The sequence below is a fragment of the Camelus ferus genome, chromosome 9 (assembly GCF_009834535.1).
Source record: "Camelus ferus isolate YT-003-E chromosome 9, BCGSAC_Cfer_1.0, whole genome shotgun sequence".
Taxonomy (NCBI): domain Eukaryota; kingdom Metazoa; phylum Chordata; class Mammalia; order Artiodactyla; family Camelidae; genus Camelus; species Camelus ferus.
Window position 1 is genome coordinate 11,350,209 of NC_045704.1, and position 142,698 is coordinate 11,492,906.

The 142,698-nt window shown below is 40.4% G+C and overlaps 4 protein-coding genes across 9 annotated transcripts; all 4 read right to left on the reverse strand.

The window, feature by feature from the left end:
- Window positions 1-10,355: 10,355 nt before the first annotated feature.
- On the reverse strand, window positions 10,356-56,296 carry LOC102506640 (zinc finger protein 350). 6 transcript variants are annotated; one of them, XM_032487777.1, is made up of 9 exons: window positions 54,869-56,296; window positions 54,494-54,543; window positions 53,794-53,985; window positions 52,456-52,645; window positions 49,005-49,131; window positions 47,838-47,933; window positions 27,880-27,997; window positions 11,949-12,039; window positions 10,356-11,162 (listed from the first exon to the last, which is right to left on the reverse strand). In XM_032487777.1, exons 4-9 carry the CDS (start codon window positions 52,468-52,470, stop codon window positions 11,139-11,141), a joined length of 471 nt encoding a protein of 156 aa, XP_032343668.1. In that variant the 5' UTR covers window positions 52,471-52,645; window positions 53,794-53,985; window positions 54,494-54,543; window positions 54,869-56,296; the 3' UTR covers window positions 10,356-11,138. The 6 variants fall into 6 exon arrangements, with proteins under 6 accessions (XP_032343668.1, XP_032343666.1, XP_032343667.1 ...); XM_032487772.1 differs by lacking the exons at window positions 10,356-11,162; window positions 11,949-12,039; window positions 27,880-27,997 and adding an exon at window positions 38,684-42,564; XM_032487773.1 differs by lacking the exons at window positions 10,356-11,162; window positions 11,949-12,039; window positions 27,880-27,997; window positions 54,494-54,543 and adding an exon at window positions 38,684-42,564.
- A 4,407-nt stretch (window positions 56,297-60,703) lies between these two features.
- On the reverse strand, window positions 60,704-81,448 carry LOC102506907. Its single transcript, XM_032487386.1, is given in 10 exon segments — window positions 60,704-62,286; window positions 64,377-64,469; window positions 64,737-64,863; window positions 65,431-65,612; window positions 69,403-69,461; window positions 73,353-73,428; window positions 73,431-74,699; window positions 78,730-78,822; window positions 80,128-80,254; window positions 81,257-81,448. Coding segments are annotated over 10 exon segments (3,375 nt in total). The 5' UTR covers window positions 81,272-81,448; the 3' UTR covers window positions 60,704-60,952.
- Window positions 81,449-85,829: 4,381 nt separating this feature from the next.
- ZNF615 (zinc finger protein 615) lies at window positions 85,830-102,810 on the reverse strand. Its single transcript, XM_032487973.1, is given in 7 exon segments — window positions 85,830-91,197; window positions 91,199-92,844; window positions 93,206-93,211; window positions 96,167-96,262; window positions 96,540-96,666; window positions 99,716-99,879; window positions 102,682-102,810. Coding segments are annotated over 6 exon segments (2,199 nt in total). The 5' UTR covers window positions 99,731-99,879; window positions 102,682-102,810; the 3' UTR covers window positions 85,830-90,888.
- A 1,718-nt stretch (window positions 102,811-104,528) lies between these two features.
- Window positions 104,529-142,337, reverse strand: LOC102507441 (zinc finger protein 91). The gene is given in 11 exon segments (XM_032487387.1): window positions 104,529-106,345; window positions 106,347-106,400; window positions 106,402-107,860; window positions 108,387-108,482; window positions 108,841-108,967; window positions 120,534-120,863; window positions 127,853-129,789; window positions 134,667-134,783; window positions 135,909-136,035; window positions 140,520-140,688; window positions 142,201-142,337. Coding segments are annotated over 10 exon segments (4,323 nt in total). The 5' UTR covers window positions 140,535-140,688; window positions 142,201-142,337; the 3' UTR covers window positions 104,529-106,284.
- Between the last annotated feature and the right edge of the window lie 361 nt (window positions 142,338-142,698).

The window sequence follows — 142,698 nt, forward strand, 5'->3', positions numbered from 1 at the left end:
CCAGTTACTAATTACCAGGGATGATTATAAGTTGCTAGCTGATTTACCTTAAGAGACTATTGGAGTGTTTGTGAGAGCTTCTTACTTTTCCATGACCCCTGGAGCAGTCAGTGGCTCACACGGAGGGAGCAGGAAGTACTTAGGTTTGACACGTAAACGACTGGCTGTAACTGTGTCTCAGTGGATGATCTGCTCCTAGAGTAATTCTACCCAAGACAGTTATTTTCTAATTTCATACCACTGAGCTGCACCATCAATTAAGTTATGAGCAAAGAAATGGAATTTGTCCTGAGAGGAATATCAATAGGGATACAACTAACAAGAGGAATATGATGCTAGTAAACTACATCAGCTGTCACTGCTCTCATCTGCACAACTCAACAGCAAGGAATACATAAACTGTTAGGAAAATACATTTACCAATGCTGACCCTCACTCCTGATAGAAAGCAAGTTTTTTTCCCCAGGCTTTTTAAACAATATTTTTATTGAAGTTTACTTAATTTCCAGATATTTATTTCAGGTAAACAACAAAGTGATTCAGTTATACACACACATAGATAGATATTCATATTTTTTTCCAGATTCTTTTCCACTAAAGCTTATTACAAGATTTTGAATATAGCTCCTTGTGCTATACACAGTCCTTGTAATTTATCTATTTTATGTATAGGAGTGTGTATATGTTAATCCTAAACTCCTCAGTTATACCTCCTCCCCATTACTGCCACTATCCCCTTTGGTAACCATAAATTTGTTTTCTGTGTCTGTGAGTCTATTTCCATTTTATAAATGAGTTGATTTGAATCACGTTTTTGGATTCCACACGTAAGTAATAGAGAAAATACGTCCTTCTCAGTCTGACTTACTTCACTTAAGATGATAATCTCTAGGTCCATCCATGTTGCTGCAAATGGCATTATTTCATCCAAGTTCATGGCTGAATAGTATTCCATTGTATAGATATACCACATCTTCCTTATCCATTCATCTGTCCATGGACATTTAGGCTGCTTCCATGACTTGGCTGCTGTGAATGGCGTTGCTGTGAATAATCAGGTGATTTTATCTTTTCAAATTTGAGTTTCTCTCATCCATCTGCTCAGGAGTGAAATTGCTGGGTAACTCTAGTTTAAATTTCTTGAGCAACCTCCATACTATTCTCCATAGGGCCTGCACCAATTTACATTCTCACCATTGGTGTAGGAGTATTCCTTTTTCTTCAGCCTTCTCACGCATTTATTACTTGTAGCCTTTTAAAGGTTGGCCATTCTCACTGGTATGAGGTGATACTTCATTGGAGTTTTGATTTGCACTTTTTAAAAATTAGCAATAACAAGAATATTTTCACCTGCCCATGGGCCGTATGTATGTTTTCTTTGGAAGAATGTGTATTTAGGTCTCTGCCCATTTTTTGAATCAATTGCTTGGGGCTTTTATTAAATCATTAAACTGTATGAGCTGTATGTATATTTTGGAAATAATCCTGTGTAGGTCACATCATTTACAAAGGTGGCATCTGTTCTAGTGTATAATTGGGATTATTACTTAATTTTATTTTTATTCTATTATTGTGTTTCTACACATACTGGATTTCAACTGTTGGTGTCACAGATTTCCATGATACTAGCTACTTAAAACAACACTTATCCATTTTGTCACAGGTTAGAGTTAGGGTTAGGGTTAAGGTTAACAGTGAAAGTATTCTAGATGATAGGGGATTAAAAAATACACACACACACACACACACGCAGAGATACATGAAGGATACAAAAAGGCCCTTGAGATATGTTGTCTTGTGGGGCTCCTGTCCATATAAATAAAAATTAGAACAAACTAGTGACAATAAACAAAAAGAAACAGAGTAACAGATACAGAAAAGAGACTACTGTGTAAAAAAGAAATACACTACAAGGATATACTGTACAGCAAAGGAAATATAGCCAATATTTTACTATAACGACACATGGATTATAACCTTTAAAAATTGTGTATCACTATGATGTATACCTAAAATACATATAGTTATAAATCAATTATACCACAAGTTTTAAAATTTAAATTTAAAATAAAATCTAAACATGGAGGAGGAGGCCAAGATGGCAGAGTAGGACACATGTAGCTCACCCTCTCCCACAGATACACCAAGACTCACATCCAGGGACCCACTCAGCCAACCAGAGCACCTGCGGAACTCTGACAGAACACTGTCCTCTTCAAAAGACAAAGATGCCAAAAATCTGGTAGGAGAAAGGAAAAAACAAAAAGGAAGATGAAAAGGCAAAACAGTGCAGGACGCTCCCGCGGGGAGGGAGCGGCAAAGGAGGACTGGCGCTCCTTTGCTGGGTCTCCCCTCTCCAACGGAGGGGCCAGCGGGACGGAGGGGGAGCCTCTGAGGCTCGGATCTGTGCGGAGCAGCCCTTGACAGACAGAACTGGGTTGAACGGGCAGGGAGGGTCCCTGCGACACCCAGCCTGAGACCCGAGCTGGGGGCCGGGCCAGGCCGCCCAAGCCGGCCAGAGGACGGGGGCGGCTGCGCTGAGGCAGCCCCGGGGGACTGAAGGGGCTGCACAACATGGATGAGTGGGTGCACAGAGCAGAACAACCTGCGTCCTCCATGAAACAGCACGGTTGATGTGCCCTGGGGGAACGGGTGCACACCCCCATCTCCGAAAACCGTGGAAGGTTTTCGGGGAGGAGAGGCGGGGCTCAAGCGCAGCAGCCATGTCCTCCGGCGCTTGGCACCCAGGTGCTAGGAGAGGTGCGAAACCTGAGTCCACGCCTGGGGCTCTGCAGCCTTGGAGGCCAGACAGTGACTTGTTTGCAGCCCTAATCAGATAGGATCCTTCCACCCTGGTGCCTGGCAAAGTTCGCGCTGCCAGAACAAACAAGGAGCTGAGTTTGCGCACGCAGCAGCGGCGGAGGTGTTCCGCAGTCTTCCCCGGCCAGCCTGCGGAGCGCCGACCCGGGGCAGAGCGCGCGGTGCCGAGCTGCGGAGGGATCGGCGCCGGGAGAAGGCAGGTGGCCCCCCGCCTTTCCAGCAGGATCTCTGTGCTGGGAGGGGGCGCGATCTGCTTGCCAACAGGCAGTGGGAGCAGCACAGACAAGGGCGCCAACAGAGGGCCTGGGAAACAACAAGCCGAGCTCGCGAAACAGGGCGAAGACAGAAAGACTTCTCATTAAGAGCACACAGTCTCCAGGAGAACACTCCCCCGCTTTTTTTTTTTTTTGATCTGTTTTTGCCTGTTGCATTTTCTGTTACCTTTTTGATTTTTGCTTTTTAAACAGTTGTATATCCTCCCAGTTTTGGTCCCTTTTGAATTTTTCTTTTAAAATGGTATTGTTATTTTGAAAGATCCACGTCGTGTCATTTTTCTCTCTTGGTTTTTGATCGCCTTTTGTTGATTGTACGCAGGTTTCAAATCTTTTTTTCCTCTTTTCTCCTATTTTGGAGCTTTTGGGGAGACATCTCAACCCGATTGCTGTTCTGCTTCATCTTACTCTTCAGTTGTTCATTGTACACTGTTTTCAGGCCTTTTTTTCCCTCCCCTTCTTCGGAATTCTCTCTTTATATCTTTTTTTTTTTTTTTTGTCTGTTCTGTTTTTTATTACCTTTTTGATTTCTACTTTCTGGACGGTTGTGTATGCTTCTAGTTTTGGTTCCTTTTTGAATTTTCCTTTCTAGACAATTGTGTGTGCTTCTAGTTTTGATTCCTTTTGGGTTTTTCTCTTAAAGTAGTTATAGTGTTGTTTTTTAAAGGGAATCCACTTGATTGTATTTTCACTTCTGGGTTTCATCTGTTGTTGATTGTAAATGGGTTTTAGGTGTCATTTATTGATCTTTTTTTCCTTTTTTTTTTTTTTGAGGGTTTTAAAAAAGATGTCAACTCAAATGCTAGTCTAATTCAAATTGCTCTTCTATAATGGACTATACACTATTTTCAGGCCTTTTCCCCCTCCCTTCTCTTAAAATTATCTCTTTATTTTATCTTTTTTAAAATGTGTTCTATTTTCTATTACCTTTTTACTTTCTACTTTCTAAACAATTTTATATGCTTCTAGTTTTAAGTCCTTTTTAAATTTTTCTTGTAAAGTATTTATGTTATTATTATTTTTTTTAAAAATACACCTGATTTCATTTTCATTTCTTTTGGTTTTGATCTCCCATTATTGATTATAAATAGGTTTCAAATATCGTTTTTGGATTCCTTTTTCCTTTTTTCCTTAAGGGTTTAAGAAAAAAAAAGACGTCTCAACTCGAAAGCTAGTCCGATTCAAATTGTGATTCTATAATTGATTATACACTGTTTTCAAACCTTTTTTTCTCCCTTCTTTTAAAATTCTCTTTCTCTCTCTCTCCTTTTTTTATTTTTTAAGTTTTATTCCTACATAGGCATTATATAGATAAATAAATAAACTCCTTTAAGGACCACAATAGATACTGATACTCCATAAGCCACAGTACCAGAGACATATGAGCAAGACGAAGAAGCAGAGAAACCATTCCCAATTAAAAGAACAAGAGAAATCCCCTGAAAGAACGATCAATGAAATAGACATCGATAGCCTACTAAATCAAGATTTCAAAGAAGGAGTGATCAAAGTATTGAAGGAACTAAAAGAGATAGTGTTTAGAGATATAAAATATGTCTAAAATGAAATCGAAGCTATAAAGAAGAGCCAAGTAGAATTGATAAACTCATTGGCTGAGATGAGAACAGATCTAAAGGCTGTGCAAAACAGACTAGTTAATGCAAAGGAACGAATTAGTGACCTAGAAGACAGGACAACAGAAAGCACCCAATCAGAACAACTGCAAGATAAACAAATAAAAACAAATGAAAGCGACATAAGGGAGCTATGGGATAATATAAAGCATGCCAATCTTCGCATAATAGGGGTCCCAGAAGGGGAAGAAAGATCAAAGGAGATTAAAAAGGTTTTTGAAGAAATCATGACTGAAAACTTCCCAAACTTAAAGAAGGAATCAGATATCCAAGTACAGGAAGTTCAAAGGGTCCCAAACAGGAAGAACCCAAACAGACCTACAACATGACATATCATAATCAAGATGGCCAGGGTCAAGGATAAAGAAATGATCCTAAAGGCAAGAAGAGAAAAGCAAAGAGTGAGTTACAAGGGAACTCCCTTAAAGCTTTCAGCAGATTTCTCAACACAAACACTACAGGCCAGAAGGGAGTGGCAAGATATATTCAAAGTCCTGAATGAAAAAAAAAAAAGATGCAGCCTAGGATACTTTATCCAGCAAGGCTATCCTTTAGGATAGAAGGAGAGATAAAGAATTCCACAGACAAGCAAAAACTCAAAGAGTTTAGCAACACTAAACCCATGCTAAAAGAAATATTGAAAGGTCTATCTAAATAGAAAAGAAGCAGGATGCTACAAAAATGAGAAACTCATAACTGGAAAGATGATAACTCATGAATTACAAATAAAATAAACATGAAATTGCAAAAGAAGACATTTAAATCATTAAGAGTGGGAGAGGGAAGCAAGAAAATATGGAGTATTTTTTTCTTTCATTCTTTTAGAAATTTTTTGTTTTTGGTAGGATGGGTTTGAGATATAGTAATGGGCTAACAGACTTACAGAAAAGGGTAACCACAAGCCAGAAACTTACAAGGGAGTCACAAAAACTAAATAAAATCCATGATAATACAAAGGAAAATTACCAAACCACAAAAGGAAGAAGAAAGGAACAAAGAGGAAATACCAAATCAACTGCAAAGATAAGTTCAAAATGGCAATAAGCGAACATCTATCATTAATTACTGTAAATGTTAATGGACTAAATGCTCCAGTCAAAAGACACAGAGTGGCAGACTGGATAATAAAGCAAGAACCTTCAATATGCTGCATACAAGAGACCCACTTTAGGGAGAAGGACACATATAGATTGAGAGTGAAAGGATGGAAAAGGACATTCCATGCAAATGGAAAAGCCAAAAAAGCAGGTGCTGCAGTACTGATTTCAGACAAAATAGACTTTAAAACAAAGGCCATAAAGAAAGATAAAGAAGGACATTTTATAATGATTAAAGCAGTGATACAAGAGGAGGATATTACACTCGTTAATATATATGCACCCAATATAGGAGCACCTAAGTACATAAAACAATTACTAACAGAGATAAAGGGGATATTGATGGGAATACAATCATAGTCAGAGATTTTAACACTGCATTAACATCACTAGACAGATCTTCCAGACAAAAAATAAACAAGGCAACAGAGAAATTAAATACTACAATAGAAAAATTAGATTTGGTGGATATTTTCAGAGCATTACAACCCCCAAAATAGGATATACATTCTTTTCAAGTGCACATGGAACATTTTCCAGGATTGATCATGTACTTGGGCACAAGAGAAACCTCAGCAATTTTAAGAGGATAGAAATTATCTCAAGCATCTTTACTGACCACAATGCCATGAAACTAGAAATCAACCACAGAGAAACAAAGGAGAAAAACAGAAAAGCATGGAGATTAAACAATATGCTATTAAAAAACCAATGGGTCAATGAGGAAATCAAAGCTGAAATTAAAAAATACCTTGAGACAAATCAAAATGAAAGCACAATCACTCAAAATCTATGGGACACAGCAAAGGCAGTGCAAAGAGGGATGTTTATAGCGATACAGGCCTTCCTCAAAAAAGAACAATCTCAAATAAACAATTTACCCCACCAGCTGAAAGAACTAGAAAAAGAAGAACAGAAAACTCCAAAAGGCAGCAGAAGGAAGGAAATTATTAAGATTAGGAAGGAAATAAATCAAATACAGATTAAAAACACGTGTCATAGAAAAAAATCAATCAAACCAAAAGCTGGTTTTTTGAAAAAGTAAATAAAATCGGTAAACCTCTGGCCAAACTCACAAAGAAAAAAAAGAGAGAGCACAAATTAGCAAAATAAGAAAGGATAATGGAGAAATTACAACAAATAAAATAGAAATAGAGAATATCATACAAGAATATTATGAAAAACTATATGGAACCAAACTGGATAACCTAGAGGAGATGGACAAGTTTCTGGAAACATACTGTTTCCACCAAGACTGAATCAGGAAGAAACTGACCACTTGAACAAACGGATCACGAGAAATGAAATCGAACTAGCAATAAAAAACCTCCCTACAAATAAAAGTCCAGGACCGGACGGCTTCACCGGGGAATTCTACCAAACATACAAAGAAGAACTCATACCAGTCCTTCTCAAACTCTTCCAGACGATTGAAAAGGAGGGATTACTCCCAAACTCATTCTATGAAGCCACCATCACCCTGATACCAAAACCAGGCAAAGACACTACAAAAAAAGAGAATTATAGGCCAATATCACTGATGAACATAGATGCCAAAATCCTCGCCAAAATATTAGCGAATAGAATCCAACAACACATAAAAAAGATTATACATCTTGACCAAGTGGGGTTCATCCAAGGGACACAAAGGTGGTTCAACATACGCAAATCAATCAAGTAATACATTAGATCAACAAGAGAAAGGACAAAAACCACATGATCATCTCAATCAATGCAGAAAAAGTATTTGATAAAATTCAACACCCATTTATGATAAAAACTCTCACCAAAGCGGGTATAGAGGAAACATACCTCAACATAATAAAAGCTGTATATGACAAACCTACAGCCAGCATAGTACTCAACAGTGAAAAACTCAAAAGCTTCCCACTAAAATCTGGGACAAGACAAGGATGCTCACTATCACCACTCCTATTCAACATAGTCTTGGAAGTTCTAGCCACAGCAATCAGGCAAGAGAGAGAAATGAAAGGGATCCAAATTGGAAAAGGAAGTGAAAGTGTCACTATATGCTGACGACATGTTACTATATATAGAAAACTCTAAAAGGTCCACACAAAAACTACTAGAGCTGATTGAAGAATTCAGCAAGGTAGCAGGTTACAAGATTAATGTTCAAAAATCACTTGCATTTCTTTACACTAATGATGAATCAACAGAAAAAGAAAGTAAAGAAACAATCCCCTTTAAAATAGCACCCAAAGTTATAAAATACCTAGGAATAAATCTAACAAAGGAGATGAAAGATTATACACAGAAAACTATAAACCATTGATGAAGGAAATTAAAGAGGACTTTCAAAAATGGAAAGGTATCCCATGCTCTTGGATTGGAAGAATCAATATTGTTAAAATGGTCACACTGCCCAAGGTAATCTACAGATTTAATGCAATCCCTATCAAATTACCCAGGACATATTGCACAGAACTAGAAAAAATCATAATAAAATTCATATGTAACAATCAAAGACCTAGAATTGCCAAAGCATTACTGAAGAGAAAGAAAGAGGCTGGAGGAATAACTCTCCCAGACTTCAGACAATACTATAGAGCTAAAGTCATCAAGACAGCATGGTATTGGTACAAAAACAGATATATAGACCAGTGGAACGGAATAGAGAGCCCAGAAATGAACCCACAAACTTTTGGTCAACTAATCTTTGACAAAGGAGGCAAGAATATACAATGAAACAAAGACAGTCTCTTCAGCAAATGGTGTTGGGAAAACTGGACAGCAGCATGTAAATCAATGAAGCTAGAACACTCCCTTACACCACACACAAAAATCAACTGAAAATGGATCAAAGACTTAAACATAAAACAAGATACAATAAATCTCCTAGAGGAAAATATAGACAAAACATTATCTGACATACATCTCAAAAATTTTCTCCTAGAAGAAATAAAAGCAAGAATAAACCAATGGGATCTAATGAAACTTACAAGCTTCTGCACAGCAAAGGAAACTATAAGTAAACAAAAAGACAACCTACGGAATCGGAGAAAATTTTTTCAAATGAAACCGACAAAGGCTTGATCTCCAGAATATATAAGCAGCTCATACAACTTAATAAGAAACAACCGAACAACCCAGTCCAAAGATGGGCAAAAGACCTAAACAAGCAATTCTCCAAGGAAGATATACAAATGATCAATAAGCACATGAGAAATTGCTCAATATCACTAATTACCAGAGAAATGCAAATGAAAACTACAATGAGGTATCACCTCACACCAGTCAGAATGGCCATCATTCAAAAATCCACAAATGACAAATGCTGGAGAGGCTGTGGAGAAAGGGGAACCCTCCTACACTGCTGGTGGGAATGCAGTTTGGTGCAGCCACTATGGAAAACAGTATGGAGATTCCTCAAAAGACTAGGAATAGACTTACCGTATGACCCAGGAATCCCGCTCCTGGGCATATATCCAGAAGGAACCCTACTTCAGGATGACACCTGCGTCCCAATGTTGATAGCAGCACTATTTACAATAGCCAAGACATGGAAACAGCCTAAATGTCCATCAACAGGTGACTGGATAAAGAAGAAGTGGTATATTTATACAATGGAATACTGCTCAGCCATAAAAACCGACAACATAATGCCATTTGCAGCAACATGGATGTTCCTGGAGAATGTCATTCTAAGTGAAGTAAGCCAGAAAGAGAAAGAAAAATACCATATGAGATCGCTCATATGTGGAATCTGAAAAACAAAAACAAAAACAAAAACAAAAACAAAAACAAAAACAAAAACAAAAACAAAAAAGCATAAATGCAAAATAGAAAGACTCGTAGACATAGAATACAATCTTGTGGTTGCCAAAGGGGCAGAGGGTGGGAAGGGATAGGTGGGATTTCAAAATTGTAGAATAGATCAACAAGATTATACTGTACAGCACAGGGAAATATACACAAGATCTTATGGCAGCTCACAGACGAAAAAAATGTGACAATGAATATATGTTCATGTATAACTGAAAAATTGTGCTCTACACTGTAATTTGACACAACATTGTAAAATGATTATAAATCAATGAAAAAGGTTAAAAAAAACATGCATATGAAAGTAAATAAATAAATAAACAAAGAATTAAGTAAATAAATTCCCCTGCGGAGCTTTCTTGGGAGAAAAAAGATGGGATATGGTGAGTAAATTATTGTTGCAATGTCCTTATACAATAAATGGGGTTTAATAATATTAGATAAATGACACTATGATTCACTTTTAAATATATGATGAAATGTAAACATAAAAACTAACAAACAACAAGTACACAACTTTCAAAGAGAACACATCAATTATAATGTAGAATTATATTTAAAATTGATAGAAAAATTAACATAGACCAATTTTAAAATTACATTGATACCCAAATGCTTTTATATTAAATTTAAGTAGACACATATATTAACCAAAAATTGTTTACCATGTTCATTGAATGTTATTTCAAGAGAGATGGCCAATTAATAGAATTAAAGCAAGAAAATGAAAGAATACGTTAGGATTTTTTACAAAGAACTAGCATGGAATTATACATTTCAGGTATCAGACATCTGAATATTTGTCAATATTGTAATTAGTTTTATTTTCAGTTTTTCTTAATATACAGCATTCAAATATATTCATAGATGCACAATAAACATGACTGATTTTTTATGTATATGTGAATATATATACATATATACACAAGATCACCAAGAGACATACATACATATTTGCAGGTATGTGTGTCTATAACTTCTTTTTCTTGCTTTGTGACCTCATTAGTGGTAAATATTTAAGTACCTCACGTGAGTAAACAATATTGGTTTCTCTTTGGTTTACAAACTTCAATCTAAATATCCTTTGGGTCAAAATAAAGTTTTCTCTTTCAGCTATTGATTTCACAATCCTTTGCTTTGGCTTCGGGATGTAAACATAGAGAAAAACCATATAAAATTCTCTCCTAGATTTGAGGCAATGTTCACTCTGCTCCTTGAAAATCAAGAAGCCACACTGCCCCGGGATCTTAAGAATGGATTCATGTTTCCTTTCCATGTGGCTCTTTCTGCAGTGCTCCAAGTTTAATGGACACTCCATCACAAAAGAATTTCAATGAACTGGAGACATGACCGTGCACCTCAAAACCAGTTTTGTAACAATATGCCCAAGTCATCTTCACAAAAGAGAGAAAAATCTGCCTTCTGCAGATGCCATTCCATGCCATTCACAACTTTTGCAATTGTCATAATCACTGGATATTTTTGAAAAATATGCTAAAAATGTAATTTTATGCTCTTCTTTGCCGAATTCAGTTCAGTTTCTTCATTTCTACCTGAAAATGTTTAAACATGCTCATCTCCCACACAACATAACATCCCAAAAGAAACATCACTGGAGCCTCTCTAAGGATAGATCGTTACCAGGCTCAACACTGACTCCCAAAAGCTTTCCTGATGACTGGATTTTTCCTTCAGCACCATGGTCTTAAGTTCCACAATGATCTGACATAGGCTGTTCCATTTTAACACACCTTTTCTTAACATTCCATGCCTACTCATTTCTGGGAAATTTACTGTGACAGAATTCAGTTACATACTCATGTCTCCATAACATCCAGATTGTTTCAGGACCGTGTGTTGATTATGTTGATTATTGCATAAATTCTAAATTCCTTCACTGCAAGCACTAGTAAAAAAGGCCATTACATTAGTATTACATGAGAAATATGGTAACTTATATAAAATTTCATTATAATTACTATTATAACTTGCCTTACTTTGAAGAATCTCTGTGTATTCTGTTTACCATTGTGTAGTAAGCCACTCATAATTCTACTTACGACTCAGTGAACTGAATCAATTACCAAACATGTATAGTGCATGTTTGTACAATTTATATCTTTCTCATAAAGTTAGGGGATTCTGGTACACCTTATCTGGACAAAGCAGAGCCTGGATATCCTGGAGTCACAAATGATGAGAAGAAACGGGCTGATAGCTGGGAAACATGCAACGATTATTTCAGAAGTTTTTAAAAAGAACAAATTAAGACTGTTAAAAAAAATGAAAAGAATATTACTAATGAGGGAAAAGATGTTAAAGAAGATAAAGGTGCTCACCAGGAGAAGGATGGTTTTGGTGGCTCTGGTCTCAGGGGAGGATGTGGAGGAGACATTGATCCTATGGATGTTTTGGACCCTCTTCTTGTGCCTGTACAGGATGAAAACTGTGCAGCCACTGGCTATCACCATGAGGACAAAACTTAAGATATCAGGGAAGGATATCAATGCTATAAATAATGAGTCTATGGTTTGGTCATGACAAACAGCAGAACAGTATCCAAAATTTTTTCTGTTTGTGATGCTTGTGTTCAAGTTTCCAGTCATATACACAGGATAAATGACATTGATCAACATGTTCATGATCCAGCACAGAATAATTGAAGCAACGACCAACTTGGGAGCCTTCACTTTAAGCTCTATGCACCTAGAGTTCCTGGGACTGATCGTGATGACCTGGAAGACACTCAACAGGCAGGTGGTGCCAATGGACACTCCCCTGCCTACTACACGGACATAAGGGGAAAATTTGCATTGAAATTCACTGTTGACATGCCACGCAAAATTTGTCACTGTATAGTGGAATCCACTAGAGAAAAGAACCAAGATGTTGCCTACAAGGAGGTTGTTGACAATCAAATCTACAGTCCTCAACTTATAGCCAGTGCAAAAAAGGAAGACATAATGGTAAAGAAGAGAAAAATTCCCAAAGAGTCCGATTATAGTCACTAATAAGAAGCTTGACCTTATTGCCAAATCACTGGCATCCATCTTGTCAGGTCTCAATGTTTAGAGTTGTCTTCTGAGCTAGAGGATCCTGAGTGGGAGGCGTGGATCACATGTATCCTGTCAGCTGAAATCCAATATTCTCCCATCAATAGTTCCTACTTTGAATCACTTACTTAACATTTCCCAGTCACGTCAATGCATCCAAGGGTTGAATGTACAACCACTGCATGAATGTTCTTTGCAATGGATGAATCACTGCTGTGAACGCATGCATGCTGTAACTTCTTTCTTCCTCACAAATTCATGAAGTAGACACTACTAGATTCCTTACAAAGATGAAGACAACAGAGGCACGGAGAGGTTGAGTGTTTCGTGTAAATTCACTCACTGTTAAGGGAAGTTGGTTAGTGGGGATCCGAACATCTCTCAGCTGCTAATGATGATAGTGCATTTAATCCAGAATGTACTAAAGTGCTAGCTACCTCAGTTCTGGTTTAGATAAACCAGATCTAGATTTAGTTTTACTTTTGCACCTTGCCATTTCAATTTAGGTTGTGGTCTTCTATTTTAAAATTTAGGTTGTGACAAGATTCCAGTTATTTATGAAGACTTATTCTACAGGCAAATATAAACACTGAAGAAAGCTTTAGAGATATTCATAAAAAGTAGATGCACCAACTGCAATAGAAAACCGCAGGCAGCGGCCCCTGACAAGATGGGTTCTAGGACCAGAAGAATGGCTCAGTTTTTATTGTTCTTGGGTTATTTGTTTGTTTGCTTTGGTGGAGGAGAGTTAATTAGGTTTATTTATTTACATATTAAGTTTCATTGAGGTACTTGGGATTAAACCCAGGACCTCATGCATGATAAGCATGCATTGTAACACTGAGCTCTATCCTACCCCTAAGAATTGTTCAATTTTGGTCAGAACAGAAAGATACATTTACTCTCATTCCAGGAACAAATATACAATGGCACAAGTCAAACTAACTATGGGATAGGAAACACTGATGCCTGTTGAATAGTGCACGGTAGAAAGAAAATTATTACTAATTACAGATCATATGCATATCAATTTATTAATTCCTGAGTTAAACAAAACTATTAGCAGTAACACAAGACAGGTGAAAAAGAAAAAAATACAGACACATGCAAAACTGAACGTTAAGGCAAGCAACGTGTGTACGGGATAAATGACACACATTTGTTGCATTGATATGATAATATTTCAAACTAGCAGAAATATCACAGGATACATTTCAGCCTTAAAATGGTACCTGAAACACATGAACTTCTCCTTTTCTTAAATTTTGCTTCCCTAACTTTATGTGTGAAGAGTCTCTCCATAATCAATAGCAACAAAATTTTAAATCTATTAATCACTTCATACATCCAGGGTCAGAGACAACATTTCTATTCCTGCATTGGCTGCTAGACACACTCTTTCTGCCCAGGACCACCTGAATCCTGTACATGCATCCTACTCTGTGTTACAAGTATGGAATATTAAGGGCATTCCTCTGACACCTGAAAATTATGTCTATGATTCCTGTAAAGTACACTGTACATCAAATTGATTCAAGAAAAACAGATCTTAGACACATTACAAATCCAATTTCATCATCAAATGCAGTAAATCACAGTGATCGGTGTAAATAAGCATTACACACACGACATGAGGAGCCGTCGGGGTGGTGAGAGGTCTAGGACCTCTGCTCTCTTCACTATCTCACTTCACGCCTCAGGATTTATTCCACCTTCCTGCATGGCTTTGGTCCTGGATGCGGGTAATACATGGGAGATTCCCTTTGTCCAATATTCACTTACCCAATCCCTGATATGAAGCCTTCCTATATAGACTTTGCCTCTTGATGAATACAGAGAAAAGCCACAGGCTGTTTCCTGCTGCATGGACGGCGGGCTCAGTGGGAATGTCAAGATCAAAGCCATAGTACAAGTGTAAGAAGGGCAGCGAGACCCTGAGATATGAGCTGGTGATTCTGTGACCTCACCTCTCCTCAGAGCTGCAATTATCACGTCACCTGCAGCAGCCCTGGCAGGACTGGGCTTAGGAGAGGTGATTAATTTTGAGAAGTTCTTTCCCAGTTGTGAATTACCAGTTGGACAATTACAAGTTTCTAGCTAACATACCTTAAGAGACTATTGGAGTGTTTTGAGAGACTCTTACTTTTCCACAATCACACGTAGGGAGCAGGAATTACTGAGATATGTTTGACACATAAGGGACTGGCCACAAGTATGTGTCTCGGATGTTCTACTTGAGAAATTCTACCCAAGAGGGTTTTTTCCTAATTTCACACAACTGAACTGCACCATCAATTATGTTATGAGTAAAGAAATGGAATTTGACCAAGTATCTGAGGATTTCAAAAGAGACACAAGTAACAAGAACTTGATGCCACTTAACTGTTATATATCCTTACATTCGTCTGCAATAGCAAGGAATATGTAAACTGTTACGAAAATAAACCTTACTGATACTGACCCTCATTTCTCATAGAAAGTGAGCTTTTACCTTTTGCCTTTTTTTAAAACAATGTTTAGATTAAAGTATAGTTAATTTACATGTGTTAGTTTCAGGTGTACAGCAAAGTGATTTATATATATATTCTTTTCCAAATTCTTTTCCATTATAGGTGACTACAAGATTTTGAATGTAATTTCCCCGTGCTTTACAGAATGTCTTAGTTGTTTACCTATTTTATACAAAGGAGTGTATATATGTTAACCCCAAATTCCTCAGATATATCACCTCATTACCGCCATTCCCCTTCAGCAACCATAAATTTTCTGTCTGTGAGTATATTTTTGTTTTGTTTTAAATAAGTTGATGTGAATCTCTGTTTTAGATTCCACTTATAAGTGATATCATAGAACATTTGTCCTTCTCTGTCTCACATACTTCATCTAACATAGTAATCTCTAGGCCTATCCATGTTGCTGCAAATGGCATTATTTCATTCGAGTTGACTGCTAAATAATATTCCACTGTGTAAATACACCAGCTCTTCTTTATCCATTCACTGTCCATGGCCATTTTCATTGCTTCCATGACTTGGCTACTGTGAGTGGTGCTGCTGCAATCTGGTGCTTTGATCTTTTCAAATTAGAGCTTCTCTGGATATGTGCTGAGGAGTGGGATTGCTGGATCATATAGTTTCTTGAGTAACTTCCATACTATTCTCTATACGGGTTGCACCAAATTACATTCTCATTAACGGTGTAGGAGGGTTACCTTTCCTCCAAACATTTCAAGCATTTATTATTTATTGATTTTTATATGATGGCCATTCTTACTGGTTTGAGGAGATAATTCATTGTAATTTTGATCTACATTTCTCTAATAATTAGCAATATTGAGAATCTTTTCATATGCCTGTTGGCCATCTGAATTTTTTTTTATTATTACTGAAGTAAATCAGTTACAATATGTCAATTCCTGGTATACAGCACAACTTCCCAGTCATGCATATCCATACATATATTCATTTTCATATTCTTTTTCATTAAAGGTTATTACCAGATGTTGAATAAAGTTCCCTATGCTATACAGAAGAAATGTTCTTTTTATCTATTCTTATATATAGTGGCTAACATCTGCAAATCTCAAACTCCCAAACTTATCCTTTCCAACTCCCTTTCCCCCAGTAACCATAAGATTGTTTACTATGTCTGCTCGTCTGTCTCTATGTTGTAGATGAGTTCATCAGTGTCTTCTTTTTCATTTAAGATTCCATATATGAGTGACACCACATGGTATTTGTCTTTCTCTTTCTGGCTTACTACACTTCAAATGATAATTTCTATGTCCAACCATGTTGCTGCAAATGGCGTTATTTATTCTTTTTATGGCTGAGTAGTATTCCATTGTATAAATATACCACTACTTCTTAATCCAGTCGTTTGTAGAGGAAAATTAGGTTGCTTCCATGTCTTGGCTATTATAAATAGTGCTGCTATGAACACTGGGGTGCATGTATCTTTTGCAATTAGAGCTCCCTCTGGATATATACCCAGAAATGGGGTTGCTGGATCAAATGGTAAGTGTATTTTTACGTTTTTGAGGAATCTCCATAGTGTTTTCCATCATGGCTGTACCAAACTACATAGCCACCAACAGTATAGGAGGGTTCCCTTTTCTCCACACCCTCTACAGTATTTATCATTTGTGGACTTTTGAATGATGGCCATTCTGACTGTTGTGAGGTGACAACTCATTGTAGTTTTGATTACCATTTCTTTGATAATTAGTGATACTGAGTATTTTTTCATTTGCCTAGTAGCCATTTGTTGGTCTACATTGAAGAATTGCTTGTTTAGGTCTTCTGCCCATTTTTGGATTGGGTTATTTCTTTTTTGTTGTTACACTGTATGGGGTGTTTAAAAACTCTGGAAATTAAACCTTTGTCAGTACCATCATTTCCAAATATTTTCTCCAATTCCATAGACTGCCTTTTTGTTTTGCTCATGGTTTTCTTCGCTGTGCAAAAGCTTTTAAGTTTAACTAGGTGCCATTTGTTTGTTTTTGCTCTTATTTCTATTACCTGGGTAGACTGCCTTAGGAGAACATTGCTAAGATGTATGTTAGAGAATGTTTTGCCTATGTTTTCTTTTAGAGGTTTGAACATGTCGTGTCTTATATTTAACTCTTTAAGCCATTTTGAGTTTATTTTTGTGTATGGTGTGAGGGAGCATTCTAACTTCATTGACTTACACGCTGCTATCCAGTTTTCCCAACACCACTTCCTGAAGAGCCTGTCTTTTCTCCATTGTATATTCCTGCCTACTTTGTCAAAGATGAATTGACCGTGGGCTTGTGGGCTTATTTCTGGGCTCTCTATTCTGATCCATTGATCAATATGTCTGTTTTTATGCCAGTGCCATGATGTTTTGATTACTGTAGCTCTCTAGTATTTTCTGAAGTTTGGGAGGGATTTACTTCCTGGTTCGAACTTTTTCTTTGTTATTACTTTGGAAATTCTGGGTCTTTTGTGACTCCATATAAATTTTTGGATTATTTCTTCTAATTCTGTGAAAAATGTCCTGGCTAATTTGATAGGGGTTGCATTAAATATGTAGATTGCATTGTGTAGTATGACCATTTTAACATTACTGATTTTTCTAACCCAAAGACATCGCATAGCTTTCCATTTCTTTAAGTCATCTTGAAATCCTTAGACAACGTTTTGTAGTTCTCCATGTACAATTTTACCTCTTCTGTTCTAATTTGGATCCCTTTTATTTCTTTCGCTTACTTGATTGCTATGGCTAGGACTTCCAAGACTATGATGAATAAAAGTAGTGAGATGAGTATCCTTTGAGTATCCTTGCCTTGTTCCAGATTTTAGTGGGAAAACTTTCAGTTTTTCACCATAGACTATTATGCTGGCTGTGGGTTTGTCATAAATAGCTTTTATTATGTTGAGATAATGTTCCTTCTATACTAACTTTGGTAAGAGTTTTATCATAAATGGGTGTTGAATTTTCTCCAATGCTTTTTCTGCATCTATTGAGATGACCGTGTGATTTTTGTCTTTCTTTTGTTGATATGGTGTATCACATCGAATGATTTGCATATATTGAACCATTCTTGTGTCCCTGCGATGAATCCAACTTGATCATAATGTATGATCTTTTTTATGTGCTGTTGTTTCTGTTTACTATGACTTTGTTGAGAATATCTGCATGTACATTCATCAATCATATTGGCTTGTAATTTTCTTTTTTGGTAATGTGTTTGTATGGTTTTGGTATCAGGGTGATGATGGCTTCATAGAATGAGTTTGGGAGTACTCCCTCCTGTTCAATCTTTTGGAAGAGTTTGAGAAGGACTGGCACGAGTTCTTGTCTGTATGTCTGGTAAAAATCCCCAGTGAAGTCACCTGGACCTGGGCGTTTGTAAGGAGGTTTTTTATTGCTGATTCTATTTCATTTCTAGTGATCGGTCTGTTCAAGTGGTCTATTTCGTCTTCATTCAGTCTTGATGGATTGTATGTTTCTTTAAACTTGTCCATTTCTTCTAGGTTGTCTAATTTGTTTCCACATAGTTGTTCATAGTATTCTCTTGTGGGTTTGTTTTTTTTTTTTATTTCTGGGGAGTTGGTTATAATTTCTCCATTTTCCTTTCTTATTTTGTTTATTTGTAATCTCTGTCTTTTATTCTTGGTAAGCCTGGCCAGAGGCTTGTCAATTTTATCTACTCTTTAAAAAAAAAAACTCTTAGTTTGATTGATTTTTCCTACTTTTTAAGGATCTGTTTTATTTCCTCCCAGATCTTTATTATTTCATTCATTCTGCTGACTTTGCGTTTTCTTTGCTCTTCTCTTTACAATTCTTTTACTTAATATGTTAGGTTATTTTCTTAGATTGTTCTTGTTTTTTGAGGAAGGCCTGTATCATTATCAGCTTCCCTCTTAGGACCACTTTTGCTGCATCCCACAGATTTTGTGTGGTTGTTTCTATTCATTTTGTTTTAATGTGGTTGATTTCTAGTTTCATGCCATTGTGGTGAGAAAAGATGCTTGAAAGAATTCCTATCCCCTGAAAATTTGTTGAGGCTTCTTTTTTGTCCGAGTATATGATTTATCCTAGAGAATGTTCCACATATTCTTGAATGTATAGTCTGTATTTGAGGGGATGTGATGTCCTAGAAATATCAACTAAGTCCAACTGTTCTATTGTGCCAATTAACATCTTTGTTGCCTGATTGATTTTCTGTCTGGAAGATATGTCCAATGATGTTAATGGGGTGTTAATGCCCCCTAGTGTGATTGTGTTCCCATCAATTTCTCTTTATGTCTGTTAGTATTTGCTTTATGAATTTAGGTGCTTCTATATTGGGTGCATATATGTTAATGCTCCTTCAATCATTATATGGTGTCCTCCCTTATGTCTATGGACTTTGTTTTACAGACCGTTTTGTGCAATGTCAGTATTGCTACTCCCACTTCCTTGCAATTTCCATTTGCATGAAATATCTTTTCCCATCCCTTCACTTTCAATCTATGTTTCTCTCCCTCTAAAGTGGGTTTCTTCTATGCAGCATTTTGTAGGCTCTTGTATTATTATTATCCAAACTTCCACTCTATGTCTTTTGATTGGAGCATTTAGTCCTGTGACATTTACAGGAATTATTGATAAAAGTGTGCTTATTGCTATTTTGAACTTGGTTTTTCAGTTGATTAGGTATTTCCTTTTTGTTTCTCTTTTTTATGGTTTGATAATTTTCTTTTGTATCAGCTTGGTTTCTTTTTGGTTTTTGTGACTCAGTTTTATGCATTTGATTTGTGGTTACCCTGTTTTTAAAGTATATTAACCCATTACTCTATCTGCTTGCTTTAAAATTATAGTCATATAAGCTCAAACATATCCTAAAAAGAACCAGAAAAAGAAAAAATATATTTATATCCTTGCTGCCCTCTCCCATCATTAATAATTTTGATGTCCTCTTTTACATCTTCTGTTGTAACTCATTCTAGTTATCTCATTTCCAATTAAGGTTTTCTCCTTCCTATAGAGTTCTCTTTGTTTGCTCTTTAGAGTAAACTTTTCAAAATTTCTTTTAGCATAGGTTTAGTATTGCTGAATTCTTTATTTTTTGCTTGTCTGTGAAATTCTTTCTCTCTGCTTCTATCCCAAAGGATAGAGTTGCTGAATGGAGTATCCTCTGTTGCAGCTTTTTCGTATTCAGAACTTTGAATATATCTTGCTACTCCCTTATGGTCTGTAATGTTTGTGTTGAGAAAGCAGCTAAAAGCTTATGGGGCTTCCCTTGTAACTCTTTGTAGCCAACATATGGACAATGAACTGAGTTACCGAAAGATGAATGGATAAAGAATACGTTTATATATACACACACACACACACACACACACATATACATGTATGTATATATATGTGTGTGTATATAAAATACATATTGTATATATTAAATGTGTATATATACACACACACAATGAAATGTGATTACAGAGAAATAAATACTGTATGATATCACTTATAGATGGAATATAAAACAGAAAAAACTAGTGAATATAAACAAAAATAAACAGAGTAACAGATATAGAAAACAAACTACTATGTATAAAAGAAATAAACTACAGGGATATACTGTACAGCACAGGAAATATAGTCATATATTTTACAATAAGTATAAATGGAGTATAACCTTTTAAAATTGGGCATCACTAGGTTCTATACCTGAAATATATATAATATTGTAAATTAAATACATCATATGTTTTAAAACTTAAAATTAAAATAAAAACTAAAACTGAACACAAAAGTAAATAAAAAATAAACAATAGGTAAATAAATAAATTCCTCTGTGTAGCATTCTGGGGAAAAAAGATGGGATACAGTGAGTAAATTATTGTCACCATTCCTTATATTGAAAAAAGGGGTTTAACAGTATTAGGAGATGATACTGTCATTCACTTCTAAATGTATCATGGAATTTCTAGGTAAAAGCTAACAAATAATGAGTACACAACTTTCAAAGAAAAGATATCAACTATAATGTAGAATTATATTTAAAAATTAATAGAAAAACTGACATGGGTCAAGTAAGAAAATGAACTCCATGGGTACCAAAATGTATCCATTTTTATATTAAATTTAAGTAGACAAATTTTTAACCAAAAACTTTTAAAGATGTTCATTGAATGTTATTCCAAGAGAGATGGCCAATAATAAACTTGAAGTAGGAAAATGAAAAAATATGTTATGGAATTTAACAGACAACTAGCAAAGAAATATACTCCTCAAATAATATTCACATTAAGATGTGTCAACACTATAATTAGAGCTATTGTAAATATTTCTTAATTTCAAACATTCAAATATATTCATAGCTGTATAATGGACATGACTGATTTTATATCTATATGTGAATATGTATACATTTTTATGCACACAGATCACTGAGAGGCATACACACACATTTGTAGGTATGTGTGTGTCTATAATTTCTTCTTGCTTAGTGATCTAGTTTGTGGTAAATATTCAAGTGTCTCATGTGAGCTAAAAAAATTGGTTTCTCTTCGTGTTACAAGAATCAATCTAAATATCCTTTGGGTAAAAGAAATTTTTCTTTTTCAGCTATTGAATTTTCAATCCTTGGCATCGGCTTCAGAATGTAAATATAGAAAAAAAAATATAAAAATCTCTCTTAGAATTGAAGCAATGTCCACTTTGCTCCTTGAAGATCATGAAGTCATGTTGCCACAAGAAAGAATGGATTCATGTTTCCCTTTCATATGGTGCTGTATGCATTGCTCCAGATTTCATGGACATCTCCATCACAAAATAATTTCATCACACTAGAGACATGAGTGTGCACCTCTAAACCTCTTTTGTGACAATATGCCCAAGTCATCTTCACAAAAGAGAGAAAATCTGCCTTCTGCAGATGCCATTCCATGCCACTCACACCTTTTGCAATTGTCACAATCAGCTGATGTTGTTGAAAAAATATGCTAAAATGTAATTTTATGCTCTTCTTTGCCCCACTTCAGCTCAGTCTGGCCATTTCTACCTGAAAATGTTTAAACATGCTCATCTCCCTACACAGAATCATATTTCAAACAAATCACTGCCATCTCTGTAAGGAGAGAACATTACCAAACTCAAGACTGACCCCCCAAAACTTTCCTTGGTGACTTAATTTCCCCTCCAACACTGCTGTCTTCAGTTCCATGATGACCTGACACAGAGTGTTCCATTTTAATGTACTTTTTTCTCAATATTTCATGCCTACTTCATGTCTGACAAATTTACTGTGATAGAATTCAGTTACACACTCATATACTTCTCTATAACATTCTGACTCTTTAAGGATCTGTTGTTTTTTATCGCATTAACTCTGAACTCCTTGACTGCAATCACTAGTAAAAAAAAAAAAAGCCATTACATAAGTATTATATGAGAAACATGGAAATTATTAAATATTTCATTACAGTAACTATTATAACCTGCCTTACTTCAAAGAAGATGCTCCATGTGTCCTGTTTACCATGGTCTGGTAAGCCACTCAATTCTAATTAGGACTCTGAGTTAACTGCGTGAATTACCAAACAAATGTAGTACAAATAAATACAATTTACATCTTCTTCATAAGATTAGGGGAATCTGTATTCCTCTTCCCAGCAAAGCAGAGCCTGGATATCCTGGAGTCATGGCTGAGGAGCAGAAAGGGGCCGATAGTTGGGAAACGTGAAGTGATGCTTGCAAAGATGTTCAGGTTGAGCAAATGAGGATGTTCAAAATACCCAAAACAACATAAGAGGTGGAGGACAGGGTGTTAAAAAAGACAAAGGTGCTCACCAGGAGAAGGATGGTTTTGGAGGCTCTGTACTCAAGGGGAGGATGTGGAGGAGACATTGATCCTATTAATATTTTGGACCCTCTGCTTATGCCTGTACAGGATAAAAACCATGCAGCCACTAGCCAAGATCATGAGCACGAAACATAAGACGTAAGGAAAGGAAAGCAACATTGCATGAAATGAGTCTGCGGTTTGATGATGATGAACAGCAGAAGAGTGTCCAAAATTTATTCTGTTTGTGATGTTTGTGTGGCTCAAATTTGCAGTCATATACATAGGAAAAATGACATTGATCAAAATATTCATGATCCAGCACAGGATAACTGAAGGGACAACCAATTTCAGAGCCTTCACTTTAACCTCTGCCCACCTGGATTTCACGAGACTGATCGTGATGACCTGGAAGACACTCAACAGGCAGGTGATGCCAATGGACATACCCCTGTCCACTCCCCAAACATATGGGAAAAATCTCCATGTGAACTCACTGTTGATATGATGCCACCCAAAATTTTTTTCTTCTTTTCTTTTTTTTGTTTGGTTTTTTTAAAACATTTTTTATTAATTTATAATCATTTTACAATGTTGTGTCAAATTCCAGTGTTCAGCACAGTTTTTCAGTTATACATGAACATGTATATATTCATTGTCACATTTTTTTCTCTGTGAGCTACTATAAGATCTTGTATATATTTCCCTGTGCTATACAGTATAATCTTGTTCATCTCTTCTACAATTTTGAAATCCCAGTCTATCCCTTCCCACCCTCCGCCCCCCTGGCAACCAGAAGTCTGTATTCTATGTCTATGAGTCTATGTCTGTCCTGTATTTATGCTTTGTTTTTTTGTTTTTTTGTTTGTTTGTTTTTGTTTTTGTTTTTTAGATTCCACATATGAGCGATCTCATATGGTATTTTTCTTTCTCCTTCTGGCTTACTTCACTTAGAATGACATTCTCCAACAGCATACATGTTGCTGCAAATGGTGTTATGTTGTCAGTTTTTATGGCTGAGTATATTCCATTGTATAAATATACCACTTCTTCTTTATCCAGTCACCTGTTGATGGACATTTAGGCTGTTTCCATGTCTTGGCTATTGTAAACAGTGCTGCTGTGAACATTGAGGTGCAGGTGTCTTTTTGAAGTAGGGTTCCTCCTGGATATATGCCCAGGAGTGGGATTCCTGAGTCATATGGTAAGTCTATTCCTAGTCTTTTGAGGAATCTCCATACTGTTTTCCACAGTGGCTGCACCAAACTGCATTCCCAGCAGCAGTGAAGGAGGGCTCGCTCCCTTTTCTCCACAGCCTCTCCAGCACTTGTCATTTGTGGATTTTTGAATGCTGGCCATTCTGACTGGTGTGAGGTGATACCTCATTGTAGTTTTGAATAGAGAGTCCAGAAATGAACCCACAAACTTTTGGTCAACTCATCTTCAACAAAGGAGGCAAGAATATACAAGGGAATAAAGACAGTCTCTTCAGCAAATGGTGTTGGGAAAACTGGACAGCAGCATGTAAAACAATGAAGCTACAACACTCCCTTACACCATACACAAAAATAAACTCAAAATGGATCAAAGACTTAAACATAAGACAAGATACAAAAAATTTCCTCCTGGAAGAAAATAGAGGCAAAACACTATCTGTCATACATCTCAAAAATGTTCTCCTAGAACAGTCTACCCAAGCAATAGAAATAAAAGCAAGAAGAAACAAATGGGACCTAATGAAACTTACAAGCTTCTGCACAGCAAAGGAAACCATGAGTAAAACAAAAAGACAACCTAGGGACTGGGAGAAAATGTTTGCAAATGAAACCGACAAAGGCTTGATCTCCAGAATATATAAGCAGCTCATATGACTCAATAAGAAAAAAATAAACAACCCAATCCAAAAATGGGCAGAAGACCTAAACAAGCAATTCTCCAAGGAAGACATACAAATGATCAAAAGGCACATGAAAAAATGCTCAATATCACTAATTATCAGAGAAGTGCAAATCAAAACTACAATGAGGTATCACCTCACACCAGTCAGAATGGCCAGCATTCAAAAATCCACAAATGACAAGTGCTGGAGAGGCTGTGGAGAAAAGGGAGCCCTCCTTCACTGCTGCTGGGAATGCAGTTTGGTGCAGCCACTGTGGAAAACAGTATGGAGATTCCTCAAAAGACTAGGAATAGACATACCGTATGACCCAGGAATCCCGCTCCTGGGCATATATCCAGGAGGAACCCTACTTCAAAATGACACCTGTACCCCAGTGTTCATAGCAGCACTATTTACAATAGCCAAGACATGGAAACAGCCTAAATGTCCATCAACAGGTGACTGGATAAAGAAGAAGTGGTATATTTATACAATGGAATATACTCAGCCATAAAAACTGACAACATAACACCATTTGCAGCAACATGTATGCTGTTGGAGAATGTCATTCTAAGTGAAGTAAGCCAGAAGGAGAAAGAAAAATACCATATGAGATCGCTCATATGTGGAATCTAAAAAACAAAAACAAAAACAAAAACAAACAAACAAAAAAACAAAAAAACAAAGCATAAATACAGGACAGACATAGACTCATAGACATAGAATACAGACTTCTGGTTGCCAGGGGGGCGGAGGGTGGGAAGGGATAGACTGGGATTTCAAAATTGTAGAAGAGATGAACAAGATTATACTGTATAGCACAGGGAATCACAGAGGAAAAAATGTGATAATGAGTGTGTATACGTCCATGTATGACTGAAAAACTGCTGAACACTGGAATTTGACACAACATTGTAAAATGATTATAAATCACTAAAAAATGTTTAAAAAAAAGAATCTTTCCTTAAAATAAACATACCTGAAACAAACAAACAAACAAAAAACACACAAACAAAGCATAAATTCAAAACAGAAATAGACTCATAGACATAGAATACAAACTTGTGGTTGCCAAGGGGGCGGAGGGTGGGAAGGGATAGACTGGGATTTCAAAATTGTAGAATAGATAAACAAGATTATACTGTATAGCACAGGGAAATATATACAAGATCTTATGGTAGCTCAGAGAGAAAAAAATGTGACAATGAATATATATATGTTCATGTATAACTGAAAATTTGTGGAATTTGACACAACACTGGAATTTGACACAACATTGTAAAATGATTATAAATCAATAAAAAATTTTTAAAAAACTCCCTGGATACCGAAATGTATCCATTTTATATTAAATGGAAATAGACATAGTTTTAACCAAAATTTTTTATGATGTTCATTGAATATTATTTCAAGAGAGATAGCTAAATAATACACTTGAATTAAGAAAATGAAAAAATATGTTATGGAATTTTAACAGACAACTAGCTAAGAAATATACTCTTCAAGTAATATTCACATTAAGATGTGTCAACACTATAATTAGAGCTATTTAAAATTTTTCATAATGTCAAACATTCAAATATATTCAAAGCTGTATAATGAATATGATTGATTTTATATGTTATGTGAATATGGATGTATTCTGAGAGGCATACACACACATTTGTAGGTATGTGTCTGTCTATAATTTCATCTTCTTGCTTAGTGATCTAGTTTGTGGTAAATATTCAAGTGTCTCATGTGAACTGAAAGTATTGGTTTCTCTTTGTGTTACAAGAGTCAATCTAAATATCCATTGAGTCAAAAGAAATTTTTCTTTTTCAGCTATTGAATTTTCAATCCTTGGCATTGGCTTCAGAAGGTAAATATAGGAAAAGCATATAGAACTCTCTTAGAATTGAGATAATGTCCACTTTGCTCCTTGAAGATCATGAAGCCATGTTCCCACAAGAAAGACTGGATTCATGTTTCCCTTTCATATGGCACTGCCTGCAGTGATCTGAATTTAATGAATGTCTCCATTACTAGAGAATTTCATCACATTGGAAACACGAGTGTGCACCTCTAAACCTCTTTCGGGACAATATGCCCAAGTCATCTTCACAAAAGAGAGAGAAGTCTGCCTTCTGCAGATGCCATTCCATGTTACCCACAACGTTTTCAATTGTCACTATCAGCTGATGCTGTTGAAAACTATGCTAAAATGTAATTTTATGCTCTTCTTTGCCCCACTTCAGTTCACTCTGGCCATTTCTACCTGAAAATGTATACACACGCTCATCTCGCTACACAACATCATGTGTCACACAAATCACTGCCGTCTCTCTAAGTATAGAACTTTATCAAATGCAAGACTGACTCCCAAAAGCTTTCCTCAATGACTGAATTTCCCCTCCAGCACCACTGTCTTCAGTTCCACAATGACCTGATACAGACTGTTCCATTTTAAACTACATTTTCTTAATATTCTGTGCCTACTTCATTTCTGATAAATTTGCTGTGATAGAATTCAGTTACACACTTATATACTTTGCCATAAAATCCAGATTTTTTCAGGACCTGGTGTTTATTATTGCATGAATTTTGAACTCCTTCATTGCAAGCACTAGTAAAAAAAAAAAAGGCCATTACGTAAGTATCACACGAGAAATATGGAAATTATGCAATATTTCATTACATTTACTATCATAACCTGCCTTACTTCAAAGAAGGTGCTCTATGTGTTCCGTTTACCATTGTCCAGTAAGCAACTTATAATTTTATGTAGGACTCTGAGTGAATTGAGTGAATTACCAAACAAATGTAGTGCAAATAAGTACAATTTACATCCTTCTCACAAGCTTAGGGGATTCTGCATGCTTTATCCGGCCGAAGCACAGCATGGACATCCTGGAGTTACGAAACATGAGCAGAAAGGGGCTGACAGTTGGGAAACACGCAATGATTATTGCAGAGGTTTTCAAGAAAAACAAACTAAGACTATTAAAAACAGCCAAAATGACATTACTGATGAAGGAAAGGGTGTTAAAGAAGATAAAGGTGCTCACCAGGAGAAGGATGGTTTTGGTGGCTCTGATCTCAGGGGAGGATGTGGAGGAGATGTTGACCTTAAGGATGTTTTGCACCCTCTTCTTGTGCCTGTACAGGATGAAAATTGTGCAGCCACTGGCCAACACCATGAGGACAAAACATAACACATCAGGGAAGGATATCAATGCTGCATATAATGAGTCTGCAGTTTCATCATGACGAACAGCAGAACAGTGTCCAAAACTTTTTCTGTTTGTGATGTTTGTGTTGCTCAAATTACCACTCATATACACAGGATAAATGACATTGATCAACATGTTCATGATCCAGCACAGGATAACTGAAGGGACAACCAACTTGAGAGCCTTCACTTTAAGCTCTGCTGACCTGGAGTTCATGGGACTGATCGTGATGACCTGGAAGACACTCAACAGGCAGGTGGTGCCAGTAGAAACTCCTCTGCCCACTACACGAACATACGGGAAAAATCTGCATACAAAATCACCACTGAGGTGATGCCACCCAAAATTTGTCATTGTATTGTGGAATCCACTAGAGAACAGAACCAAGATGTTGCCTACAAGCAGGTTCTTGACAATCAAATCTATGGTCCTCAACCTATAGCCAGTGCAATAAAGGAAGAGATAAAGGTAAAGAAGAGAGAAATTCCCCAGGAGTCCCGTTACAGTCAGTAATAAGAAGCTTGTTCTTAGTGCCAAATCCCTGGCATCCATCCTGTCAGGTCTCAACGACTGAGAGTTGTCTTCTGAGTTAGAGAATCTTGAGTGGGAATAGGAGGCATGGACCACATGTACCTCACCAGATGAAGTCCAACATTCTCCACTCACCAATAGTTCCTACTTTGAAATAATTATTTAACATTTGCCTGTCATGTCAATGTGTCCAAGGTTTGAATGTACAACCATTAAAGAACACTTGTAATGTATGAATCACTGCTGTGAAAGCCACACAAACAGTGACTTCTTTCTTCCCCACCTATTATTCATGAGACAGACACTATGACATTCCTTACAAAGAGAGGACAGCAGAGGCAGAGAGGTTGAGATTTTCATCTAAATTCCCTCACAGGGTAGGGGCAGATGGTTAGTGGGGATCTGAAGCTGGCTGGGCTGGTAACAATGATGTGTATTTCATCCAGAATATACTACAATACTAGCTACCTCAGTTCCTCAGATAAACCAGATGCAAATTTAGTTTTGCTTTCAAACCGTGTAATTTCAATTTAGATTGTGTTATTTATTTTAAAATTTAGGTAATGACAAGTTTTAACTTATTTATGAGATTTATTCTATGGGCAATTATAAACTGTTTTTCTTTTGTTATTTATTTTTCTTTTTACTTGGAGAGCCTAATTCTTTTTTTTTTTTCCAGCTTCTTTTTCGGGGGGGTGAGGTAATTTAGATTTATTTATTTATAATTAAATGGAGGCACTAGGGATTGAACCATGGACCTCTGGCATGCAAAGCCCACACTCCACCACTGAGCTATACCCTTCTCCCAGGCAAAGATAAACTTTGAATCAAGCTGTAGAGATAGTCATAAAATGCAGATGCACCAACCGCAGCACAAAACAGCAGGCACCTGCCCCATGACAACATGCACTTAATGAATGCAAGAATGGCTCAACATGAGGACGGCAACAGAAATACTCATTTACTCACATTCCAGGAATAAAAGTACAATGGCACAAGTCACAGGAACTCTGGGACAGGAATTTGCAGCAAAATGGAAGGACCTAGAGATGATTATATTTTGTGAAGTATTCAGCCAGAGAAAAGCCAAATTATCATATGATATCACTTATATGTACAATCTAAACAAATGATACAAATTTTATTTATAAACCACAAATAGACTCACAAACATAGAAAACAAACTATGGTTACCAAAGGGGAAAGGTGGGGGGGATAAATTATGAGTTTGGGACTGACAGACAGACATTACTATATAAAATAGATGAAAAACTAGGCCCAGCTGTATAGCACAGGGAACTACATTCAATTTCTTATAATAACATATAATGGAAAAAATCTGAAAAAATACATAGTATATATAATAAATTTATATAAATTTTGTAATTAAAATCATATTACTAATTTATAAAAATATGTAATATATATATAACTGAATCACTCTGCTATACACCTGAAACTGACATTGGAAATCAACCACACTTCAATAAAAAATAACATTAAAAAAAAACTATGGGAGAGGAAACACGGATGCCTGACGAATAGTGCATGGTAGAAACAAAATTATTAATAATTGCAGATCATTGTACACATGTATTTATTAATATCTGATTTAAATAAGAGTATTAGTAGTAAGGCAATATTTATGAAAGATATGAAAATACAACAAACATACAAAATGGAATGCTAAGGCAAGCAACTTGTGTATGGTATAAGACAGATAATATTTGCATTGGCATTATAATATTTCAAAGCAGCAGAAATATCACAAGATGCATTTGAGCCTAAAAATGGTACCTGAAATGCATAAAGCTCTATTTTTCCTAAATGCTGCTTCCCTAACTTTAAGTAGGAAGAGTTTCTCCATGATAAACTGAGACATAACAATTAAACCTATTAAGCACTTCATACACCCAGCGTTAGAGACAACATTTCTATTCCAGCAATGGCTGCCAGACACGCTTTTTCTGCCCAGGATCAGACGACCCCTGTACATGCATCCTACTCTGTGTTACAAGTATGGAGGTATCACGGGCACACCTCTGACACCTGAAAATTATGTCTATGGTTTCTGTAAAGTAGACTGAACACCAGACTGACCTAGGAACTACAGACTTTAAGAATATTAAAAATCAGATTTCACTATGACTTGCATTAAACCACAGCAATCACTGTCAGCAAGGATTACACACATGACATTAGGAGCCATCGGGGTGGTGAGAGGTCTAGGACCACAGCCCTCTTCACTATCTCACTTCACGCCTCGGGATTTACTCCACCTTCCTGCATGGCTTTGGTCATAGACCTTGTTCACACATAGGAGAGTCCCTTTGTCCAATATTCACTTACTCAGACTCCTGATATGAATCCTTCCTTTATAGACTCTGCCTCTATGATGAATACCAAGAAAACTCAGTGAATTTTCTGCTGCCTGGATGGTGGTCTCAGTGTGATGATCAAAGCCATCAGTATGTGTACAAGAGGGGCAGCTAGACCCTGAGATATGAGCTGGTGATCCTGTGACCTCCCCTCCCCTCAGAGCTGCAATTATCACATCACCTATAGCAGCCCTCGCAGGAATGGGCTTGGGAGAGGTGATTACTTTTGAAAACTTTTTTTCCAGTTGCTAATTACAAAGGATGATTATAAGTTTCTAGCTAATATACCTCAAGAGACTACCGAAGTGTTTGTGACAGCCTCTTGCTTTTTCACGACCCCTGGAGGCAGACACTGGCTCACACGGAGGGAGCAGGAAGTACTTAGGTTTGACACGTAAGGGACTGGGAGCAAGTATGTGTCTCATTGGATGTTCCGCTCCTGAGAAATTCTACCCAAGAGAGTTCTTCTCTAATTTCATACAGCTGAGCTGCACCATCAATTAAGTTAAAAGCAAAGAAATGGAATTTGTCCAAGTATGTGAGGAAGATTTCAAAAGAGACACGGGGCTGGGGAACAAATAAATTGGGAATTTGGGATTAGTGGATACAAACTACCATGTACAGAATAGATAAACAACAAGATCCTACTGTACAGCACAGGGAACTATATTCAATAGCTTGCAGTAACTTGTAATGAAAAGAATATGAAAAAGATTATGTATATATGTATGCATAACTGAATCACTATGCTCTACACCAGAAATCAACACAACATTGTAAGTCAACTATACTTCAGTTTTAAAAAAAGAGATACAAGTAACAAGAAAAACATGATGCCAATAATCTGTATTAGATATCACTGCACTCATCTGCACAACTCAGTATAAATCAATATGTAAACGTGTTAGGAGAATAAACTTTACTGATACTGACCCTCACTAGTGATAGGAAACATAAGGAGACTAATATCAGTAGAAGAAAGAGGGAAGGTTCTGAGAGAGTCCCTTGCAAATAAAAGCACCAGGATCGGATGGTTTAACAGGGAGATTCTACTGTTCCTATAACTCTCAGATAAGCTGTCTAGAATGAGGTATTATTTTAGCTTTACTCAAGTACAGGTGGATCAGAGGCTATGTATCTGACACAGACACTAGAATTGGCTTTTTTTTTTTTAATAATGGTGTGTATGTATGGGAGGTGACAAATCTGTACGTCAGGTTACAGTGGGTGTATTCCGAAATTGCATGACTGTTCAAATGGCTACTGAGTTGTCAGGAGTTTGCCATGCTTTAGCGTATTTATTTGTATTTTCTCAACAAATGTTATGGTACAATTGTTTTTCTTGATGGTCTCTAAAATCATAGTACTTAAATTTAAGAACAAAAACAAAAATAGATAAGGCAGGAATCATATCCAGGACAGGTGAAGAGACAAATCTTTAAAAGCCAACCAGGGGAGGATATAGCTCAGTGTAGACTGCCTGCTTAGCACACATGAAGTCCTGGGTTTAATCTAGGGTACCGCCGTTAAAAAAGTAAATAAACCTAATTACCTCCCTCCCCACAAAAAGACAATAAATAAATTTTACATTTTTTAAAAAGTAAATAAATAAAAATAAAACTAATTACCTCCCTCCCCACAAAAAGACAATGTAAAACAAATATTTTAAAAATAAAAAATTAAAAGCCAATTAAAAGAAAGACCTCACTAGGGGTAGAGCTGTAACTAGATACACCTTTAAGATACAGGGCAACAAACTGTATCAACTGTTCTGAATCACCTCCAAACATGTAAGAACTTCAAGGAAAGCTCTCAAGACATTTCAAAGACGCCAATCTTTCACTATCTGAAATTTTACATCAATTCTGTCTCACCGGGCTGGTTCTCACTCACTCAACTTTTGTAGGGCCACTCAAGAGAAGGGACAGCCTGAACAGAAGAGGTTTGCAAAGTGGATTGATGGGAACAGCAGGTAAGCTATTGAGGAACTGGGAGTGGGGGTGGGGAGTGTCACAATATTGTTGCAGAAAAGGTGTTACAGCTCAGTTGTGACAGCAACCTGGATCCAGGCGAAAGACCAAGCAGCACTCGCCAGGGAGCCCAGAGGAGTTAACACTTCAAGTTCGGGATCCCGGCCGCAGGTTTATACAGGCCTTTTATAGGCTGCCAGTTTTACACTTTGCAACATCATATGCAACTAAAGTGCAACAGAAGTTGACCAACCAGGAACAAGCTTTGTAGAAATAGACCAATCAGGAGTGAGCTCCATGCAAATGAAGTAATACCAATGGACCAATCAGAAGTTAGAGAAGTGGGCCAATCAGAAGTGAGAGTAATAACCAATCAGAAGTTAGCTCAGGAAACCAATAGAATTCTAGGTGTAAGTTAGCCGCTTTAGAGGCACAGTGAGATAGAGCCTCTGGGCCAGGGAACCTGACGGTGCTAAGAGGAGAGCAGCGGCCCTGCCGGTCTTTTTATGGGGCTTCCGCCTCAATATGAAGCTCCTTCCAGTTATACAGGTAGGAAACACAAATCAAGGATTCGAAGGGAGCCCCTCCCCAATCAGTAACTCTACAGATCTCCCAAAGCAACAACTCCCACTAGCTCACCAGTCACAGACACCAGTACACACGGCTCCCCAGTCCTGAGCATATCGTGCTGCCAATTCTGTTCACGGAACTCTATTCAATGACCTGCCCCAGTGATAGTCATAAACGTTGACTCGAGTACCCAGCAGTGACTCCTTCAAGCTCCTAATATCCCCTCAATGACTCAGTCACTGCCCCCTAATATCTCATCCTTGGTTCCCCAAACCTCCACATTATTAATAACCCACAGACTCTCCCAGAGCTGGCCTCCAGACTTCCCAGTCACTAACCCTACAGTCCAGTCCTAGCAAAGGCCACGCAGACTGCCCCAGGTACCAGCTGTCACTGACTTCCCAGTCAGCAGCCTCACAAACCTCCATCACAGCTCCCCAGGCCCTGAGACTGGAACCCACAGGTCCCTCACGCCATCGCTGACCCCACACTCCGTTCATCACTTAAGTATAGATTCGCCCAGTTAGCAACTTCACGCAGACTTCCCTCATCCCATTTCAACAGACTTCGCGACTGCTGACCACACAAACCGCCTACGTCCAGCACACCTACTCCCTGGACCCTCACACTCTCTCCGCGGACCCCCACGGGCCCTATCACTGATCCAACTCTGACCCCCACAGAAGTGTCCCCGGCTTACCTGGGCTTCTCACAGCGCGGCTGGAACCACCGCCGGCTTCCACAAGCTACTTTCCGAAGCGGGTCGCCTGGCAACGCCGCAGCGGCCGCGCACCCACTGCGCAGGCTCAGTGACACCTTTGGGCCCTGAGGCGTTCCCGGTCACGTGACGAGGCTCCAGGGACCCAGACGCTGGGCGTTGGCGCCTCCAGGGGCAATATGGCGGCACCTGTGGCGCAGCCGTGTTTGAAGGTGTGCGGTCCAGGGAAGGAAGCCTCTTCTGCTGGACCTCTCAGCTCTGAAACCTCCATCTCCCCAGGTGCCATCAACAGTGCGTTACACGTGCCAACTCTGACAATGCAGAGCCATCTTCTTCCCTGTCAATGGTGTGGGACAAAGACTCAGGTGGCCGTGTCCGCTGCGTCTCCTGTCACAAGAGGGTGTGGGTCATGTTCACTGAGCACTTTTATCCTTAGCAGAGGTCAAGGGGCAGACTTTAGGAATGTTTTTGGCGGAAAAAGCTTTAGAGAAAAAAATAGTGTTTGGAGGAGCTGAGGGGGTGAAACCCAGTCTCCCTAAAACTGAGTTCCCCTACTGGGTTTATGATCAGTCTCTCTGTCCACAACTTTATTCCCTTTCTTGTCTCCTGATAAAAGATATTTTCATATACTGAGATATAAAGAAGTCATTCTGGCTTATACATGTGTTAACTTGAACTTGATGCTAATTAAAACAGCCTGTTTATGGCCTATCAGACATACACTGTACACCTGCTTTAGTTTTTATAGAAAAAAACACACTGACCATAAGTAAAGAATGTTGATGTTAAAATAAAGATTAAATGCCTGTCTTCCCAAGGATGCCAATCCTGGTCCTCCTTCGATGATATGACTCTTTTCCCAGGTGCCAAGGCCATGCTGACTCACTGGATATGTGCTGTTTGTTTTTTTAAACCTTGAATAAATGTAATCCTGATTGGTTTAATGTTCTTTGTTCTGACAAGATATAAAACTGTGCTGAAAATCCTGTTTCTCCGAAGCCGTTTCTCAAGAGTAATCTGGAAAGTGGGCTTACAGGCTAGTCCTCGGTGTGGCTTAAATAAAACTCTTTTCTATTCTTATTAGTTTATTGATTATTTTTTTCAATACCTCTCTGACCTAAATCCTGGGCTAACTGAGCACTAATCAGAGTCAGATGACTGAGGTTGCTGTTGTGGACAACATCGTTATTAAAGGTAATAAAGGTAACATCCTTAAAAAGGTAAACAGTAATAAAATTGCTGTTGTAGATATTATTAACAAATAAACTCAAGTTGTTTCTCCAGGGCACGATGAACTCACAGACCCTTGAGCCATAGACCATCTAACCAGAGAATGTTAAAAACACAGTCTGACTCCTAAAACTACAATTAAGAAATGTTACAAAATGATGATTAATCTCAGTTTCTTTGTTCTTCACTCTTAAAACATCCCTAACTCAAACACCAAGATGAAGTGGATCTGTGACTTGCCTCCCACTCCCTTGCTTGGTACCCTACAAATAAACAATTACTTTGCTGCAAACACCTGCTGTTAAGAGTTTGGCTTTCGGCACCTCGGGCACACAGCTGGGTTTCCATTTGGCAATACTGGTGCCCTCCAAGGCCCATTGCTGGGTATTGGAGAAAGGATTGGATTTAATAAGAGCCTAAGGTTGCTCTTGGAATTGATTTGACTTTTGTCTTGTGTGATGTGAGTGTATATTTGTGTTAGAGAAGATGCACTATTTTAGTTGGTGAACATGGGGGGAAAGTTCAGGCTCCTAAAAACACCCCTTTCAGATGCATCCTACAAAACTGGACTACCTTTAGTTCTGGTTCTCTGACTAAAGGGAAAAAGTTTTTTTTTGTTTTTTTGGTAACACTGCTTGGCCACAATATTCTTGAGACTCTGAAGAAAAATGCCCACAACAAGGCTCATTTGACAATCCGAAACTGGTTTTGCCAACTTGATAAAACATTTTCTTTAGAATTCTGACCCCACGGGAACAAGTCCTTCTAGACCTTGCTTTTCTTTCCCTGTGCCTGGAGATGTAAATGCTCTACCAGGGCTCTCAGGAACTCATACCTTATCTAGACCAACTCTAATTCTTGAGACTGGGGGGAGGGGGGAGAGGCCTTTTCATTTTAATTTATTCCAATTGTTAGTTATAAACTAGTGAGTTTTATATTTTAATACCTGATTCACAACTAAGTTTTAAAATGAAGCTATGAGAATCTCTGTCTGGATGTATGTATGTAACATGTGAATTATATGTCTTTACCCTTTGATAGTCTTACCAAAGTTAATTTATAAATGGGCTCTATTTAATTGGCTTAAAGGAAGTTAAACACTTTTATAAATTCTCAGAAATATAAAACAAATCAACCCAAATGAATTTCTGGTTCACATGATCTGGGAAATGTTCAATAGTAAATTAGTATCTGGTATTAAAGTTAGTTTAAGCTTGTTGGGTTAATACAGACATGTCTATTTTTATTTTTAATTAAAAATAAGTTATTGCTTAAAAAACATAACCATCATCTGAGCTTTCAGCAAGTTGTAATCTTTCTGCTGGTGGAGGGTTTGAAATATTGCCAGAATTACCAAAATGTGATGGACACCAAGTGAGCAAATGCTAATGGGAAAATGGTGCCAATAGACTCGTTCAACACAAGGTTGCCACAAACCTTCATTTGTGGAAAAAAAAAAAAAACCAAGTAATTTCTGCAAATACAATGAGGTATGCCTGTCGTTGCTTGCACAGCAACAGCGTGCTGTATGTGATATTATCTGCACTTTACAGATAGAGTCTCAGCACATTAGGCAACTCATTGAAGGTAATTTTTTTAAAGAGAAAGCAGTAAGTTGAAACATAAACATTCAGTAAAAACATTTAAATTTGTGCTGGTAATTAAAGAAATCTAAGTTAAAACCTCAAAGCACCATTTTTCACTTATTTTTTATTTTAAAAATTGAAGTATAGTTGGTTTACTATATTGTATTAGTTTCAAGTATACAGCATAGTGATTCAGTACTTTTACAGATTATACTTCTTAAAAATTTATTACAAAATCATGGCTATAATCCCCTGTGGTGTACAATATATCCTTGTTGCTTATCTATTTTATACAGTTTATCTCTTAATCCCACATCCCTAATTTATCCCTCCCCCTTCCCTCTTCTTTGGTAACCATGAGTTTGTTTTCCTGCGAGTCTGAACCTGTTTCTGTTTTGCATTTGCATTCATTTATTTTTTAGATTCCACATATAAGTAATATACAGTATTTGTCTTTCTCTGTCTTAATTTACTAAGCATAATAATCTCTAGGCCCATTCACATTGCTGCAAATGGCAGAATTCCATCCATTTTATGGCTGAGTAATATTCCATTGTATATATATTCCACATCTTTCTCCACTTGTCTGTTGATGGCACTTGGGTTGATCCATGTCTCGTCTATTGTAAATAGTGCTGCTGTGAACATTGGGATGAATGTATCTTTTCAAATTAGTGTTTTCATTTTTTCCAGATATATACTCAGGAGTGGAAGTGCTGGCTCACATGGTAGTTCTATTTTTAGATTCTGAAGACTCTCCATAGTTTTCTATAGTGGCTGCACCAGTTTACATCCCCACCAACAGCGTACAAGGGTTCCCACTTCTCCACATCCTCTCCAACGTGTGTTATTTGTAGACTTTTGATAACAGCCATCCTGACAGGCGTGAGGCACTCGATTCTTTAGCTAGAATAGTACTAGACAATAAAACTGCTTTAGATCAAATTTTATGTGTAGTAGCCAGAAGCTCCTGATATATATCTACATATCTATATATGCATCTATATATATCACACCTGAAGTTAAAACCTGCTTAGATAAAATTAGGCAACTGGCTACCTGGCTACAATAAATCTCCCCAGAAGTACCAGGTTCTGACTGATTTTCAGGCTTATTCTCTTGAATTCCTCAGGAATAAGAACTCTTTCCCAAGGTTTACTAAAGTTTAGGTTGTCACTCCACCTCCTACTTCTAATTGGGTCTCCTGCACCAAAACAATGGACCAGGGGACTAAGATTTTACTCATGTAAGACTCTGGTCCAAGACCTGGAACTCGGGAATATGTCCAGCTCAGTAGGCAACATTTCCAGTCCCCAGACTGAGGCAGAAAGTAGCCAGAGCAGTCGTCACCTGTTCCCTCAAAGACATGGGGCAAGTTTAAACAGGAGTGGGGGTTGAAACCAAGTCCCCCTAAAACCGAGTTCTCTTACTGAGTTTATATATATATTTTTTATTCTTTATAATTTGGTAACTTTATTTTTTGAAGCATGTATTTTTTAACATTTTTTATTGATTTATAATCATTTTACAATGTTGTGTCAAATTCCAGTGTAGAGCACAATTTTTCAATTATACATGAACATACATATATTCACTGTCACATTCCTTTCTCTGTGAACTACCATAAGATCTTGTATGTATTTCCCTGTGCTATACAGTATAATCTTGTTTATCTATTCTACAATTTTGAAATCCCAGTCTATCTCTTCCCACCCTGAGTTTATAATGAATCGCTCTATCCAAAACTTTATCCCCTTTCTTGTGCCCTGTGACCTCAGTCCTGTGCCAGCTAAACACCAGTCTGATGACTGACAGCTGTTGTCGATAACATCCTTAATGTAACAGAATTGCTGCTGTAAACAGCATCATTAACACACAGACTCAGGTTGTTTCTCCAGGGCAAGATGAGCTTTCAGGCCCCAAGCCATAACCACCCGGCCAGAAAGATCTTAAACCGGAGACGTCCTGACTCCTGAAACCACGATTAACAAACGTCACAAAACGGTGATTAATCCCAGCCTCTTTTTTTCCCGCCTCTTAAAACATCCCTAACTCAAAGACCAAGATGAAGTGGATCTGAGACTTGTCTCTCACTCCTCTGCTTGGCGCCCTGCAAACAGCCATTACTCTGCTGCAAACGCCCGCTTTCTGCACCGTGCGCACAGAAGCCCTTGCTGGGTTAGCGGGACAGAGGATGGAGATGTGGAGAGGAAATGGCACAGTCTCTGTAGGGCGAGCGGAGAGGGCTGGACCAAGAGAGATGAGGTAGGAGGAATGTCCCTGTGACCGAGGGGGGTCAGTGTTGAGGGCAGGCCTCCCCATTTTTATGGGCGGGGCCTTTGGCAGAGGTGGGGCTCCCGGCGACAAGATCGGGAAACACCAGCCTCAGAAGCCCAAAGAGGGGCAGTGGAAGTCGGGGGATACACTTTCCCACGTTCCTTCCGGTGACACTCCTGTATTGGAACAAGCCTGCTCACCGTGCTGAGAGAGCCTACGAAAACAAGCGTCAGAGGGGGTAAGCGACCGGCCTGAATCACACAAGTCAAAAAGGCAAATGACAGGGCAGCAGGGAGCCTCCTGCCTGACTGGGAGCGGCTTCACGTGAAGCGGTTGACTGGATTTCCTGAACCGACCCAATGGCGCCCTGGTGAAGCACGCCCACCTGCCTTCCTTCCAATCCGCAGGGTCCCTCGGGGGCTCACCCCTCCCCTCCATCCCTCCGCGGGACTCCACGGCCACACTCCCACCTGCTGACACTCGCGGCCAGCTCCCCAGTGAGACGACTGGGGAACTAGATTATACTGGGATACTTGTGCCACGGCAAAAGGCTGGCTCTGCAGGCCAGGCTGGGCACGAGAGGCCACACACCAGGTTCCCTTCAAGCACCTTCTAAGCAGGAAATCATGGCAACTCTCGGCAAAGGATGTCTTTTTTTCTTGAAAATCATTATTCTGTCATTCTGACTCTCACAAGGCCCTCAAAGAGTCCCAACTCCCCCCTTGTGGGTGGACTGGCCTAGCAACTAGCCTTTAAAAGAATTCAGCAAAGGTGCTGGAAGATGCAGACATAACAATGCAATATGGTCCAGAAACCACCTTCGTTGAGTTATGGGGTGTTCCACACAGCACTGAGGAAGAGCTCAAGGCATATGATCTCAAAATACACGTCAACGGTGTTAATCTGATGAAAAATGAGGGTAGACTTAGGACAAGTGTCCAAATTTCTATTGCAGTCATGGGCTTATCTCCTTTGTAAGATCCCTGAGGTTTTGCTAAAGGGTCTACATACTGAGCATATCCACATTTATTTCTGACACATGATGGGGAACAACGTTACGGAAACCCTTGTCCTATGCACTGCCACGCAGCGAAGGGCTGACCTGGCAGGTTTGGGGTGTTTGGACCCTGCACATTCCACAGAAAGGAAGGAAACTTCACTGGCACCTGGAAAGGACCCTCTGAGCCCTTAAAGGTTCTCATCCTGCCTGACCAGACTGTCTGGGTATACCTGGGGTTTGGGCCAATCTGTATGTGTATGCTAGCAATACGATTTTGGTCGAACACCCCTTCCTGTCTGCCTGGGGCTCTGGACCACGCTGTGTCATTCTGACCTTTAGGGGGCTGACATTTGAGAGGTTAAGATCAGTCACGTGGTCTCTCCATGCCGACATAACTCACCCCCAGTAAAAACCCTGGCCGCTAAAGCTGAGGTGAGTTTCCCTGGTTGCCAATAACCCCTGAGTGTTGTCATGTTATTGCTGGAAGAACTAAGCACGGTCCATACAACTCCACTGAGAGGACAACGGAAAGTATGGACCTGGTGTCTCCTAAATTCTGCCTTATGCTCCTTTTGCATTTGCTACTTTTTATTTGTAGCTTTTCACTATGATCAACTGTAACCATAGGTAGAGCAGCTTTTATGAGTTTAATGAGTGCTTTTAGAGAATAATCAGAAGTGAGGCTGGTCTTAAGGACCCGACACAACAACCTTCCTAAAACCTCTTTCTGATGTGAATTTATTGATGACTTTTAAGCCAAGCTTACTACAATTCAACCTACTAAGAGCCACTGATACTTAATGAAGTCTATCTTTCCATTACCATTACATTCATTGGCATCCTCTCTGTGAAAGTTTTCAACCACATAAAGAGCTGAAACTTTGATCAAAAGGCTTTTCCACATTGAATGTATCAAATCTTCCCTACATGTTTCCTGGGACATAAAATAAGATGTAACTGGTAACCGAAGGCACTACAACATTTACTGCGTTCATTAGGTTTCTCTCCTGGGCAAATCCTCTGTTATCTCCTGAGGGTGCACATCTGTCCACAGGCTGTCCCACCAGGACCACGTTCCCTTGGGCTAGGAACCCACTGATGTTTACTGACATCGGGACTGCCGTGGAAGGCACGTCCACTGTCACTGTTTTAACAGACTTTTTCTCCTGTGTGGATTCTGTGGTACGTGGGCTCTGATTCCCAAAGGGATCACCTTCCACCTTGACTGAGTCTACGCCTTTCTCTTTCACATGAGTTTTCTTATGTTTCGTGAGGGAGGACTTGTGGAAGAAGGCTTTCCCACAGTTGCTGCATCCATGCGGTTTCTCTCCCGTATGGATTCTCTGATGTCTACTGAGGATTGCCTTCGTGGAGTAACCTTTCCCACAGTCACCACATTTATAGAGTTTCTCTTCTGTGTGGCCTCTCTGATGTCTAATGAGACTTGACTTCTGAAAGTAGGCTTTTCCACATTCACCACACACATAGGGAGGATTTCCGGTGTGAAACACCTGGTGTGCGACGAGACATGGCTTATGACTGAAGGCCTTCCCACAGTCACTGCACCTGTAGGGCTTCTCTCCAGTGTGAGTCCGCTGATGTATGAGGAAATTTCCCTTCTGGATGAAGCCTTTCCCACACTCGCTGCATGCATAGGGTTTCTCTCCTGTGTGGGTTTTCTGATGAACGAGGAGCTGAGACTTCCTGAAGAAAGCTTTCCCACACTCACTGCATCCGTGGGGTTTAATTCCTCTTTCAACTTGCACATGTATGTTGAGCTCTGCTTTCCGACAGAAGGCTTTACCACACTTAAGGCATTTATACGGCTTTTCTCCCGTATGAGTTCTCTGATGTACGGTGAGTTGAGACTTTTTGATGAAGGATTTCCCACATTCAACACATTCATGATGTTTCTTTCCTTTTTCTGTTTGATGGATCATGAGTTCTGGATTTGTGCTGGTCCTGTTTCCATACTTACTGCGTTTAATCCCAGTGTTACTTTTTTCATGCTTAGTATGAAGAAATGATTTCTCATGTCTATTAATCTTACCAGATTTCTTCACAACACAGTTTTTATTCTGGTTAATTAAATCTAAACTAGAGTTCAGTATGTTATCATGGCTTTGCCTTAATGTAACAAGATTTCTGTGCAGATGAAAAATATTTCCCGATGAACTATGTTCATGGCCTCTTTCCACATTTTTAAGCTTGTTTTGGATTTCCAAGTACCACTGCATATGATCACCAACTTCTCCAACTTCTAGAAAGAAAATTAATTCTCTCACAATCAGGTTATGTAATAAACTCCTTCTAAAATGCCATGGTTTGGGCTGGCTCTTTGTGACAATTCTACTACCATATGAAAGAAATCATTCAGTGTAAATTTACTTCTTGAATGTGAAGGTAAACACAATGAAATAAATAAAGCAATTAACATCCAAAAAAAAAAAGCTGATACACAAAGGTAGATAGTTTCCAATTAGGAAAATTTTTGCCACTCTCCAAAGAGATCCTTGCAAAACAGACAAAGAGGATGAAGTAGAAATGTGTCTCATTATCACAAGATAAAGTAAGTCAGGGAGACATTTGATCTAGCATGATGGAATATATCCATTCATTCCACCAATATTTATCAAATGTCTATTATATATCATGCACTGTAATAGCATTTGAATACAAATAAAAGAAAAACACATTTTCTGCATCTCACTGGGCAAAAGAGAACAAAATGGAAGCAGAGGAATAAGACACTGCAGCCTGAAAAGTGGTTCACAGATGTGAGGAACAATGGGAGCTGTTCAATTTTAAACAGGTAATCACCTGTGAGAAAGAAAAGGTCAGCCAAGACACCAAGAATAAAGATTTAGCAACCTCATATAAAGAATTATAAGTTTTCATTCAGATAGAACAGCAGTGCAAGGGCCCTGAGACAGAAAAGATTCGTGGCTAGATCAAGAAACAGAATAGTGGAAATATGAAAACAAATTTATGTATATATATATGCATGACTGGGACATTATGCTGTACATCAGGAACTGACAGATTGTAACTGGCTCTAATCTACTTCAATAACTTTTTTTAAAAAAAGAAATAGAATAGTGGAATAACTATATATAGAGAAGGAAGAGTTGACATTCAAAAGGTAGACTGAAGTCCTATCAGGTAGATCTGGTAGGGAGAATCTGAATTTGATGCTAAGACTGGTGGCAAGCCACTGGAAGTTCTGGGAAGGTCGAGTGTCAGTTCTGATTTACGTTTCCAAAAGATTCCTGCCTGTCACGTGGATAGTGATGGGACAGGAAGGAGTGGAGAAGGGAGGAAACAGGCAGTTAATGAAGTGATCCAGGCAAGAGATGACGGTGGCTTGGTCTGGAGCAACAACAGTGCAGATGTGGAGAAGTGGTTGGACTCAAGGCACATCTAGGAGAAGGAAATGACAACAGTCAATGCTGAATTCAATGTGGGCTACACGTAAGAGGGAGGAATCGAGGGTTCTTCCTGGTCTTTGGCTTAAATGACTAGTAGTACCAGCTATGTTGTTGAGGAACATTAGGGAGACAGACTGGGGGTGGGGGGTGGTTGGTTTTTTATTGAAGTATAGTTGACTTAAAATGTTGCGTTAGTTTCAGGTGTTCAGCAAAGTGATGACTATATATATATATATATATAAAATACACCCTCTTTCTCAGATTTTTTTCCGTTATACGTCCATTACTAAATACTGAATATAGTTCCCTGCACTGTACAGTAAGGTCCTTGTTGTTTATTTATTTTATATATAGTAATGTGTATGTTAATCCCAAACTCATAATTTATCCCTCTCCCCCTTTCCCCCTTGGTAACCATAGTTTGTTTTCTATGTCTGTGAGTCTATTTCGGCTTTGTAAATAAGTTCATTTGTATCATCTCTTTTTTAATTGAAGTACAGGCACTTCACCATGTTGTGTTAATTTCTGATGTACAGCATAGTGATTCAGTTACGCATACCTATATTCCTTTTCATATTATTTTTCATGATGGACTATTACAAGGTATTGAGTATAGTTTCCCATGCTATGCAGTAGGACCTTCTTGTTTACCTATTTTATACATAGTAGCTAGTATCTGCAAATCCCAAACTTCCAATTTACCCCTCCCCCACCCCTTCTCCCCAGTAATCACAAGTTCTTTTGCTACGTCTTGATTCTGTTTCTGTTTTGAAAATAAGTCCATTTATGTCATTTTCTTAGATTCCACATATAAGTGATATCATACAGTATTTTTCTTTTCTCCTTCTGGCTTACTTCACTTTATATGAGGATCTCCAAATCCATCCATGTTGCTGCAAATGGCATTATTTCATTCTTTCTTATGGCTGAGTAGTATTCCATTATATATATATATAATAAATACATAATGGACAGCTTCTTTACCCATTCATCTGTCAATGGACACTTAGGTTGCTTCCAGGTCTTGGCTAGTGTAAAACAGTGCTGCTATGAACACTGGGGTGAGTGTATTTTTCAAGTTAAAGTTTTCTCTGGATATATGTCTAGGAGTGCGATGGCTGGATCATAAGGTAACTCTATTTTTAGCTTTTTAAGGAACCTCTGTACTGTCCCTCATAGTGGCTGCACCAGTTAACATTCCTACCAACAGTATAGGAGAGTTCCCTTTTCTCCACACCCTCTCCAGCATTTACTGTTTGTGGAGTTTTTAATGATGGCCATTCTGACAGGTGTGAGGTGGCACCTCACTGTAGTTTTATTTGCATTTCTCTGACAATTAGCGATATTGAGCATCTTTTCACATGACAAATTTTGAATGTGGAAAATTTGAGTGTGTATTTTGACATAAACATTTTGAGACAGCTATTGGATATCTAAGTGCAGACATGAAGAACTCAATTGGAGACAGGAATCTAGAGACAATTTTGGCTAGGGGACAAACTTGGGGGTTACCTGCACAGGCTTAACTCAAAGATATCCCAGGTTCGGGTCCAGACCACCACAATAAACCAAACATCACAATATGGCTAGTCATGCAAATTTTTTTGTTTCCTGTGTGCACATAAGATTTATATTTACACTATACCACGGCCTATTAAGTGTGCAATAGCATTATGTCTAAAACAGTGTACGTGCCTTAATTAAAAATACTTTCTCACTAAAAAATGCTAACCATCATCTGAGCCTTCAGCGAGGTGCTGAAGTAACATCAAAGATCACGCATTACAAATCAACATAACAAATATAATAATATCAGGAAAAGTTAGAAATATTGCAAGAACTACCAAATGTGACAACACAGAGACACGAAATCAGCAAATGGTACTGATAGACTTGCTTGACACAGGGTTGCCACAAACCTTCAATTTGTAAAAAAACAAAAAACAAAAAACAAAAACAAAAACAAAAAAACACACACTCTCTGCAAAGTACAATAGAGCAAAGCACAGAAAATGAGGTGTGTCTGTATCGAAATACTACCTAAACAGAAAAGACTAGATAAGGTCTCTTACAAAGAATTAAAATAAAAAACAGAAAAATGATGGCCCACACTCAAGTCTTTATGCATTCCAACTTTTGGGGCTTTATGAGTGGAAATGCACAGAGAACAAGGAAGGTCCTTCCAGAGGGAACAGACAGTGGCTCACGACCAGGGAAATGAGCAGCTAGAGGTATGAACTTGAAGCAAATTCTGACAGAGGCAGGTCAGAAGGCAAAATGTCTTTTGGTGGCCCTCCTGCTTCTCAATCTAGTCTCTTATTAACTCAGCATGCTGCCACCACGTTAAATCTTCCTAAAGGGCCCTTCTTAGCAGGAGGACATAGCCCAGTGGTAGAACCCATGCTCAGCATGCACAGGGTCCTGGGTTCAATCCCCGGTACCTCCATTAAACACAGAAATGACAAAAACAAATGTCCACTTACATTTATCCTTCAGTCTAAGGTTAAACAATCTTTTAAAAACATAAGCCACACCATGTCACTCTTCTGCCCCAAACCATTCAATAACTCCATCACTGTGGGAAGAAAAATCCTAAGCCCTTAAAATGGCCTGCAATGCCCTGCCTGGAGTGGGCCCCTTTCTCACCTCAGGTCCTATCACTTCTGCTCCGGGTCACTCTGCTGGACCCACAGTCCTCAAACGTGCCGCGTACACAGGCCTCAGGGCGGCCACTGTTGGGACGCTTTCCCCAGACCCACCCGGGGCTCATGCCTCACCCCACTCACCACCTTAGCAGAGCAGAGAGGCATTCCCTGTCCCTTGTGTATGACACATCAGCCTTCCCACTGCTTGACACTCATTTCCCCCGTGTTGTTCTTCATGGTTCTAATTACCATCAGAAAAGTTACCATATTTATTGTGTACCTCCCCCAGTTAGAACGCAAGCTCTATCAGAATAAGAACGTCAACTCTTCCATTCTCTGCTGTAACCACCTGAGATAAAGCACACTATACAGCAGCACATATGAGGCACTAAAAATACTTGTTGAGGGAATGAATCAATGAAACAATCATATGTATGTAAAGCACTGCAGAGACTGGTTTAAATGAAGCTGACTTGGAATTTAGGGAATGGAGAGAAAATTCTATGTGAGCCTTGATCGCAGAGGGATTTAAACATTACATAGTTGGTAGCAGGGTTATAACCAGAACGTTTTAGACCAGGGAAATTAAACCGAGAGCAACAACTAAGAGGAATCAAGAGAAATACGTGCTCCAGCAAATCAATGTGGAGTCAGCAAAGCAGGCGTGAGGTTATGGTTTGACTTCAGGCAGAACCTACGACAGTGAAGTTTTTGGTTTTGTTTTTTTATTGGAGTGAACTCCTTGATTTCAGTGTATTTGGGAGGTATAATTTATTATGAAAATTACAATACTTACAGTTCTTCACTTACCATTATAAAAATTTTCAAACATGCAAATTGAAGGACTTATACAGTGAACAGTCATATACCCACCTCTTTGATTCTAGAGTTAACATTTTGTTACATTTGCTTTATCTCCTATTTGCCCATCCAGAATGAGGAGATAGACAGATGCACATTAAAAGACAGAGTTGCCATGGGAACACAGCATCCAAGGATGGGTTGAACGTTAGGAAGGGAAATCAATACTACCTGAGGTTCACTACTCAGAAGACAATGGTGAACCTGAAGTTCTCTCTTTGCAGAGGGGCATGGAAGACTGAAATTTCCAAAGCAAGGGAAGAGGAAGGAACAAGCAGTGGTACCATGGCAGTCAGTGAGGAAGGGAAAAACTTGAGAATCCTCAGAAAGAAAAAAATCTAAGCAAATCAAATCAAGATCTGAGATGATTTAATCAGTATAACATCCAGAGGTGCGAACACAGAAGTACTTTCCTCTAAATGTGTAAGCAACGCATGGTAACACAGGAGGGTGATACTCAGAGGCTCTGTTTAGATATTGTCAAAAGTTTAGAAGCAAGAAGATGAGCCACCTCAACGCTACTTAAAATGCGTGAGGCCTTCACAAGTCTATGAATTTACTTCCACTCTTTTCTACCTGAATGTTTCTCATTCACTCACCTGGTGAGTTCTGACCAGGGGTGTTTTCCTCTTCTAACCATGGCTGGTCTCCTTGCTTCAATTTGAAGATTTCAGCTGGTTTGGAACTTTGCAACCCTGTTCATGAAAAATAACAGGATATTTATGAAAACACCTTTGGACATGCGATCTAAACATTGTGAAATGATACCTTTTACAGATTGTGCAACAGCACCTTGGAGAAGATCTTTCCCCTAGGAGTAGGGGAAGCATACCCTTCTGTCTGAGGCCCAAGAGGAAACTGAGACTACCACTTATAAAATCCAAGTCTTCTGTAGGAGTCAGCAAACTATGGTCTGTGGCTGTAACTAAGACATTACATTTTTACATTTTAAAAGTGTTATTTAAAAAAAGGAGGGGAGGGATACGTTAGGAGTTTGGGGTTAACAGATACACACTACCATGTATAAAACAGATAAACAACAGGGACCTACTGTATAGCACAGGGAACTATACTCAGTATCTTGTAATAGCCTATAATGGAAAAGGATCTGGAAAAGAATATATATATCTGTGTGTGTGTAACTGCATCACTTTGCTATACGTCTGAAACTAATACACTGTAAATTAACTATACTTCATTTAAAAAGTTATAAGATTTTTTAAATAAACAAAAAAATTAATACTATTATTACAAGATAACACTATTATGATTTAGAGTTAACATCAAATCTTCTAATATCCAATCAGTACAATTCCCTAGATGTATTAGTAACAAATTCACTTCCTCTTTCAAAGCCACACTTAACTTTTAGACTCAGAAGCTACCACATCTCTTTAACCTAAAGAGAAAGTTCAACACAATAAATGTAGACACAAATATTCATTATTATTAGACCATTATATTTGCAGAGAAAAACCTAGATAATTCAGCTTAAAATTGTACAAGTTATATTAAAGCAGTGCAGTTAAACACCAAACATTAAAATTAAAATTATGAAGAATGAATAAAGATATAGAGAAATATCAAAAAAAAAAAAAAAGCGTTACAGAGACAGAAGGTAGCTCACATGGCCTGCAATGTTTACTATCTGGCCCTTCACCAAAAAGGTCCGACTTTCTGTTACATTATTCAACACTTCAGATACCCTCCAAAGCATTCCACAACTGAGGAAGACTGCTGACGCGGCACAGGGGGGCGGTCCTCACCCACGGACACCAGGTGGCTGTAGTTCTCTAGCATCACGTCCCGGTACAGGGCCTTCTGGTCAGGGGCCAGGAGCTGCCACTCCTCCCACGTGAAGTCCACGGCCACATCTTCAAATAATAATGATCCCTGTAGTAACAAATTCTTCTTTAATGTAAGTGATTCTTATTTTCTTTAATAATTCTTTTTTCAGTAGTTTTTTTCTGATTTGTTTTTTAGGGGGTAGGTAATTGGGTTTGTTTATCTATTTATTTTAATGGGGGTACTGGGGATTGAACCCAGGACCTTGTGCACGCTAAGCACGCACACTACCACTGAATTATACTCTCCCTCCCATAATCTGTGATTATTTAATGATTTGGAAGAGATGTACAGAAATTTATTCTAATCATTTCTACGCTATAGACTGTATCTATATATGCAGTTTACATCATATACTGGGGAAGAATGGGAATTCTTCTACAGACATCCTGCTGCTTTATTTCAGCCATCCATTCACTCACTAATTCAGAAGGTTTTCTGGAATGTGGTCATTAGAGCCTCTTGTTAACCTTGACAAGATCTGCCGTCTGTGTGTGTACGTGCATGCCCTGAACTACATGTGGATGGCATCAAAATGAACACTCGTGTTCTTGCCTTCAAGGAGCCTTCACTTTGCGTGAGTTAAATAGAAACAGTAAGTTCTAGAATTAAACATGAAAAACCTGAAGATGCTGGAAATGTAAGACCCTGGGTATAAACTCTGTTTAATATGTAGAAAGGCAAAATAGAGACTATTAAAGATGAATGAGCTAACTTGAAACAGACGAATTCTCGAAACAAGAAATACAATCACTGAAATGAGAAATTCAACCTATCTCCTGACTACAAATTAGATATAACCAAGAGGGAACTAGACAGCAGATCTGAAGTATGAAAGACAACAATGGAAAACACAACAGCGAGGCTGAGAGAGATGAAGGGACGAGTGAGAATGTTGAATTTACACCGATTCTGAGCGTGAGGGAAGAACAGGAAATTTGACGGAAGGTAATAACCAAAGATGTAAGGGTGGAGAATATTTTAGAACTGGTAAATGACCCCAAACCTTGGGGTGAGGGAACCCAACAATTCCAAGTAAGATCAGGGAAAACAGATCCATTCCTAGACACACAGAAGTAAAACTGCAAATCACCAAACTCAAAGGGAAAATTCCAAACTCTCCAGGAGGAGAACACATATACCTAACAAAAGAATAACAAATACGATTTAACGCCACTAAGCAATGACAGAGTCAGAAAAAGAATGGAATAGTAGGGGGAGGGTATAGCTCAGTGGCAGAGTGCGTGCTTAGCATGCACAAGGTCCTGGGTTCAATCCCCAGTACCTCCACTAAAAAATAAAATAAAATAAAAAATCAATTAAAAATACATGAAGAAGGGATTGCATTAAATCTGTAGATTGCCTTGGGCAGTGTGATCATTTTATCAATATTGACTCTTCCAATCCAAGAGCATGGGATACCTTCCCATTTTTTAAAGTCATCTTTAATTTCCTTCATCAATGGTTTATAGTTTTCTGTGTATAATTCTTTCACCTCCTTGGTTAGATTTATTTCTAGGTATTTTATTACTTTGGGTGCTATTTTAAAGGGGATTGTTTCTTTACTTTCTTTTTCTGTTGATTCATTGTTAGTGTAAAGAAATGCAACTGATTTTTGGACATTAATCTTGTAACCTGCTACCTTGCTGAATTCTTCGATCAGCTCTAGTAGTTTTTGTGTGGGCCGTATGATCCAGGAATCCCGCTCCTGGGCATATATCCAGAAGCAACCTTACTTCAAAATGACACCTGCACCCCATGTTCATAGCAGCACTATTTACAATAGCCAAGACATGAAAACAGCCTAAATGTCCATCAACAGATGACTGGATAAAGAAGTAGTGGTATATTTATACAATGGAATACTATTCAGCCATAAGAACCGACAACATAACGCCATTTGCAGCAACATGGATGCTCCTGGAGAATGTCATTCTAAGTGAAGTAAGCCAGAAAGAGAAAGAAAAATACCATATGAGATTGCTCATATGTGGAATCTAAAAAAAAACAACAAACAAACAAAGCATAAATACAAAACAGAAATAGACTCATAGACATAGAATACAAACTTCTGGTTGCCAAGGGGGCAGGGGGTGGGAAGGGATAGACTGGGATTTCAAAACTGTAGAATAGATAAACAAGATTATACTGTATAGCACAGGGAAATATACACAAAATGTTATGGTAGCTCACAGAGAAAAAAATGTGACAATGAATATATATATGCTCATGTATAACTGAAAAATTGTGCTGAACACTGGAATTTGACACAACATTGTAAAATGATTATAAATCAATAAAAAATGTTAAAAACAAATACATAAAGAAACCTAACTACCTCTCCCCAAAAAAAGAATGGAATAGTACTTTCAAAGTGCTGAGTGAAATAACTTCCAACCAAGGATGTTACACTTATTAGTATATCTTAATATGATATATGGATTTCTCCTATTGTTTCTAATAAGCTTGTGGTGATTCTCAGCTTTTTCCATTTATGCAGCCAAATTATCTGTAAGTAAGGAAAGTTTTAAATCCTCTTTTCCAAATTTATTTCTCTTTTACCTCTTTTCTTGACTAGTATTTCTAAATAATGTGGTGTTGGTGGACATCTTTGTCTTGTTCCAATTTTAGGTAACATATCAAAGGGGGTATGAAAGTTTCTGAGGATGTTTCACATTATCAAACTGACTAGGGCCCTATGGTATTTAATGGTCGGGGACCGAGGGTGCTATATATCTTGTAAAGCAAATGACAGTCCCATAACAGGACTAACTGTGAAGCTCAAGATGTCAATAGTACCCACAGCCTCCCTCCCACTGAAAAGCATAAGTATAGTAAGTTATGTTGTATCCCAGAATAAAACTCAAAAATATTTAAAGGAATAAAAATCCATCACTCAACAATAAAAAATTTACAGTGCCAGGCAGCCCATCCAAATTACCAGATATGCAAAGAGAAAATAGACTCATACAAAGACAAAGGATCATCAATGGAAACAAAACCAAAAATGACATATATAGTAGAATTAGTAGACAAGGATGTTGAAACACATATTATACATTCATATATTTAAGAAGGTAGAGGAAAGAATGAACATATGGAGTAACATGGAAAATATCAAACAGACCCAATTCCAACTCTAGAAATGGAAAAAAAGGAGTCAAGAAAAGTTCTGAGCAGATTCTCTGACCTACAGTTCCACCATTCCAGGTTTGCCTTGACATTGACATTAAAGTTAGTGTTTCTTTTTCTTCAGATTCAGGCTCTTATCAATATGTAATTTTACCAGTGAATCAAATCCATTTTTATAAGCCTCTACAAATACAAGAAGAAGAAAAAAAGTGGGGGGAATAAAGAAACATTAAAACTCACCTGGACCTTGGTCATTTTCTTCTGCTCTTAGAAGATGGCCAGGAATGGGGATCTCTTGGTTTCTATATACTTCTAGACTGTCATTCAAATTCTGGTCGTAGATCTCACATCTCAAGTTAATGATATCCCCACAAGTGATGCTCTCCTGGTCCTGGAACTTCCTTCTCCTTACTTCACTTGATTCTAAGGACTTAAAAGCAAAGTTACTGTTAGTGGTACATTCCCTTGGGCCTCACACCTTGTCAGTGTTGCTATAGGTGCGGAACCATAGTTCCCACGAAGATATCCACATTCTAATCTGCGGAACCTGTGACTATGTTATATCACATAGCAAAGGGGAACTGAGGTTGCTAATAAGATGACCTAAAAACAGATTTCCTGGATTGTTTCGGTGGGCCCAACACAATCACAAGGGTCCTTATACGTGGAAGAAAGCAGAAGAGACCAGAGAGAGATGATTTGACAAGAACTCCACAGACCATTGTTGGCTTTGGAAATGAGGGGAAAGGGAACCAGGAGCCAAATAGCGTGGGCAGCCTTTAGAAGGTGGAAAAGACAAACAGATTCTCCCCCTAGAGCCTCCAGGAAAGACACACTCCTACTGAGATCTTGATTTTAGCCCATAAGATTCTTGTTGAAATTCTAACCTATGGAACTGTAAGGTAATAGACTTGTGCTGTTTAAGCCACTAATTCTTATGTAAACTTACAGAACCAACAGAAAACTAATATAGGTGTCCACTTGCCCTCTAACATAAAATCCCAATGCTTAAAAGTTTTCTTTTGTTTAGGAAACCAAAACATCTAGACTTCAAAGGCAATGCAAACATTAAAGATTAACGTGCTAGGCAAATCATAAGCTTTTTAAAAATTTCACCCTCACCGCCAGTCTAGAAGTATCAAATCACTAGATCCATGTATACATGAAGAGAGTCAAGGCTTAAAACCTAGAGATAGTCCTTTGTCCAGAATTGCATACGTTCTAAGAGGCAGTGCTGGAATTAAAACCCAGGTCTTTTTCTCTCCAAAGCTCATGACCTTAACTACTGTGCTTTCTTAATCAAACAATCTCTAAAGTTTAGTTCCATGTAGGATTTCCTAAAAAGTTTACTACCCATAAATTCACATCAGAAGGTAACATATAGACATAGTCCATTTGTTGGACTTCTGAAACAGCTCTCAGAACACTCAATGCATGCATGCGCACACACACACACACGCACGCACACACACACACACACAAGCACTCTTATTCCACAGAGAAATGGAAAAGGAGTATGTCCCAACACTCATTCCAAAGCAGCAAATCAAAGAGAGACAAGGAGTCAGAAAGACTCACATTATAAGGTCGTTAATTCAGTGGAGTTACCATGGATTTCCTTCTAGCCACAAACTTCTTATTTTCCAGTAGCTTTTCTAAACCCCCAAAGCCACAGACCCCTACAGCAACTCTTCTTTGACCTCTGGGTACATTCATTCTCCCTCGGTCTCCAACTAGCATCACGTTACTCTCAGCACCAGGACTAGAGATCTGGACAAAAGAAAGGATATAAAACTATTTATAGGACTATTAAAGGCTATAAAACTGTAGCTGTAAAACTAAGGACTGTTCATGGGGAGGAGGACATGAATGCGACATGAATGCAGGGAAGGGTCTTTTAAGGCAACATTTGTGGTGAGGGCAGCAAGGGCCATGGCTTTCTTCCAACTGGTTGGTGGTGAAGTAACAGGGAGGTGTTTCAGAAGTCTTAATCATCAACCTTCTGGCTGCAGCCAGTCTGAGGTCTACCTGCTGTGGTCAGCAAGTAGTAAGCATCCTGCCCACAACTGGCATCTTATAACAACTCAAAGATATGCATCAGTTGTGTAATCCCGCGAACTAGGATTCCGTGAACTATTGTTTCCTAACAGCTTTCCCTGTGTTTCTGCACTCCCTCACTTCCCTAACTAGTCTGCTCTTTGGAATACAGGGAAGACCTAGGAGACCAAAGCCTTTTTCTACAAACCAGAAACAGGGGACACAAGCCGGGCTTCCCTACCCGGGACCCGGTCAGTTTCAATATCCCCTTTTCTTTGATGCTCCTCAATTCTGCGGCCAACAGAAGAAGGATATGAAAAAGAGTAAGTTTTGAATATAGAGGTTAATCATGAACTCGGCAGGGGAACTTGGTTTTAGGGGGGCTGGGTTTCAAAACACCCACGCGGATACACACCCTCCCCAACACAAACCCTCACCAACATGACCTTCGGTTATTTATCTCTTCAGACACTTAAAAACACCGACTGCCAAGGGCCCATTACTATAGCCAAGAGTACCCAGCGACTGGACCTAAAGAAAGCCCCAGAAGGCCTTTAACTGGACTCACAGGCCCCTCAGTCCGGACCCACGGACCCACGTGAAGACGCGGACCCACCTGATGCTGAGGTTCTCAAGGCTCCTGGCAGCTACCAAAGACTGAACTCTCTTCCAGAATGATCCCCAGTCGTACTCTCGCGCCCTAGTCCCCTCTCTGGCTGTCGCTAGGGACGCTTCTGACCTGGCCGGACCTCAGCGGGTTTTGGGGGTGTTGGAGTTCTGGCCTCTAGCCCAGCTCTATGACGCAACGTGGCCACGCCCACCCCGGCGATGGGCCGGAAGTGGTCACCATGGAGGCTGCGGCTCAGAGCTCAGAGAATTGAAGCCACTTTGGGACACTTCCCTGCCTTTCCCTCCCCGTTGTCGGTCGGAAGCACTGTACTGAATAACTCTTCAAAATCTGAAGCCTATCTAAGGCTGTGGCGGCGAGGCTGGATCCTTTCGTACAAGACGGAGAGATGGCGGCGCCCATGAGTCACACGGGTGGAGCGGCATGGGAGCGGCCATCTTGCAGGAAGTGCAGTCCCGTACGGCACTGAGACCAAGAGCTAATAATGCTACTAAGGAGCCTTCGGACGTTTGTAGGAGCCGAGAAGTGTTAGAGAGGCGGCGGTCAAACCGTGGGCGAAACACGACTTCGAGCCCTGGTGAAAGTAGGGAATGACGTCGAGCGGGGATGGGAATGAGGAAGGCCGGTCTGGATGAGGTTGGTCAGGGACCTGTTGAAGGGGCGGGCTGACGGAACATCGCTGCCCTCAGGGGCCTGGGGGTGTGGTTACCGCTCCTAGGGAAGGGAGAGGGGTAAGGCTTCAAATATATACAAACATTTCCTAAAAAAACGAAGGGCATTTGAGAGCCATTAAATGATGAGGTATGCTATTACATTTTGGGGCATCATTCCCAAATAAACACACTTAAGAAATATTAGCCATTATGTTATGCAGGTGGAGGGGTAGTTAAGGAGATAATCTGTACATCCTTTTTAGAGGGTAATTTGGAATTATCTATACAATAAAATTTTTCATTCTCGTTGATCTAGAAATTCCAATGCTAAGAATCTTTGTTAAAAATTCTTTTTATATTAACCACAGAAAGTTTTTTTTTAACTTTTTAAAAAAGTTTTGGTAAAAAAAATTTTAAACTAGTAATAATCTGAATGTACAATCAGCAGGTGAATAGTTCAGTAAATTAATTCATCCCTTCAAGGTGAGTCTATAGCCATTAAAAAGCCAATTATAGAATTACCAGTATTTTTTTAAATGACTAATTGATAGGATGAAATATTACTGATGTCCAGAACAGTATTTATAACATCATCCTCATACGGCAAAATTTAATAAACATATTCACTTTAGAATTTTCAATGGATTAAGTGCAACTGACAGTTTTGATTATATTTGGGGTTTGGGCTTGGAGTTGGAATCTTCTCCAAGTACCCACTAAATTCTAAAAGAGTTTATTAACAGAACATCAAGACATACTGCCTCCTCAAACTAGCAACTCTAATAGGAATCCTTGAGGGGAGAGTGGGAGAGTAGAGCTCAGTGGTAGAGTGCATGCTTAGCATGCCCGAGGTCCTGGGTTCAATCCCCATTACCTCCATTAAAAATAAAGTAGGGAAAAGGGTATAGCTCAAGTGGCAGAGCATGTGCTTAATATGCATGAGGTCCTGGGTTCAATCCCCAGTACCTCCTCTAAAAATATATAAATAAACCTAATTACCTCCCCCCCCAAAAATTTTTTTAAATAAACATAAATTTAAAAATAAAATGGGAATCCTTCCAGACTGACTTTTTCCTTATTCTGTTTCTCATCCAGCAATCACTATTACACAATAAATCAAGAATGGAGATGTGAGAATTACCTGGATTGTAGGCTGATGTAGGATGAAGCCAAAACATAACCTATATGTCATCATCACACTGGCCACCAATTCCTAGTAATGCTGTCTCAGAAATAATTCCCAGGGGCTGGGAGGTATAGCTTAGTGGTAGAGCACGTGCTTGGAGTGCACAAGGTCCTTGGTTCAATCCTCAGCGCCTCCATTTAAGGGAAAAAAAGTAAATAAATAAAAACTTTTATAAAATAATAATTCCTGAATCACTCCCTGTACTCTCCATCATTGCTTTAGTCCATTTATCTGAATTACTACTGAATTTGCCACCTCCCTGGTCCTTACAAGTACGCAGCTTTCTAACCACCTTTTTTTCCCATACCACAACCATCTTTATTACCATACCCTCCATGAAACCCTGAATTAATTTATGGATTACAGACTAAAGGAAGATCTCAAGAAAATGCTTCTAAGGCTGTATACAAGCAAATACCAGATTCTCCATTATCATCGTCCATTACTCCTTGCCTTATACTTAGTTCCTACATTATTCTGCCTGTTCCCAATGCCTTGTGGTCTCATGCTACCAGGAATTTGCAAATGCTTTCCTTCCTGGAAGTGCCAGGCACACGGGAAGTAGTGAAAGAGTATTAGTTACTCTGGTTGTCCTTTCCTGAGTCATCTTAGATGTCACTTCTTCAGATAGCAGGAGGGGACCCCTTTCCAGGTCAATCTCAATTACAGTAATACAATTATCAAATGTAAAACTGCAACCATGTTGTGTTGCTAAGGACAAGAAGTACAGAAATCAGCAACAGAGAATAGAGAAAACATCTCTATACAAGGGGTGATTGAAGATCATTTCTCTTTCTAGACCATCATAGTATACTGACTTGACTGTCCTCCAAAAAGGACTGTGAGATCCTCAGACAGAAACTCTGTAATATTTTTGTATCCCCTAGTGCTCAGAACAAAAACTGAACAGAGGCTCCCACAACGGACTATTAAATGAGTAACTGAATTTGGCTTACAGGATAGTCTTCCCTTCCTCAGTTCCATGCAAGGTGCCGTTCTCCTCAGTAATAATTAAATACAGCAGGAGTGCAAGAGAATGTACATACTGTGCTGCTTTTTGAAAAGAAAAGGGACAAAAAAATAACATCTACTTGCTTGCACTGCCAAAAAAAACCAAGAAAACAAAAAACCACTGAAAGGATTCACAATAAACAAACTTACCTGTAGGAGGCAGAAGATCAAGGGAAAACCGAGAGGGTAAAAGTGAGTCTCATAAATGCACCTTTTTTACATAGTTTAAGTTTTGAACCACGTGACAATATGACCTACTCAATTTCAGTCCAATCCTGATGGGGAATACACATCTAAATCCAGGAAACGTACAACTGCCCATGTCTATAAAGTGCTGGTAAGGAGAGGACACAGTTCTGCGGAGGGCTAGAAATTGGGGCACCTGGCCGAGTGAGGGCAAGCTTCACTGAAGAAGTGATCATTGCAGAGAATGAAGGATGAAGACCCAGAAGATGGGAAGATACAGGGGCCCTGACTGATCAGTTCAGCAGTGAGCTGGCCTGGCCCTGCCTCGGCCAGGAAGTGGAGGTTCACAGGCCAGGAAGTGGAGGGGAGCAGAGGGTCTGGTCGCCGGACCGCTCATGACATTCTTTGCTGGAGACTCTCTGCCCTGAACCCATCCCATTATAACGTGACAGTGGTGACAGGGACAGTAATCCAGGATTTAGGACAAATACGTTCAAAATGAGGTGTGCATCAGGCCCTTCTTGAAAATGCAAGCTCTTGGGCTCCAGCCCCAGAGGTTCTGGTTTAGGAGATGTGGGGTGAGATTCAGGAATTGGCATTAAGTTTCTCGGAGAATCCGAGGCAGGAAGCTCGTCAGAGACAGTTGTCAGAAACAGTCCTGGAATGTTCTCTGGCTACAAATATGACGGGTGATTCCGCTCAGTACTTAAATCTTGGCTCAGATTATATCCAGAAAAGCCTTTCCCTGGGGAAGGGGAAGTCTCCCTCACTGTGACCTACAGATTACTATAAATTACTATCTATTACTAGACTTTATTTCACCTCGTAGGATTTATCATTTCCTGACATTTTAAAATCCATTTACCGCCTCTCTCCTTCACTAGATTGGACGGTCCACCATGAAGGCTGTTCCCTTGCCTGTTTGGTTCACTGATGTTTCCTGAGGGGTAAAACAGTGACTTGCACAGTGATGGTGCTTTTAAAATATTTCTGGAGTAAACTACCCAAACCCAGGATTTCAACTGACTTCTGAGTCGACCACAGCGTGGCACATTTCCATTTCTTTTCCTATGAGCAGGACTCAGTGTTTGTAACTGGTATCTTCTGTTTTTATGGGATCATGGGAAAGAATTCTGCATAAAGGAGTAAGCAAAGACCCGACTCTCAGGACAGCGGGAAAGAATGAGGGGGATAGAAGTCACCTGTCTCAGTTCAGCAGGTCCCAGATAAGCAGATAAGCCGAGATCCTTTTTTTTTTTTTTTTTTTTAATGGAGGTACTGGGGATTGAACCCAGGACCCCATGCATGCTGAGCATGCGCTCTACCACTGAGCTATATCCTCCCCACCAAGCCGGGATCTGTAAATGGCAATTCTTCACAGGTGATACGCCTGAGGACAAATCTAAGGCTCCGTCTCCAAGACATTCCAAAAAGACCTCACCTTCCCCCCATTCCCTACGCCCGACACCGCTCTTAAAGACGACGGCTCTTACTTCACCTTTTGTTCTGTTTATTCCAGGAATCATTTTCCTTTTCTGCTTTGTCCCTTTAAAGTCAGTTATGTCTCTCTGATCCCAGTCTGGGGTGTCAGTTTTGTTCTTCAGAACCGTCATTCCCTTCAGTGACAGAATACTTTTTGATTAGCCCATTCATTTATTCTTTCAGTTTCCAAATCTATGTACGGTAAGGGCTTTGGTGCTGAGAAATAAAAAGCCATGGAAACCAGCACTCACCAACATAACTTTTTGGAACAATGGAAATGATGCTAGAGAGTTTTTCCATTGTGTCACCATTTTGCTCCTTGTCTGTGCTGTGCAGCTCGACAGCCACCAGTCACACGTGTCTGCTGAGCACCTGAAATGCAGCTGGTGCAACTGAGGAACTGATTTTTCATCTTACTGGTTTGCAATTTTTTTAAACATTAAAGTTTGAGTAAAGCCACGAAAATTAAGGAACTTATAACCTCCTTGTGGAGGTAACAAACAGGCATAGCTCAGTGGTGCCGCACATGCTTAGCATGCAACACGTCCTGGGTTCAATCCCCAGTGCCTCCATTTAAAAAATAATAACTTATTCGTGTTCATGGTGCTTAAGTACCATTATTAAGAGTCCTTCCCCAAGGGGAGGGTGTAGCTCAGTGGTAGAGCACATGCTTAGCATGCACGAGGTCCTGTGTTCAATCCCCAGTACCTCCCCTAAGAATGAATAAATAAGTAAACCTAATTACCTCCCCTCCAAAATTAAAATGAAAACAAAATAAATTTTAATAAAGCTACTGTTATTTAAAAAAAAGTCCGTCCCCAACCCCCAAGATAATATGCTCCTTCAATAATAAATGGTCATATTCCCCTGAACCAATGACTGTCCATTTCACTTGAAACAGGTATTTACGTCCTCTCGCTAAATTAGCCTGAGTGTAGAGCTCACACTTAAAGATAATCCGACTCCCTCAGTGGTCTTTCTGGGACACCGTGGGCTTTTTCTGTGTGATCATCACAATATCCTTAGCTTCTAGGACAGAACCAAGTACAGAGGAAGGATTTGACAAACACCGTAAGTGAACAAACCGACTCCGTCTAAGGCTGTTATTTCCTAAGTCCCTCTGCAATAATACAAACTTCTAACAGTTAAAGGAAGACATCCCAGTTTTCAACAAACCCTTCACCTGGCCTGGGGAAATGGAAGTGACACATACACGCCCCGGAGCCCACTGGTCCCGTATTAGCCCTGTTGTGGCTTTTTGTTCATAACAATCTTCCACATATTTATACGTTTAAAAACTTCACCTATTTGTTTCCTCTACTTAGTTGAACGCAGGCTTCATTTATTTGACACAACAGAGCAATTGATGTTGTGTGTGTTGGGGTTAACATCAGATTACGCCTCTGTATCAATGCACTCATTTAAAAGGATGCATGTGTCACACGTTCCCAGTCCCAGCATTTACACAGCCTCTCTCAGTACACACTCCTCAGCCACGATAAGAGCTAGAAATTTTCACTCAACGCTTTTCCTCTAGACTGTCTGACTTTTTTCCTACTGGTTTTCGGTGACATAAAATAAAATATAATTGACGACTGAAGGCACCACCACATTCACTGCATTCATAAGGCTTCTTTCCGGGGCAAACCCTCTGTTATCTCCTGTGGGTGCACATCTGGCCACAGGCTGTCCCACTATGACTACATTCCTGTTCGCCAGGAGCTCGCTGAGGTTTACGGGTGTCTGAGCGGCCACAGAAGGCACCTGCACTGTCACCGTATTAAGGTTTTTCTCTTGGAGCACCACACTGCTCTGGGATGACCTGTGACTCTCCGAGGGAGGGTGTCCCACCTTGACTGTGTGCGTTTTCTGATGTTTGTTGAGGACTGACTTCCCTCTGAACGATTTCCCACACTCACTGCAGCTATAGGGTTTCTCCCCCGTGTGAATTCTCTGATGTATAACGAGCTGGGGCTTCTCGATAAAGGCTTTCCCGCAGTCGCTGCATTCAAAGGGTTTCTCTCCTGTGTGAGTCCGCTGATGCTTAATGAGACCTGTCTTCTGAGAGAGCGTCTTCCCGCATTCACCGCACACGAAGGGGGTTGTTCCCGTGTGAAATCTCTGATGGGCTGTGAGGCATGTCTTCTGGCTGAAGCCTTTTCCACATTCAGTGCATGTGTAAGGTTTCTCGCCCGTGTGAATCCGCAGGTGTACCATGAGATTGCCCTTCTGGATGAAGCCCTTTCCACACTCACTGCATATAAATGGTTTCTCTCCCGTGTGGGTTTTCTGATGTACATTGAGCCCTGATTTCTTGAGAAAGGCTTTGCCACACTCCGTGCATTCATAAGGCTTTTCTCCTGTGTGGGTTCTTTGATGTTCGGTGAGCTTGAACTTTCTGAAGAAGGCTTTCCCACACAGGTTACATCGATGGGGCTTCTCTCCCGTATGGAGATTCTGGTGATCAGTGAGCCAGGACTTCTTGATGAAAGCTTTCCCACATTCACCACACACGTGAGGCTTCTTGATTTTTTGAGTTTCCTGATGCCTGATGCACTGGGGCTTAGCGCTGATAAGTTTCTGGCTTTTGGGGAACTGAATTTCAGTATGAAACTGTTCACTGTTGGCATGGAGACAGGATTTCCCATCTCCAGTAACCTCAGCTGGGTTCTTTATCTCGTAGCTCCTGCTCTGGTGAAGAAAAGTTAAATGTGATTTCAGACTTTTTCTGTGTAAATCAAACATTTGATTTTGCCTGAACAGAAAATGAGTTCCGCTCTGAAGAACAGAATTTTCCAGTGGACGGTGTTCATGCCACTGTTCTGGTCTCTTCTCCGTGCTCTCATTTTGCAAGTGCTCCCACAGGTGATCGTCAACTTTCCAGGTTCCTAGGAAAGAAAAGAAGAGTGAATTCTTCCAACATCCTGATTTGGAATAAAGGTTTATCTTTAAAAACACTTTGATGTGAGGTGTCTTTCTAGTGACGACCTTATGGTATGAGTGTAAATAAAACTCCATGTTTGATGTTCTTTGTACATCAGAGAAAAACAGTCATAATGAATAAATACATATCTGGCTACTTTCTAAATACGATTTCCTGTGAGCAGCAGAGCACAGCTTGCAGGACTGCCTCACCCGAACTGGTAAGGGACAGACCCACTCATTCCCCAAACCCTTACAGATGACTTCCTTTCCCGGAATGATGCTAGTCTTGGGAACTCACAAACACACTCCCCCAGTGCCTGCAGCCTGCACTATGGTTTGCTAAAACCACTGATTGATTTTTTATTGAAGTATACCTGATGCACAATGTTGTGTTAGTCTCACGTGTACAGCATAGTGATTCAGTTCTACTTTTTCAGATTCTTTTCCATTATAGGTTATTACAAGATAGTGAATACAGTTCCCTGTGCTCTGCAGTAAGTCCTTGCTGTTTATCTATTTCATACATAGTAGTTTGTATCTGCTTATCCCAAACTTCTAATTAATCCCTCCCTCCTTTCCCCGTTAGGTAGCCGTAAATTTGTTCTCTGTATCTGTGAGTCTGTTTCCATTTTGTATGTAAGTTCACTTCTTTAGTTTTCTTAGATTCCACATATAAGAGAGATGATATCTGTCTTCCTCTGTCTGACTTACTTCACTTAGTATGACCACCTCTAGGTCCATCCATGTTGCTGTAAATGGCATTATTTCATTCTTTTTTAAAACCCAGTTGAAAGGGCAGGGACAGATGCAGGGAAAACAGCTGGAAGCTGTGAGCACTGGTGGGAGGGAGCGATGGAAAGGGAGAGAGGTGGACGAATTGGGGTTCATTCTGGAGGAAGACAGGCCTCCCCACGGATGCACTGCTGTGGGTGACGCAAGGGACATTAGGAAAAGGACACAGCAGAGAACCCCGAGCACCTCTAACTTTCAAACGACACCTTGGAGACGTTCCCTTTCCTAAAAGAGGTGCCTCAGCCCCTACTGTTCCCTTATGCAACTTAATTTCACCACAGCACTTTTCACCCGCTACACGTTTTTTGTTTTTTTTATTTTGATTAATTTTATGTCTCTTCCTCTTAGAATGAAAGTTCTTGGTCTATTTGTTTTTTCAACTGCTGTTACCATCCAGCATACACTAGACTACCGAAAAAATAATTCCTAGAGGAATGAATCAAGGACGCAATCACACGTATGGAACAGACTGGGAGGTTTAGGCAAGAAGGTAGGAATCCCTCTGAGCAAGAGGACGTATCACAGAGATTACGGAAAGAAGAATTTCCTGTCATGTGACAGGTAACGCAGTTAACTGGGACTTAATGATATCAGAATATGGGGGGCGGGGGGGGAGAAAGCTTTCCAGAAGTAAATACAACGGTACTGTCTATAATGAATGAGAAAAAAGTTCAAAATTAGTAAATACACAAAGGAATGAATTCGAACTTAGCAAGAGTTATGATGAGGTGTAGGCTGGAACTGAGAGTGGAAAGGTGCAGTGCTTAGAGGACAGGGAGGAACTCAGTTTTGTCTCTGGAGAGAGGCCTCGGCAGGTGCAATTTCACAGCAAGGGAGGGGAGAGTATACAGAAGGGAGGGATTTGAGGACCCAGGGAAAAGAAAACTGTGCAAACAAGAAATCAGGAGGTGGGTAAAATAAAGAAAAAACAGATCCCAGAAGAGACAGTGTCTTCTCTAAGAAGGGACATATGTCTCTCTAAAAGCCTACAAAGAGAAAGAGGTCTTGGGAGGGGGAGGGCATGGCTCAGTGGCAGGGCCTGTGCTTAGCATGCACGAGGTCCAGGACCTCTGTTAAAAATCAATCAATCAATCAAATTGCCTCCCCTGCAAAAAAAGCTTTTAAAAAAAGAGGTCTTACAACAGGAGAGATGCATGGAGGCCCTGCTTACCCGTCCCAACCTCCCTGACAACTGTGACTCTGCTCGGACCAACCAGAGTGTCCTTTCCACGGCTTGTCGCCTGGCCGGTCTCACACTCACCTGAACGGGTTCCACAGGGGACTTCATCTTCTATTGTCCAGGCTTCTCCTTGACCCAACCTGGAGAGTACGTCTGGCGTGCTGGCTTCATACCCTGTTCATGGAAAATGAGAGAAGACGCAGACCCACTGAGTTGGACGTGGGGTCTGTGAAGACAGCAGAACGCGACCTGTGAGGACTGAACGATGCCACAGCCTGCAAAGTACAGGCTCTTCTCTCAGGAGAAGGGAGAATACACACACTTCTTGTGGGCCCGAGAATCTACCGCGTCGGAGCACCAGACGCTCCAGAGCTCCCAGACGCTGAGAAAGGAAAGGCGACTGACTGCGGCCCCTCCGAGTGACCCGGGGAGCGTCCTCACCCACGGACACCAGGTGGCTGTAGTTCTCCAGCATCACGTCCCGGTATAGGGCCTTCTGGTCCGGGGACAGGAGCTGCCACTCCTCCCACGTGAAGTCCACGGCCACATCGTCAAATGTCAGGGATTCCTGTAATAGCAGTGGAATTTAATGCAGTGATGCCCTTTTCATGATATGGAAGAAATGTTCACGTGTTTCAGCTCATTTCCACTTTATAGGCTGCATCAAGATATCTAGTAGGTATTTTTTAAATTTTATTTTTGGGTTTTTTTCGTGGTTAGGAATAATTTTTTTTTATTTTATTTTTGGGGGGAGGTAATTAGGTTTATTTACTCATTTTTAATGGAGGTACTAGGGACTGAACTCAGGACCTCATGCATGCTAAACAGGCACTCTACCACTGAGCTGTACCCTCCACCTCTAGTAGGGTTTTGATTTCAATATATCATTGAAGAAGCAAATGTCTAGCAAAATATTCTCTAATGGTGAGTCACCCATCCATCCATTTGTCCAGTTAGAAGTTTCTATAATGTGTAGAAGTTAAATCTTGTTAATCTAGAAACACAACATTCACATATACACACGACAGACAAAAGATACACACATTTATACTTGCAGATTAATGGAAGTGATTTGTATAGGCACCTACAAATGCATCAGGGAACAAAGGGGAGAAGAAAACAAACCACAGGTCACCTGGGCCTGGATCATTTCCTTCAGTTCTCCGAAATGGCTGGCGACAGGGGGACTCTGTCCTTGTGTCTCCTGGATCTGCTCTGAATTTCTGTTCTGAAATCTGTCTTTAATTGAGCATGTCCCCAGAAATGCTATACAGTCTTCCTCTTCCACTGATGCTTTTGCTCCTGGGGAGGCAGGACCTGTGGGTTGAGGAGAAAATTCAAGCTGCACGTACATTTCCTCTGGGCCCAGATGCTACCGCTGCTCCTGAAACTCACCTGAACCCAATGCCCACAGCATCACTAAGTGTCCCTTACCTTGGTGTCCCAGAAGATTTTATACCTCCGGCCAAAAAGCCTAAGACTCTGACCGCGGTGGGGGTGTTCCTTTACTCTGTGAAGCTGAAGTGGGGTGGCTGTCAAAGGAAATGGGGTAACTGAGACCCATCCCAGCAGCCTCGGGAGCAGGAGAACCTCAGGCAGCTCAGTCACACAAAGGGACCATCTGGAAGGAGGGGAGCTGGGCGCTGTTTTCCTTTAAACCCTATGCGCTCAGGTACCTCTTTAAACGTTTGTGTATGCCCTGCAGGTACACACACTTCAGTTTGAAAACCAATGTACTGGGCAAACCAGAGGCGTTGTCTTCTGAGCAATGATGATAATATCTTAGGAGGTTTTAAATACATAAAAAATTAAAATACAAATTAATAGTACATAAATTAGTAGGTGGCAAATGAAAATGAGGTGCTAGTAATTTTCTTAAAAGTACATTATTTGTGGTGTTACCAGAAGAGGGAAATGTGATAATAAGAAACTCATCCAAAAGAAGGTATGATTCTGAGTTGGAATATGTGTGTGTGTGTTTTTAACACACCACCAAACAATTCTACACCCCCAGCTGGGTGTCCTGCAGTTCTCCTCAGCTCTGACACTACCTACCTGGAGATAAAACCAGATCCCGCAAGTTAACCGCTCCATCCTCCAAGACTGGTCCCCACCTCCTACTTCCTGTGCGAACATAAGTCCAGCTTGTCACTTGTGCTTCTGACCTACTGGCCACGGATCACAGGTTCCAATGACTCCCCCCTAAATCCTTGGACTGATTAATTTACCAGAGCAGCTCAAAGAACTCAGAGAAACATTTTCCTGACTATATTTACTTATTATAACTCAGGAACAGCCAGATGGAAGAGATGCCTGGGACAGGGTGTGTGTGAAGCATGGAGGAGCCTCCACGCCCTGAACGGGAGCGCCACTCTCCCTTTACAGCCACACGTCTACAAACTCAGGAGCCACTCCACTCTGAAGCATGCATCTGAGATATACACACCTTAAAAAATACGAGCATATTTGGACAAGAGGACGTGGACACAAATTTTCACAGCAGTATTATTCACAATTAACCAAACTGCAAACAATACAAGTTTAATAAACAGTATAAAAACCATATACTCAAACAATGGAATGCTATGGAAAAATTACAGTCTTTGCTCAGCTTGCACGTTAAGAAGGCTTTTTACATTTTGGGAGGATTGTAAAAAATAAAGAAGTATATGTGGATAGGTAAACAACAAGGTTCTACTGCACAGCCCAGGGAACTATATTCAATGGCTTGTAGTAACCTGGAATGAAAAAGAATGTGTGTGTGTGTGTGTGTGTGTGTATACACACAACTGAATCACTATGCTGTACACCAGAAATGAATACATTGTAAATCAAAAAAAAGGAAAATACTTTTAAATTGCAAAATAAAAAACAAATAAAAGCAACTCTCCTAAAAATAAAGGGATTGTAAAACAAATAAAGAAGTATATGGAGGGAGGTTATAGCTCAGTGGCAGAGCGCCTGCTTAGTATGCATGAGGTCCTGAGTTCAATCCCCGGTACCTCATTATTAATAAATAAATAAACAGACCTAATTACCCACCCCCAAAAAAAATTTTTTTAAAGAGTGTAAACCAAGTAAATAAATAAACAAAAAGAAATATATGTGAATAAACAACAAGGTCCTACTGCACAGCACAGGGACTATGTTCAGTACTTTGTAATAACTTATAATGGAAAAGAACATAAAAAAGAATATACGTATATATGTGTATATATATGCATATCTGAATCACTATAGTGTACACCAGAAATTAACACATCATAAACCAACTACACTTTAAAGGATTGTACTCAGTTTTAAAAATAAATAAGTAAATAAAATAAAGGTAAAACAGATCTGGGACTCTATCAGGCAAAAAGACCAAAAAAGCAGCAGTGTATGTGAGCAAATGTCTGTGGCTTGCAAATCCCAAACTATTTACTGTGCGAATATTTACATAATACATGTGCCCGACCCTTGTTACAGAGGGAAAAAAATACACCTATGTGCAAAAGCATGAATGAGTTTCACAAATACTGGGCAAAAGAAGTCTGACATTAAAAAATGCATGATGTAAAGTTACACTGATGCACAACTGAAAACAGGCAAAACTAAATAAACTATAATGATCAGAAAATGATTAATTATATTATAAAACCATAAAGAAAAGCCCGAAAGTGCTTGCTATTCAGACAGGATAGTATTTACCTCTGGGAGTGAGGATGTAATATAACTGGGAAGAGGCTTACAGAACACCACTGGGGTGCTGGCAGTGTTCTGTATCTTGACCTGGGGACTGTCTATATAAATGAACATATTTCTTTTATACTAATTTGCAGATCTTTTAAATTAACAAAGAAATGGAAGAGCTCAAAAATACTAAAAGCTGTTATTTGAAAAGGCCAATAAGCATACATATTTAGAGTCAAAGGAGAAGGTTCAAATAAAGGATATAAGGAATTAATGGGAGACATGACTCAGATAAAATATGGGCTTTTTTGATCTGAAACAGCACCATGAATATCTTTATGTCCTTAAATCTGAAATCCTAGATTTATCCTCCTGAAAACATGTCAATTTCAGACAAGATAGCAGGTGAATTTATGAGCAGGCAACAAGACAAAGATGTTCAATATCATCCCTACTTTTCAACTTTGTACTGCAGAGTTGAGCCAATGCACTAAAATAAGAATGAGTTATAAACACTAGAAAGTAGGATCGAACATTTTCTTCTTTGTTTTTGTTTTACACATTTTTAAATAGATGAATAGTTGATTTACAATGTTATGTTAGTTTATGATATACAGCATAGAGTGATTCAGTTATACATGCATATACAAGGACCGAACATTTTCATCAATACCACTATCAATATGGAAAAAGAGATTCAAGGAATTGCTTATTTAAAAGAGAGAAGGCTAAGACTGCACCAGAAACCCCAAAGCAGATTTTTACATATAGAGCTGGCTAAAACGGCCCAGGCACCTAGGCTCATTTCTTAGCACTAATTCAATCACTAGCAACGGGAACTCGAATCACATGATTGTCTAAGACCAACCAGGACTTACTAATAAACTGGGATATGGGTCAACTTGCCAGACGGATAGATAATTAAACCAAATGGAGATTCTGTCAGCAAAGAACAAAGTGTTCAAATATGTCAGGGAAGTAAGTTAACAGTGCTCGTTTCTACATATTAGTAAGTGAGTGGCAAACATTTCCTGCAAAGAGAACAGACATAGACTTTCGACTCTGGGGACCAAAGTGTCTCCGTCACGACTATATTCTGCCTTTGTAGCGCGAAAGCGGCACAGACGATACAAAACAGATAGGTGTTGCTGGTTTAGTCTCTCAGTCGAGCCAAATCTTTGATTAAAAGCTAAAAATCAGATGGTTTTGAACTCCTGCCCTGGGCTGTACCGCCTTCTGTTCCAGCAGCCGAAGTTGGAACTTTATCCCAACCTCCAGCCAGGGGTCCTGGGCGTACAAAGCTTCAGCCCTCAGAAGCCTCTTTATACGGCAGACACCAAGTACACACTTCCTTATTAATCTGAAACCCGGCCCAGACACTCACATGTGACCACCCCGGTCCCCAAACCACTGAGTCCCAAATGAAACCCCCAACCTGAACCATACACTGCGATCATCGTAAATGCCACCTGCAAGCCCTGCAAGCGGCGCGACCTGCAGAAGCCCACACCCTGACAACTGTGACAAGGGCACTGAACTTGAGACTCTTCATCGTACTGACTCCCAAGACACCCCACGTCCCAACCACAGACAAAACCCGCGGCTGGTTTCCCTCAAATCCCTCATATCCGGTTCCCACCTGGTTTCCCGTTAAATACCTTCGTCTAGACGGTTCTACCCTCTCCCTCCGCCCCCGGCAATAATCCCACGGGTCCAGATTGCTCCACGTCCACTCGGCACCCTGGGTAGAACAAAACCACCAGTGGGACCAAAGAAAAAAAAAAATCCAGAGACAAAACCACACACTGACCTAATTTTCCCCAGACCGACTAGAACCCTAAACGTCGTACTTCCGTGAACTGCTTGGATTTCTAGACCAGTCCACCTCTGTCTACGGCGGCCGAAGTGGACCTGCGGTGTTTGAGGAAACGCGGAGACCGGATTTCCGGTGTGTCCTTGGGGAGGCAATATGTCCGCGCCCAGGTCGCTGCTACCTGGGGGCGGCCATGTTGAGACACCTGACGTACAGAAGGCAAAGAGGGCGGGTTTGGGGACCAGGAGCCAGAGATGGCCAGGGCAGGTGAGAAGCCCCTGAAGTTATCTCATTTGCTGGCGCTGGGACTCTTGCAGAAAACAGGTAAAATTTCAGTCTCAAGCCTCGCAAGGCAAACATGGTGCAGAGTAAGATGCTTTCGGTGGGCTAAACAGAGAAGTAACATGGCCGCGGCGTATATTATCCGCTTTGTATTAAAACAAACAAACAAACAAAAAAACAGTTTCCAAACGGGGAAGCAGTTCAGGTGTCGGTAGGCACTGGAGAACGCACTCCTAGAAAGAGAAAATATAATACACCTGGTAAACGACACCACGGAAAGATTCCTGCCGGAAAATAGGCTGCAGGAAGCTGTTTTTAAAACAAAGAGACTCGCCGACTTAGTAAACAACCTTATGGTTACTAGGGAAAGGCGATGGGAAGGGATAAATTTGGGAGTTTGAGATTTACAAATGTTAGCCACTATATATGAAAATAGATTTTAAAAAGTTTCCTTTGTATATAGCACAGGGAACTATGTTCAATATCTTGTAATAACCTTTAATAGGAAAAATATGAAAATCAAATATATGTTTATATCTGCATGACTGGGACATTGTGCTGTACACCAGAGACTGACACATTGTAACTGTACTTAAATTTTAAAAAAATAAATAAATAAAATAGTGCTTTTGTAAAACAAAAAGATTTCCAGAAACTGGTACACTGTGGGGCTGGCCATCAACTAGGGAAAAGGGCTGCCGGGGCGAGCCTAAGTTGTGACTGGAATAGGTCACTAAAAGCGAGTCCAGTAAAGGTCTGGAGTCAGTGGGAAAAGCACAACCTGAATCCATCCTCATAACGCAAGGGTGATGATGGATACAGTAATCCAGGATTTAGGGCAAAGAATGTCAAAATTGGGTGTGCATCAGGCCATTGTTAAAAACGCTGAGTGCTGGATTCCAGCCCCAGAGGTTCTGCTTTAGGAGATGTGGGATGGGAACTGGGAAATTTGCATTAAGTTTCTCAGAAAATCCGAGGCAGGAAGCCTGTCATATACAGTCATTGGAAACAGTGCTGGAATTTCTCTAGTTACAAATACTATGATTGGGGGCCTCCCCTCAGCACTTCAGTCTTGGCTTAGACTATATCCAGAGAAGCGGTATGGGGGCACTTCCCCCATTATTACCAGTAAATTATTATAAATTACTGTTACTGGGCTTTATTTTTCTTCAAAGGACTTATCACTTCCTGACATAATCCCTTTACTATCTCCCTCCCTTGCTATCCTGTAACATCCAGAAAGCCTTTTCCTTTGCCTGTTTTGTTCACTGATGTTATCTTCAGTGTGTAACACAGTGTTGCTGCTTTAAAATATACCTGGAGTGAATTGCCCAATAACCCAGCTTTTAAGGTTGAATTCTGAGACGGCCACAGAGTGTCAAACTTCCATTTCCTTCCCTACGAGCTGGACTCACTGTTTATAACTTGGGTAGGTGGATAACTACGGGATAGTTAGGAAAGGACTCTGGAGAGGGAGAGGCCAAGAGCCCAGCTCCCAGGACGGAGAAGGAATAATGAGGAAAAACCATATGGGTCAATTCAGCAGGTAACAGAGAAGCTGGAATTTTTGAATCCACTGCATCGTTTAAGAATGTCACCTCCTATCTCCTGTATTCTCCATTCTTAGAGACTAAGATTCTTGTTCTGTTTATTCTGAGGCTCCTTTTGCTTTGCTCTGCCCAGTTGATACTGTTACCGCGTCTCTAACCACACATGGTTTGGGGAAGACAGCCGTGTTCTTCAGGATGGCCTTCCAAAGACTCACGGCCTTCAATGACAGAATATTCTGATAAGCCCATTAGCTCATTCATCTTCGAAATCAATATATGATGTCTTAATTTTTCCATGCTGGGAAATATTAAAATCATGTAAACCAGGGCTCGCCAACGTAACTTTCTAGGATTATGGAAAGGACCGATTTCTCTCAGGAGATACTTTTCAGCCATGTACTTAGCTACAGAGTTCTGCTCCATTATCTGGGCTGTCCGATGTGGCAGCCTCTAGTCACCTACGGCTGCTGACCACTTGAAACATGATTTAGTGCAAGTAAGGAACTAATTGTTTCTAAGCTTTAACATTTAAATAGCAAAAAAAAAAAAAAAATTCATCAAGGAATTTTTAATCTACTTGGGGAGATAAGACACGGGCATTTAAAAAAAAAACTTACTTGTATCTTCAAGTGCTTAAAGCCCATTAAGAGTGGTCCATGCCATCCCTCAAAATAATATACCACTTAAACAAGAAACTTTTGTACCCCCTTGAACCAATACTCCATATTTGCTATGGACTGAATGTTTACGCCCCCCAAAACTCGTACTTGGAAGCCTTACCCAAAATATGAAGGGGTTGAGAAGTGAGGCCTTTGAGGGGTGACTGGCTGATGAGGATGGAGTCCTCGTGAAAGGGATTAGTGCCTTTATAAAAGGCATCTGAAGGAGCACCTCTGCCCTTTCCCGTGTGAGGTCACAATGAAAATGACTATCTTCTGTGAACAGCCTGCATTACACACTGAATCTGCTGGCACCTTAATCTCGGACTTTGTAGTTTCCAGGACTGTGAGAAATAAATTTGTTTTTATAAGCTACCTCGGCTATGGTATTATTTTACCGCAACCAGAAACTAAGAAAATACCTGTTTCACCTGGTGTACATACTGACATCCTCTTACCAGATTAGCTGGTGTGGAAAGATAATCCAGTTACCTCAAAGCTCTCTCCAGGAGACCATGGGCTTGGTCACTACGGTGTCCTCACTCCTAGAACAGGACCCAGTGAAAAAGAAGCATTCCACAGATACTCAGTACCTCAACAAACTGACTCGATCTAAGACCCAAACTGGCTCCACCTAAGTCCCTTTGCATAACCTACATTTCTAAAAGTTTAAGGAAGACATCCCAGTTTTCAATGGATCCTTCACCTTGGCCTGGGGAAATTGAAGTGATATATACATGCCCCATATCCTGCTGATCCAATATGAGCCCTGTTGTGGCTTTTTGTCCATACAACCTTCCACGTTTATATGTTTAAAAACTTCACCTACTTATTTCCTCCACTTAGTTGAACTCAGGCTTCCTTCATTTAACGGACACAAAAAAGCGACTGCTGTGTGTGTGCTGGCTTGGCCCTCAGATTATGCCTTTGCATCAATGCCTTTTATTTAGCACGATTCCCAGTCTCAAGATTTATACAGTGTCTCTCAGTATAGACTTTCCAGCCATGATATGAGCTAGAAATGTTTGCTCAATAATTTATATCTTTTACACATAGTAGGGCTCTGAGTTTCTCTTCCTACTGGTTTTCTGTGACATAAAATAAGACATAATTGACGACTGAAGGCACGACCACATTCACTGCATTCATAAGGCTTCTGTCCGGGCAAACCCTCTGTTATCTCCTGCGGGTGCACATCTGGCCACAGGCTGTCCAACTATGACCATGTTCCTGTTTGCCAGGAGCTCGCTGAGGTTTACGGGTGTCTGAGGGGCCGCAGAAGGCACCTGCACTGTCACCGTATTAACGTTTTTCTCCTGCATGGGCTCACTAGTCTGTGAGGAGCTGGGACTCTCTGTGGAAGGACTTTCCACCTTGACTGTATCTCCACGTTTCTCTCTTGTGTGTATTCTCTTATGTTTAACCAGGCAAGACATGTAGGCAAAAGCTTTCCCACACTCACTGCAGATATAGGGTCTCTCTCCCGTGTGAGTTCTTTGATGGACAATGAGCTTTTGCTTTGTTGTGAAGGCTTTCCCACAGTCGCTGCATTCAAAGGGTTTCTCTCCTGTGTGAATTCTTTGATGTTTAATGAGACCTGACTTCTGGGAACAGGATTTTCCACATTGACTACAAACAAAAGGAGTCTTTCCTGTGTGAAATCTCTGATGGGCTATGAGGCATGTCTTCTGGATGAAGCCTTTTCCACATTCAGTGCATATGTAAGGTTTCTCACCTGTGTGAATCCGCTGATGTACAATGAGATTGCCCTTCTGGATGAAGCCTTTCCCACAGTCACTGCATACATATGGTTTCTCTCCCGTGTGGGTTTTCTGATGGATATTGAGCCTTGATTTCTTGAGAAAGGCTTTGCCACACTCCGTGCATTCATAAGGTTTTTCTCCTGTGTGGGTTCTTTGATGTTCGGTGAGCATGAACTTTCTGGAGAAGGCTTTCCCACACAGGTTACATCGATGGGGCTTCTCTCCAGTATGAATTATCTGATGATCAGTGAGCCAGGACTTCTTGATGAAAGCTTTCCCACATTCACCGCACACGTGAGGCCTCTCTATTTTTTGAGTTTTCTGATTCCTGATGAATTGGGATTTAGTGCTGATAAGTTTCTGGCTTTTGGGAAACTGAATTTCAGTATGAAACTGTTCACTGTTGGCATGGAGACAGGATTTCCCATCTCCACTAACCTCAGCTGGGTTCATCTCATAGCTCCTTCTCTGGTGAAGTAAAGTTAAATGTGATTTCAGACTTTTTCTGTGTAAATCAAACATTTGATTTTGCCTGAACAGAAAATGAGTTCCGCTCTGAAGAACAGAATTTTCCAGTGGACGGTGTTCGTGCCATTGTTCTGGTCTCTTCTCCATGCTCTCATTTTGTAAGTGCTCTAGCAGGTGATCATCAACTTTCCAGATTTCTACGAAAGAAAAGAAGCATAAATTTTTTTAATACCTTGATATAAGGTGTCTTTCTAGTGACAACCTTATGTTATGAGTATAAATAGAACTCATGTTTAAATGTCCCTTGCACATTGGAAAAAACAATACAATCAAGGCAAAAGAAAAATAGTTAGTGTAAAAAACAAGGTTGGGGCAAGTTGAAAGGGAAAGAAATAGCTCAGTGGTAGAGCGCATGCTTAGCATGCATGAGGTCCTGGCTTCAATGCCTGTTACGTCCATTAAAAAAATTTTTTTTTTAAAAAGCAAGTTTATGTCATTCACAATGAATAAATACAGATTTGGCTACTTTCTAAATATTGGCTTTGCAAATCATGCAGAGATTAAAAATGCAAGATATTTCCTGTGAGCAGCAAACCACAGGTTGGAGGACCGCCTCACCCAAACTGGTGAGGGACAGACTCATTCATTCCACAGATCCTTACTGATGACTTTTGTGTACCAGGAATGGTGCCAGAGTCGGAGGTACACAATCACGTTCCTCCTGTTCACGGAATCTTCGCTATAGTTGGGTAAAAGCATTTCAGAGGACAGAGACAGACACAAGGAAAACAGCTGAAGGTTGTGAACACCGGTGGGTGGGAGTGAGGTGGAGGGAGATCGGGGTTGATTCTGCAGGAAGACAGGCCTCCCCACGGATGCACTGCTGTGGCTGGCGTGAGGGGAGTAGAGGTAATGATTCAGCACAGAACTCTGAGCACCCCTAACCTGCCCTCTCCACAACAGACCTGGTTTCCCAGCCCAATTTCCTTCTCCACCTGGCATCTCCACCCCAGTAAACAACAGCTCTGCTCTGCTCTTTAACCACCACACAACTTCTCAGCATCACCCTTCATCTGTTTCTCTCGCTCACACACCATCTCCACCTCAGTGATCAATCCCACTTGCTCTCCTTTATAGATACACCCAGACTCGGACCGACATCTGCCCCTTCCACCCTTGTGAAGCCAATCGCTCTCTCTTGCACTGCAGCAGTAGCCTCCCACCTGGGCTTTCCTGTTCCCCTCCTGCAGGCTTCTGTCTGTTTTCTACACATTAGCCAATTGGATCCTTCCAGCATCAGTTATATCACATCAAGCCTCCTCTGCTCAAAACTCCCAAATCTTTTCCCATCTCATTAGGAATAAAATCAAGGTCTTGACCTAGATGTCCATCGACAGATGACTGGATGAAGAAGGGGTGTGTGTGTGTGTGTCTATATACAGACATATACATACACACAGTGGAATATTACTCAGCCACAAAAAAGAAGAAAATAATGCCATTGGCAGCAACATGGATCGTCCAGAAGATAGTCATTCTAAGTGAAGTAAGCCAAAAATCAAAAGAAAAATACCATGTGATATCACTCATATGTGGAATCTTAAAAAAAAACACACAAATGAACTTATTTATGAAACAGAAATAGACACTCACAGACATAGAAAACAAACTTATGGTTACCAAAGGGGAAAGGGGGGAAGGGATAAAATAGGAGTTTGGGATTAACAGATACACATTACTATATCTAAAACAGACAAACAACAAGGACCTACTGTATACCACAGGGAACTATATTCAATTTCTTGTCAAAACATAAAATGGAAAGAATCTAAAAAGAAAGTATACATATATACATATATATATATATATATATGTATATGTATAACTGAATCACTTTGCTGTACACCTGAAACTAACTTTGTAAATCAACTATGCTTCAATAAAAAATATGAATTGGAAAAAAAAACTTCTAAGGGAAAATAAAAAATAAATCAATTATACTTCAATTAAAAAAAAAAATCTCACAGTGGGAGGGTGGAGCTCAGTGGCAGAGCACCTGCTTAGCATACACGAGGTCCTGGGCTTTATCTCCAACACCTTCAATCAATCATTCAATCCAATCACCTATTTCCCCTAAAAAAAGATACACATCATTGTATGTATGTATGTTAAAAAAAAATTAAATGATAATTTTTTTCTTAATCTCATTTTGCCTTCTACAGGCAGCGTATCCAGAATCTGACCAGCACTCACCCTTCACCCATGACGCACCCAGCCATTCTCCCCGTCTCTGTGTTGTGCAACAGCCTCCCACGTGGCCCTCCTGCCTGCACCCCCGCCCGCTACCGTCTACACAGTGCCCAAAGGGGTCATTTGCAAATGTAAATCATTTCACGTCATCCCAGGACTCTGGAACTCCTCATGCTTCATCTCATGAGGAGTAAAACTGCAGTTCCCTGGAATGGAGAACAGGACCAGCCTCACTCTCCCCGCCCCCAGCTGTTCCTGCCTCTTTGGCCTTTTCCCGTCATGTTTCTGGAAGCTCGCTCTGCTCCGTCCCCACGGGCTCCTTCCTGTTTCTCAAACACATTCCTGGCTTGGGCTCTTAAACTTGCCATCTCTATGCGGAGAACTCCTAACTCAGCAGCACCTGACTTCCTGCATTTTTTGGTTCAAAGGCATCTCATCCAAGAGGGTCCTAAAAGAGGAGCCCCAGCATGACCTACATTTTTTTTTTATCACAGCACTTTTCACCCCCGTGATGTATTTTTATGTTGATTAATTTCTTTTTTTTAAATTTGTTTCTCTCTTTTGAATTGAAGTATAGCTGGTTTACAATGTTGTGCTAGTTTCTGGTGTACAACACAGTGATTCAGTTACACACATATATATTCCTTTTCATATTCTTTCTCATTCTAGGCTATTGTAAGATACTGAATATAGTTCGCTGTGCTTTACAGTAGGACTTTGTTGTTTATCTATTTTACACAGAACAGTATCTGCTAATCCTAAACTCCCAGTTTATGCCTCTCCCACCCCTCCCTTTCCATATTAATTACTGTAAGTTTGTTTTCTATGTCTGTGAGTCTGTTGATTAATTTCTTGACTCTCTTCTGTTAGACTGAAAGCTCATGATCAGTCTGTATGCTTTTTTTTGACTGTCCTTACTCCAGCATATACCAGGCTATCAAACAATGTAAGGAATGAATCAAAGAAACAATTACATGTATGGAACACAGTGGGGAGAATTTAGGAAATAAAATGGAAATCCATATCTTGGTGAGCAAGACCATATCACATCATAGAAGTCATGGAAACAAGAACTTTAATTGAAAGGTAACATGGTTAGCTGGGGCTAAATGTCATCAGAATACAACAGGAAGAAAAATGAGAATTTTAAGGATGTGAATACAATGGTAATGTCTACAACAAAAGAGAAGAAAGTTCAAAATCAGCAAATACACCAAGGAATTAATTTGAAGCAGGAAAAAGTTATGATTATGGGTTTCCCGGAGGGAGGGAAGATGATCCGAGGCCCCGACAGTCACCAGGAACTCAGGAGAGCTGCCACAAGATGAGTCACTTATGCAGAAGCCACACCTATGGGGGATCACACTGGGGAGATGTCAGTTCAGGTGGCTTCTCCAGTGAACCAGTGAAGGAGCTTATTAGCTTATTCGAATGAAGAAAACCTTGAAGGTTAGGAGGTCATTTGAGAAAATAGAAAAGAAAACCTTTGGAGAAGGTATCTCAGTGTGGGGATACGGCGCAGTGAAGACCAGTGTCTTTGGGGCACAGCATCCAAGAGGGGGTGGATGTCAGGAGGGAAAGCAACATTACCACTGGAGGGGAAGGTACAGGCATCAGAGGACAGGGAGGAATTCAGTTTTGTCTTTGGAGAGAGGCCTCGGCAGGTGCAATTTCATAGCAAGGGAGGGGAGAGTACACAGAAGGGAGGGATTGAGGACCCTGGGAAAAGAAAACTGTGCAAACAAGAAATCAGGAGGTGGATAAAATAAAGAAGAAACAGATCCCAGAAGAGATAGTGTTGTCTCTCAGAAGGGACATAGTTCTCTCTAAATGACAAAGAAAAAGAGGTGTGACATCCAGAGAGATGCACGGAGGCGGGGCAGACAGAGCCCCAAACCCCCGTCACAGTGGCGACTCCTCCCTGACCAGCTGGAATGTCATTTCCACGGCCTGCCCCCCTGCTGGCCTCACACTCACCTGAACTGGCTCGGCAGTGGACTTCGTCTTCCATCATCCATGGTCGTACTTGGTCCAACTTGGAAAGTACACCTGGGGCGCTGGCTTGATAACCTGTGCATGGAGAATGATACAAGATTTAGACCCACTGAACTGGGCCTGGGGTCTGTGAAGAGCACAGAATGTCACACTTGAGGACGTGACAGAAGAAAACACACCCCTCTAGGTGTCTCCTCCACTGTCAGTGCTGCTTCACTTCCTACACCAGACATGTCACTTTTCACCACATCAAGAAATTCCTCGACACCAAGAGACACTGGCTGGGTGTCCTACAATTTAACTCAACTCTGACTCTATCTGCCTGGTGATGGCGTCAGATAACACAGGTTAGGGGGTCACTCCCGCAAGACCACCCCTCTGCCCCTTCATTCCTGGCACCCATTGTAAATTCAGGTTGCTTCCTGAGTTTCTGATTGACTGTGAGTAGATCAATGGTTCCCAAGACTCCCTTCTTGGTCACTAGAGTGGCAGACAGAACTCAGAAACAGAGTTTCCTTACTAGGTCCCTGGTGTATTATAAAAGGATGCAACTCAGGAACAGCCAGGTGGGAGATACACAGTACAAGGTGTGTCGGAAGGGACAGAGCTTCTGTGCTCTTTCTTTTTAATTTTTTGTTTTTTCTTTAGGCTTTTTTGGTGGGGTGAGGAATGGGGTAATTAGGTTTATTTATTTGTTTAATGGAGGTACTGGGGATTGAACCCAGGACCTCATGCATGCTGAGCATGCGCTCTACCACTGAGCTGTACCCTCCCCACCTCTGTGCTCTTTCTGAGCGCACCCTTCTCCGGGCACCTCCAGGTGTCCATCAGCCCGAAAGCTCTCCTTCTGGGGTCCTTCTAATGAAGCATGTGCTACTGATTACATCAGTAGCCTTTGGTGATTGGTTTAATCTCCAGCCCGCCTGCCCTCCCCAGAGGTGAGTGGGGAATGGGACCGAAAGATCCAACCCTCTAATTGTGGTTGATTCCCCTGGCAACCAGCCCCCAAATGCAGGTTATGGGGTGGCTTTCCAGAAATCACCTCAATAATGTAAACTCAGATCTGGTTCAAAGGATCTTGCTTTATGAGTAACAAAAGACACCCACTTCTCCTTTACCCTCTTATAACTTATTTTAGGAGCTCTATGCCAGAATTGGGGGTAAAGACCAAATAAGCATATTTCTTGATATAAATCATAATATTGCACATAGCTACAAAGTAAAGCCTTTTCTCTCAGGAGAAGGGAGACTATGCCCACTTTCTCAGTCTCGAGGGGACTGAGAAAATCTACCACATCAGACACTCCAGAGCTCTCAGACGCTGAGAAAGGAAAGGCCACTGACTGGGGCCCCTCCGAGTGACCCAGGGAGCGTCCTCACCCACGGACACCAGGTGGCTGTAGTTCTCCAGCATCACGTCCCGGTACAGGGCCTTCTGGGCAGGAACCAGGAGCTGCCACTCCTCCCACGTGAAGTCCACGGCCACATCACCAAATGTCAGGGATTCCTACAACAACAGTGGTGTTTAATGAAGTGATGTCCTTTTGACGAGATGGAAGAAATGTTCAAGTTTTTCTTCTCATTTCTACTTTAAAGGTGGGATCTATATATCTAGGGGTTTATTTGTTTTCTTGCTTTGTTTTTTTTAATCTTTTTTTTAACTGAAGTATAGCTGATTTACAATACTGTGTTAATTTCAGGTGGCCAGCATAGTGATTCAGTTTTATATATAATATATTTATTTCAGATTCTTATATATACATAATATATATATTCTTTTTCAGATTCTTTTCCATTATAGGTTATTACAAGATGCTGAATATAAGTAAGACTCTGTTGTTTATCTTGTATTTTTAATGCAAATGGAAGAAGAAAGCATAATAAAACTATTAGGATCAAACTAATTGTAATTGTGTATTCAGTCAACCATCCATTTACCGTTAGACCTTTCTATAACGCATAGAAGTTAAATCTTGTTAACCTAGAAACACTACACTCATGTATACAGGACAGACGTACATGCTGATGGCATCAGGATGACTGAGCATTTATAGCCAACCAATCAAAATCTTTTGTGAAAAGACTCAAGATGCCAGAATTACAAGAAACTACATGTTTAATAAGCCTGTTTAAGGTGTATGAAGAAACTTATTTTCTGGTATGTGTACTTTGTTGTGATCTGTCTTCAAATATATCCTTAAGTCAGTTGTGTAATTAACAAAAATAAAGGCAACATAAGAAAAAGTGGATTAAGAATTTGGCTTTGAACATGGAAGCCAAGAGAGAGTCAAAATGCAGAGCCCAGAGAAAACAGTCCCCACAGAAGTGCTCTCACTTCAGACACCAGCGGCAGGCTCAGGGGTCCCTTGGCTCACCCTCACTTCAGAAGAGCAGGCTACAAACTCCAGGGTCCCAAACACCCTCAGACACAATAATTAGCTAGAATGCCTCAGACAACTAACAAATCCACTAGGGAACAAAGGGAAGAAGAAAACAAACCACAAGTCACCTGGGCCTGGATCATTTTCTTCCGTTCTCCGAAAATACCTGGCAATGGGCAGGCTCTGTCCTTGTGTCTTCTGGATCTGCTCTGAATTTCTGTTTTGAAACGTCTTCAGTCAAGCGTGTCCTCCGAAATGCTGATACTAAATCCTGTAACTTCCTCCTTCAACTGATGCTTTTGCTCCTGGGGAGGCAGGACCTGTGGGTTGAGGAGAAAATTCAAGCTGCACGTACATTTCCTCTGGGCCCAGATGCTACAGCTGCTCCTGAAACTCACCTGAACCCAATGCCCACAGCATCACTAAGTGTCCCTTACCTTGGTGTCCCAGAAGATTTTATACCTCCGGCCAAAAAGCCTAAGACTCTGACCGCGGTGGGGGTGTTCCTTTACTCCGTGAAGCTGAAGTGGGGTGGCTGTCAAAGGACATGGGGTAACTGAGACCCATCCCAGCAGCCTCAGGAGTAGGAGAACCTCAGGCAGCTCAGTCACACAAAGGGACCATCTGGAAGGAGGGGAGCTGGGCGCTGTTTTCCTTTAAACCCTATGCGCTCAGGTACCTCTTTAAACGTTTGTGTATGCCCTGCAGGTACACACACTTCAGTTTGAAAACCAATGTACTGGGCAAACCAGAGGCGTTGTCTTCTAAGCAATAATGATAATATCTTAGGGAGTTTTAAAGACATCCTTTAAAAGTACACAATATTGTACACAATAAATTGGAAAATGGTAAAGGAAGCTGAGGTGCTCTCAGACCCCTGTATTTTCAAAGAAGGATGTAAAAGTACTAATTCACGTGAACATTTGCCAAGAAACGTTCCATGCTGTAAGTAACATCTAGAGTCATGATGAAAACTAACAGTTGTCTTTACATAATTTCCATCCTAAAGGAAAGCGGAAACGTAACAAGAAGAAATTCATCCAGGGAAAGAGGGTATAGATCAGCGGTTGAGGGCATGCTTAGCATGCAGGAGGGTCCTGGGTTCAACCTCCAGTAACTCCATTAAAAAACAAAAAATAATTTAAAAACAAAAAAAGACTGACATTAAAAAAAGATTATAATTACACTAACACACAATTAAAAATAGGCACAACTAAATAAAATATGATTAGGAGAGATTAATTTTTTCATATAATAAAACTATGAAGAAGAGCCTTTGACAACTTGGTATTTACCTTTGGGTGCGAGGAGGTAATACAATCGGATAGAGGCTCACAGAACACCACTGAGGGGCTAGTAAGGTTCTGTTTCTTGACCCGGGTAATGACCATTTTATATATATAAATTAATTTTATACTGATTAACTTATAGATCTTTTCAATTAACAAATAAATGGAAGAATTCAACAATACAAAAGCCTGTTCTTTAAAACAGACTAACAAGACATACACATTTGTAGTGAAAGAGACAGAGACTTGCTGCCAATAAAGAACGTAAAGGAATTAATGGGAGACATAACTTAGATAAAATAGACAATTTTTTAGTCTTGAAAGAGCACTATGAACATTTTTATGTTATTAAATTTAAAATCCTGGATGAACTCATAATTTTATGATCCTATCCTTCTGGAAACATGTTTACTTAAGGCAATGTAGCAGGTTAATTTTCGAGTAGACAACAGGACCCAGATGTCCACTACCACCCTACTTACTTTCCTACTTTGTATTGAAGAGTAGAAGCAATGTATTGAAATAAGAATGAATTATAAACAATAGAAACTGAACAGAAAAGGTTATACTCAGATAATATCATCATCGACGTGGAAAAAGAGACTCAAGGAATTACTTATTAAAAAGACAAAATGTTCCCCCAGAAAACCCCCAAGCAAAATTTCACATATATGGCTGGCTAGACCAGAACCATATACCTAAGCTCATTTCATACTAATGCGATCCCTAGCAATGGGAACTGGAACCGCCATGATTAACTGAGACCAACCAATATTGGGATATGGGTCGCCCTGCCAGAAGGATGGATACTAAACAAAATGGAGATCGTTAGCAAAGAAGTGTGAATGCACGTCAGGCAAACAAGCAACAGTGTCCAGTTGCTATATAGTAAGTGGTGAAGGCAAGCGTTGGCAAACGTTTTCTGCAAAGCGACAGATATTATACATTTCTACTTGGAGGGTTAAGATGTGTCACAAGGACTCAATCCTGCCTTTGCAGGATGAAAGCAGCCATAGACGACGCTATAACAGATGGGCATGGCTGGAGTAGTCCCTCGGTCTGCAGTTACTCAACTCCTGAATAAAAGGCTGAAAAAATAGAAGGTGTCACACTACTCCCCTGGGCTGTAACGCCTTCCTTCCCAGCGGCCGAGGCTGGAACCTGGACCCAACCACCAGCCAGGGGTCCTGGGTGTCCAAAGCTTCAGCCCTCACAAGCCTTTCTGTACCACACACGCTGAGTACAACACTTCCTTATTGACCCAAAGAGGCCTGGACCAGACATCCCATATGGTAACTGTCCATTCCATCCCTAACATCACTGAGCCCCATATTAATTCCTGAACCTGAACCTATGATGACCGAAAATACCACCTACAAGCTTTACAAAGTGATGCGCAAAGACCCTGCCAGTCGAGACACGCCCGATGATCTCTACAAATTCTTAATCGTTTTAACGACTCGCCCTTCCAAGGTACCCCAACCACAGAGAGACGAGTCACAGACTCTCCCCTGGTTCCCTTCAAAAGCCTCCACCTGGGCGCTCCGGCACCAGACCCCCGATAATTCCCCAGGTCCACAGGGCACCAATTTCACCTTGTGGACGTCACGTCACCCTGTGAGACAAACCTCCCCGGGGACAAAACACACAAAACTTCAAGGAACAAACGCACACACTGACCTGACGTTCTCCAGCCTGTAAGGAACACTTTCGCGAACTGTTTCTACTTCTGGACCCGTCGCCTGGATTTTTCGTCTACCTACGGCGGCCGACGAGGGCCTGAAGCATTTGAAGAAACGCGGAGACCCCATTTCCGGCGTTTCTTTGAGCGGCAATATGTCCGCACCCAGGTCGCCGCGGCCTGGGGGCGGCCATGTTGGAACACCTGACGTACAGAAAGCAAAGAGGGCGGTCTGGGCGCCGGGAGCCAGCGATGGCCGGGCAGGTGAGAAGCCCCTGAAGTTATCTCATTCCCTGGCACTTCGACTGTTGAGAAAACTAGCAGATTCTCAGAGACTCGAGATTTGCGAGGCAAATATGGAGCTACCTAAACCGCTTTCTGCGGACTGGGCAGAAAAGTAATATTGCGCGGCCTTTATATTACTCTATTTTTTTTAAAAGAGTGGGAGGGGGCGGGTTTGGAAAGCGACGGAGTCCAGGTGTCCGTATAGCAGCAGAGAATGAACTCCTGAAAAGAAAAGGCAATAAATACAACCGGTAAAGGGACATCCCAGAAAGCTTCGGAGGAAATTTTCTTGCAGGAAGAGGCTTTTACAGAGAGAATAAGATTTCAAGACACTGGCACCCTATGAGGCGACCGTCCACCATCACGTTCAAGAGGAAAAGAGCGGCTGGGAGGAGGCCGAGTTCTGATTCGGATTGGAGCCTCGGGAAAAGGTCCACTAAAAATGAGGACAGTCAAGGTCTGGAGCCAATGAGAAATGCACACCTAGGAATTGAGTCCAAAAATATTTAAATTCCATGGGGTTAATTTTTTCAACAAACGATGCTGTGATAACTGTATATCTATTTGCAGAAAATAGAGACCTTTAACCATGCACAAAGATTAACTCAACATACATCACAGACCTAAACATAAGAGGTAAAAGTATCAAACTTAGAGAAGCAAACGGGAGGCAATCTCCACGAATGTAAGTTAGCCAGAGAGTTCTGAGATAAGACAGTAAAGGATGAGCCATAAAAGGAAAAATAATACATTGGACTTAATTAATATTAAAAACTTTTGTAGTTCTAAGCACAACTTTAAGAAAGTAATGTGTAGAACCAGAGACTGGGAGAAAATATTTACGCATTTGACATCTGATAAAGGACTTGGGATTCAGAACATACAAAGAATTCTCAAAATTCAATAATAACAAAACAACCATCCAGTTACTTTTGGGAGTTACGAAAATTTCTAAATACTGGACCGTGGTGAAGGTGGCACAACTCTATAAACTTGCTAAATGTCATTGAGTTGCACACTTACAACTGGTAAATGTTACATGTAAATTATAACCATGAAGCTGTTAAAATGAATTGTTTTTCTGTACTACAAAATTTATAGGGTATGAATTTTTAGAAGACATCAAGGATAATTGCAAAATTACAAACCACCTAGGATTAAAAGTAAACGGAGATGTCTAGGACATACAAGAAAAATGGTACAACAAACTTGGAGTGAGAATGTAAGAATTTGGATGAGAGCATCATAATATAAACTGAACAGAATTGACTATTTTATGTTTTTCGAGTATACCTACTCTAACGCATACTATTTATGTGACTCAAGTTACCATCCGACCAGTTCACCCATGAGATTATTACAGCCACTTATTTTTAATTATAATAGATATACAAAAACATTGTATAATATGGAAATATGTTTATAATGAGAAATTTAGTGATAAAATTAGATTACACTTTTTTTTACACTTTTATTGAGATATACTTGGCATAGATTAAACCTATTTTAAATAAACGTTTTATTTGGGGGAAATTTTAGATTTACACAAAAGTCACAAGGTACTACAGAGAGTGTACTTATACCTTCATTCAACGTGCTTTCATGTGCATATTTTATGGTACATTTGTCAAACTGAGAAATCAACATTGGTGTAACACTCAACTAAATCACAGATTCTATTTGAATTTCACAGGTTTTTCCACTACTGTCCTTTTCTATCCCGGGATTCAACCCAGGGTACAATACTGCATTTAGACATCATGTTTCCTTGAATTTCTCTGTTCCGTGACCATTCTTCAGTCTTCTCTTTTTCATGTACTCAATTATTTGGAGGCGTCCTCATCAGGTATTTTGTATACTGTCCATCTTTTAGGTTGGTCTAAGTTTTCCTCATTAAACAGAGGTCATGCATTTTGGAAAAAGACACCTCAGAATTGAAGTCCCTTTCTAATAACATCATATCTAGGGGTACAGAATATGAAAATGACAATGCTGATCTCCTGGTAAAGGGAATTTTTGCTAGGTTTCTCCACTGAAAATAGCAAAATGGTTTCTGACGAGAAAGAACCATCACATCAACAGATTTCAAGGCTTATAAACGCTTAGTAGTAATGGTGGAAGGCTAAACACACAAATCAATGGAACAGAACAGAAATCCCAGAAAAGACCCACATAAATCAATATACTCAACTGTTTAACAGAGGTACAAAGGTTACTGGAGAAAGATAGACTTTTCAGCAAATGATGTTGGAACACTTAAGAGATCAGAGGCAAAAAAAAAAAAAAGGATTTTTTTAAGAAAAAAAAAAAAGAATCTCAACACATTCATAAGTCATATATCTGATAAAGGACTGGCCTTTCACCCAGAACATAGAAAGAATTCTTAAAAGTCAACAATAAGAAAACCCCATTTTAAAAATTGGTAAAGACGTTGAACAGACAAAATCAAAGATAACAGACGGCAAACAAGCATTTGAAGAGATGGTCTACATCATTTATTAGAGAACTGCAAATTAAAACAGCGGTGTAATACGAGTACCCATCTATTAGACTTGCTGAAATCCAAAAAAACTGAAAATATGAGAAACTGGTGATAAAGTGGAGTAACAGGAACTTTTATTTGCCAGAGACAATGCAAAAACAAACAAACAAACAAACCAGCCATGTTAGAAGACAGGCAGATTCTTGAATATATGTTTATACAGATAATCCCAATTTTTAGAAAAGTAGCCTGAAAAATGTTTTTAATGAAATGGTTCTCACTGAGGAGCAGAACTTAGGAAAATGGTTGTTTTCACTTGTGTCAAAGAAACCTGAAAGGAAATATCCAAGAATAAACGTCACGGATGTTTAAGATGAACAAAAAATCCTACCTTTATTTGTATACACACCACTTCACCACAGTGAGTTACTCTGCCTTTTGTGAGGGTCACGAGAAGAGTGAGTGTAGGAGAAAGAATTTTAATCAGAAACTTGAGGAAGGACTGAGATGTGAAAGCCTTAATAGAAATGTTTCCAGCATCCAAAGTTGACCCTCAAAACACCCACTAGCCTGGGGCTGAGTCTCAAAACTTCCAGACTCCTGTGCTCTCAAACACAGACAAACCCTGCACTCTGCCAACACTAACCTCACATTCAACCTGAAATTTACCACACAAGCTCTTGCCCACTGCTAATTCCTCCCCCAGTCCCAGTCTTCTCCATGTCATGAGCCTGATAAATGTCACTAATCTTGGTGAGAAGCAGTGCTGGTTGGCTTCACCTCTTCCAGTCCAGTTTTTAAGTACCCAGTCTTACACAGTTAACATACAGACCCTGGAGGGGAGGGTATATCTCAGTGGTAGAGCACATGCAAGGTCCTGGGTTCAATCCCCAGTACCTCCATAAAAATAAATATAAACCTAATTACCTCCCCCCAAAACAAAAACAGGAACCACACAAACACGTAAATCCTAAGCTCTGACCATCGAACCTTCTTCAGTTGTTCATCTCTTCACACTCAAGCTTCAACCAAAGGCTCCACACTTAACGCCCAGATTCCCCAGTGACTGAACCCAAAGAAAATCCCAAATACGGACATTCACACACATTCCCACTTCACCGATCCCACAGGCCCCTCACTGGGAAATCCTCACCCAGAATCAGGCTCACCTGATCTTAAGCCTCTGAAGACTCTTCTGGCAGCTGCCAAACGTTGAACCCCTTCGGAAACCACTTCCGACCCCAGCGCCCTCTCCCCGCAGTACCTCCTTGGCGTCTGGCCAGGGCTCTGGGTCAGTTTCCAAGTCTGCGTTCTGGCCTCCTAAGAGTTCCATGAGGTCACGTGACACCGTGACCTCATAGAGGTTCTGGCCTTTCCAATTGGAGTGGCCCTGACAAACAGGCTCTTACAACTCTGCTCGATGGGAAGAAATGGAAGTATCTTCCAGGCACCCCAATACCTTCCTCTCTTTGCAGATGGTCACAGGCACAGAGCAAACTTCTTCTCAGAGGCGGGTACCCATCCAGGGCCAACGTGGTGTGGGACGCATTCTAGTCATCAGTTTGGGAAAAACCGGCACGTTGATGGTGCCCTTGGGCCATTAGGCCGGAACACCTCAGGTATGGCCAAGTTTGCATGCAGTCTGATATTCTTGCGGCTGAGAGGACCCCCCAGAGAGCTTCTGGCTGGATCTTGGGTTGAATTTACTCAAGGTCTGTATTGGAAAATATCTACAGTTCAGTCTTGCTCCCGTGTCTCTCCTTGACTTTCACACTACTGCCACACACACCCTTTTGATGCTTCTGGTCACCAAATGTGTGGGTTTTCCCACATCAAACAATTCATGGTATCAGCTGGGTCCTACAATTTAACTCAAATCTACAGGGAGACGGTGAGGGGCCTGCAGGTATAGCTCATTGGTGGAGCACATGCTTAGCATGCACGAGGTCCTGGGTTCAGCCCCCAGTCCCTCCATCAAATAAATAAACAAACAAACAAACAAACAAACAAACCTAATTACCTTTCCTCCGCCCCCCAAAAAACCCAAATAAAAACAAAAATATATTTTAAAAAAATCTACCTGGAGACAGTGTCATATCCCACAGCTTAAGGGTTTAGTCCCACAAACTGCTCCCACCCCACTTCAGATTCCAATCACAAATGGCAGGTCCCAGAGTTGCCTACCGTTTGTCTGACTTGGCTCCAAATTGGAGGTTCCCATGAGCCCCTCACTGGGTTCAATTAATTTGCCAGAGGGGCTCACAGAATGCAGGAAAACACTGACTTGTGTTTACCAGTTTATTAAAGGATATGACAAAGGACAGAGATGAACGGTCAGGTGCAGAGACACCTAGAGGTGTGGGAGTGTCCCCAGCCCAGGAGCTTCTGTCCCCGTATTGCTCTCCCCGCGCTTGAATGTGTTCACCTAGCTGGAAGCGCTCCAAAGCCCCTTCGACTGGGATTTTAGATATGCTTGCTCGTTCACACAAGCATGATTAATTAGTATCTCCACTTCTAGCCCCTCGTCCCTGTATGGAGGATGGGGAGAGGGACTGAAAATTCCAACCTTCTAATCATGGCTTGGTCTTTCGGGTGACCAGCCCCGATCCAGAAGCCCACCCAGAGTCCCCTCACTAGAATAAGAGATGCTCCTAGTGCTCTTATGACTTAGGAATTTACAAGTTTCAGGAGCTCTGTGCCAGGAACCAGGAGCACGAGACTAATATATACACTTTCTATTATTTCACAAGGTCAAATAGTCAATCTCAAAAGGGTACATGTCGAACGATTCTACTTTTCTAATATTCTATAAATGACAAAATTGTCGACACAAAGAGCTCTGTGATGCCAAGGGCTAGGGTCAGGTTACGGTGTGACCATGAAAGGGCAGCATGAGGGAGTTTGTGTTGACAAGAGTATCCCGAATTTTTACTGTCGTGTTGGTTACAGGAACTCACGTAAGTGCCGGTTAACAGCACTGCAACAATTTCACTTTCCTCTATTTGATGAGCTGTGGTTGTGCAAGGTTTTACCTTTGGGAGTAGTGGGCTGAAGGGCATTTAGGAAATCTCTGGAATATTTCAGTTTTTGTGATTCCACACTTACTTCAAAATTATAAGTTATAAACACATCACATTTCTATTAATTCTATAAACCACCTGATGTGACTTATAAATTTAGTTAAATGCATCCAAATATGATGAGTTATACTCACGAAATGAATATATTGTTTCATTCTGAAGTACTTTAAATATTCTGAAATAAACTTGAAACCAAAAAAATTACGAAAGTTAATAAAATAATGCAACAGGCTTTGAACACCCCTACGTTGTATATATTAAAATTTAATCCATGAGGAGTATGTCTGCCACTATTTAAAATTTGTAAGATCAATGACAAGGCAGCTAGAAATATGGTGGAAGGGGTCCTGTCCCCAGTTGCTTGTGAGGTGGATTACCTCGAGTTGAGACTTGTGACAGAACGCTCTCATTCATCATTTCCCCAAGGCCTCTTTCCTTCACTGAGTTGTCTGATATTTTGTTAAAGTCCACCATATTGAATGTGTTTGTAAGTTACTTTTGTTTGGATTTCCTGGCAACGAATGAGGCAAAATATATTACTGCAAACCCTGCCAGAGTTATCACCCGAGGAAGGTATTTTGCTACAGTTAACTGACGCCTGTTGAGGTCTCACTTCCGGGCAAAGGCATTCCCACGATTATATTTCTGCCAATTAGAAATACTCATTCATTCATGATCTATGATGATCACGTACAAAAGGGTCTATTCCCACCGAAGGCTTTCCTAAGTCTTTCACATTCACAGGCTTTAGCTTAGAATACACTTTTTAGACATAAGAATGTCCTAAAAATACTTTCAAGGCCGACTGTATCTGAGTCATATTGTAAATTCTCTCATCAACATAAAATACGAGGTAATTGATCACTAAAGATAAATACCACATTGCTCTTCTCCACTGAATACTATTATCTTGAGGGTCTACAGCTGGCCACAGGCTTCCTGACTACCTGTGAGTCCTCTTATGTTTAACAAGGACTGACAGGTGGGCAAAAGCTTTCCCACATTCGCTGCATCCGTAGGGCCTCTCTCCTGTGTGTTTCCTATGATGAACGTTGAGCCCCGACTTTGTAGTGAAGGCTTTCCCACACGCACTGCACTCATATGGCTTCTCTCCTGTGTGAATCCTCTGATGGGTAATGAGGTCATTTTTGCGCAAAGAGAATTTCCCACATTCAGTGCATGCGAAGGAAGTCCTTCCCGTGTGGAACCTCTGATGCTGTATGAGGCATGTCTTCTTCCTAAAGGCTTTACCTGCATGCGTCGCACTTGTATGGCTCCTCTCCAGTGTGAGTTTGCTGATGGATACCTAGGGTGCTCTTCATGGTGAAGCCCTTCCCACATTCGTTACATATATATGGTTTCTCTCCTGTATGAGTTCGCAGATGTGCAATCAGCATGCTTTTCCCAGTTAAGCCTTTGCCACATTCATTGCACACGTAGGGTCTCTCTCCAGTATGAGTGCGCCGATGTACGTTGAGATGGCTCTTCTCCGTGAAGCCTTTCCCACACTCACTGCATATGTAGGGTTTCTCTCCTGTGTGAGTTCGCTGGTGTCCGATCAGCCGGATCTTTGCCGGGAAGCCTTTTCCACATTCGCTGCACACGTAGGGTTTCTCGCCCGTGTGGGTTCGCTGGTGCACAATCAGGCGGCTCTTCACGGTGAAGCCTTTCCCACAGTCACCGCACGCGTAGGGCTTCTCGGCCGTGTGCGTCCGCTGATGTACGATGAGGTCGCTCTTCATGGTGAAGCCTTTTCCGCATTCACTACACACATATGGCTTCTCTCCTGTGTGGGTCCGCTGGTGCCTGATGAGAGGGCTCTTCAAGGGGAAGCCTTTTCCACACTCGCTGCATGTATAGGGTTTCTCTCCACTGTGAGTTCGCTGATGGATGACAAGACAGTGCTTCATGGAAAAGCCTTTCCCACATTCACTGCACGTATACAGCTTCTCTTCTCTGTGGGTGTGCTGATGGGTGAGAAGACTGTTCTTCAAGGTGAAACTTTTCCCACATTCACTGCATTTAAAGGGTTTCTCACCTGTGTGCGTTCGATGATGTGCCGTAAGACGCCGCTTCTCAATGAAGCCCTTTCCACACTCGCTGCATATGTAAGGCTTCTCTCCCGTGTGCGTTTTCAGATGTGTGGTGAGACTGAACTTTGTGGAGAAGGCTTTCCCGCACAGATTGCACCCGTGGGGCTTCTCTCCTGTGTGAGTTCGCTGGTGATAAATGAGCCGGCACTTCTTGATGAAGGCTTTCCCACAGTCACTACAGGTGTAAGGTTTCTCTCCCACATGAGTTTTCTGATGTACGCTGAACTGTGATTTCGTGAAGAAGGTCTTCTCACACTCAGTGCACTCATAATGCTTCGGTCCTGCATGCGTTCTCTGCTGTTCAGGGAGCCTGGACTCCCTGGAGAAGGCTATCCCACACAGGCTGCATCCGTGAGGTTTCTCTCCAGGATGTAGTCTCTGATGATCAAAGAGCTGAGACGTCTTGAGTGAGGCCCGCCCACATTCACTGCACATGTGAGCCTTCTCTGTGTTGTGAATTCTCTGTTGCTTAGTGGCCTGGGATGTATTGTCAGTGGGTTTGGCACTTATGGAAAATTTAGTTTCAGGACAAGACTGTTCATGGTTAGCATGGAGAAGGGATTTCCTGTCTCTATTAAACTCAGCAGAGTTCTTTAATTGACAGCTTCTGTTCTGGTTTTCAAAATTTGAATTTGATTTTAAAAGTGTTTCCCTTAGGTCAAACACATCATGATTTTGCTTTAGCAGTAAATGACTTTTGCTCTGATCAACAACATCTGCAGGCGTCTTAAGTTCACAGCCGAGTTCCCCACTCTTTTGAGTGCTTTGATTTTGCAAGTGAGGCTGTGGAGAGTCATCCACTGTTCCTGATTTCTGGGAAAGAAGAGAACAATGAATCATTCCATGATCTCTCATAATCTCAGTATGGGGGGAGAAAAACTGTTTCCAAAAATGCCTTCATGTGAAGTTCTATTTAGTGACAATCCTATGCGTGCTGTAAGAAGAAAACTTGGTCTTCCTCCACTGGTTCTGGGCACAGCGCCCCTAAAACCCTTATAATTTCCTAAGTGAGAGCAGTATCTGGTTAGTCACAAAAAGCCCTTTCAGTCACACCTGAGCTTATGCTAATGGGGTGACTCAGCACAGGATTCCTACGTAACTTCAGGATGGGGTTGGTCACCAGGGAGACTCAGTGATTAGAAGGTTGGAATTCTCAGCCCCATCCACTGACCTCTGGGAGAAAAGGGAGCTAGAGATTCAAGCTCTATAATACAACAAGGCCCTCCGATGAAGCCCAGGGAACTGTATTCAATACCTTGTAATGACCTATAATGAAAGAGAATATGAAAAGAACACATACATATTTATGATTGAATCACTACGCTGTATACCAGAAACTAGCGCAACATTATAAATTAATTATACCTCAATTAAACAAAAACTCTACAGAAACTCTTAAGCAACAATGCTGATCAACTTTTAGATTGGTGAACACATCCATGTACCAGGAGGGTGGTGCACCCCAGGACCATGGGGACAGAAGCTCCTGCATTCAGGAATCCTTCACACCTTGCCCTGTGTACCTCTTCATCTGGCTGTTCACCTGCATCTTTTATAATAGCCTTTATAATAAACTAGCAAACATAAGTAAATGTTTCTCCAAGTTCTGTGAGCCATCCTCGCAAATTAACTGAAAACAAAAAGGGGGTCACGGGATCCACTGATTGATAGCCAGTTGGTCAGAAGCAGAGATAACAATCTGGACTTGCAATTGACATGTGACCTGTGGATAATCTTGTGGGACTGAATTCTTATTAACTTGTAGGATCTGACACTATTTCCAGGTAGTGTCAGAAATGCATTAAATCTATAGGACACCAGGTTTAATTCTCGGCAGGGACAAGTGAAGCAATGGAAAAAGAAGGCAGCTGAAGTGTGTGAATCGTGGTTAAAGGAGCAGTGGATGTGCAAGAGGTGGAGGAAATCAGGATACAGTTAAAGAAAAGACAAGGGTCACTGATGGGCTCAATGGGAGAAGCAGGTAAGAGGTTAATGAAAGGACTCAAGGATTACGCCAAGAATTATGTGGTTTCAGCCACTGGGTAGGTGGAATGCCTCTGAATAAATGAGGAATATTACTGAGGTCCAGAGTGAGAGGAAAAATCTAGTGTGCATCGTGAAACAAAGTTTAAGATGATTATGACATATCTGAGTACAAACATGAAGAAACTGGTTTAATATATAAATCTTTAAAAAAAAAAAAAAAGAAAAAAAAAGGTCTTCTCCTGGATAAAGAAGCTGTGGTATATACACACAATGGAATACTACTCAGCCATAAGAAAGAATAAGATAAAGCCGTTTGCAGCAACATGGATGGACCTGGAGATCATCCTATTAAGTGAAGTAAGTTAGATACAGAAAGAAGAATACAATATGATGTCACTTATATGTGGAATCTAAAAAAAGGACACAAATGAACTTATTTACAAAACAGAAACAGACTCACAGACAAAGAAAACAAACTTATGGTTACCAAGGGAGAAAAGGGGTGAGGAGGGATAAATCGGGAACTCGGGATTTGTAGATACACACTACTATACATAAAATAGATAAACAACAAGGACCTACTGTACAGCACAGAGAACTACATTCAATATCTTGTAATAACCTATAATGGAAAAGAATCTGAAAAAGAATATATATGTATATGTATAACTGAATCACTTTGCCACACACAACATTCTAAAAGAACTATACTTCCAATTTTTAAAACTAAATAATTAAAAATTAATTTTTAAAAATTAATGCACATCCTCTATTCAAAACTCCTGTCTTCTCAACTTAATTGGAATAGACTCAAGCCCTTGCAAGCCCTGGACAGGCAGTATGTGACCTACACACCAAAACCTCCAGCTCCTCCCCTGCTCCCCTTAACTCCAGGCATCTTCCTTCTTGCTCACTCCCTTCTACCCACAGAAGCTTCTCAGAAGCTCCTCAAACACATCCGGATTCAGGTCTTTCAGCTTCCCACGGTCTCACATTTGAACAACTCCTTGGCCAAGAAAAGCTTACTCACATCCCTCATCATGTGCTCAAAAGCACCTTATCAGAGAGCCATTCCCGCTACTAAAAGCGCAGTTCCAAGCCCCACCACCCACTATTCCATTAGCTGCTTTAATTGTCCTAGTTAATCAAATGCAACCGTAGAGACGTTTTACAGGAGAGCTCGGCACGCAAGATACAGTCAAGGGAACGGCAGGGAGACAGAATTTGAAACGTGTGGTACTGAAAGAGAACCTGAATTTTAAAAAGGATGGAGGGAAGAAGATTCCTTTCTCACACACAAAATGGGAAGTCACGGGCCAGCTGCTGTGAAGAAGAGTGAAACACTTAGAAAGAAATCGTACATTAGACAATATCAAGGGAGAAGTCAGCTGGGGAGTCTCTTGCAGAGGACAGAAAGAGCTTAATTCATGGGAAGGGAAGAAACTTAAGTTACGAGAACTGAGAAGAAAATGGGAATGAAGGCATGGAGAACCTGGGAAGGGGGTGGGGACCAAAGAACCACATAAATGCACAGCGAAAACCAGGTTATCCGGGCACACAGCATCCACGGTGGGGCTGGATGTTACGGACAAATCCATTACTTCCTAACAGTTCAGAGCGAAGGTATAGCAGTAAGAAAAGAGTGATGAACTCAAAGTTCTCTCTTTCCAGAGAAGCCAGGAAAGGGGAATTTCATAGCAAGAGAGGTGGGGACACAAGCAGAGACCCTGTGACGGTGGACAAAGACGAGGAAGATGTGAAAATCCTGGGAAGACCATAACTACACAAACGAGCAAAGACAAGATGCACATAAAATAAACAGGATGAGAGTGGGAGGGGATAGCTCAGTGGTAGAGCGCATGCTTTGCATGCACAAGGTCCTGAGTTCAATCCCCTGTACCCCCATTAAAAAATATATGAATAAACTTAACTATCTCCTGCCTCCCCCACCAAAATAAGTAAAATAAAATAAACAGGATCAGATCTCAGAAGAGAACAAGGAATATATGGTTCTCTAGATTTCTACAAAGAGCTCTCACCTGGGAAGAGAGGTACGTGGTGGGGTTGTTCGTGTTTCCTCAGAGACTGTCACGGCTCTGATGCCTTCTCTGCTGACCAGAGCACGACTTCTCACCCACCTACCTGCATGGACTCGACCATGGATTTCAGCTTCTATGGTCCACAATTCTTCCCCTCGTTCCAACCTGGAAAGCGTGTCTGGTTTGCTGGCTTGATACCCTGTTTGTGAAAAATGACAGAAGTCATAAGCCACATCGGACTGGGCTGGGCTGTGTCAGGAAGGGAGAGTTTTACGTTGGAAGGAAGAAACAGGTTTCACATCGGTACCATCAAGGCTCCCCTCTCAGGAGAGGGGATTTATACCGTTATCTGGGGCCAGAGAAGGATCTGAGAATCTACCATTTTAGAGTAATGCAGTTTAGTCTCGAGTGAAGCAGCTGAGAATGGAAGGGCCACTGACGGGCACCCTCCGAGTGACCCAGGGAGCGGTCCTCACCCACGGACACCAGGTGGCTGTAGTTCTCCAGCATCACGTCCCGGTACAGGGCCTTCTGATCTGGGGCCAGGAGCTGCCACTCCTCCCATGTGAACTTCATAGCCACATCGTCATATGTCAGGGATTCCTGTCGTAACACAGTCATGGTGAGGGAACGTGGGTGATATGGAAAAAAATGTGAAGGAAATTATCCTGCTCACTTTTGCCATATAGGAACCCTGGTAAAATATTACGTTACGGGGTGGTCTTCTACTCACTCAACAAAAGGATGAAAATTCTAAGGGCTTTCTGAAATGTACCGTGAAATCCTCCAGCTAATATAAGAACAAACACCTGCAATCTCTCTATATGTGAGACTTGTAAAGGAAAAACCGTGTTCAGTCTCCTTCCCGTGTAGTGAAAAACGCAGTTCTTCCCTACTGTGTGCCTCCTCCCCGTTGAGTCTCCCTTACTGCCCACACAGAACACTTCACTTCTGACACTCTGGTCACCAAATGCATGGAGCTCTTTCCCCACAATGAGCAATTCTCTGCCACACCAGCTGGGTGTCCTGTAATTTAGCTGAATTCCCACAGGTTAAGGGCTCGGTCCCATAAGACTGTCCACCCCCCGGGAGAGGAGGGTACAGCTCAGCGGTAGAGCGCGTGCTTAGCGTGCACAAGGTCCTGGGTTCAATCCCCAGTACATCCATTAAAAATAAATAAATAAAAATAAACCTAATTGCCCCCTCCAAAAAGGACAATACAAATAAATAAATAAATATTTTTAAATAAATAAATAAATAAACCTGATTACCTCCCTTCCCAAAAAAACTTTTTAAAAATTTAAAGACTGTCCTGCCCCCACTCCAGACACCAATCACAAGTCCAGGTTGTCACCTGTGGTTCTGAGCAATCAGCTACAGATCGTAGGTTTCAACAACCCCCACTCCATCCACAGAACTCAGGGAAACACTTGCGCCTACCAACTTATTAACAACTATGATAAAGGATACAGATGAACATCCAGATGGGAGAGATGTGACGGGCAAGGTATGCGGGGAGGGGAGCGGAGCTTCCACGCCCTCTCCGGGCACCTCCACAAGTTCACTACCCGTAAGTTCTCTGAACCCTATACTTTGGGGATTTTATGGAGGCTTCATCACGTAGGCATGACTGATTGTTAATTCCATTTTCAGCCCTTCTCAAGAGACTAAGGGATGAGGCTAAAAATTCCAAGCTTCTCATCACAGCTTGGTCTTTCTGGGGGCCAGTCCTCATCCAGGAGCCCACTGAGTCACCTCATTGGAACAAAAGACACTCCTGTTCCCAGGAAATTCCAAGAGTTTCAGGAGCTCTGTGTCAGGATGAAGGAGAAAGACCACATAAACATTAGAACAAGAGGTGCTCCTGGTGCTCCTACCACTCAGGAAATTACAAGGATTTCAGGAGCTCTGTGCCAGCAACAGAGGGCAGAGGCTAATATATATTTTCCATTATCTCACAAGCATCTATTCACTAATGCCAAACTACATGCTACTCACAAGTAGTGGAATAATACAGATTCCTAAACGCACTGTTAGCAGCTGAGCCAACACTAAAGCCGGTAAGGAAGAGACTCCAGATGCTAGAATCACAAGACAGTACCTACTGAGTTCAGTGGTATACAGACTAAACGAAATAAGAGGAACTGTACAGGACATACATAAAGCACAGAAGATGATTAGATGACCCAACTTGTAAAGCGAACATGTATATGGACACAGACAAATGCGTATGTACGTTATGTGTCTCATTAGGCAGGATTAACACCACATTAAATAAAACGAAGAAGCAGCTGCAGGAAACAGGAAACAGGAAAAATTTATGAGAAGGAAGGACAGTTAAGGACTGCAGTTAATGACACCACCATCATCACCTCTACGGAGAACCATCAAAGACCTTTGTGAACTTCAGACCCAGGTGCCATGAAACATTAACATCCCACGAGGAGCTGGTCGGCCTTACCCTCCTAGCTGACGCCTATGAGATGTGACATGATAAGAAACATATATTGAGTCTTCAGCCCCAGCTTCTAACACAAGAGCTCCTAAAACCTTTGGAATTTCCTAAGTGACAGAGTTAAGGGGGTGTCCTGTGTTACTCATAACAAGTCCATTTCAGCCACACCTGAGTTTATGCTGGCACGGTGAGTCTTGGTGGGCCCCCAGAGAGCTTCAGGATGGGGGCTGGTTGCCAGGGGAACCCACTTTGTGATTAGAGGGTTGGAACTTTCAGCCCCTCCCCAGCACTCCAAGAAGGGATGAGACCAAACCAACCAATGGCCGTTGAGTTAATCAACCACACACACCCAACAGGATCCCCCATAGAAAACCCTAAACTACAGGGCTCAGAGAGCTTCCAGGCTGGTGAACGCATCTAGGTGCTGGAAGGGTGACCCTCCTGTGGAGAGCATGGAAGGTCCTTGTCCCTTCCCTCATGCCTTGCCCTAAGTATCGTTTGCTTCTATGTGACTGGTCCCAAGTTGTATCCTTTATAATAAACCCGTATAGTAAGCCAAGTGTTTTCCTGAGTTATGTGAGCTGTGGTAGTAAAGTATCAAACCCGAGGAAGAGATTTGGGCAACCCTTGATCTGCAGCCAAGTCAGAAGTACGGGTACCCTAGGCACCCAACCCTTGGCATCGAAAGAGAGGGCTGTCCTGCGGGACTGAGGCAACTCCATGTAGCTACTGTCAGAACTGAATTAAACTACAGATACTCAGCTGGTCACCAGAGAGGTGAAGAACTGGCTGTCGGCGTGGAAAGACACACACATCTGGTGTCAGAAGTGCTGGGAGTAGACACAGATCACAGTCATGCCTACCTGTAACTTATCACAACCATATGTCAGATGTGAATTGACAGCTAGTGTAACCCACAGGGTCCTGCACACACATATGATATCCCAACACATGAGTCACATGAGTAGGATGAATCCCATGAATAATATAGTCCTGATCCTACTTTGCCCAGATTTCTCCAGATCCTGCTTGGATCAATTGAAACTTTTCAACTTAATTGCATGGATTTTTTAGAAGCAAAGCCATTGGAGAATAAAAGAATAAAAGAAACCAAGACACAACACTGTCAATCAACTATACTTCAGTTAAATAAATAAATATATACATAAGTAAATAGAAAAAGAAATCAAGAGTCACCTGGGCTTGGATCATTTTCTTCCAACTTTGGGAAATGGCTGCAAACCGGGAGACCTCCAAAATGGGGGAGTTGGAGATCTGCAGATGCTAACGATTATGTGTGGGATAAATGACAGGTTTCTACTGTACAGCACAGAAAACTATATTCCACATCTTCTAGTGACCTATAATGAAAAAGAATATGAAAAGGAATATATGTATGCATACATATGACTGAAACATTACTACTGTACAGCATAGGGAACTATATTCAATTTCTTTTAATAAGCTATAATGGAAAGAGATCTGAAATGTGTGTGTATATACACACACATATACTGAATTGGTTTGCTGTACACCTGAAACTAACATTGTCAATCAACAACACATCAATTAAAAAAAAAATCAGTAACAGAGTGTCCAGGGCCTGGATCACTTGTTTTTATAAATAAAGTTTTATGGGAACACAGCCAGACCCATTTGCTGACTACTGGCTCAGTTAGGCTGTTTGTACCCGACCACAGCAGGGTTGAGAAAATCTGGGTTTGGAAACATTACCCAAGGCAACACAGTTGGAAAATATAATCAAAGATGACTTTTACATGTAAGAAGAGGCAAATTATCTGTATTTGCCTCATATGTCTGTATATCTCTTTATCTATGGTGGCTGGTTACAAAATTTAAATAGAAAAATGCTATACAATTCTAAAGCACTTACAGGGCACGTGTCAGTGTTAAAGAACAGAACATTTCATGGGAATAATTAAACATTTAATTGAAAAAGGCCAATAAAACTATCACTGGTAACCTAAAAATCCATTCCTAAGAATTTCTGAAAGGGAAACATTGGCAAAAAAGTGACATTTGACTGCTCATCTATACTTTCTTCACTATATTTTTCATAAGAGCACAGATGTGCTCTTTAAATCAGGGGAATGTCAGCATTCTACGTTTTCAGTAAAATTGCTGTTGCTTGGTTATTAATGTAAGTTCATGGCTTTCAAAGTTTTCATTACTTAAAAAAAAGAGGGGGGAACAAGGAGGAAAGCAGGGAGAGAGAAAATGAGTTATAAATACAAATTTCACAAAATACAAATCCACATATATGAGGAAATGAGTAGCTTTTTTTTACTCAACTATGTCATATTCCTGCCATCACAGTTCATTACTTAAGGTATTTTACTTCACTGAATCTTCCAAATAAATCTGAGGGAGAGATTTCACTGCTCTTTTTGCTAAGAAGGAAACAGACACAGGTCACGCAAACTGCACAATGACCAGGAGGCAGAATTTCAATTGAAAAACCAGATTCATCTTATTCTGAAATGCATTTTCAACCCACTTCACATCCGGCCAAGGTTTTTTGTAAATGAGAGCTCTGTTCATTAGGCAAACAAAGGAAACAAAAGGCTATTGGTAGAACTGTAATTAGCCATGTGATTTCGTAAGTATTTAGAGTGATGGCAGAGGTCTGCAACTTACACTGAAATGCACCAACATCATGAACAGAAGGATGGATAGAGGGGCAGATAACTGGTACAGTTAAGCCTAGTAATATTAGTAGTAAAATCCAGGTGGTCAGAATATAGGTGGTTACTATCAAATTCTTTCAATATTCTGTATGTTTGACAATTTGCACACCAAAATGTCGAGTGGAGACAAAGATACTGTAATATTAAGAATTTAGTAAGGTGACCAAAAATAACTATTTAAATTAATTGCTCTTTTATGTTGTAGAAAATTATAAGGAAAAGAGAGTCAGAAAATAATAACACATTTACGACTGCAATAAAAATAAACAGACTACACTGGAGATGAAAGGCAGGGTAACAAGTCCCTGGGTAAATATGCATAACCATAAAATGTTACCAGAAATGATACTTAAATTTTTTATGGCCCCTAAAAGGTCTACATCCTAAGACACTTAAATAGTTTCAAAACTTCACCTCTATATAAATGTATGCAAACACTTAATATAAATCCACTTACAATACCACTAGTTCACACATTTAAAATAATTTGTAAATCTATATTACACGAAATAAAGTGAAAGAGAAAATCATAGTACTTTACACAATTTATCTGAATTATGAATACTAAGCACAAAATATAAAAGCTAAAACTGAAATATTCTAAAATTTTGACAAGGATTTACTCTTTGGGAACAGAACTTATAGTGACAGAGATGTTATTTTACTTGTTTTAGACAGAATCTGGAAAGAAATATGCAAGAGGAATGTGCAGGAGTCTTGCAGGACAAAAGATAAAAACTGATCTTAAATATATAACATACTACTATTAGATATTTATCTGATAGATCGCTGGATCATTTATCTCGCCAAAAACTTTCATTTCTGAGAGCTTAAGAGTAAGGGGTGACGTTGGGTGTCAAAGAGGATTTTAAAACTAGTGATGAACAAGGGACTCACACCCAAAAGGCAAAAGGGGAACTTTAACGCACATCACATCTGTTTCCAGCAGCTGAAGATGGAGCTCAATACACACGCAGCGGCCAAGGTACCCGGGCCTCCAAAGTACCCGCCCATACACACATCTGTACCCCAGACGGTTACTACCACCAACCTGGTTAATCCCAGAGACCCCCGTACATTAACCCCGAACAGTTCCTCCATCACTGAGCCCCAAACAAACCCCGAGCCCCATACAGCATTCACTGACAAACACCACCCTCCAGTTTACAAACACTGATCCCAACGGAGAGTAAACAATAAAGATCCCAAAACGTGCCTCGGGACTAAGTCGTTGATCTCCAGGGATCTTTAACCACCAACCACAAGAGAACGTTCTGACTCAGGCACCCCAAACACACACTCCCTATTACCCACCCCATCCCCCCGTCAGGGCTCCCCTGGAAAAGAACGCCCAGCCGCGCGATTCTCCCGCTGGAATTCCACACGCATCACCCAACGCGGACGCCGACAGGCCCTCCCCACTGTCCACGAAGACGTCCTGACCTGACTACTGACCTGACTACTTCCAGGGACCTTCGCTACCGGCCGGCGCCTGAACTTACTTCGCTGAACTTGGTCCGCTTCCTCCATCACCGCCCTACGGTGGCCAACGAGGGTCCGAACCGTTTCTGCGGCGAAAAGACCACTGGGTTTCCGGCTTGTCTTCAAAGGTAACATGGCCGCGCCCTCTCGCGTGGCCCAGTGGGCGCCGCCATCTTTGAGCATCGGGCGACCGGGAAGCCAAGCAGCCGTTTTATGCGGGTGCGCAGGGGTGACTGGGCGGATAGGTCACCGGAAACTCTATTTTTCTGCACCTCAGCCCTCAATAAAAACGGACTCATGTGCATAAACTCAGCTTACACAAAACAAAAATGGCATGGAGTAAATCCTTTTCAGCGAGCTACAAGAACATTAAAATGGCAGCGACATTTACCCACTTTTGTACAAAAGTGAGGGAACGACCTGATGGGCGCAGCCATCTTAGAGGAAGTGGAAGAATCCGTACCGCACAGGGCTCGCCCCTTGAACCAGGCGACCCGCGGAGGAAGGATACCTGGGCCGAGTTTTCCGCCGAAATTGGCTTGATGGGACTTTTGAACAGAGAAAAGACTCGGGGAAACTGACGTTGAAGGGATAGCAGCTACAGACTATGAAAAGCAGCTGGAACACGCCGAAGTTATTTTCATGTGTGGGGGAAAGGCCACTAAAACCCAGTAACTCAGAAAAGGCCAGTTGCCCAATGCAAAGAGTAGAACCTATGACAGAGTTGGAGTTTTCCCTTTGGGCTCCAAAGAAGAAGGCAAGGCTCTGAAGACCAAGGGCCAAAAATTAGGGAAATACGACAACTTCAAGGAGAAGAAAAGTTGTGTAAATAAAGAAAGTAACCATGTTCTATGGATGTCAACTGCGAATAGCATTACAAGTCATAGTAATGTAAAACCGTAAATGTGGATCCAACTAAACCTGCTGTAAGAATGATAGAGGAAAAGAAAATGTGTGTGTGTGTTTGTGTGTGTGTGTGACTTAGATGTAAGTGTATATAGAGAGAGAAATTGTCAAACTACTTTTCCAGAGTTAATGTACCATTTCACATTCCCACCGTGAATATATGAGATCCACTTTCTCTGCTTCCTCAGTAGCATTTATTGTAGAGATCTTAGAATAAGAAAAAAAAAAAAAAATAAGAAAACAGTGACCTAAAATTTTTCATAGCTAAATATACTGGCCACTTATTTTTAAAAAACACAAATACTCAATTTTTAAAATGTCAGTCTTACTAATATTCAAGTAATTGTAAAGTAAATATGAAACTAAAATGTTTTAACCCTTAAGTTTCATGAAGGTTGAATACTGAAATGAGGTTCTACTGTATAGCACAGGGAACTATATTCAATAGCTTGTAATAACCTATAATGAAAAAGAACATGTATGTATAACTGAATTACTATGCTGTACACCAGAAACTAACACACTGTAAATTAACTATACTTCAGGAAAAAAAAAAGACTTAATTATGAATAATATTCAGAGTCTGAGAATGGCTAAAATAAAATATACTGAAAATACCAAGTGCTAGAGAGGATGTGGAACAGGTATATGTCATACATTGCTGGTGGGAATGTAAAATGGTGTAACCACTCTGGAAGAGAGTTCGGTAGTTTCTTATAAAGCTAAACACAACTTACCATACGTCTCAATAATCTCACACTTGAATATTTATTATAGAGGAATTAAAACATGTTCAAAAATTGTGCTCTACACTGGAATTTGACACAACATTGTAAAATGATTATAAATCAATAAAAAATGATTTTAAAAAAAGTGATCAAAATTAAAAAAAAAACTTATGCTCACACAAAATCTTGGATGAAGATTTATAGCATCTTTATTTATAGCAGCTGAAACCAGGAAACACCAATTTCTTCAAAGAGTGAATGGATAAAGTTACATCCAGTACGTATACTACTCACTAATACTGATAAAGCAATTCAACTCAAATAAATCTTAAGAGCAATCTGTTGAGTGACAAAAACATAAAAGGCTTACATGTTCCTTATTAATAAAAATTATAAATTTGAATAAATACAGCTTACTTATATAAAATGTATAAAACCCAGTTATAAAAATTATTTTGATAACATTCATAAAGTGACAAGATTATATTGATGGAAAACAGATACGTGGTTGCCAGAGGTAGGTTTGGATAGAGGGTATGAGCACAAAAAGGTAGGATGAGGATGTCTGTGGGGTTTCTGTTTTGTTTTGGGGGGGAGGATAATTAGGCTTATTTATTTATTTTTAATGTAGGTCCTGGGGATTGAACGCCGGACCCCTTGCATGCTAGGCATGCCCTCTACCCCTGAGCTACACCCACCCCTGAGGGTGTCTGTGTTGATTATTAACAGTTTTATGTCCTGGGGGGTGGTGGTTACATGAAATCTATACATGTAATAAAGGATCTTAGAATTATAAACTTAGAAAAAAATTCATGTAAAATCTATTGAAATCCAAATTCCAGAGGTTAGGGACTTAGTATACTACCAATGTCACTTTCCTGGATTCAGTAATATTATATGCTTACATAAAATGTTTTTACTGGGAAAAGTTGGGTAAAGGATACTAGGGGAAGTTTCTGGACTACTGCATTTTCTTGTAAGATAAACTGATTTCAAATTATACATTTTATAAAAATAACTTTGAAAGTGGTTTTGTAAAATATTTTGTCACATTTATAAACTAAGCAAGTGCAAATATGTGTTCATTTTGAGTTTCCTTTTAAAGTAGTTCAGTAGGCTGAATTTACAACTGTGTTTAGAGCCAAAGAAAACTAAAAGCTAATCACATATGGGGGTAGGCACAGAACACTCCTGCGTTGTATACAGCAATAAAAACTAATCAGTGCTGATAAAAGCAAACTGCTGCTTTTTTTTTTTTTTTTGCAGGGGTAGATAATTAAGTTTATTATTTTAATTATTTTTTAATGGAACCTTATGCATGCTAAGCACGTGCTCTACCACTGAGCTATACCCTCCCTCCTCTTAATCTTTTAAAGCTTTTTTTGGGGGTAACTAGATTTATTTATTTACTTAAGTTTTAATTTCTATGATTTCCTGACAAATAACAAAGAAAGTACCACTGAATCTTGCCATATGTATTGTCCTCTTCTAAGTTTTTCTCCAGTGTGAACCGTGAAATTCACTGAGGTCTTCTTCGTGGGTAAAAACTTGCCCACAGTCATTTTTTTTAAAATCACATTTCTATGAACAATGAGCTCACCGATGATCACTGATGATCCCTGATAATAAAGTCTATCTTCCCACTGAAGAATTTCCCAGTCTTTGCATTCACAGAACCGGTCTCTGTGTCTACTTCTCAGACATAGAATGAATCTAGAAAGTTTTGCCCAAGGCATCTCCGCATTGAAGGTATCGGTTTTCCAACCTGTTTTCACTGGCAGAAAACATGAGGTCAGCTCGCTAAAGACACTCCCACATCCACTGTGTTCACCAGGCTTGTCTCCTGGGCGAATTCTTCCACCTCCTCAGGGCGCACGTCGGGTAACACGCAGTACCACGATCACGCTCTGATCTGCTAGAAACAGCGGTGTTTCCATGAAGTCTAAGCTGCCACAGGAGGCACTTCCCCATTAACAGGGCTCTTGTTCTGCATGAGTTCACTCATGTAATGAGCTGTGACTCTCTGTTAAAGGAACTTCCACCTTGACTCAATCTACCCGTTTCCCTTACATGCATTTTCTTATGTTTAACAAGGTTTGACAAGTGGGAGAAGGCTTTCTTACAATCGCAGCATCCATAGGGCCTCTCTCCTGTGTGAGTTCTTTGATGGACATTGAGTACTGACTTCGTGGTGAAGGCTTTCCCACAGTCACTGCACTCGTAGGGTTTCTCTCCGGTGTGAATTCTCTGATGGGTAATGAGACCATACTTATGGGAGTAGGCCTTTCCACACTCAGTACACACAAAGGGTGTCTTCCCGGTATGACACCTCTCATGTTGTATGAGGCATATCTTCTGGCTGAAGGCTTTTCCACATTCACTGCATTCATAGGGTTTCTCTCCCGTATGAGTTCGCTGGTGTATGACGAGAGTGCGCTTTGTGGTGAAGCCCTTTCCACATTCGTTACATAAGTAAGATTTCTCTCCTGTGTGAGTTCGCTGATGGATGATGAGGGTGCGTTTCACAGTGAAGCCTTTCCCACATTCACTGCATATATATGATTTCTCCCCCGTGTGAGATCGCTGATGCACGATGAGATTGCTCTTCACGGTGAAGCCTTTCCCACAGTCACTGCATAAATAGGGCTTCTCTCCAGTATGGGTTCGCTGATGCACTACAAGATAGCGCTTCATTGTGAAGCCTTTCCCACACTCACTGCACACATAGGGTTTCTCTCCAGTGTGAGTTCGCTGGTGCACGACGAGATTGCTCTTCACGGTGAAGCCTTTCCCACATTCCCCACAGACATAAGGTTTCTCTCCACTATGAGTTCGCTGATGTGCAATCAGATAGCGCTTCATCGTGAAGCCTTTCCCACACTCACTACATATATAGGATTTCTCTCCTGCTGGGGTTTGCTGATGGACAGCGGGACCGCTCTTCACAGCAGAGCCTTTTCTGCGTTTGATGGTTAAATGGGGTTTGTCTCGTGTATGAGTTTTCTGATGTTTAGTGAACGTGACATTTCTGGAGAAGGATGTCCCACGTGGATCACACCCACGGGGTTTCTTTCCTGTATGAATGCTCTCGTGGTAAATGAGCCAAGACTTTCTGATGCAGGTTTTCTCACCTTCACTGCAGGCTTGGGGCTTCTCTATTTTGTGAGTCCTCTGATGTTCAAGGAGTTGGAATTTAGTGCTGCTGTGTTTTGCACTTTCGGGAAATTCACTTCCAGAGTAGGACTGCTCATGATTACCATGTAGAAAGGATATCTCATCTCCATTACATTCAACAGGGTTTTCCATTTTGTATCTTCCCTTCTGGTTAACTACATTTAAACCTGATTTAAAAGCTTTTCTGCGTAAGTCAAACAAATGATTTTGCATTAGAGCAAAAAGTGTTTTGCTCAGATGAACGCTATTTCTAAATGCATGCTGTTCACTGCATTGTTGCCTGCTCTTCAGAAACCTTTGGTTTGGGGAGTGCTCTAGTAGATGACTGCCAACTTTCCTGTTTCCTAGGAAAAAAGCGAACAACAAATTATTTCATGAGAAATGGTATGGAATGAAAGTGCTTAAAAAATGACGTAGTGGGGGGCTGGCTCCTTATTGTTTACCATATGATCCCAATATTAAAATTATAAAGGTATAAGATGACATAAAGTAATATCAGATCCAAGAAGAGACAAAGAGTGTATTTAAAGCTAAACACCCACAAAGAAAGAGTTCTCGGCAGGGAGGGTATAGCTCAGCAGTAGAGCACATACTCAGCCTGCATGAGGTTCTGGGTTCAAGCCCCAGTGCCTCCATTAGATAGATAGATAGGTAGATAGAATACATACATACATACATACATACATAATTACCTCCCCACCCCCCTAAAATAAGTTCTAAAAGGAAAAAAAAAAACTTCTTATCTGGTGAGATGAATACGTGGAGTAGCTGTTGGGGGGGGGGCTCTGACATCCTCACAGCTGTGCCCCCTTCTCTTAAAGATCCTAGACCTCCCTGACCACTCCCCTTGCTGGTTTCTCACTCACTCACCTGGACAGGATCCACTGTGAATTCCATCCTCTATTATCCATGGTTCTGCTCCATGTTTCAGCTTGGAGAGTGTATCTGGATTGGGAGCTTGATACCCTATTCATGAAAGATGATAGACTCTGATACAGTGACTGGGGTACAGGATGTCAAGATGGGAAAATATTACATTTCAGAGACAAAACAGTTACTTGTATGCAAAGTAAAAGTTCTCTTTTCAGGGTACAGGAGATTATTCCCCTTTGTTTGGGGCCAGATGTGGGACTGAAAATCTAACTTTTTTTTTTAATTATTGTTTTTATTGAAGTGTGGTCGATGCACAATGTTAGTTTCAGGTGCACAGCAAAGTGAAAATCTAACTCTTCAGAAGACCACAGTGACTGTAAAGCTTTCATCAGGTGGTAGAGGAAACACCAGTGACTGGGCACCTCCAAGTGGCACAGGAAGCCATCCTTACCCAGTGACACCAAGTTGTTGTAGTTCTCCAACATCACATCCCGGTACAGGTCTCTCTGAGTGGGGCCCAGGAGCTGCCACTCGTCCCAGGTGAAGTCCACGGCCACATCCTCCAATGTCAGTAACTCCTATAATAACAGAGTCTCACTTAACATGATGTGAATTCCTTTTATTAGTATAGAAGCAGCATGAGGGAAGTTGTTCAAGTTTTTACCACATGGCCTGCATCTATATACTTCTCTCAAATACATTTTGGCATTTGCTAAAGTATTTAGTATTTGCTTTAAGTAGAAGCAAAACCCTATTTTTCTACCTATATATTTTAGCATCTATTTCCATTTCCATTCTAAAAATATGCAAATAAAATTAGGCCAAATAAAATATTTCTACATTACCATGAAACTTCATAATTTCAATAGGAGAATCAACCATGAACAGATCCCACATCCAGAATTTACAAGATAGTGTTTTTAATAAATGTGAAAAAACAGAAGAAATTATACAAGATATGTCGATAGCAAAAAAAGGCCACTAAAGTTGATTAGGAAGATTTGAAAACAAAAACAAGGAGAAAATAAAGTAATGGAGAAGCAGTATCCAAGGACCTAAAAGGGGAGAAATGTCAAGACTTGATTAAACACTCCGAACCTCAGATTCAGGAATCCCAACAAATCCCAAGGAGGGGGTCTATATCTAGACACATCAGATTAAAACTATAATATGACAAACACAAAGGGAAAGTATGAAAGCATCCAGAGACAGAAGATAGATTACCTACGACAGAAACAATTGAATTCAGAAAAAATGGAATATTACATCCTTTGGTGTCCGCTGCCATCGGGTGGAAAAGAAGAAAGTTGGCCTGTGGGGACTAATGTGTAAAGAATGCCAATTCAGTGAAAACAGTCTGGGGGATGTCATGAAAATGACCACTGTGGCTCACTCTGCAGAGGTGGTTCAGATATGAGTGTAATTAATGGTCCAGGAGTACTGAGCTGTTATCGATGAAGCTGGAATTTCACACCAAATCTGTTTTGGTTTTTGTTTTTTAATTTTTTAAAACTCTGTGCACATTTTAAAAATTTCTTTCTAATTTTTATTTTTTCCCCTTTAACAGGAGGCACTGGGGATCGAACCCAGGACTTCATGCACACCACGCATGTGTTCTACCACTGAGTTATACCCCTACCCCCAGCCAAATCTATTTTTTGAACTCAGAGTAAATCTCCACCAGTTCTCCCAAATTTATGGGTTTGATTATGTTATCTTATCATTTCAAGGACTAAATATCTGATTTCTATCAACCGCCAACAGCTTTTTCTCCCCCTAGTTTTACTGAGAAATAGACATATACCACTGTGTAAGTTTAAGGTGTATGGCCTGATGGTATGACTTATGTATATTGTGAAATGATTACAACAGATACAGCTAACATCCATCTTCTCTCACATAGAAACAATAAAAAGGAGAGAAAAAGAGGGGAAAAAAATTTCTCCCTGTGATGAGAGCTCTAAGGATTTACTCTTAACAACTTTCCTATATGTCAGACAGCAGTGTTAGCTATAGTCATCATACTGTACATTACGTCCCTAGTACTTCTTTATCTTACGAGTTTTTTGAGTATGATTATGCACTCAAGAACTTTTTTTTTTTAATGGCAGTCCTGGGGATTGAACCCAGGACCTTGTGCGTGCTAAGCATGTGCTCTACCACTGGGCTACACCCTTCCCCACCTCGTGGTATTGTATATAGCTATATAGGTAATGTTCTTCAAGAAACTGCACTCATCTGTCTTTTAGATGCTCAGTTGCCACCAGGCCAGTGATACTTTGGCTAGCAGGGAGCCCCGCAGACTTGCTGATGTTGTTAGCAGTATCCTTCCATTCACCTAAGTGACATAAACTAGTAAATCCCCTGAGGAACTGGTCTGCCTTCTCCTCACAATCAGTGCGTATCATGTAGCTTTCTGTGCTTCTCTGGTTGTGATGTCCATCAGAGATAACGGAACATGAAAACTAACGTATCCCCCAGGACCCACCACAGTCACACATCATGTTCCAGTATTTGTCATTTGGTGTCACCCCCATGAACAATATATTCTTGATCCCTCTTTGTCCTGATTTTGAATTCAGAATCTAAGTTGATTTCTCCCCAGAACCCAATTATCCCAAATTTCTACTTTTATAAAGACTTGAATTGATTTTTCTCAGGTCGTCACAAATCCATTAGAAGACAAAGGAAAGAGAGAACAAACCAAAAATCACCTGCGCCTCGATCATCTTCTTCTGTGCTCAGGAAATAGTGAGTAACATGGAGTCTATGTCTTTCTTCTCTTCTGCATGGGCCATGTAGTTCTTAGAGACAGAAATATTGGTGCTCAGTTAAACCTGCCCCCAGAAATGATGACATCCAACTCCAAGAACCCCCTCCCTCTTCCCTTAATCCCTTCACTCGACTGCCCTTTCTCCAGAGGAGCCAGGACCTGTGGCCCAAAGAGCAGACTGACTTCTAAGCGTATGCCCCCTCAGGGCCTGGATATTGTCACCGGTGGTAGGCACTTACCAAAATTAAGGGACTCAATATTTCCAACCATTCCTTCATTTGGTGCCCCATGGGCTTTCCTAACTCTGGGGCAACAAAACAAGACTTTAAACGTGTGAAAAGTATGCCTTTCTTTTGTGAAGAGGAAGTGGCATGACTATTAAAAGGGAGGAAGGAGAGGGGAGGAGTATAACTCAGTCGCAGAGTGTGTGCTTAGCACACATGAGGTCCTGGGTTCAGTCCGCAGTACCTCCGTTACAGGGGGGAAGAAAAGGAGGCGGGAAAGCAGAAGCAGCAGAGCACCACGCCTCAGAGGCTGGTGAATGCTTGGGGAGGTCAAGTTCCGTCAAGAGGACATACAGAAGGTTCCAAGGATCCGGACACTGTCTTTAAAAAGCATGTGTGCCCATGTACTACTTCAAAAGTCATCATATACTCAATGGGTAAACACCTCTCAGTTTGAAGACCATCCTATTAAGCACACAGTTAAGACTGTCTTCTCTTTGTGTACTGAGGGATTAACCTTGCCCAAGAGAGGTTTGGCATTGCCCTCAGTTTCTGGGAGGGAACCACTAAGCCCTGGGAATGTGCTGTCTGATACGAGTGGCTTTGCTTCCCTGGGAGGCTTGGGTCATACAAGATGGTCTATGCTAATAATGTGATTTACGGTGAAAGGCCTGGGACCTCATGGTATCAGCTCAACCTCTAGAGGGGCTGGTGACTAAGTTCAGCCATACAGGTAGCCAGTCATGTCTATGTTCACTGAACCTCAATACAAACTCTGGACATTGAGGGTTGGATGAGTTTTCCCTGGTCTGCAATAACGATAAAAACAAAAACACAAATGAAACTAACAAGGACATGAAAGGTTTGAACACTATAATCAATCAGCTAAGTGACATTTATTTAACATTACACTCAACAGAAACAAAATACACATTTTTTCCAAAAGCACGTGGACTGTTCTTCAGGAAAGACCATACATCAGGATATAAAACAACAGTCAATAAATTCAAGACATACTTTCCAATCACAAGAGAACTGAATTAGATATCAACTTCAGAATGAAACTTAGAAAATACCCAGACACTTGGAAAGTAAACAGCACACTTCTGAATAACTGTAGGTTGAAAAATAATATATACATATATTACTCAGATGAAATGGACAAATGCCTACAAAAAGACAAAACTGAAAGAATTTTTTTTTAATTTGAATAGATATACAACAAGTAAAGAAACAGATTAGTAATTAAAAGTCATCAAAGAAAAGGCTACTCTCAGATCACTTCACTCTATAAAGACAGTATTACCAAGATACCAAAGCCAGACAAAGGCATCAGAGAAAAACTACAGACCAATCTCCTTCATGAATACAGGTGAAAACTTGTTAACAGTGTATTAGCAAAACACATGCAGCACAATAGAAAAAGGGTCATAGAAAGCAACTATGGAGGAGTTGTCACAAGAATGCTATGTTGGTTGGCCATGGGAAAATAAATTAATGGAATATTCCAAATTCATACAATAAAGGATAAAACCCAGGTGTTCTCAAAAGACACACAAAAGGTTTGTGACCACATCGAATATCCTATCATGATTAAAACTTTCAAAAAAAACTAGGATCAGAAGGGAACTTATTCAAATGAATAAAGGGCATCTATGAAAAACCAAAACCAACATCTTACTTAACAGTAAAATTCTGAATAAATTCTGAATGTTTTTCTCCTAGAATTGAGAACAAGGCAAAGATGGGTCTAGCCAGTTCAAAAAGTAACAAACAAATAAATACATTTTTAAAAATTAAAGGCATCCATATGGGAAATGCAGAGTACAACTGTCCTTGTTCATAGACAACATGATCTTGTATATAGAAAATCCTAAGAAGTGCATGCAAAAAAAAAAAAAAAAACCAAAACCTGTTAGAACTAATAAGCTTAGCAAGGTTACAGGATATGATATCAATATATTAAAGTAAATTGCATATCTCTGTACTAGCAATGATCCAGCCAAAAAGCAAACTAAGGAAGCAATTCCACACTCGAAGGCATCAAAGAAAAAAACAACAACAAAACTTTAAGAATAAATTAAGCCTAATGCAAGACTTGTATACTGAAAATTATAAAACATTTTTGAGACAAATTTAGTAAGATATAACTAAATGGAGAGGGGGAGGGTGCAGCTCAGTGGTAGAGTGTGAGCTTAGCATGCACGAGGTCCTGGGTTCAATCCCCAGTACCTCCCTTAAAAAAATAAATAAACTAATTACCTCCCCCTTAAAAAAATAAGTAAATAAAGGGAAAAAAATAAAACAATATACTTTTTTAAAAAATGAAACAAATAAAAATATAAAGTCTAAAAATTAAACAGGAAGGAAGGAAGAAAGAAAGGTAGGAAGGAAGCAAGGAAGGAAGGAAGGAAGAAATTCCAAGCCCATGGATTGGAAGATTCAATATGGTGTGATGGCAATTCTCCTCAGATTGATATCAAATCAATGCAATCACTATTAAAGGTACACCAGTGATTTTATAAATATTGAGAAGCTGATTCTAAAATCTGCATTAAAAGGCAAAGAATCTAGAACAGCCAAATAATTGTAAAATAAGATTATAAAGTTGGTGAGTGCTTATACTAATCTATTTCAAAATTTATCTTAAAGCCACAGTAATATGATAGGTACTGTGTTGACATAATGATAGATACATAATTCAGTGTAACAGAATTGAGAGTCAAGAAATAAATACAAGTATAGTTAACTGATTTTGAACAAAGGTGCAAGACAAAGCAATGCAGGAAAGGATGGCCTTTTCAACAAATAAACTGGAACAACTGAATATCCATTTCCAAAAAAAAAAAAATGAACCTAGATCCTTACCTCACACCATATATTGAAAAATTAAATTACAATAGGTGATAAATTTAAATGTAACAGCTAAAAATACAAACTATCTCAAGAAACTGAGAAGACAAGCCACAGACTGGGAGAAAATATTTGCAAAAGACTTATCTGATATAGGACTGTTAATACAAACTACACAAAGAACTCTTAAAAACTCAAGAAAAAGAAAATATGACCCAATTGAAAAAGATCTGAACTGACACCTTACCAAAGAAGATATACAGATAGCAAATGAGCAAATGAAAAGTTGTTTCATATCATATGTAACTGGGAAATTACAAATTAAAACAACGAGATACCATTACCCACCTATTACAATAGCCAAAATTCAAAACCCTGACAACACCAAATGCTGTAGAGGATAAGAGGCAACAGGAACTCTAATTTATTGCTGATGGAAAGGCAAAATGGTACAGACACTTTGGAAGACATTTTGGCAGCTTCTTACAAAACTATATATATCTATCTATCTATATATAGATATATATATAGATAGATAGATACTGCTTTTTGTGGGGGAGGGTAATTAGATTGATTGATTGATCTATCTATTTATTTATTTATGGAGATACTAGGGATTGAACCCAGAACCTCGTGCATGCTAATCATGTGATCTACCACTGAGCTATTCCCTCCCCTCCACAAAACTATGTATAAACTCTTAACATACAATCTAGCAATCACATTCCTTGCTATTTACCAAAATCAGTTGAAAATTTATGTCCACACAGGAACCTAGTGTTTATAGCAGCTCTATCCATCCAGACAATGGAATATTATTCAGCACTAAAAAGAAATGTGCTATCAAGCCATGAAAAGACAAGGAGGAATCTTAAATGCGTATTATTAAGTGAAAGAAGCCAATCTAAAAAGGGTACATACTATGATTCCAACTATATGACATTCTGGGACAGACAAAGTTAAGGAAGCAGTAAAAAGGTCAGTGGTTGCCAAGAGCTTGGGGGAGAACAAGATGAACAGACAGAATCCAGAGGATTTTTAGAGCAGTGGAACTATTCTATATGATACTCAATGGTGGATACAAGTCATTAACATTTGTCAAAACTCAAAGAACATACAACTCCAAGAGTGAACCCTAATGCAAATTATGCATTTTGGGTGATAATGTGTCAACATGTTAACTGATTGTAACAAATCCACCACTCTGGTGCAGGAAGCTGACAATGGAGACGGTTGTGTGTGTTGGAAAACAAGAGTACATGGGATCTCTACCCACTTCCCACTCAATGTGGCTGTAATGTAAACCTGCTCTAAAAAGTTAAGTCATATATATGCCTGTCTATAGCTACACACAAACACAATCTTGCAGAAAACATGAGACATTTGTCATGACCTCAGGTTAGGCAGAGAAGTCTTAAGCATGTCAACAAACCAGCAAACCATAAAATAAGAAAACTGGTAAATTGGACTTGTATTAAGTTTTGCACATCAAAAGATACTATCAAGCAAAAGGAAAAGGTAAGCCACAAATGGGGAGAAAACTTTGCAAATCATATATCTGATAAACAACTTCTATGCAGAATATAGAAATAACCCTAAAAACTCGGTAACTTACTAAGAAGACAAACAATCCATTTAGAAAATGAGAAAAGACTTGAATAGATATTACCCTAAAGAAGACATGAAGCAGCTCTATTTACAATAGCCAAGAAATTGCCAAGAAAGCCACCTAAATGTGCATCAACAGATGAATGGAAAAAATGTTGTGGTATATATATATATACACACACACACACATATACATACATACATACATATATGATGGAATACTACTTAGCCATAAAAAAGAATGAAATAATGCCATTTGCAGCAACATGCATGGACCAGGAGATCATCATACTAAGTAAGCCAGAAAGAAAAAGAAAAATACCATATGATATCACTTACATGTGAAATAAAAAAAAAAAGACACAAATGAACAGAGACAGATTCACAGACATAGAAAACAAACTTACAGTTACCAAGAGAGAAAGAGAGTGGGAAGGGATAAATTGGGAGGTCAAGATTTGCAGATACTAACTACTATATATAAAACAGATAAACAACAAGGTCCTACTGTATAGCACAAGAAACTATATTCAGGACCTTGTAATGACCTATAATGAAAAGGAATATATACATGTATAAATGAATCACTATGCTGTAGCCCAGAAATTAACACATTGTAAATCAACTATACTTCAATTAAAAAACAGAAGCCACAAATGTCTATAAATATACACATGAAAAGATGATCAATATTGTCATTAGGGAAATTAAGATAATGATGATAAATTCTACTATACACCAACTAGAAAGATGATAATCAAAAAGACTATTAATTCCAAATGTTGATGAGAATGGGGAGAAACTGCAAATCTCATCCAATAATAGTAAACTGGTACAGGCACTTTGGAAATTTTGTAAAACATACACTTATCTTAAGAACCAGTCATTCCACTCAGGAATTTAACAAAGAAATGAAAACATGTCCAATTTGTAGCTGAATGTATGTAGCAATATTATTCATAAGTCTTAAACTGAAAACAATTCCAGTAACTGTGATTTGATAAACAAAATGCATTTATACACATCCAATGGATCATTCAGGAATAGAACTGAAGAGACTATTTCTCAATTCATTCTCTGAGGCCATTTAGTTTTAAAAAATACAATACTATCTATAATGCCATAAAACAAATGTGGATTACTTACAGGAAAAAAAATGACAAAAATGTAAAAGGCCTTTTGAAAACTGTATCACTGAGAAATTTTTAAAGATTTTAATAAATGGAGAGATACACCTTGGTCATTTTCTGAAATGAATCAAACAGACCACACTCCAGAATTGGTCCATAGAGTCATAAAATGTCAATCGTAATCCCAGGAAGGCTTTTCTGTAGAAACTGATAGACTGGTTCTTAAATTCGGATAGAGATGCAAAGGGTCTAGAATAGGCAAAACAACTGTGAAAAAGAACAAAGCTGGTGGGTTGACACTACCTGATCTCAAGAATTTTTACTAAGCTACAGTAATCAAGACAGGATGGTATTCATGCCAATACAGACAAATGAATGGAACAGAAGAGAGTTCAGAATAAGGCTCACATCTATATGGTCAACTGACCTTTTACAAAGGCTCAAAGGCAATACAGTGGAGAAAGGAAAGTATTTTCAACAAATGTTGCTGGAACAAGTAGATACGCATATGGAAAAGAAAAAAGAAAAAAAAAAGAACTTAGATCCATACATTGTACCATACCCATAACTCAAAATGGATAATAAAACTAAATGAAAAACGTTAAAAAAAAAAACAACAAAAATAAACTCTAAAACTTCTAGAAGAAAAAAATGGAGAATGTCCTCTGATCCTGTAGTTAGGCAAAGAGTTCTTAGATACAACACCAAAAGAATAATTTGTTTTAAAAGAGTTCCTACACTGGACGTCACAGAAACTAAATCCATCTGCTCTTCAAAACACATTGCTAAGGGAGGGGAGGGTATAGCTCAAGCACTAAAGCACATGCTTAGTTAGCATGCAGCAAGGTCCTGGGTTCAGCCCCCAGTACCTCTTCTACAAATAAATAAATAAATAAACCTCATTACCTCCCCCCCCAAAATATATAAATTTAAAAAAACCACACACACATCGTTAAGAGACTGTTGAAAGGCCTAAGACTAGGAGAAAAATCCTTGTAAAGCATATAACTGGTAAAGGAAGGACTTGTATCCAGATTGTATAAAGAATTCTCAAAAATCAGCAAGAAAACACAACAGAAAATTGCGATATACTTGAACAAATACTTCAGCAAGGAAGATGTATGGACGGCAATTAAGTCCATGAAAAGATGCTCAACATCATTAGCCATCATTAGATAAATATAAACTAAAACCACAAGCTACTGCTCCACACCTATCAGAATGCCTAAAATTAAAAAGAAAAGATACAAAATGTGGAGGCCCTCAACCATCCAACTGCTTCTCCTGGGAATACAAAGTACAACCACTTTGGGAAATAGTTTGGCGGTTTCTTAAAAAATTAAACACACACCTACCTCATGATTTGGCCACTCAACAACTGGTGATTTACCCAAGAGAAAGAAAAATGTATGTAAATATAGACTTGACCTAAACAAGCAATTCTCCAATGAAGACATACAAATGGCCTACAGGTACATGAAAAGAGACACAGAAAATTTTTAAAATACAAGATAAATTAAAAGGGACACAAAGAAGCTTCTGGAGGTGATGGCTATGTTCACTGTGGTGACAGTTTCATAAATATATGTGTCAAACTTACCAATCTGTATGTGTAGTTTACTGTATGTCAATTTTGCCTCAGTAAATCACTTGGCAAAAAAGGAAAAACTTACCATTGTATCATTTTATTTTATTTCATCTTGGTGAGGGGAGGTAATTAGGTTTATTTATTTTTAGAGGAGGTACTGGGGATTGAACCCAGGACCTCAGGCATGCTAAGCATGTGCTCTACCACTTGAGCTACACCCTTCCCCAAAAAAGGAAAAACTTAGTGATACTTATAGATAGAGCTCAAAAATATTATACTAAATGAAAAAAAAGGCAGCCCCAAAAGACAACATATTTATGATTCTGTTCGTATGAAATGTCCAGAAACTGCAAAATTAATAAGGCAGGAAGATGATCAGTGGTTGTTCATGGCCAGGGGTAGGAGTGGAGACTGAGTGCATAGAGGACCAAGAAAACTTTCGGGGGCGATGGAAATGTTTTCAAATTGGATTGTGCTGATGGTTGCACAACTCTAGAAATCAGTTAAAATTCCTGAAATGTACACTTATATTGGTGAATTTAATGGTAAATTAAACCCAAATAAAACTATAACAAAAAAGGCTCCCTTTCCTACAGTACAAAAGAAAAACTGTAATTGCAAAAAAAAAAAAAGAAAAAAAAAAAAAGAAAGAAAGAAAGAAAGAAAAATGTCCAGGAGAAAGTTTACCAAGAAATTAAGGTAGACAGAAATCTTTGGGACCAAAACCAAACGAACAAACAAAAAAGGCACAATAAATTTTCAAGTGGAGTGGTAAAATCTGTGTAATCATAAAGGCAAAATGGGTTACTGAAATTATAACTGAATTATTTTGAATACTGATTGTATGTCAATACTACTTACATTAATAAATACATTTGATTCCAGACACCATGCCGCTGGTTCACCAACCTATGTCGATAATACTGCAACAATTTTTTAAAAGGTATAAATATCTCATATGCAAATATGTTGAGAACAAGGAATTAATACAAGCAATTGTCCTTATGTTTATACAAATTATCCCAAATGTTAAAAAAAAAACTATTAAAAAAAAAGTTCTGGGGGGTGTATATAGGTCAGTAGTTGAATGCGTGCTTAGCATGCACGAGGTTCCGGGTTCAATCTCCAGCACCTCCATTTTAAAAATTAAATAAAATAAGTAAATAAACCAACTTAACCCTCCCAGAAAAGTTCTCACTGCGGAACGGAATATAGGGTAAAGCAGATGCTTTCACTTGAGTAAGAATGACCCTAAAAGGAAATATCCAAAAGTAGTAAACTTGGAGACAAGAAGAACGAAAACTCCATCTTTAATAGTGAACTTATCACTAAATCACTCTGAACCACACTGAATTTTTTGAGGACAGTGAGAAGAGTTATGATGTGGAGAGACAAAAAAAAGTTTTTAGTAAGGTCCGTGAGGACAGACTTGAAGGAGTGAACTGTATTTGAATGAACTGGATAAAGGCAGACCTCAAATGTGTTTCCAGCATTCAAGGTTTGAACTTGAACCTGCCGATTCTCCAGGAGCCCTGGACCGTCTCAAATACTGACAGTCCTTACCAGGCGTGTCTATGACCGAGTCCTCTATTAAATACCATATTAAACTCCAAACACACCCGAAACCAACAGAAACATCCCTCCAGCCCGGGCTTCTCTGAGTCTCACGGTAAATCGCGAACCGGGCGGGAACTGCGTTCACTGATACAAACTTTCTACGGCAGTTCTCAACCACCGAGTCCCACAAGCTGGCAAATCCAAGTAGACCTCAAGCTCTGACAGAGTGGGACTTGCGGTCGATGATTTCTTCACACCCTTAATCACTGACTGCCGAAGGCCCCATCACTAACGCCAGGACTCCTCAGGGACTGAATCTCTCTCAGTAAGAGATCCGACTACGGTCCTTCACACGCGCTGACGTTTCACGGACCCCACAGGCCGTGAATCCAAGCCCGGAACCCGACTCACCTGATCCCAAACCTCTCCGGGCACCACTGGCAGTGACAAAAGACTGAGCCCACGACCAAAACCGCTTTCTATTCGGAAGCGTTCCTCCGCGGTCCCTAGGGACGCAGACCGGCTAGGACCAGGGAATCCGTACAAGACCTCGGAGCGTTGCCGGACTTCCGGGTTCCGACTGCGGGCTCCGCTCTGTGACGCAGCGTGGCCCCGCCCACCTCGGCGTTTCTGACGGGCGGGGCCATAACGGCTGCGGGAAGAAATCGAAATCGTTCCCGGCCACCCCCATGCTTTTACCTCCTGGTTGCGAGGGACCGTTAGCAGTGCTGCGCTAACCGCCTAAGATTTCAGAGGCCATGAAATGGCCCGTGACTCTAGGGCCAACATGATGCGTTCAGCCGGCTGGGCAGCAAAGAAAGATGGCGGCACCCTTCGTGCGATTTAGAGCGAGGCGTTACTGAAGAGGACGATGGGCGCGGCCATCTTGGAAGAAGGCAGGCGTCCGTACGGCAGAGAGGGGCTCACCACGGGCGTCTTGGGAGGATTAAAACGGATAGAAACCCAGACGTCGCGTCAGAGGCGGCAGCCACAGAGCTGACAAAAGCAGTGGCCACTTAAAGTCTTAGGTTTGGGGAGAGTGCGCTTGTGTGTGGAGTGGGTAAGGCCTTTGCAACTTAGAAGGAAGACAGCCGATGAAGAGGCGCAGCTAAAAAGGGGGAGCTCGGTAAAAAAAAAAAAACAACTAATACCCACGTGGGTAAGAGGATGAAGTAAAGGTACAAATATATTTACTGCATGTTCCCTCCAAAAATATAGGACAGTGGGCATTTGAGAATATGAAATTATGAGATAACGCAGTTATCATTTGGCCTAGTTCACAAATTTTAAAAAGACTACACCTTAAAATGTTATTTTTATGCAGGCAAGGGAGGTTTAATTGTAGAGAATTTAAGAGGATACTCGCTTTTTAGAAGGTAACCTGGATCCAATTTAAATTTTTCATTCTCTTTGACCATGCAATTCTTTTTTTGTTATTTTAATGTATTTTAGTTAAAATTTTTAGTTGAAGTGTAGTTGATTTACAATGTTCTGTTAATTTCTAGTGTACAGCATAGTGATTCAGTTTTATATTCCTTTTCGTATTCTTTTTCATTATAGACTATTACAATGTATTGAATGTAGTTCCCTGTGCTATACAATAGGACCTATTTATCTCCTTTAAATATAGTGGTATGCACAAGCTCCTAATTTATCCCTCCCCCAACCATAAGTTTGTTTTCTATGTCTGTGCATCTGTTTCTATTTTGTAAATGTTCATTTTTGTCCTTTTTTTTTAGATTCCACATAGAAGTGTTATATGGTTTTTTTCTTTCTCTGTCTGGCTTACTTTACTTGGTATGATAATCTACAGGTCCACCCATGTTGCTGCAAATGGCATTTATTTTTTTCATGGCTGAGTAGTATTCGTGTGTGTGTGTGTGTGTGTGTGTGTGTGTGTGTGTGTGTGTGTGTGTGTGTGTGTGTGTGTGTGTGTGTGTGTGTGTATCACAACTTCTTTCTCCATCTGTCGGATGTTTAATCTCCATCCATGTCTTGGCTATTGTAAATACTGCCGCTGTGAACATTGGAGTGCATCTATCTTTTACTGAAGTATAATCAGTTTCAATGCATGCATCTTTTCGAATTAGAGTTTCCTCCAGATACATGCTCATGAGTGGGATTGCTAGATCATAGGGTAAGTCTATGTTCAGTTTTCTAAGGAATCTCCATACTGTTTTCCATAATGGCTGCACCAACCCAGCAATTCTAATTCCAATAGTTTATTTGGTAAAAAGGTTTTCTTAATATTAACCACAGTGGCTTTTGTAATTTAAAAACAAAAAAAGGAAAAACCTAAATGTACAATGATAAATGAATACATTGGTAAATTTATGGAATATCCATTCAATGTAATAGTATATATACGATTAAAAAGAATATACTACAATTGTCCACATAAATGAGGAAAGATGAGTATTCTTCAGAGGATGAAAATACCTGCAGTATTGATATTATGATCCTTTTTATGGGAAAAATCCATAAACGTTTGTCTTTTTGAAAATTGTGACTGGTTGAATAAAATATTTAGCTCAGACTATTTTACAATTTGGCTTATGGGTAGAGAAGGTCAGAAGTTTTTGCATTCCCAAGTTTTGCAATTCTCCGCTGTTAATATACCTTTGTATAATAATTATGTATTACTTTAGTATTACAAAATCATGTCGGTTTTAGAAAAGTTTTAGAATACTGAATGATGTAACGTTCACGCTATAGTAACTATAAAGAGACAGTCTCATTTTTCTTTCATAAAAAAATACTTAACCTGTATTTAAAATTTAGAGAATATATTGTTAACAGTGTTTGACTCTTAGGTACAATGTGGGTGATTAAAAATTTCTTCATTTGTATATATGTTTTCTAATTTCTATATATTAAGAATTTATTGTCTTCATAATTTCTTTTTTTTAACATTTTTTATTGATTTATAATCATTTTACAATGTTGTGTCAAATTCCAGTGTTCAGCACAATTTTTCAGTTATTCATGGACATATACACACTCATTGTCACATTTTTTTCTCTGTGAGTTATCATAACATTTTGTGTATATTTCCCTGTGCTATACAGTGTAGTCTATTCTACAATTTTGAAATCCCAGTCTATCCCTTCCCACCCTCCACCCCCCTGGTAACCACAAGTCTGTATTCTCTGTCTGTGAGTCTATTTCTGTCCTTTATTTACGCTTTGTTTTTGTTTGTTTGTTTGTTTTTGTTTTTGTTTTTTAGATTCCACATATGAGCGATCTCATATGGTATTTTTCTTTCTCTTTCTGGCTTCACTTAGAATGACATTCTCCAGGAGCATCCATGTTGCTGCAAATGGCATTATGTTGTCGGTTTTTATGGCTGAGTAGTATTCCATTGTATAAATATACCACTTCTTCTTTATCCAGTCACCTGTTGATGGACATTTAGGCTGTTTCCATGTTTTGGCTATTGTAAATAGTGCTGCTATGAACATTGGGGTGCAGGTGTCATCCTGAAGTAGATTTCCTTCTGGATACAAGCCCAGGAGTGGGATTCCTGGGTCATATGGTAAGTCTATTCCTAGTCTTTTGAGGAATCTCCACACTGTTTTCCATAGTGGCTGCACCAAACTGCATTCCCACCAGCAGTGTAGGAGGGTTCCCTTTTCTCCACAGCCTCTCCAGTATTTGTCATTTGTGGATTTTTGAATGCTGGCCATTCTGACTGGTGTGAGGTGATACCTCATTGTAGTTTTGATTTGCATTTCTCTGATAATTAGTGATATTGAGCATTTTTTCATGTGCTTTTTGATCATTTGTATGTCTTCCTTGGAGAATTGCTTGTTCAGGTCTTCTGCCCATTTTTGGATTGGGTTGTTTATTTTTTTCTTATTGAGTTGTATGAGCTGCTTATATATTCTGGAGATCAAGCCTTTGTCGGTTTCACTTGCAAAAATTTTCTCCCATTCCGTAGGTTTTCTTCTTGTTTTATTTCTGGTTTCCTTTGCTGTGCAGAAGCTTGTAAGTTTCATTAGGTCCCATTTGTTTATTCTTGCTTTTATTTCTTCTAGGAGAAAATTTTTTAAATGTATGTCAGATAATGTTTTGCCTATGTTTTCCTCTAGGAGGTTTATTGTATCTTGTCTTATGTTTAAGTCTTTAATCCATTTTGAGTTGATTTTTGTATATGGTGTAAGGGAGTGTTCTAGCTTCATTGTTTTTACGTGCTGCTGTCCAGTTTTCCCAGCACCATTTGCTGAAGAGACTGTCTTTATTCCAATGTATATTCTTGCCTCCTTTGTCAAAGATGAGTTGACCAAAAGTTTGTGGGTTCACTTCTGGGCTCTCTATTCTGTTCCATTGGTCTATATGTCTGTTTTGGTACCAATACCATGCTGTCTTGATGACTGTAGCTCTATAGTATTGTCTGAAGTCTGGGAGAGTTATTCCTCCAGCCTCTTTCTTTCTCTTCAGTAATGCTTTGGCAATTCTAGGTCTTTGATGGTTCCATATGAATTTTATTATGATTTTTTCTAGTTCTGTGAAATATGTCCTGGGTAATTGGATAGGGATTGCATTAAATCTGTAGATTGCCTTGGGCAGTGTGACCATTTTAACAATATTGATTCTTCCAATCCAAGAGCATGGAATATCTTTCCATTTTTTAAAGTCTTCTTTAATTTCCTTCATCAATGGTTTATAGTTTTCTGTGTATAATTCTTTCACCTCCTTGGTTAGATTTATTCCCATATATTTTATTACTTTGGGTGCCTATTTTAAAGGAGACATAATTTCTTAATATTACTTTCCCTTCAGGGATTAAATTTCAGCCCTATTCACCTGGGATGTCAAGCTCTGAAAGGTGAGTTAAATATACGGTTCAGAGAGCTCAGGGCAGCCTGGGCAGCCCATATGGGGACCCTGAGCAGTCAGTTTCAGGAATGAGCTGCTCCAACTTTGACATGGCTACACGTGTAGGCTCGCAGAAGGACAGGTAGAAAGGGTCTGAGGGCCTGGTTAGTGGGGCACTTGTATCTGATTCTTTGCTGTAGAATGCCCAGAATCCATCCTGTTAGTGTAGGGGTAGAAGCACTAATCCAAGATTTAGGGCAAAGATGTTCAAATTTAAATGTAGATCAGAAAGCTCATTTTACATTTTAGTCCATTGACAGATGACTGGATAAAGAAGATGTGGTATACATACACAATGGAATACTACTCAGCCATAAAAAGGTGAAATAATGCCATTGGCAGCAACATGGATGGACCTAGAGATTATCATACTAAGTGAAGTAAGCCAGAAAGAGAAAGAAAAATACCATATGATATCATTTATATGTGGAATCTAAAAGAATGATACAAATGAAGTTATTTACAAAACAGACATAGAAAACAAACTTATAGTTACCAAATGGGAAGGGGAGAGGGGTAAATTAGGAGTTCTAACAAGAAGGAAATTTAACAGAAGGAAACATCAGGAATGAAGAAAATGGAATGGAAAGGGTAAATATATCTTCAATTATAAAGATCAGTCTCCTTTGGATGGTTGAAAGCAAACGTGACAACCTTACCTGCAACAGTTCTCAGTGTAACATAGAGGTGTTGGACATCATTCGCTACCAGGGAACTGTAAGTTAAGGCCATCATTATATACCACCACACACCTGATAGGACAGCTGGAATCAAATATGACACTGCCAAGTCCCAGAAAGGACACGGAACAGCTGGAGCATTCATACACTGCTGGTGGGAATGTAAATTAGTACAGCCACTCTAGAAAAGTTTGCCAGTTTCTTAAAAAGTTAAACACAAACATAACATATGACTCCTGGGTATTTATCCAAAAGAAACAAAGACCTATGTTCACATAAAACTGGGTACACAAATGTTTGAAGGTTTTTATTCATAAGAGTGAAACACCAGAAACAACCCAGACATCCATCAACAGTGAAGAGATAAACCATGGTACATCCATACAACAGAACTACTTAGTAACAAAAAGTAAAACTATTTATACACCCAACAAATTGGATGGATCTTCAGAGCAATGTGCTAAGTGAAATAAAGCTGATCTCAAAGGTTACACACTGTATGATTCCATTTTCATAGCATTCTTGAAATAACAAAATTAGACAGATGGAGTACTGATCCGTGATCACCATGGGTCAGGGACAGTGTAACTAGAAAGGGGTAGCAGGTGGATGTTTCTTTGTGTTGGCACAATTCTGCATCTTGATTGTGGTGGGATTTACAGAAATCTGCCTATGAGATAAAACTCCTTAGAAATGTATACCAAAAAAACAAAACAAAACAAACCTCACACAAATTAGTGCATGCAAAAACTGTGAAATCCAAATAAGGCCTATAGCTTACTTAACAGCTTTGTAGCAACGTCATTTTATTGGTTTTGATGATGTATTATGGTTATGTGAGATAATACCACTGAAGAAGCCAAGTAAAGGTTATTTAGGAACTTGGTATATTTTGTAATTTCTGCCAAGTCTAAAACTACTTGAAAACAAATTTTAGGAAAGTCATATTTAATGCTACTTATAAACTTGGATAAATAGATCCAAATATGTTGAATTACACTTACGAATATACTCCTTTTTCTTTTGAAGTACACAGTAGACTGAAAGAGATGGATTTAGAGCCTAAGAAATGCGAGAGTGGATCATATAATGGTATGAGATGGCCACAGAACACGACTGCATTGTGTGTAACATTAAAATTTAACCAGCGTTGAGAACAGCGTACTTTAAAATTATGGAATCGTGGATCATATGATTCAAGATATCTTGTCCCAAAATGAACATCGGGTGTATAAGGTTAGGCTTGTGATAGAAAACTTAAGTACATGTCATTTTCATGAGGCTTCTTTCCTTCAGAATTCTCTGAAAATTTGCTAAAGTTACTCCATATTTAGTATGTTCTTAAGTTTTATTTCTCTGACTTCATGAGAAGTGATGAGATGGAATATATCACTGAAATCCTGCCATATTCATTGCCAACTGAAAATTCATCTCCAGCATGAATACTGGACAACTACTGAGGTTTTATTTCCAGGCAAAGTCTTTCCCACGATCATCGTATTGCTACTATGTATGAGCTCACTGGTGATTTGGTTTTTTTTTTCCTTGATAGAGGCACTGGAGATTGAACCCAGGACCTTGTGCATGCCAAGCACGTGCTCTGCCACTGAGCTCTACCCACCAGCCCCTCACTGATGATCTATTATGATCACTGATGAGACAGGGTCTTCATTCCCACAGAAGGCTTTCCTAGTCTCTCCATTCGTAAGATTTATCTTAGCGTAGACCTTTCAGACAAATAATTACCTAGAAATGTTTTCTCAAGCCTTTTCTGCATTAACTGCATCAGAGCTTTTTCCTGCATGTTAACTCTGACGTACAATGTGAGGTAATATCACTGAAGGCACTAGCACATTCTCTGCATTCATTAGATTTCACTCCTATGCAAATTCCACAGTCTCCCAAGTGTGAAATCTAGCAACAGACGAATCTACACTGACTGTATTCCAGGACTCTAGGAACACACTGATGTTTAATGAGTTCAGTGAACTATCATGGTCTGTACCCTGAATGAGTTCGCTTGTCTCTAATGAGTGCAGATTCTCTGCAAAGGATTATGTACCTTGACCTTTATGTTCCTGGTGTGTATGAACAAGGCTCGACAAATGAGAGAAAGGTTACACCCAATTGCTGAATCCACAGAGTCTCTCTTTTATGAGTTATTCAATGTACAGTGGGTGCTGAATTCGTGCTGAAGGCCTTCTCACATTAATTGCATACAAACGGTTTGTCTCCTGTGTATATTTTCTGGTGGGTGATGAAACCAAGATTTTATGAATAGGATCTTCCACACTCAGTACATATAAAGGAAGTCTACCCCGTGTGAAATCTCTGATGTTAGACAAGGCATATTTCCTTCCCATAGGTGTGGCCACATTCATTGCTTTGTTAAGGTTTGTTTCCACTATGAGTTCTCTGATGTACAATGAGATTCCTCTTTGAGGAGAAACCTTTTCCACATTCACTGCATACAAAAGGTTTCTCTCCCGTATGGGTTCGCTGATGAACAACAAGACGGCTTTTCACAGTGAAGCCTTTCCCACATTCATCACATGCATAAGGTTTCTCTCCAGTATGAACTTGCTGGTGTAAAAGGAGCTCCATTTCCAAGACAAAACCTTTCCCACATTCACTGCATATAAAGGACTTCTCTCCTGTATGAATCTGCTGATGTACAACGAGATAGCGTTTCATGGTGAAACCTTTTCCGCATTCACTGCACATAAAGGGCTTCTCTCCGGTGTGAGTTCGCTGATGTACCACAAGATTGCTCTTAAAGGCAAAACCTTTGCCACATTTATTGCATATGTAGGGTTTCTCCCCCGTGTGAGTTCGCTGATGTAGCATCAGTCCGCTGTTCACGATGAAACCTTTCCCACATTCGCCACATCTGTAAGGCTTCTCCCCAGTATGCGTTCGCTGGTGCACGACCAGGCGACTCTTCAAGGGGAAGCCCTTCCCACACTCACTGCAGATGTAGGGTTTCTCTCCTGTGTGAGTTCGCTGATGTATGATAAGCATGCTCTTCACGGTGAAGCCTTTTCCACATTCACTACACACGTAGGATTTCTCTACTGTGTGATTTCTCTGATGTACAATGAGATTGCTCTTCCTGGGAAAGCCTTTTCCACACTCACCGCACACATAGGGTTTCTCTCCCGTGTGAGTTCGCTGATGTTCAGTCAGACGACTCTTCATGGTGAAACCTTTCCCACATTCATTGCACGTGTACGGCTTCTCTCCTGTGTGATTCCGCTGGTGTATGATGACATAGTGCTTTGTGGTGAAGCCTTTCCCACACTCACTGCAGATGAAGGGTTTCTCTCCCGTGTGAGTTCGCTGGTGTATGGTAAGCATGCTCTTCCCAGTGAAACCTTTTCCGCATTCACTACACACGTAGCATTTCTCTCCAGTGTGGTTTCGCTGATGTACTATGAGATTACGCTTCCCTGGGAAGCCTTTTCCACATTCACTGCATACGAAGGGCTTCTCTCCAGTGTGAGTTCTCTGGTGTTCAATCAGACGGCTCTTCATGGTGAAGACTTTTCCACACCCACTGCATATAAACGATTTCTCCCTCTTGTGAATTCTCTGATGTTCATTGAGCCTGGACTTTCTGGAGAATACTTTTGCACACAGACTGCATCCATAAGGTTTCTCTCCTGTATGAACTCTCTGATGATCAGTGAGCTGAGACTTCTTAATGAAGGCTTTCCCACATTCACTGCATACATGGGCTTTCTCTGCACTGGGAGTTCCTGGGTGCTTAATGACTTGAGGCTTACTGCTGACGGCTTTTGCAGTCACAGGGAATTTAACTGCACAATGAAATTCTTCGTGCTTGCCATTCAGAAATGATTTCCCATCTCCATTACATTTGGTAGAGTTCTTAATTTCATAGCTTTTGCTCTGGTTGACTGAACTTAAATTTGGCTTCAAAGTTTTTGTATCAAACACAAACATATCCTGATTTTGCCTGAAAGGGAAATGACTTTTGCTTCGAGGAACAGGATTTCCAAAAGCATTATATTCCTGGTATTGTTCTATATCTTTCAGCATTCTTTGATTTTCCCAGTGACCCTGCAGGTGATTATGAACATTGCCAATTTCTAGGAAGGAAGAGAACAATGAATCCTTTCATGATCTTGTTTGGAACAAAATTGTTTTAAAAAATTCCTTGGTGTTAAAAAAAATGACATGTTAGTGACAACCCTATGATAACAGTATAAAATGTCATGGATAAGTGACACATTATTTCTTACATATTGGTAAAAACAAACCAAAAAGGAAAAAAGCAGTTAGGGTACCATAAGGTTAGGCAGTTGACAATCTATGTAGATTTGGCTGCTTTCAAAACTGAAAATTGCAAAACATGCAGAGACAGTAAAATACAAGCAAGTCACCAGCAGCAGCAAACGACAGGGTGTGGAGGAGTGTCATTACCCAGAACCTGGAAAGAGACAAGACCACAGAGTGGAGGAGACAACTGATCCAAAATGAGGAAGGTCACATCTGTTCACTCCAACATGATGTACTGAGTGGCTCCTGTGTACAAGGCACTGTGTTGTTGTTGGGATGTATAAATATGCCTCATTTTCACTCCTCATAAATTCCTGTTAGGGAAACCCAAATAAAGAAGGAGGAAAGAAAAAAAGTAGGGAGTTCAGGATTGTTAAATGTGGTTTGAAGGAGCAATGGACATGGTGGAAGGTGGAGGAAATTAGGATACACTTGCATAAAGAAGAGGCAAGGTTCACTGATGGGTTCAGAGAGGAGGGTGGTCACTGAAGGTGAGGAAGCCAGAAGTACTCTGCTAACTGTATGGCCTTAGCCAATGGGTTGGTAAAGCATCTCCAACTGAGATGAAGAAGATGACTGAAATCCATATGCAGGGGAAAAAAACATATGCATTGTGGAACCTAAACTGACTTGATATTAAAGGCATAGTACAGAAATCAAGAATCAGGTTGGAGGTATAAGTGGAGATAACAACGTGGAAATAATCAATATGTGCATATTATTCAGAAAGGACGGGATATGTTGGGAGGACATGTAGAATGAGAGATGCTGAAGGTACAGGACCAAGGTTTTAGATATTCCAACACTTAGCATTTTCGGATTCTTTAAGCCCACTTAAGAGGATCCAAATTCTGACTAGATAGATCAAGGAAATATGCACACTGGAGTATATAAAATAAATATGTTTGTTACCTGGCCAGTAAGAATGTATGGTCCTCAGAAATGTAAACTGAGACTCTTGCATTGTAATTCTGTTCCTAAATTTGCTTCTGCAGACCCCCATCAAACTAATGTTCCCAAAACATCAATCATATCCGTGAACAACTCATAAATCAACATTCCAACCTTTAGTCTAGCTGTGTCATGTTATCCTATGTTCCATTCGTGGTGAAACAGGACAACAGTGATTGGCAGGAAATCCTACATCTGGCCAGTGTGCCACGCAGTCTCCTTCAGAAGCTCATGTGCTACTGCGTGGGATATGGAAAACTGTCCCCTTTTCCAATCGCATTCTGCATTCAGGAGCGAAGTCATATCCCAATTCTCCCCACTTCAGCGCTCCTAATATACTCTCCCCTCCCTTGCCACCAGCAGCGTCTACTTCAGCAACTCTACGTTTGCGTCTAGATTGGCAACAGTTAAGTTGTAACTAAAGGACCAAGTTCCTCCTTGAAGACCAAGGTTGTGTCGGCGTTACATTCAGTTTTTCTTAGAACATCCGGCTGTTCCCTATTATTGCTGTAATACTGCCACCCAGTTGAAAGGGCAAACAGCCACAAAAGCATAAAAACCAACCAACTCGCCACCATGCTGCCTCAGTCACTCACACAGCAAACCCAAACAGCTGTCTTGGCAAGAATAGTGCAGGAATATTGCATGGACCCCTGTTTCCACGCCATTACTTCTCCTACAGAGACCTTCTGACGCTGGCTTTCATTTGCCCGACGTCAGGCACTCTCTTTGTGGTCAACCCCTTGGCCTTGTACATTTCCTCCTTCATAACTTCACCCTAACTCATGGCGTCCTCTTCCCAATTCAAAATGTAGACATACCTTGTACTTATCATGCTGTCATTCCCACTCTGACTGTATTACCATACACTCTGCTTCCTCTATCTTTCTAAATGAATCCCTTTCTTGTTCACTTTCACCTTCAGTGAAGATTGAACCTCACCCAGAGAGAGGTCTGGCCCTTGCCCTTGGCTACTGGGAGGTGATCTTCCCAGTAGATCTGCCCTGGACTGTCTTGTCTGATAGGAGTGTCTTTGCTTGCCTGGTGGCTTTGGCCATCAGTCTAACAATGTGATTTATGATATGGGCTTTGGGCCATACCATATGAGTGATGAACTTTGGAGGAAATGGAAAGTGCAGGCGTTAGCCTGACTTCCCATTCCAGAAGTGGGAAATGTGGGAAATATGTGATTGAGCCCATGACAACTCTGGACACCAAAGCTCAAATGAGCCTCCTTGGCTGGCAATACTTTGGGTACTATCACACATCACGTCTGGGAGGAAGCACCATGTTAGGGCCCTTCCTGGACTCCACATGACCTAAGAATTCCACTCCTAGGTGGAATACACAGCCAAGAAAAATGGAAACATATGTTTACCAAAAAGTTGTACATGAATGTTCATAGCAGCATAATTCCTAAGAGCGGAAAAGTGGATACAACCCAAATGTCCATCAGTAGATAAATGAGTAAATAAAATGTGGTATATTAAATAAAGCAATGTATTATAAAGGACCACAACACCATGGGCCTGCAGCATTAAAATAAATATGATACTGGCTATTGCTTTAGATGCAAAGGCTATGATCCTCTCCTTAATATTTTTTAAAATAAAAGTAATATAAAAAATAGGGGGGAGTGTATAGCTCAAGGGGTAGAGTGCATGCTTAGCATGCACAAGGTCCTGGGTTCAATCCCCAGTACCTCCTCTAAAAATAAACCTAATTACCTCCTCCCCCCAAAATAATAATAATAAAAAAATTTTTAATTAAAGAAAGGAAGCTTTCTTTTCAAGGAAAACAACTGATGATATTTGTTGCAGATGATAAAATTTAAACTTCCAAGTGAAAACTAGAATTTGAGAAAACTTGTGATCCACCACTTGTGAATTAATTAATAAAACTTTCTCAATATGTTTTTTTAAATAATAATATAAAATATACCCTGGAATACTACTCATCCATAAAAGATAATAAAATAATGACATTTGCAGCAACATGGATGGAACTGGAGGTTGTCATACTAAGTGAGGTAAGCCAGAAAGAAAAAGACAAATACCATATAACATCACTTATACGTGGAATCTTAAGAAATGAGACACATGAACTTATTTACAAAAGAGAAACAGACTCACAGACACAGAAAACAAACTTGTGGTTACCAGGAAGGAAAGTCCGGGGGTGGAGGAATAAATACGAAGTTTGGGATTTGCAGATACTAACTACTATATATAAAATAGATAAACAACAAGATCCCACTGTATAGCATGGGAACTATATTTAATAACTTGTAATAGCCTATAATGAGAAATAATATGAAAAGGAATACATATATGTGTAACTGAAACACTATGCTGTACACCAGAAACTAACACATTGTAAACCAACTATACTTCAGTAAAAAAAGAAAATATATATATATAATACATAGTTAGAAGGAAATGTAAAATCAAAGTTTGTGTCATAAATATGTCAGCAGTTTTCAAACTTGCCTGTAACATTTTCTTGGAAACCAGCATACACAAATGATAACCATGGGTGAACTGGATAAAACAGGAATATGTACTGAGTTCCCTTTATGAGTCAAAAAATGATTTAATAAATCACTGTTTTGTAAAAAAATTAAATGTGGTCTATCCATACGATGTAATATTAATTGGCAATAAAAAGAAGGAAGTACTGATAAAAATCTTTTATGGAAGGATTTCAAAAACATGATAAATAAAAGAAGCCAAACATAATAGACCACATTTTGTGATTCTATTTATAGGAAATATCCAGAACAGGCAAATCAGTACAGATAGAAAGCAGACTGGTGCTTGCCTAAGGCTGGGGGCTTGGGAGGAAACTTTTTTAAGGTGATGAAAATCTTCCAAAATTGCTGCTGCTGGTGGTTATATAACTGTTAACATACTACAAAACACTGGAGTGTATGCTTTAAGCTGGCAAATTGTAACATGTGAAATTATCTCAAAGCTGTTTTTAAAAACCCCACAAGAATATAATAGGAAAACCAAATGATTTAGGGAAATGAACACAATGCTGACACCTAAGATGAACCAAAGGACAATGAGAAACACCAAGTGTAGGAAGGAAGTAAAGTGAAGCTCACATAAGCTGTGATTTAGGCTGGAAGCGATGGAGACGTAAAACAGTCTTTTCTGACGAGACAGTGAAAAGGAACAGCAGGGACCTTTGGAGTCTCATCCAGCGAACAGAAAGAGCTTAATTCATGAGACTGAAGGAGAATTTTAAGGACTGGGAGTACAGCAGAGAAAATGGAGAACAAAACCACTGGGGAACCTCGGGACGGGCGGGAGGGGTAGGAAACCAAGGAGAGGGGCTGAAGCACAGCAAGGGACTGGGCTCCTGGGAGGGCGCCGCGCAGGCGGGGCTGGCCGTGGGGAGGGAAAGCAGTATTTCTCAACAGGGCAGCGAAGTGCGACCGTCAGAAAACAGCCAGGAATTCACAGATCTGCTTCTGGAGCGAGGCCTGGGAGGTGGGATTTCACAGCGAGGGAGGCGGAAGGGATTTGTGACAGGCACCAAGAAGCAATGGGTTACAGAACAAGGAAGAAGCGGCCTAGGCAAACAAAAATCAGGGTGTAGAATAAGGTCAGCGAGGATCGGACCTCAGAAGACAAAAAAGGGATATGTTTCCCTCTAAAGACACGGTCTCCGCATCCTCGGGCGCCCTGCCCGCCTCCCGCCGCCCACCAGGCCCGGACTCCGCGGTTACCCGCCTGCGGTCCTCCCTCACCGGGACACGGACCACTGCCGGTTTCCTCTTCTCTGGCCCACGGGTCTTCCCCTCGTTCCAACTCAGCCAGCGCGTCCGGTCTGCGGACTTGATACCCTGTTCATGGGAAACGATATAAGACTCAGGCCCGCTGAACGGGGCTGGGGTCTGTCACGACGGTAGGATGGTCCTTTGAGGGACCAGACGGATTTCACGTCTGCAAAGTGGAGGCTCTTCACTCAGGGCACACATGAGAGGTTGCGATATAATCATGTATATTTGGTGTCTGCCCCCCGTTCCTGGCAGAGATTCGAAAGCCCTTGGAATTTCCCGTGCCACAGGCACACCAGGAACACCTTTTGCTCCAGTATTTGGTTAAGCTCTGCTTCCAGATGCCAGAACTTCTAACACCCTGGGCTCTCCGGAGTGGTAAGGAGATGCCTGGTGGCTGGGGGGCCTAGGTGGCTCCGGGGTAGAGGCTGGGGGCCAGAAAGACCAAGGCAGGAGTAGAAGGGTGGAAACTTCAGCTCTCACCCCCGCCCCCCTCCACGGGGAGGGACAGGGCTTGAGCCTGAGCTAATCACCAATGGCCAATGATTTAAGCAGTCACGCCTACACCGTGATATCAACGTAAAGACCCCCAGACAACCAGGTCGGGAGAGCTTCCAGGGTGGTGAACACGTCGTGGTGACACACTTGGGGCGGGCATGGGAGGCCCACGCTCCTTCCCCCAAACCTTGCCCCGTGCACCTCTGCCCTGTGGCTGTGCCTGACTTTTATCCTTTAGAATAAACTGGCAATGGTGAGTAAGGCGCTGCCCTGAGTTCTGGGGGCCATTCTAGCAAATTATCAAGCCCGATTTATAGTCAGGTCGGACAGAAGTGCAGGGATCGGGGCGCCCCACACTTTTGTCTGGCATCTGAAGGGAGAGCAGTCCGGGGGCACTGAGCCCGTAAGCCTGTGGGGTCTGACGCGGACTTTGCAGGGCTAGTGTCAGGACAGGATTGAAGTGGAGACCCTGTCGGTACCTGGGGAGCAGAACTGGTCATTGGTACAGGAAAACCCCACACACCTGGTGGTAAAAACAGTTCACAGCCCATTATATACCCTTTGATCAGAGCCAGAGGAGGCACTAAACAATCTGCCACTCAGGTCACTGGTGTGACTTCGAGTGTAAACAGCTGAGAAAGGAAAGGCCACTGACTGGGGCCCCTCTGAGTGACCCAGGGGAGAAGTCCTCACCCACGGACAGCAGGTGGCTGTAGTTCTCCAGCATCACGTCCCGGTACAGGGCCTTCTGGGCAGGCGCCAGGAGCTGCCACTCCTCCCACGTGAAGTCCACGGCCACATCCTTGAATGACAGGGTTTCCTGTAATAACGGAGTCCTGTTTAATTTGAATGTTTCTCTTTTACTGATTCATAAGGAATATAAATGAAGGTGTCCTGCTCACATCAAGTATGATTTTGACACCAATTCTGATGTGTCAGTTTTTTTAAACACACCACCAAGCAATTCTCTGACACCAGCTGTGTGTCCTGAAGCTCAGTTCTGACAGCATCAGATCCACAGGTTAAGGGCTCAGTCCTATAAGACTTGTCCCCATGCCACTTCAGACACCAACTGCAAACCCAGATTGTCAGCTGTGCTCCTGACTAACCAGCTATTGACTGGAGGTTCCAATGACCCCCGCCTTGGGTTCGATTAATTTGCCAGAGCAGCCCAGAGAGCTCAGGAAGACAGTTCACGTACTGTTTACCAGTTTATTATAAAAGGATATGAGAAAGGATACAGATTTCATCCAGACGCAAGGGGTGCCCAGGGCAAGGTACACGGACAGAGGCTCGGAGCTCCCGTGCCCTCTCCTGGTGCTCACCCACCCGGAAGCTCTCTAAACCCCACCCCTTTGGAACTTTTATGGAGGCTTCATCTCACAGGCATGATTGATCATCAACTCTATTTCCAGCCCCTCCCCACCCCGGAGAATGGGGTGTGGAAGGCTCCAAGCTTCTGATCAAGGCTTGGTCTTGCTGGTGACCAGTTCCCCACCCAGAGCCCACCAAGCATTGCCTCATGAGAACAAAAGACAGTCCGACCACCCAGGAAATTCCAAGGAATTTAGGAAGTCTGTGTCAGGAATCGGGGTCAAAGACCAGATATTAGAACAAAAGATGCTCCTGGTGCTCTTATCACTTAGGAATTATAAGGATTTTAGGAGCTCTGTGCCAGGATCTGAGGTCAAAGACCAGAAGATTCTCACAGCACTCCTATTTATTAGGGTTTTAAGAGCCCTATGTCAGGAACTAGGGGCAGAGACCAGTGTATATATTTCTTATTATTTCACAAAAGGCTAACATCATATTAGATATACTGAAGAGATAATGAGTGAACTGGAATATGCATTTTAAAAAATAACTGAAAAATGAAGCAGACACAAAAAGAGAAAATACAAAGGAGGGTTTAATACAGACGATGGAGGGGGTGCATAGCTCAGTGGTAGAGTGTGTGCTTAGCATGCATGAGGTCCTCCTGAATTCAACCACCAGCACTTCCCTTAAAATATATATAAACCTAATTACCTCCCTCACCAAAGGAAAAAAAAGGTGAACAAAAAAAAAGAATCTCAAAAAAATAAAGGAAAGAGTGAAGTCTAATATATGCCTCTACATAGTTTTGTAAAGAGATAAGAGATTATAGAGAAAGAGAAAAGCAATGTGAGGATCTCAGGAATAAGAAAATTCCAGAACTGATTAAACATCCTGGAACTCAGACTTAGCCAGCCAGCAAAGCCACGCAGGAAATCTGTACCTAGACGTGCCAGGCTGGAACTGCAGAGCATCACTAGCCAGAGTCAGATCATGAGAAGAACGAACAGACTCATTGCTATCAACAGAAAGACAACATTTACCGAAATAAAAACAATAGAAACCAGAAAAACATTGTGATGACATTTGATCATTGCCTCTGGTTGCTGGTACACAGATCCTAAACCCCTTGGAATGTCCTGAGTGATAAGAGTGTGTTCAGTGTGCTACTGAGATGACTGGTGGCTGGGGGTCTGTAGAGATTCAGGATGGGGTCTGGTCGCCAGAAAGACCCCCAACCTCCAGGGAGGGAATTGGGACTGAAGGTTGAGTTCAGTCGCCAATAGCCAGTGAGTTAATCAATCATGCCTGCATCATGAAACCACAATAAAACTCCCTAAACAACAGGTGCAGAGAGCTTCCGGGTTGGAGAACAACACTGAGGTGCTGGCAGGGTGGTGCTACTGGGGAGGACCTCGGCGCCCCTTCCCCCAAACCTCGCCCTATGCATCTCTTCCATTTGGCTATTCCCGAGTTGTCGCCTTTGGAATAAACCAGCAGAGAAATAAGAAAAAAACAATTGCACGGAGACTAAACAAAATGCTACTAAAACACCAATGGGTCAACGATGAAATCAAAGAGGAAATTAAAAAAATACCCTGAGACAAATGATAATGAAAATACCACCACATGAAATCTATGGAATTCAGCAAAAGCAGTCCTAAGAGGGAAGTTCACAGCCACAGAATAAACCAGCACATGTAAGCGCACTCCTAAGTTCCGTGAGTCATTCTAGTAAACTGTCAAACCTGAGACGGGGGTTGTGGGAACCCCCAGGTTTAGAGCTGGTCATCAGAAGCGTCAGTAACAACCTGGGACTTCTGACTGGCACCTAAAGTGGGGGCAGTCTCGTGGGACTGAGCGCTCACCTCGTGGGATCTGCCGCTCACTCCACGTATTATTGGCACAACTGAGTTGAATTATAGGTCACCCAGTTGGTGCCTGGAGAGTCCTAGAATTGGTAGGTGTGAGGGAAACACCCACCCACCATTTGGCATCAGAAGTGCTGTGAATAAATCAGTTCAGAAGTGCGGAATATCTTAATGTCCTGATCCTGCGGGCACGCAGCCTTGGCCCGAACGCCACCGTGGAATGAAATGAGACCTGCTTGTCAACTAAAGCACCAGATGAGGGAACATCTGATGGGATAACGTATCCCCGCGTTATGCAGCGATTACTTCCTAGACGAGGGAGCAGACCTGGTAGAGGCAGCAAATACTTAACACCGCTGATCTTACCACGTTCTGAAATTTTTCACATGAGATGTAGATCCACCTAGAGAAACGAAAACTTGGGTTCCTACCTAATTTCACACTCAAAAACAGGGTTGTTTTTTTTTTTTCCTGTCTAGAGTCCTAGCCGAAAAACAAAAGAGTCTATGAAAGCAACTGAGATAAATAGGAAGTATGTCCATGTCACAAACCAAAACCATAAAAGAAAATAAGTAATAAATTTTCTTTAAAACCTTTTTTTTCTGGGGTGGGGAATAGCTCAGTGGTAGAGTGCATGCCTAGTATGCATAAGGCCCTGGGTTCAATCCCCAGTACCTCCATTAAAAAAAAAAGGTAAATAAATAAATAATTAAAAAATTTTTTTTCTAATGGAGGTACTGGGGATTGAACTGAGGACCTCATGTGTGCTAAGCACATGGTCTACCACAGCTATAACCCGTCCCCCATAAATTTTCTAAGGGGAAAAATTAAAATGTCTGCATTGAAAGAGATATCAAGGACAAAGCTAAAAGAAAAGTGAAAAGCTGGAAAAATATTTCTTATAAGCAAAAAAAAGTCAATATATAGTGGATGTGAACAACTATTAATCAGAAAGGAAAAAATCATTTTGTTAATGTAAAAATGATAAGGACAGGCATTTCACAAGAGAAAAAAGTCCAACTGGTCAATAAACATACAAGGAGGATTTCAAGCTCACCTGTGATGAGGTAAATGCAAAACAAGGCAAAAGAATAAACACTGGATCATTCAGATTGACAGAAATTATACAATTTGATAATGTCTATTACTAAGTACTGGCAGAGATTTAAGGCATGGATGGTTTCAGCCATCACCTTGTAGCAGGCACTCAACTAAATGCTTTACATAGGTTTGACTCATTTTTGTTCTGGTTTTTTGAGGGGTCGGAGGTAATTAGGTTTATTATTTAATGGAAATACTGGGGATTAAACACAGGACCTCATACATGCTAAGCACACACTCTACCATTGAGCTATACCCACCCCCTGACTCATTTTTTTGAGTATGATTGTAGACAAATGGAATCGTATATAGCTAACAGTCATCAAACAGTTGCAGTCGTTATTCTTTTAAATATTTAAATTATACCATCTTAGACCAACAGGTCATTCTTTATGGTATAATTCCATAGACATTCAAAACGTCACAACAGATGTGTTTATGTCCACAGATATGTACAGGAACCGCCATCCATTTATAAATAGACACAGATATACAGGTGCACACACAGGTTCAGTGACAGTGACACACTATGTTCCAACATTGGTCATTTACCAGAAATCCTATGAATGCTATATTCTTTTTTTTAATATATATTGAATTTCAATGGTTTTAATTTATAGTCAATGGTTATTTATTTTCCTATAATCATAAAAATTCTCTAAATCTTCTACCTTTTTTAATAATCTGAGAAAGAAACTAAGCCATAATTGAAATGAACTTTACAGTAAGAATAACAGCAACTATTATTTATTAAGCCTCTATGATTTGCCAAGCTGAACTCTATATTCTTTTCTTTTAAAAACAGAGGTGGTGGAGACCCCGGACCTCGTGCATGCTAAGCACGCATTCTACCACTAAGCTATACCCTCCCCATGAACTCTGTATTCTTGATCCTACTTTGCCATGATGCTAGGTTAGATTCAGAGATTGTTTCTCTCTAGATATTGAACTGATTTTTTACAGGCCTCTGCAAATCCATTAGGGAATAAGGGAGACAGCAAAACAAGACAAGAGTCACCTGGGCTTGAAGCATTCTCCTCTCTTCTCTTTGTCTCTTCCAGATATATCCTAAATTTCCAGTTAGATGTCACGGTCACCAGTCAAGGTGACCCCAGAAATAACAATATCTAGGTCCTGGAACCTCCTCTTCCTTCCTTCATGTCTTGTCTCTTGCTAGGACCTGTGGGCTGAAGAACAAAACTACGTTTAGGCTTACCTTACTTGTTGCTGTGGACTCACCTTAACACATGGTCCCCGATATTTCTGTCTCTTTATTTGGTTCCACAGAGGATTTCACATGCAGGGCCAACGAAACATAAATCTCTGGATATGTGTAAGTAGCATGAATTTGAAAGAGAAACTGGCAAAGGAGAATCAGCCCAATACTATATGAAATATAGTGCAGTGGCAGGTCATTTTCAGAACAATTATAGAAATGAGGCCATATGTACAGGGAGGAAGTGCAAAATTTTCCTTTCAACTTTGTTGCCCTCACACCTCTTTAAAAGTCTTCATATAGGTGGGGAGGGATAAATTAGGAGTTTGAGATTAACATATACACACTACTAGATATAAAATAGATAAACAACAAGGACCTACTGTATAGCACAGGGAACTATATTCAGTATCTTGTAATAACCTATAATGGAAAAGAATATATATTTATATATGTATACGTATAACTAAATCATCTTGCTGTACACCTGAAACTAACACAACACTGTAAATCAACTATACCTCAATAAAAATAAATTTGAAAAAATATGATTAATAAATATTCAATGACTAGCTGAATGAAAATAAATAAAAGGCTTCATATACCCTGCTTATATACACACTTCAACATGAGGAACAATGAACAATATTCCCCTCAAAAAAAGGAGAGATAGAAAAGGAATATGAGCTATAAATACAAACTTAACACACAATTCAAAAATATAAACACTGGGGGAAAAGAAGCCTTTACATAAAAACAGAATTCAAATAAAAGCTTATTAATTTTAAATATGTTGAATCGTTCATCTTCCCCCAAACTTTCATTTCTTCCGTTCAAAAGGTTGGAGTGATGAAGGGAGCCAAAGGGATTAGAAAATTAGTGGTGGGGCAGGGACGTGGACTGAAGCTTTGGGGAATGTGAACTAACGTTCAAGTCTGTCCCAGCAGCCAAAGTCTGAGCTCAATATACGCACCTACCAGGGCTTCTGAGCCTCCAAGCCTTCTGTTGTCACACATCTCTGCACAAAAGCCACTGACACCACCCCACCGGATTGATACCAAATCAGATCAAATACACTCGTACACTTACCTGCCTTATCGGTTCCTCAACCTTTGAGCTTCAAATTATCTCAGAACCCGAAGACGTCGCATTCACTGACAAGCACCACCCCACCAGTTGTCAAACACCTACAGGCAGGGTGACCCGCAAACACTCTTAAACCCTGATTTCAGGACTCTCGGTGGTTGATCTGTTCAAACATTTAATCACTGACCACAAGAGCCTCCATGAATGACCCTAAAAACACCTCGATCAGACATCCGGTACAGACTCCTCCATGTTCGTTCCCTCAAAAAAAAAGAAAGAAAAGAAAAAGAAAAGCCAACCGCCCCAGCTCTACCTTCACCGACTCAGAGGAGCCACAACCAACCTGGAGGCCGACAGACCGCCCCCACCTTTTCTACAGACAGGCCCACACACTGACCTGATTTTCTCCTGAGCCCGCAGCGACCTCTTCAGGGCCTAACGTACTTCGCTAAACTTCTTCCACTTCTGGTCCCCCTCGCCCAGCACCCCCCCCGCCCCCTCTCCCGAGACCAACAGACAACGATCGGCTGCGTTTCTAACCGCGTTTCTATGGTGAATGGATTGGGGGCTTCCGGCTTTCCCTTATGAGGTAATACATCCGCGCCGCCGCCGTCGCCGCCGCCTCGGCGCCCTGGGGGCCGCCATCTTGGCACAGCTGACGTAAAGGAGGCGTGGCGGCCGCTTAGGCGTCGGTGACCGCTGGACTCGGCGCTGAGAGACCGCTTTTGAATCGCTTACTTCCTGGCACCTCAGCCCTTGAAGGAAAACGGGGAGGCTCGAGCTCACACAAGGCAAACTTGATGCGGGTGTAAATTCATTTGAACGAACAGGGTCCGCTAGTTGTAGCGGTGAAGCGCGCACGTTTTTGTAAGGCTGGAGCCCATCACGAACGAAA

Excerpts from the sequence above, each read along its gene's own strand:
- LOC102506640 (XM_032487774.1), bottom strand. Across the intron at positions 47,934-49,004 it reads CAGCCACCTGGTGTCCGTGG|GGTTGCAAAGTTCCAAACCA; the intron begins GTGAGGACCGCC and ends TTTCATGAACAG. Across the intron at positions 42,565-47,837 it reads CCCTGGTCAGAACTCACCAG|AAGTTGGAGAAGTTGGTGAT; the intron begins GTGAGTGAATGA and ends TTTTCTTTCTAG.